The following is a 123,207-nucleotide window of genomic DNA, read 5'->3' on the forward strand; positions in this document are numbered from 1 at the left end:
CCCGGCGGTCTCCCTCCCTGCCCACACCGCAAAGCCTCTGGCCAGCAGTCACAGTTCAGCTCAGCGTCCTGCTTCCAAAGACCTGCCTGCGCGTGACTTTCCTGGACACCCGCGGCCTTCTCACATGCAGAGGTGCTGAATGGGAGGATGAACGAATGAATGGATGAATGAATGAATGAACGAAGGCGATCAAAGTGCTTTTTGGGTCCTCTGCAACTTTTCCCTCTAGGCAGCTCATTCTCTTTGCTTCAAAAACCAAAATGCCCTAGCAAACAGTGGCCACCAACAGTGGGATGCCGGTGCCTTGTCTGGGCCTGCAGGGGAGAAAGGGGGCAGAGCCGTGGCCTGAGGACGTTGTCCGTCCCAGCAGCTTGGCCTCTCTGTCCTGCCCGGGGCTCCTGCATCGCGAAGGCCTGGCCCTGGACGCCAGAGCCCCTCTCCCACTCTGAGGGCCCATGAGGCAAGGTCCAGATTCCCCTCCCATTCCATTCTCCAGCAGCTCAGCTGCCTTTCTGCACCGTGGAAACTGTGATTGCATTTCCTGCAGCTTCCAGTTCCTCTCACCCCTAAGAAGCGGCTATGGATTATCTCAACAGTGTCAAGATGCGACATAAATGTTCATGCAAGCAGAAGGCCAAAAAACCCAGGGCTGGGGGGATGCGAGGGGAGGGGAGAAATGAAAACTTCGAGGTTGACACATCGCAGGCCCTAGAAACATCTTCCGCTCTTTTCCGGCCCTAAGAATAAAAACTCCTGCTCGGGCTGCAAATGCTCTTCCCTATTATGGAGATGTGTTTTGGGCTGGAGGAGTGATTGTTCCCAATAAACAGAGGTGGGCAGCCTTCGGAGCTCACACAGGCTGTCTCTGTGGCCCCAGGAACCCTCCCTTTTGTGGGCCACACTCTGAATTCGTAAAACCTTGTGGGGGTGCTTGCTGGTTGTAGGGCCTGGCGCCTTATTTGGTTTCGGAAAAGGCCACTTTCCTGCTGATTCATAGTGCTCTTGTTGTCCTGGCTGGAAGGAAGGGAGAAGGACGCGCAGAGCCTGGGGACGAGGGAGCAGAAGAGTCGGACGAGAGCCCAGGACACGGGGCACGCGTGTGTGTGCCTCTCTGGCCTTGCATGAGGATGCCCAGTAGGGTGTGCGGTCACAGCTGGCTTCCTTTGCAGCCTCCACCTAGAGCTCAGTGCCAGCGTAAGGGGATGAGACCTCTGTGGTCTGCCAAACTTGGGTCTGCCTGCTGGCTCCCCAGACTGTTGGCCGTGCCCCCCAGAGTGGTCGTTCCACCTCTGTGAGCCTCAGGTTCTTCACCTGCAAAATCAGCCCAAGAGGTGGATGGCGGATGGGATGTGGCAGCCAGGAGAGGGTCATGGGGCATCAGCGGGATGGCTCGTTAGCAGGAGGCCTCTTGGAGTCACGGTTGACTTGGCAGATTCACCACAGGTCAAGTTCAGTTGTGCAGGCTCAGGAACCTGATGACACACACTGGGGCGGGAGTATATGTGTGTGCCCATTTTTTCAGGGACCAATTAACATTAACCTGCTTCTCAGACACTGATGTATACACCAGAGTGCCCAGTGACTGATACACAGTGAAAATGCAGTCACTCTGAGGGCCAGATACCCCCAGGCCCCAGGCAGAGCATTTCGAGCTGGTGAGTGAGTAGTGGAAAGCCTGGCTGAGGAACAAGGGAAACTGATTATATTAGCTAAATTAAACGGCCAACTCTCTGCTCACCTTTTGTTCATCTCCCATAGTGCTGTTGCCCGCCTGTACCAAAGTCACACCAAGGCCCGCTTGTCCGCGGATATGCCACTCTGCTCTGTCCTGCACCTTTGTCGGGTCCCACGGGCATCCTTTCCCTTCCTAACAATGCCCGGTTTTGTGTGCAGGTGTCCCATACACACCCCTAGGCCTCCAGGGAGACAGATTCCCAGCTCCTCTAGAAGCTGAATGAGGCAACATCCAAGACTCTATCCTCCGAGCCTGCCTAAGAGTCAGCCGTGGTGACAACTTCCAGAAACTGAGTCTGGACTTCCGACTCTCAGAACTGGGAGAGAGAATAGAGTTGTGCTTTTCTAAGCCACTTAGTTTGTGGTCCTAGTTACAGCAGTCACAGGGAACTGATTCCCACAGGGACGGCTGTTGAGACTCCGGGCAGCTGGTATACCTGATTGTGTGTCACTGAGGCTAGCTCCTACCCCTGTTTGACATAGAGACTCAGTGCTTCTTTCATAAGCAGCCACTGTTTTCCAGGGAAAACTGCACTTTGCTTTATTCAGACAATCACATCAAATAACGCAAAGCTGCTGGGGTCCTTGCTCCACCAAGTGAGTCTACCGCTAGTACTGCATAGGCTGTGCTGGTCGCGGTCATTCGTGGCTGTGGGATGCTGAGTGTGGCTGCCAGTGTTTCACCCCTGCTGATGTCTTCCTGAGGCATTTTCATATTAAATACGCATTTTTCATTATAAATGTGTTCCTTTTTTCCCTTCCTCTATGTGATTTCCATGACCTAGTTAGGTCTTTGTAGTGCTATTTTTGCAAATAAGTATGCATGTAGGACATATGATGTGCTAATTCCACTTCAAAGGTACGAGCTCTTTGTTAGAAAACGGGCCTTTAGGCCAGAGAGGGCTGATAAATACCACTCCCAAATGTCACTGCCAGCGTCATCGCCGGTGCTGTGGCATCCACTTCCCTGGTGATCCCCGCCTCCAGGAGCAGCACGGCGAGCCCACCTCTGCACTGTGTCCTGCCAGTCCCCCCCTCACCTGGGACAGGCAGCACACTTTCCCATCGCACCGCGATCACTCTTCCCGGTCCCAGGCCACGGACAAGCTAGCGCAGGAGGCCAGGAGAGGCAGACCCCCTTGCCTGCAGTGCCCTTCCCTCTACCCTGGGGCCAACACAACCCCACCTCATCACCCCCATCACAAGGGCAGTCCCAGGACCCCTCCTCGTTCTCTCCTCCCGTTCTCTGTGCTGGCCTCGGTCAGTGTGGACAGCACTTGTTTGCTTCTCCCCTCCACACGGGCTCCCAAGCGGCAACCCATCCCTTGAGCTCCACGCAGCACCTGGCCGCTTGTAGCTGCGCGACACAGCTTTCATGGCATCAGGAAGGCAGAGGGGCAGGACGAATGTTCTTCCAACTCTGTTTCCTCTTCTCCTCTGAGACTGGCCCAGCCCCTGTCTCAGGTTCCTGGTCCTTGACCCACGGCTTCCTTCTTCCTCTTTCTCCGTAACTCGACGTCCTCACTGCCCCCTCATTTTTCAATGGAACCTATCTGCTTCCTCACGCTGCTCGCAACACACAGCTGACCAAACCCCGAGCCTGAGTCCCTGGCCCCCTGCTCCCCTGCAATCTCTTTCTCCAGGAGGGGTGCCGGGGAGCTGCCCAGCCCTGGCTGAGAGCGGGACCAGGGATTTCCTTGTTGGTACTCCCACTCCTGGAAGGCAGATCTGACACCTCGGGATGCAAATGGCTTCATGTGTTTCATTCTTGTTGTCCAAACCACATTTGATGAGGCAGTCTAAGCTCAAAAGGAGCCCGGCCAGCCCTGCTTGTCAGTGGCCCTGGGGGGGTGGTGAGCAGCAGCTCTGCCCATGGGCCTGCCTGGACCACAGAAGAGCAACACTCATCTTTAATGCCTCCTTGCTGCTGCCCTGGGAAGGGCTCCACATTCAGTGAAATTCTCTGGGTGGCAGGGAGCGAGGGATGAGTCAAATCCTCTCCTTGAGGGGATGGCGACAAGGACAGGAACTTGGACAGAAGATTCCCCCCTGTGCTGGGCTCAGCCCTCCACCTGTCAGGGAGGCAGCTTCAGTGCCATCACCATGACTCCTGTGAGCTAGCCATCAACTTCCTGTCTTTACAAATGCGAATCGGAGACCCAGAGGTTGTCTGCAGGTCACACAGGTAAGCAGCAGTGGGCAGTACTGGGTGCTAACCCCCAAGGAAGGAAACAGAGGCAGAAGGGGAGGAGGGAAGGCAGGCACAGAGTGGCAGACTCACACCACGGAGGCTTGCTCAACACTCCCGGGCTTCTAGAATTGGGCAGAGAGACCACGCAAGGGCTTGCGTGACAAACAAGGTATATTTTATAAAAAGAAAAATTCTGTTTGTTTTTTAGGACATTGGTGGGGTGACCAAAGAGAACCATCCATCTTATTTTACATAAAAAAAATAAACAAAGTTCTTATGAAAGGAGGACTGCAAAAACAATGAAATACAAACACTGTTTTGGAAACACACACACTCACATGCGCGTGTGCGCACATATACATGCGTGTGCGCGCGCACACACACACACTTCACTACCCATTTCAGAGATCCTGGAGGTCGTTGGAACAAGGGAGTAGCAGAAGAACCCTCTCAGAGTTCTGTTTGGACACCTCCTCAGAAGGACTAGAGAGCGAGGAGCCGTCGGTCGTGTCAGGAACAATCCTCAGTCAACTCTGTGTCTGCGGGAACTGGTTCCGGGTGCGTGTGGATGGCAACACCTCGGACGCTCAAGGCCTGTATTTAAACGGTGACCCTGGGCGCATCCTCTCAAATGACTCACAGAACCTAATACCATGTCAGTCTATGACAAGAAAAAATATCTGCACATGCTCAGTTCTGACACAATTTCTTCTTGGAACATTTTTAATCCACAGTCGCTGGGATCCGTGTCTATATTCTGCCCCGGGGGCCCATGGTTTAAAGGGTCCTGTACATCAAATACATGCACAGTAAAAACGAGTGTGTCAAGTAACACGCAGAAGGCTTTGTCACCGGTGTCCGGTGCTGTATGTTGGCCCAGAGCAGCCTGCAAGCCCAAACCCCTGTCCTGTTGACAACACTGTGCAGGCTCCAGAGAAAGGCTCCTCTACAGTGGTTGTTCTATATTTTCGCAACAAAAAGCAACGACATTGGCATGCCATGAAGTTTGTAGACTGCATCACGGCCAGCCTTGGCCATGGACGCTTGTTGGAGTATGGGAAGATTTGAGCAGTGAAAGAGTTTAGAGAAAGGACAAACAAGTTAAGTTCTTCTCAGCATGGGTGCAGGGGAAGCACTACGCAGCACCAACTACTACGACCATCTTCCATTGCCTTCCTTGGCCCATGAGCAGGGAGCTGGTTTGGAGGCAGAGTAGCCGGATCTCAAACCAGTACTCAGCTATGAGTGCTCGGTGCACCAGCTTAGCCCACTGCACCACACTGGCCCCTAACATCCACTTTCTTAACTCTTTAGATTCCCACTCGTGGTTCCAGAAGCCCTCGCTCATGTAGTATCTGCCATAGTTGCATGAGCCAGCCTTGGAATACTTTGCAGTAGGAAACATCATTCTTTATTTTTTAAAAAGATTTATTTTATTTATTTAAAATACAGAGTTACAGAGAGAGGTAGAGACAAAGAGAGAGGTCTTCCATCTGCTGGTTCACTCTCCAGATGGCCCCAATGGCTGGAGCTGTGCCGATCCAAAGCCAGGAGCCAGGAGCTTCTTCTGAGTCTCCAGGGGTGCAGGAGCCCAAGGACTTGGGCCATTTTCCACTGCTTCCCCAGGCCATTGCAGAGAGCTGCATTGGAAGTGGAGTAGCCAGGACTAGAACAGGTGCCCATAGAGGATGCCGGCAGTTCAGGCCAGGGCTTTAACCCTCTGCACCACAGCGCTGGCCCCAGGAAACATCATTCTTAAGTCTCTATATGCAGTCAGTTCTCACTATCCATAGTAGCTGCGTTCTATAAAATCAACATGAACACTGAATTTGTGGACAGGAGTACTGCACCTTTGCTCCCCGGGGGGAAACACGGGACTGGGCTCCTGTGAGCCACTAGTCACATTTCACCAGCCAATCAATACACAGCCTTGCTTTCCGTCTTTAAAATATCTCTTGCTGATTCACTACCAGTGACCTCATGGCCAACACTGCTATACCCCCGGCCTGAATGAAGCTTACTGGATACACGTATGTTCTCTACAAAGGAACACGCGGCAGGGTGTTCTACTCTTGGGGACCCTCTTCAAAGGCAAGATCATCAACAAAAAATAAAACACTTTTAAAAACTGTGGTATTTTATAGAGCTAGGAAAGGGTACTTGGTTACAGGACAAGGGCTGAAAGAGGAAGACAGGGTGTCACCTTGTTTGATCCCTGCTGGGAACGTGTGAGTGGGGTGACTCATTTTTCATGGCCCTGTACTCGTGTGCGAATGACCTCAAAAGCACTGGGTGTTGACTGTGAGATTACAAAGAAATTTTCACAAGTAGGTGAAGCCATAAATACGGACTTTGTGATCATGAGGATTGACAGCTTATGGATCTAGATGCAATGAATGTGAAGTGTGATATTCATTTTTCATGTTATATTAAAGAGTTGGGAGCAAAACACCAAAATTGCAAGTGATTTTATTTTTGTAAAATGATGTACTAAGATTTAATTACATCTTAAGTAAACCAAGTAAAAGTTTCATCTTTGCATAAGTAAATTATATCTAAAATGTTCATATTCATTAATTATAATTTATAAGTTGGCTTTTAATTTTATAGAAAAAATTTAATGTTTTAGAAGAAAAAAGTTTTTAAAACAGAGTTTTAATTTGTTTCTTTTTTAATATATTACAAATTGTATACTTGGAATATAATCGCTTTTATTATTTAATTCCTTAGGTTATTACTGTTAATGGTAAAGAAATGTGAACATCTTTATTATAATAATATAATTAATAATGTTGCTAAAAGGTAGGAATTATGGTACAGTAGGTTAAGCCACTGCTTGGGACGCCTGCATCTCAAATCAGAGTGCATGTTCCAGTCCCGGCTGCTCTGCTTCTGATCCAGCTCCCTGCTAGTGTGCCTGGGAAGCAGTGGATGATGACCCAAGTACTTGGATCCCTGCTACCCACATGGGAGATCAGGATGGATTTCCTGCTTCCTGGCTTTGGTCTGGTCCAATCCTGACTGTTGCAACCATTTGGGGAATAAACCAGCAGGTGAAAGAGCTCTCTATTTGTCTCTCTGTCTGTCATGCTGCCTTTCAAATAAATAAAATAAATCTTTCTTAAAATGTTGCTAAATGAAGGTAAGAAAAATAAGTTTTATAGAAATAATACGTGAATTGTGTATGTGTTTATTTTGCCATTTATCTAGATATTACCAAGCCATCAGCAGAAGACTAGACATGTCCTATAATAATAAAATGCAAATGTCTTAGATAATTTGTTGACTTGTCATATGAGGTCACAACTTTATACACACACAATACATATACATATACATATACATATATACATATATATATAAAGATTTATTTTTTTATTTACTTGAAAGAAAAAGAGAGAGAGAGATCTTCAACTCGCTGGTTCATTCTCCAGATGGCCACAATGGCCAGGGCTGGGTCAGGCCGAAGCCAGGAGCCAAGAGTTTCATCTGGATCTTCAACGTGGGTGTCAGGGGTCCAAGCACTTGGGCCATCTTCTGCTGCTTTTCCCAGGCCATTAGCAGGGAGCCGGATCAGAAGTGGAGCAGCTAGGACTTGAACCAGTGTCTATATGGGATGTCAGTGTCCCAGACAGCTGTTTTACCTGCTGTGCCACAACACTGGCTCCAAGCTTTGCATGTTTTTAAAAAGTTTTGTTACAAGGAAAAGCTTATCAAGATGTAGGCTGGCACTTGTTTTACTTAACAGCTTGTTGCCTTCATTTATTCAGCGTGTGGCGCTTCCTTCTTGCTCTGGCCTTGGGGTCTGCCCACGTGTTAGTGGGCCTGCGGCTGTGGAGCTCCAGGGTATCCGGGTCTGTTATTTCAGAAGAGCAGCAGGTATTCCGATGTTCTGACCAGGTCTAGATCCAAATTGCAGGAAAAAAACAACAACAACAACAACAAAAAACAAACAAACAAACAAACAAAAAAAAAAAAAACAGGACCAACAGCCGCAGATCAGCTGGAAACTCTCCAGTATAGAGTTAAACATTGTCCAGGGGTTGGAAGAGGCCACCCTGGCAGGCTGGGAGCCAGAAGTGGAAGGATGCCGCCAATGCATGGGGGCAGAGATGTCCACTGCAGGGAGAGGGTCCCTGCCAAACTAATGGGGTCAGAGGGTCCTGGGTTGTGCTGAGCCGAACCTGGAGTCTGCCTGCTCTGCTGTCCCACCCTGGAGGAATTTTACCAGAACTGGCTCACGGAGCATACCAGCTCTCAGGTGCCGTCTGCACCATCGTGAGCATGGAGGCTTCCCCACAACAGAACACACATCTGTCCTGTACTTCCCACCTCAGACGGACCCTGAACCAAGGCCGCTCCGGAACAAGTTTACAGGAAACGAACGTCAAGACGTGGAGCCCACCTGCTCCGGTTAGCGACTCTGCCTCCGGGTCCTGAAGTTCCAGCTGGAAATCCTTTGAGATTCAGCGCAGCCAAAGCCTCAGGGGACAGAGAAAACGATCTGGGTCCATTTCTAGCTGCTGCGCTCACCGGCGGCGCGACCTTGGACAACGGCTTTCACCTCCACGGGCACTGTTTCCTCATCTTGAGACAAAAGCACAGTTGAAGGTCCCTCTTGCCTTGCAGCTCCATGATTCGTCTGCCAGAGGGATCCCTTCTGTGTGTCTTGGACCACAGCCAGGATCAGGATTACTTACTCCAAAAGGCAGTTGTTCCTTTGTTTGCGGGCCCCAGGGGGAACCCAGCCATTTTATGATGCTACTGGGTCCGTGGGTGGAGGTGGCAGGGGTGTGTGGTGGCTGGTGTCTTCTGCCTCCAGGCCGCGTCACTGGCACTTGTCCAGCGTCTCCAGGGGAGGTCACCCCACCGCAGTTGTGCGGTCAGACGCACTACCTACAGGGAGGTTCTCCCAAGACAATGGCTCCCTTTGACCACAAGAAAGTCCCTTCAGCTACGGTGCACAAACTTTGAGCTCCATAACAGCCTTCAGCTGGTGACTTTTTAAAAACCATGACATGTTCATTAACTTAGTCAACAAGTATTTCAATAGAGGATAACAAAACCTACCTCCTAGTGTTGCTGTGAAGAGTAAACTAGTTCACAGAGGACCACCAACAGGGTTTGACCTGTAGGAAATTCGAGTACGTTAGCTGGGGAGTGCCTATAGCTTGTGCCAGACGCTGGAACCCCAAAGGAGCAAGGGCAGAGGCAACCAGCGTGCACAACCAGCGTGCTCCATGGAAATAACAGTGCAGGAAGAAACCAATGTGACAGGAAATCAGGCAAGGGAGGTGTTGATTCTTCGCAGTGGGAGAGAAAAATGAAGAGCTGTGGGCATCTCCCTCCCCGACACCTAGCATTGGGTCCTTTCTGTCTCCAGGTAGCTGAGCCCATCTGTCTTGTGGGGAACCCTTCCATGTGGTCAGGTGGGACAGATCCCAGTGGAGGGTGGGGACCCCAGCCTGGCCATCAGAATATTCTCTCTTTCTGTTGACGCTCACTGGCTCAGGGGTAAGATGTGGCACAACCCAAGAGCACTGAGGAGCTCCTCATGACTTTCACAAACTTATTAGCGGAGTGCGATTTCTGTCTTTGGGGTCAAGAGCTTCAGCAACAATGAAAGCAATGCACACTGGAGCTCCCAGGGTGACTAACTTTAGGTGGAGAGCAATTGAACCTAAGGCAGAGAGCAGAAGAAGAGTTGGAGGATGGGAATGAGGAGGAGAAAGAGGAGGAAGGGAGAGAGAGCAAGAGAGAGAGAGAAGGAGATGGGGAGAGCGAGAAAGATTTTTCTGAACCTCTGGAGCTGAACCTCCAACCACTCCCAGTTACCTGAACCAATAAAGTATCCCTTCGCCCAGGCTGGGTTACACTGGTTGTCTGGCATTTGCAACCAGCAGCCTTGGTAATACGGACAGTTTTTGTTTTTTCAAACACAGAAAGAAGATGGGGTACCTTAGCTGGAGTTTCAAAATATGCAGGAATCCCACAGGCAAAACAAAAGACCCGTTACCTTTGGGATTCAGGGACAAATCATAATTCCTAGGCATTCTTGCCATTTCTTGAAAAGCCTATATTATTTTCTCTCTTTACAACACTTTATTTACATGTTTTCATTCTGCATGGACACAGGTCGGAGTGCTCCGAGTGCATCCAGAACGGACTTTGAATCGGGCGCTGGGTTCACGTAAACTCCTCTCCGATTTAGTGAGGTCTCATCTCTGTGCCCCGAGTGTGCTTCTTCTGCCTTTGGGACTGACTTGGTTTCTGCTAGTTCAGACTCTAGACTCTTCCTGACTGTACGTGGGGGTGTTCCACTGCCACATTAACTTGTCTTTCCATTTTGTCCTTTCAGGGGCCCAGTAGGAGGCCCTGTATACTCTGCAACACCAGTCCACTGTGGCCCCCAGGTCTACGGGGCCCTGGTTCGCCATGCAGCTCTCAGCCATACGGTGGCTGCTCCTAGCTCAGCCTTTCTGTCTCTTTCCAGTCCTTGGCCGGGAACTCCCACACTCACGCTCATGCTCCCTGGGGCACCCTCTCCAGTCCACACCCCTGTAGGTCCCAACAGCTTCCACACACCTTCCTCCTGTCTCTGCATTGGCTCCATCTCTTTGCTACGGTCCAGAGAGTGCTCCTAAGGGTGCCTTTCCCTGCCCTGACCGGCGGCAGCCCTGCCAACAGTTGTCTCCTCTGTCATGCCTGTTCTACACTCCTTTTTAGGGCAGGGAAGCAATTTCACATTAGCTTATTTGACAAGGCCAGATGTGAAAGCTCACCTCTGGATTTTCACTAGAGAGGTGCTATTATCCAAGTTTATAACATGTGTGTTCTGTGCGGTAGTCATCATTCCACTCTTTTTCCTTTTTAGCCAGAATTCTGTATTGAAATAGATTCAATATCCTCTCTAAGTCCTTTTACACTGCTTGCTCTATTCTTGAGTTTCTCATTTCTTTAAAAGGTGGACTCACAACGAGCGGGTGTTCTTCCCTGAGAGGACTCTTGGCAGGACAGTCCGTGAGCTCTTTTCTGTTTCAGGCTGTGCCTTTGCACTTCTACTGAAACAGCATCTTTAATATAGATATTATACATATAGATATATATACATATATATATATATTTAAAAGTCAGAATAACAGAGGGAGAGACAGAGAAGAGATCTTCTATCTGCTAGTTCACTCCCCAAATGGCCACAATGGCCAGGGCTGGGCCAGGTCAAAGCCAGGAGCCAGGAGCTTCCTCTGGGTCTCACATGGGGAGGAGCCCAAGCACTTGGTCCGTCTTCTGCTGCTTTCCCAGGCCCTTTACAGGGAGCTGGATTGGAAACGGAGCAGCTAGGGCTTGAACAGGCTCCTTTACAGGATGTCGGTGCTGCAGACTGCAGCTTAAACAACTGTGCCACAGTGCAGGCCCTCAATAAAAGTATTTTTTTTTAAATCCTAGACTTTTGTTTCTTTTATTCTTAAGGAGTATAGATACCTGTAAAAGAGCATGAAGAACCTCAATACTTTAAGAAATATTTTGAAAAAGATATATTTATTTATTTGAAAGGCAGAGTTACAGAGGGAGAGGAACTTCATCCAGGTAACCCACATGGGTGGCAGGGGCCCAAGGACTTGGGCCCTCTTCCACTGCTTTCCCCGGTGCATTATCAGGGAGCTGGATCAGAAGTGGAGCAGCCACAACTTGAACCAGTGCTCATATGGGGTGCTGGTATCCCAGGCAGAGGATTAACCTTCTGTATCACAACGCCAGCCCTTGAAGTCATCTTAATAAAATGAGCACTGTGAGTTCTTGGCCCTCCTTCTCAACTCGAATGTTGCGACTATTGCTGAGCCCATTTCCCTCACAACCCTCAGAAGAAATCATTGTCCTGTTTTCCTTCTAGATTAACCACAAATTTACCCTTAAATAATACATTATTTAATTTTATTTCTTAACAACCAGAGAGACCAAGAGAGAGAGAGAGAGACATACAGACTCCAATCCACTGGTTCACCTCCCCCACCCCTCAAATGCTCACAGTAGCTGAACCTGGGCCAGGCTGAAGCCAGGAGCTGGGAGCTTAATCTGGGTCTCCCACCTGGGTGTCAGGATCCATGTACTGGAGCCATCATCTGCTGCCTCCCAAGGTGTGTATCAGCAGGAAGCTGGGGTCAGAGCAGAGCTGGGACTCAAATCAGGCTCTCTGATATGATGTGCAGGTGTCCCAAGCAGTGCCTTAACCCCTGTGCCAAATGCCTGCCCTCTGGCTCATTTTTTATCACGGCAGTCATGCGTTCAATTTTGTGAACATACTGCAATGTATGTATCTATCCATTGTCTTATCGATTCAGGTGTTTTTCTAGCATGATCAGTACTGTCGTGAACATCCTCGTGTGAGTCTTCAGTATCTGTTGTAGTAATTTTTGTAGGATGTTCATTTGAGAGGCAGAGGGAGAAAGAGAGCTCTTCACTACTGGGTCACTTGCCAAACACTTGCAATGGCCATGGCTGGACAGGGGCAGAAGCCTCCAGCATCCAGAAACTCAATCCAGGTCTCCCATGTGGGAGGCAGGAACTCAATTCCTAGAGTCATCTGAAATATGGGGCTGATATTGAGAGACAGCGGAGCTGGAAGGATCTGGGGAGTTATCAGCAAAGGCGAAGTGTGAGTCAGTGGAGTTAGAAGAGAACGGGCAGAGGAGGCAGCCACTTAACAGCATTTAAAGTGGAAGTGGGATCGGAGGGAAAGAAATCTGATTCTACTAGCTCTAGGTTCCAGAACATGTTTCTTAGAAATTGGAGGGGAAAAAAAGACATGTAGACACATGTGCCACATTTGTGCCCAATTGGACTTTCTCGTGTCCCATTGTCTGCTTCCCCATTCTGCCCTGCCATCACATGTTTGCAAGGTGCAAGAAGAAATTGCAGGTTTGTGTAACCTCAGAACAGGTGAGACCAACTGCCTTTTAGCAACAGGAAAGGTGCTCTTTGCGTTCACTGACATGCACGGTATTTGAGGTTTTAAAAATTCAGCAGCGCCTGGGCATTTTAATACCCAACCCATGGGGCAGAGGGGCATGGGAGCAGACAAGCTCAAGGCATGGAGTGCTGAGTGTCAGACCAAAGGCCCAGAGAAGACACTGGGAAAGCTGATCTCCACTGATGACTCAGGGCCTGGAAACGAGCTGTGACTTTGAGACTGAGTCAGCTGTCTTATTGATTGGGACAGGGGTCCTGGGCTCTTGGTCTTCACCCTGACTCCTCCCCACCTATTTCACATCCTTAGACCTCTTTAGGGCTAGAGTGATGAAGTCATTCTGAATCTCCAAGTTCAGTGTCCCTAGGACCCCTGTGTGCTGTTCCAGGGATTGGAAATTGGGAATTTGGGTTGAAGCAAAGTAGCCTTGGACTCCATGGGCTTTGGTTCCTGAACTGTCACATGCACACCCGAGCCAGAAAGGACTGTGCCTGTCGGGTGGGCACAAGTTTGTCTTCTGAAGTTTCATTCCTCTTCAGCCACTTAGCTGAGACTTTGGAGGAAGGGTGACCGTCAATTGTCACAAAAATTAAAGATTAATCATGAAAAACATGAAGCACTAACTGTGACCAAATTAAACAGATTTTTACTGTAGATAATTTTGTTGTTAAGTCTTACAAAGTGCTGGGCATGAGGTTAAATGCGTAATCTCTGAGTTCTGTTCTCCTATCAGGTTGTTCAAATTGAAAGCGTATTAATAATTAACCTCATCCCTTCCTTTCAATGAATTTTGACCGTGGACTCTGCTGGGAAGGCAGTTTCCGCCTCCAGAGTCTAATGCATTCCAGGCTGAAGACTGCACTCCCACCCCCACCCCTGTCACAGGGGGGCGAAACCAGCCTTAGTGGATCCGAGCAGCGAAATAGAATGGAGTGAAAAGAAGCTATCAGAGTGCACCACACTTACTAAGGGTAAGTTCCATGAAGCTTTTACTTGAATGTATTGTTCTGTTTATACACCGTGTTTATCTCACACCTGTCTCTGTAGACCCCTGATGGTAGGCCTAAGGATACACAGAATAATGATGTAAAATGGCTCTCTTATAGTCAGCCAATTTAAAAAGGCTGAAAGCTATGCAAGACTTCAAAAAGTTCATGGAAAATGGAGTGAAAAGTATATTTTGGTGCAAAAGCCTTTTGATATCCATGTGTAGTTATTTCACAATATGTGGTCTTCAAAGGTTTTTGTGTGAAGAATTTCAATGTTTTTGCCCAGAGATCAACATATCTTCTATTTTTGTTTTCCATGCAGTTTTTGAGTGAATTTTTGAAGTAACCTCATATTTGTCTATGGGAGTGGCAGAGGGGGAATTTTCTTTAAAATTTTCCCATTGTCGCTACTCAGGCTTCTAGTCATAAGGAGTTATACACAACTCTATGTTTGCACGCGCTTCAGTAGCTTTGGAAGAGAGGAGTTTGTCAGCACTGGAAGGCGCTTGAGAATTCTTTTCCTTTAAAGGTGGGATAATGACTTGGTGAAGCTTGTGTTCCAGTCGTAAAACCACTTGGAGATTCAAACCGAAATCTCAGACAAATGAAGGGCCTTGCCCACAGTTACAGAGGCGTGAAGGTTAACAGCTGCGCCAAGACCAGAGACCAAATCTCTGCCCTTCTACACCACCCAACACTCGGATACTGCTCTCTGCGACCCTCTTAACCTGTGTCCATCATTCAGCCCACAGTAACAACTCAGACACTGCTCATGCAAACAGGCCGCTGGATGGATGGGCGGGAAGATGGGATGGTTTGAGTCTTTTGAACTGCAGCACTCTTAGCTGACTTTCAACCAGCTGGGGGAACATTTGGCTCTGAATGTATGAGAGGCTATAGGTTTTCTAAAGAAAGGAACACTATTCATCAAACTAACGATCAATAACCATTCTTTAAGCAATACCATAAGTACTTCATGGAATCAAGTTATTCTTTAAAGTCATCTTCAATTTCTCACTGCAGATGTTTGGAAACATGAATGGTTCATATTTAATGTTTATAGTACAAAAGAGGCATTAAGAACAATTTTCTTTTTTGGCGATGAGAGACTCCCAGTCATAAATCCATACATAGTTTATTCATAATATGCATTTTCATGAATTTTTGAAGACCCCTCTTATGCATGGATTTCAATATTTTTTGCACCAAAAAAATCTTCTCTCTCAATGCCATTTTCCACAAGCTTTCTGAAACACGCTCGTGAATAGCTGGGTTCGTGCACCTGTGTGAGTGAGAGGTTAGAGAGGGGTCCTTCACCACCTGGTGACCCCTTCGCGTGCATCCAGCTCCACCTCTCAGCAGCGCCTCCACCTTCCCCCTGGGTCCCGCCTCTGCTCATCTTCCACACCCACAGAGGCCCCCTAAACACTCTGGCTGCCTGCACCCTGCCCTTCCCCTGTCCCCTCTTCCCACCTCCACCCCTCCCCGGCAGCCAGTGGGCCTTCCAGCAGCTCCCATGCACTCCCCAGGCAAAACCCACAGTGTCTCCCTGATCTTACTCTCTGCAACTCTCCTCCCTTGCTCTGTCCCTGCCACAACTGTGACTTGTTCCTTGGCTCAGCAATTCGCTCTTGCTTCCTGTGGGGAAGGCCCCGCCCTGGTGGCTAGTTGACTGCCTCCCTCCTTTGCTCCCTGCGCATCCCTGCTCAGACACATGCCAGCATCCCTGACCATCGCGGGGAAACAGTACCTCAGCCTTCCCCACACCCCCTCACTTGCTGAGTGGTTTGGTCCCCGTGGTGCTCAGCACACTGGTTTGCTACCCCGTGTCACCCACTGAAGTGCGGTCTCTGAGGTCAGGGGTTGGGGCTGGTTTGCTCTCTGCTCTGCCCTCACCACCTAGAAGACGGCCTGGCATGGAGCTGCTCACTCACGTTTCTCGAATGAATTTGTCTTCTTCCATTTTTCTATTTAATCACTTTTTAAATAAAGATTTATCTTTATTTATTTGAGAAGCAGAGTGACAGAGGAAATCTCTATCCACTGGTTCACTCCCTAAATGGCCACGATCACTGGGGCTTGGTCCAGGCCAAATCCAGAAGCGAGGAGCCAAGAACTCCATCTGTGTCCCCACGTGGGTAGCAGAGGCCCAAGTTCTTGAGCCATCTTCCTCTGCAGGGAGCTAGCTCAAAAGTGGAGCATCTGGGACTTGAACCAGCGCTCCACTATGGGATGCTGGCATTGTAGGTGGCAGCTTAACCTGCTGTGCCACAAAGCCGGCCGCCCAGGGTATCTTAGTAGAATCTGGAATGGCCTTGGCAAGTTCTCTTCTACCTCTCAGCACAGCATGTTGGGTTAGGAGCTCCTAGCCACACTGAGTGGGTTTCCTGGTCCCCTGTGCTGGGTGTGTTGCCTGGCCCTGTGGATCCTGGCAGGAGACTGCAGTTAGGAGCCAGAGCCCAGGCACTCTGATGTGGGGTGTGAGTGTGCATGTCTTATCCACTAGGCTGAATGCCCGCCCCGTATCTGACACCTTACCCAGGACCACAGTAACAATCTGCTAACTGTGCCCCTCAAGAAAAAAATTCTCTTCCTCTCCAAGTGGGTCCAGGTCTCCTCTCTGGCTCTCACAGCCCCCAGGGAATGCTGCTGCCTCATTCTCCCCCTCCTCATTCTGGGACAGTTTAAGATCTGTTTCCCTTCTAGACACAGCCCTGGAAGGCACTGAAGAGTTCCTGCCTGTAGGAGTTCCTGGCCCGGGGTGGGGGTGCCCTCCCCTTGGGGGGAGGGGCCCTGTGACTCGTTTCTGAGCAGAGTGGTGGGTCCTCACTTCTGTTGGCTTGTGTCCTGCTTTACTACCTCACGTTAGATTCCGTTATGCTATAGCCGACTGCGATTCCGTCGCGTTCTCAGCTTGCACAGAAGTGGCCACGTTGAGACCCACATGGCAAAGAGCTGAGGGTACCTCTGACCAAAGCCAGCAAGTGCAGAATCCTGCAAACAACGAGAACCCCAATGCGGATTCCTCCCTAGCAGAGCCTCTGAGGAAGCCCCAGCCCCAGCTGACCCCCTGACTGCAACTGAGGCAGAGGACACAGCTAAGCCCCACTGCATGTCACAGACGATACATATGTGATCATGCATGTGTGTAGCTTTAAGACAGTGATGTCCATGCAGTGGGTAAGTCACACCCTCCCCTGTCGGGTGCATGCTCCTAAAAGGCAAGGGTGGTGTTTTACTTAGCTTTGAGGTCCTAGTGCCCGGCACAGGACCCCTATGGACATTTGGGGTCACACTGAACTGGCCTCTTCCTCTTTCTCCTCCAAGAGAACTTTCTAAAACTTTCTAAAATGCTAATTGTCACTCTCTGCTTAAAACTCCCCAATGGCATCCTATCGTTTTTAATAAAAATTGGCTAATTTAGCTTATCCATTAAGGAACCTCACAACGTGTCCTCCAGCTTCTTATTCCAGTCTCTTCTCCACACCATCCAACCCCTCTCGCCCCACACTCCAGCCCTGCTGACTCATCACTCCCCCAACCTGCCCCCCCCCCCCGATGGGGGCAGGGCCCTTGCATGTGAACTCCTACTCATCCTTTCCAGTCCACTGCCACATCACCTCCTCGCTTAGCCCAAGGCCAGCCCCACCACTGTGCTCCTTGGTACTCTGAGCTATTTTCCCACGTACCACACTGGGTTTAAGCCCCACTCCTCTTCTAGTGCGTGTGTGTGTTCTCATCCCAGCCTCTGGCCTGGGAAACCTAGACATGGTTGAACGAGTCCCCGAATGGCATTGATACTAATGCCCAGAGCTGAAGCCAGGTGCTCACAAGTTAAACAAGGCTGAACCAGCTGTGTCAGTGGCTGCACCTGCATTGTGGACTGAGGGTGCCATGCAGGCAACAGAGACAGAGTCTCCTGCTGCTGTTGCTGTCTCCTCATTGTAAGCAAAGGGAGAGAAATGCCCTGGTCCTGCTGGAGAGAGCTGTGTGTGTGTGTGTGTGTGCTAGGACATTAGCCGGGGGACATCTGCTGAGACTCCACTCTTAAAGACCCGGTATAGAAATTCTTTTATTTATTTATTTATTTGAAAGGCAGAGTTAGAGAGAGGCAGATGCAGAGAGAGGTCTTCCATCCACTGGCTCACTCCCCAGATGGCCACAATGGCTGGAGCTGTGACAATCTGGAGGCAGGACCCAGGAGCTTCTTCCTGGGCGCAGGGGGTCCAAGGACTTGGGTCATCCTCTGCTGCTTTCCCAGGTGAATTAGTAGAAAGCTGGATCAGAATTGGAGCAGCCAGGTCTTGAACTGGCACCCATATGGGATGCCGGCACGGCAGGTGGCAGCTTTACCCACTATGCAACGGTGCCACCTCCCCTATGTGGAAATTGAACACTTCCTTCCCCTTGCTAAAATCTTACACGATGGAGCCAGATGGGCTCAGGGGCTCTGTGGCTCTCCCGGGCTTCCTGGTTGGGATCCTTCAGACCCAAGGCCCCCTCTGTCAAAGAAGATGCTTTGTCAGTTGCGTGTAACTTCCTCATCCTGAATGCTTTCCTCACCACTTATTTTTGTTCTACGTGCAGGGCCCATGAGTTCCATAGAAATCTGGCTGCCCAGGAGGGTTGCCGAGGCTGTGCCTCCCTCCTTCACCACTACAGATGTGAACCAAGGGCAGCCTTTTCAGTTACAAACAAGTGTGGGCTCATGGGAGGGGAATCCCAGGAGAAGGGCGGAGTGCAACACCTTACAGTCAGTATCTGAAATTGACAGCCAACGTCTCCCTTTCGGTGAAAATGCAGTCTTGACGCTGCATTTCAACAGGAGTGGTGAAGCTGGCTCAGCTCCCGTGTAGACACGAAAAGCCAGATCACATCTTTTCAATCCATTTCTGATCAGTTCATGGCGGCTTCCAGACGATGAAAACATCTGTGTTTAGGAAACCCACTCTGAAGACGGCTGTTCCACAGCTTTTGGGTCTCCCTGCCTGGGTCTGACTTGCAACAGTGCTGATTCAACCGCCATCCCTTGTTCAGACGGCTGAAAAGCCATATTGAAACTTGGAGGATCACTGTTGCCATGCTCAGACACACCTGGGTGTACACAGAGAAGTCTCTTATGCGTTGCTGCAGACATACTCTGGTCAGCTTGCTTTGCCCTCTCCAGCACCACCACCAAATGCCCCTCAGGTTGTGGAGAGGCAGAAAAGCCTGCGGTTGCCCTTCCCTGAACTCAAGGTGTTGAGCGTTCAGATCGAGTCCCTTCCCTACCCCAGGCCCTGCAGGTGACACAGGAGTCAATTCTTAGGAGGAGGCAGAAGGTAGCAGATGGCAGCAGGGCTGCGTAATGAGGGGGCGTGTTTAGTGACTTTTTGAGTTATGAGGGAATACATGAGGAATAAGCTATTATAACATGGGGTGTGCCCAGGAAGACATCTAATCAGGGCTCAGATAGGAGGAGTGTAGGGGTTGGGGAGTGGGTAGGAATATACAAATGAACTTACTCTTTTGCAGGTTAAAGCCCCAGCCTTAAGTGCTGCCATCCCATACGGGTACCTGTTTGAGTCCCAGCTGCTTCACTCTGATCCAGCTCTCTACCATGGCCTGGGAAAGCAGTAGAGGATGGCCCAAGTGCTTGGGCCCCTGCAGTCGTGTGGGAGACCCAGAAAAAGCTCTTGGCTCCTGGCTTCTGGCTTTGGATTGGCTCAGCTCTGGCCTTTGCCAGGGAGTTAACCCTGTGGATGGAAGACCCTCCCACACCCCCGCTCTGTCTCTACCTTTCTCTGTAACTCTTTTTTTAATTAAATAAAATAAATCTTTTTAAAAAACCTCCAAAACCCTAAATCATATAATTTGCTATTTGCATTTTGTTCTTCCAGATTTTGTCCCCTACTAGTGGCAGAGGGTCCCGAGACTGCATGAATGTTTAAATAAATAAGCCTATTTTTTTAAGTAGTTCTGTTTGAAGATGACAAAATTAATCACGACTGAGCTTCCATATGTAAGGCAGGGTATCAGGCTGCTGGGGTCGGGAGTTCCCTACAGAGGACACAGCTGCTCTCCCCCCTCAGGGGTCTTCCAGAGAGAGTGAAGAGTGCACTAGCAGCAGGAAGCATAGGAGGGTGCTGAGTGGGCGGTGCTGGTGCAGGGACCTGTGGGAGGAGGAAGTGGGTGCAGGCTGGGCCATCAGAGAAGACCTGCAGGACAGGCGGCGCAGCTGGAATGACCGTGGGAGAGAAGTTCTAGAGAGGACAGTGAGCCCAGACGGTGAGAAAGGCAGTGTGGCCAGAGAGGATCTGGAAGGTGTCATGAGCAATCCAGCGGGAGATGTGAGTTGGGTAAAATGGAAAAGCCCCAGAAGGGCAGCCCACATGTTCTCATGTTCTCCCATGGAGGGGCAGGCAATAAATGGCTGAAGGAGGTAACGTGTCTTGGAGAAGGAAAGTCAGAATAGAAGGAACTCACGTATATGTCTCTTGGCCCACCCAGAGGAGGGGAGGAGTGGTCCCAGACCTCCAATCTGCCCCGGGCCAAGGTGGGAAAGGGGAGTTAAGATAACAGGAAAAGGCATTCTGGGAACACAAGGTGGAGTCCCCCTTGACCCTCCTAGATGAACAGCTAGAGTTCTGGCTTCTCTGTGTCTCTCAGGTTTCCTTGGCCTGGGCTGGTCCCCTAGAGCTAAGGTAATGGGGGAAACCAAGGAGCCAGTCCCACGATTAGCCAGAGAGCCTCCATGAAGCCAGGCCACGCTGGGAAAGCAGTCTGTAAGTCTTCCTGCTCCCACCTCCAGACTATGGAGTTCACCCTTTCGGAAGTGTCTGCTGGGCTTCCCCACTGGAGGGGAGCCACAGAAGTCATCTGCTTCTCCACGTCAGGAGATTGCTAAAGGCCTAGTGAGTTGGACCCAACGATGGGCCTTCCTTGTGGGCAGAGCACTTAGGGTTTCAAGGAGCAGAGCCGTGCTTGGCTAGCATGAGTGGAGGCAAGTTTGTTAGGGAAGCTCTGCAGAATCTGACCTAACCTCAGGGAGGACCCAGACCCCTGCCAGGCCTTACGGGAACGGGCTCTGGGAGGCCACCCGTGCGTGAGGCTTCCTACTTTCTCACTCCGTGCTTGCACGCAGTGCCGCGGCTTCTCTTGACACCTCTGGTGCTCCCGTCTCTGCTTACCTGGACGTCCTGTGCTCATTCCTGGCTTATTCCTCATTGCTCTCTCATGTGCCCCTGGGCCCCAAGATTCATGATCTTTCTGCACAGGTCCTGTAAGAAGCGTTTCTAGGTCCCACAAACGGAATCCAGCGGACCAGCTCGTGTTTTTACTCCAAGTCGTTAGCCAGCCTGGGGATGAGCTGTCTTGGGATTAGTGTCCTTCCTACTCTAAGCAGCTCTGGGCTCAGAATGGGCCTTTGGTACCTAGTGTTTCCATTCATGGAGCTGGGCAGGCTGTCTCTGAGAAGGGCATGTGGGCTGCCAACTGGCATCTCTCATGTAGTTTTACATCCCTGAATATGGGCATGGCTGTCTACATAGGGCCAGACTTCACAGTTTCTGAAGATAGAGAGAAGTGCCTGGCAGGACCAAACCCCTCTGCTGTTGCTGGTGCTACCACCAAGGGAGCAGAGCGGCAGCGGCCTGGGAAGAAAGGGCCTCTGGGTGCTGAAGATGCCCGTTCCAGAAATAGCTGTGTATTGAGTATTTGTGATGTGTAGGGCAGATTCTGGGCTAGCAACACTACATCTGGGTCTTCCTTGGTATGAAATGCCAGGGGTTACAAGCCTGCTTTTGAAAAAAAAAAGCATGTCTTTTAGAATGTAATACATGTACATTATTTGATAGATCTCAAACCCGGATTTCAGAAAGTTTCAGCTTTCCCCCAATGCCCACTGCTCTTGGCGGCATGGTTAGACTGGCAGGATGATCACATACTCCGACCCAGGGCAGGATCCCTTCTGAGGGTCACACCTGCCAGCTGCCAGCTGCCTCCGGCCAAGGGCTCTGCAGGCAGACTGCACACTCAGGCAGCCTGGGCTTCTCAGCTGTGTGGCTGGGCGGTGACAGTGAGGATTCCCAGGAGCTGGGAGGCTAAGCGTCTGCGCTGAGTGTGGACAGGGTCCTCCCGTTGCTTTCACTGGGATACCTGACTGGGGGCTGGCATCTCCTAGAACAGCGGCCCACTACAGAGAGTGGCTCTCCTAGGAACTGGCAGCTACTTTTTCTCCCCACTAGGGAACCAAATTAGGGGCAAACATAGGCCTGGTTCTCAGTCTGAAGAATTACCCAGCTCCTGAGTTAACACCTGAATAAACTCTGGGCCTTTTTTTTTTCTTCTTAGCCCCATTGTGTGTGTTTTTTATGTGGGAGGGGAGATTGGGGGTGGGGGGGGGAATTAGGTTCAGTCCTTCCATGACATGTGTGTGTGTGTGTGTGTTTAAAACATTTATTTAATTATTTGAAAGGGAGAGTTAGAGAAGCAGAGGCAGAGACAGAGCCAGAGAGGTCTTCCATCCGCTGGTTCACTCCCCAGATGGCCACAATGGCTGAAGCTGCGTCAATCCGAAGGCAGGAGCCAGGAGTTTCCTCTGGGTCTCCCATGGGGGTGCAGGGGCCCAAGGACTTGAGCCATCTTCTACTGCTTTCCCAGGCCATAGCAGAGAGCTGGATCAGAAGTGGAGCAGCCAGGACCTGAACTGGTGCCCATATGGGATGCTGGTACTGCAGGCAGTAGCTTTACCCACTACGCCACAGGGGCGGCCCCATCCACGATGTATTTTTAAAAATGTGAAGGGATACAAGTGTCTGATTCCCAGGAATTGTTGGCTGGAAGATCTCTTGGTTTCAGAGTGAAGCGAGTCTTCCCCTGACTGACTGAGCAGCAGGTTGCTTTGCTCACTGGAACAGTATTGTTACATAAACAAGCCAGAGACTTCTGGGCTGCAAGCAAAGCCAACATTTCCATCTGAATTTTAGCCGATCAGGGTGTCTGGACCAATCCAGGCTCTGCAGTTTCAAATCTCCTGAGCTTGCAGCTGTTTTCCCTCTGTCCACTAAATGCTGTACAGCTTTGGAGAACTGTGCAAAGCACTCTTGCAGGCTTCACTGGGGCTGCATCCTCCCGCCCAGTAATGCTGGCTGATGCTCCTTTCCCTGCCCTGCTGCTGCTGGTGACAACCACCCAGTATGCAGGGGCCTGAGCTTGGGGGAGGGGGCCTCAGAGACTGCTCAGGCCTTCTTGGCTTCAGGACAGTCTGGTTTGTTCTTCAAATAACTCGAGAATTATGTGCAAAATATGCGAAGGTCACATTAGCTGACTGCATCCATAGATAAATGTGCAGCACAAGGGCTTGTTTACACATCAGCCACTGCACCGCCAAACCAGCGGCAGCTAGCAGCCCCGCCAACGTAACAAAACCCTCCTGCAGAGATGCACTTGAAATTTGCAGCTTTGCAAGGATGGCGCCCTCAGCACACCTTCTTTAAATTTGCATATTTGTGAAAAGAACACACACCCGTAGAAAGAATTTTCGCCGAGTTTAAAAGCTAAAATGGTCCCCTGGATTTGCTTTCTGGAGAACACACGCCCAGAACTTTATTGCAAATTAAAAAAATATATAGTTGCATAAAGCCAGACATCAGCAAGCCTCCATGGAAGGGTGGAAAATCAATCGTATATCTTTAACCCGCAGAAGTTTAAAAAGACCTTTTTTTTTTTTTTTTTGTTAGCTAACAATGGAAACTTTTTTTTAAGTGTTTCCCTCCCTCGGTCTTGCCAAGCAATAGAAAAAAAAAAAAAAAAAGAAGAAAAGAAAAACTTGTTCCGCTGAGTTCAACCCCAGACAGGCTCACAACTTCCTTCCTGCCTTCCTCCCCCGAGCCCCCGCCTTTCTCCCTCCTCCCTCCCCCCCCACCAACTTTTTTTTTTTTTTTTTAAATCTTACATTGAACAAACACCGAAGTGGCCGGGAGCAGCCGCTGGCAGGGGTAGCGTCTCCCCGGCTGAGCCGGCCCCTCGCCGAGCAGCCTCCCCTCTTTCACAGTCCTTTTTACGGTCTTCCCAAGCGTGCTGGGGCTATCATTCCGGAGCATTTGTACTCTGAAAGCAGTCTCTTCCCTCTGAGGTCTGCGGCTCCGGGCATGTAGTCTGCACAGCAGCCGGGAATCCGAGGAATTGCAGGTAAGTTGGCGGCTTTTTAATGGCTCTCGCCTCCGAGCCCGTTTTCCCCTCGCTCTCTGCTCGGCGCGGATCCGGGCATTCCGGGTTCCCAGCACACAGGGCCGGGCTGGGGAGACGGAGCAGGGGCGCCGGGGGGCGCGGGAGCCACCAGAGTTTTCGGTGCCTCGTCGCGCCCGCCTTCCGGGCTGTTGGCTGGACGCAGTCTCCCCCGCGCGCTGCCGGCCGGCCCGGGCTCCGGCCGCTGGGCGGCTCGGCCGGCGCCGGGCGAGGCTGCTGGGGATGTGGAGGAGCCCTGCACCCCCGGCCGCGCCACGCCTGGGGCTTTGAGCGCCGTCCCCCACCCCCGCCCGGGAGGTGTGTGGAGCCCCAGGCTCTGCGCGCCCGGCTGCAGCCACGCTAGGCCGGGAGCTCCCCGGAGGGGGCGCGGGTCCCGGAGCCCGCGGGGGCAGCCGCGGCCTGGGTAACAGGGCGCGCAGAGGCCGGGCTCACACTCACACGCCCGCACGCACGCGCGCGCACACACACATGCACACACATACACGCACGTTCCCCGCGCCGCGGGGGGCGGCGGCAGGGGTCCCCGAGCTTCGGTTCCGGTACGAGGACCTTGCCGAGCCTCGGGCACGCGCATGCTAGCAAAACACTTGTTTAGGAACAGGCGACAACCCCAGTACTTGAAAAACGCTTGGGCCGCGCGGCCCCGTCGCCCGCCCAGGCCGTGGTAGGCCGAGAGACAGAGCCCCAAGGCCAGGGTCAGGAAGGTAAAATGCGAGCACTCAAACGCCCCCCGCCCCCAGATCCCGGCGCTCGCGGCGGCTCTGGGACGCAGGGCCCGCTCCGATTCCGACAGAGGCAGTCTCTCTCCGTTGCCCCGAGAGGGTGGAGCAGGGCTGCCCCCGAAACCCCTCGGTAGCCAGCGTTGGCTCAGACCGAGGAGACCGGAGATGGTGGCGCGGGGGCCTCACCCTGGGGAAGCTGGGAGACGCCGCCCCCGCACACAGCACATTTGGTGGCCAAGTGATTGTGCCTCGTGCCTCGCCCATCTGCGTGTTTCCGACCTGAATCTTATAACTGGGGCTTTGAAGGGACCTCGGTGCGCATCCCAACGTGGAGGTGATGTCCGATTTCAGAGGGTGGGGTGGGGTGGGGGTGGGGCATCCCCAGAAAAATGCGCCCTGGCAGTCGCGTTGGCGGCGGGGACAGCCGTCCAGTGCCGGCACGTGTGCTCGCCTAGCCCCGCAAGCCCCGCGGGTGAAGCGTCCACGGAGTGGGCTCCCGGGCTCCGTGGGAGCTCCGCCGGCGGGATTCCCCCGCCTCCTGCCCCGCGCCCTTCGGGCCTTGACTTGTCTTCTTGTGTCTCCACAGCGGCGCGCGTGTGTATGGAGCGCGGGGCGGGGGGCGCGCCCGCAGTCGCGCCCCCGGCCCGCCGCCCAGGCCATGCCGCCCTCTCGGTGCGCGGAGCCGCGGCCGCCGCGCCTCCAGGGCTGAGCCGCGAGCGGCGGGAGGAGGCGGCGCCGGCTGCGGAGCGGGAGCGGGAGCCGCGGCGGCGGCGGGCAGCGCGGCGGACCCAGTACTATGGCTGTGTACTGCTATGCGCTCAATAGCCTGGTGATCATGAATAGCGCCAAGGAGGGCAAGAGCGGCGGCGGCGGCCCCCGGGCCAGCGGCAGTCAGACGCCCCCGTCCTCGGGGAGGGCCACGCTGAGCCCCGGCAGCGTTTTCAGCCCCGGGAGAGGCACCTCTTTCCTCTTTCCCCCAGCCGAGTCGCTGTCGCCCGAGGAGCCCCGGAGCCCCGGGGGCTGGCGGAGCGGCCGGCGCAGGCTGAACAGTAGCAGCGGCAGCAGCAGCAGCGTGAGCAGCCCGAGTTGGGCGGGCCGCCCTGGAGCTGACGGGCAGCAGGTGGTGGCCGCCGGCACTCTCTCGCCGCCGGAGCCCGAGGAGGCCAAGAGGAAGCTGCGGATCCTGCAGCGCGAGCTGCAGAACGTGCAGGTGAACCAGAAAGTGGGCATGTTCGAGGCGCACATCCAGGCGCAGAGCTCCGCCCTTCCAGCGCCCCGCAGCCCACGGCCGGGCAGGGCTCGCTCGCCCTCCCCCTGCCCCTTGCGAAGCAGCAGCCAGCCCCCAACAAGGGTCCTGGTTCAGTCCGCCCCGGGCGAGGAGCGCAGGACAAAGTCTTGGGGGGAGCAATGCCCAGAGACTTCCGAGGCCCACTCGCCGAGGAGAGGGGTGCCCAGCCGTTGCCCCTCGAAGGACACGGAAGGAGTGGCACCACTCCCTGGCCTGGACACCCCAGCAGGAGCAGTGGCCCTGCACCCAGCCACTTCGGTGAGAACGGAGAAGGGAGTCCCTGCCAGTCCCCCCGGTGGCTCACCCACAGCTACGGACATTGACAAGACGGGCTCTTCTTCGGGAACTCCGAGCTGCCAAGCTCCCTCCTTGGGGCTGGGCAGAGTGAGCTTCGTGGTGGCCACAGACCCGGCAACAGCCGCATCCACCTGGCCGCCACGTCCCCACGCCCCCGCCCTCGCTGAGCCATCTGAGAGGGCCTGCGAGCCTGGGGGAGCAGTCTCCCGGGAGACCCTGGCCTCTGAGATGCGGGGACAGTTTTTGGACAGCGACGGCACAGGCCCAGCCCCGGAGAGGGCCAGGGCTTGCAGCAGAGAACCCACTGGGAATGTGGGGATGGGAACTCTGCCCTGTGGCCTCCCAGGCTCCAGGGTGCCTGAAGCCGGCAAAAGGCCAGAGGAGACGACTGTGAATGCGCAAAGCTCAGAGGCCCAGGGCTGGGCCAGGCCGCCTGGAGTCCTGGGCTCTGGAGGCCCCGGGGAGGCCCCAGGTGGGGTCCCAGTGATCCGGGGGCCACGGCAGCGCACTGACCGAGTGGAAGAAGGGTCTGCACTGCTGGGCTTACTTGGGGGCCGCTGCCCGGCGCAGCCAGTGGCCCAGGAGATGGAGGCGGGAATTCCTTCTGGCAGAATGCTGGAGCCTTTGCCCTCTTGGGAAGCAGCGACAGATCTGAATGACCCTCAGTGCCTTGCTGGGGACAGGGTGAATGTGCAGCCTGGGCACAACAGGGCTTGGCTGGGCACCGTGGGGGAGGCCGGGCTGGCCTGGACGTGCAGCACACGGGCACCATTGCAGGGGACAATGAGGTGGGAAGGCCTGGCGCAGGACAGAGACGCACAGCCTGGGCCAGAGCTGCTGTCCCCAGAGGGGAAGGACAGACCTCTGGCGAGAGAGACCCGCGGCCCCAGCAGCATTCCCGCGGTCATCATTACGGACGTGGGTGCCCAGGAGGACGGAGGCTTGGAGGAAGCCCAGGGAAGCCCCCGGGGCCACCTGCCAATGAGGAAACTCTCGTCTTCCTCGGCCTCCTCCACGGGCTTCTCCTCTTCCTATGACGACTCAGAGGAGGACATCTCCAGTGACCCCGAGCGCACCCTGGATCCCAACGCCGCCTTCCTGCATACCCTGGACCAGCAGAAACCCCGAGTGGTAAGTCTGGCCCCGAGATCTTTCTAGAACCCATGCTGATATCAGCAGACCTTTGATGTTCCATTTGTTCTCTGTCTTGCTTTGTCCCGAGTCATGAAGACTGTAACCAGGGCTCTGGGCAGTCACAGCTCATACTTCCTTCCAGCTGTGTTTGCTGGGGGGAGGGTGGCGTGGTGGTGGTGATGGGGTACATAGAGGCACGGACCGTGCACTTCGTAGTTTGGACAGCAAATCTGAGTCACTCCTGCTGCTGTTTCCATGCTCATCCTAAAAAACAGGTTTTCACCGGAGCGCTTTGTACATCAGCGCTCTTCTTGGGAAGATGGGATTCATGCGTGCAGCCAGAAACTTGCTGGGTAATCCTCGAAGACAGCGAGAATGCTGAGTGTAGCTTTTGCCCGATCAGGCGAAACACTTAAGGCTGTGATTCATTGTGGCTTATGGCACCTGACCAGGATGTCATCCAGTTAACTCAGCCTCTGCCGAGAGGCCAGCAAAACCTGGCCCGGGGCCCCGGAGCCCGTAGATGTGGTCGCGCTGGTCTGTTGGGTGAGGAGCCGCCGAACCTCAGTGACTTGAGGCCTGGACATCGTAGTGTCAGTGTGGGCAGAGTAACTCAGGTGCGGTTTGATGTTTGAATTAAAGAGCCGGGCGGGAGGGCAGTATCTTTGCTGGAATGTTACATTAGGTTGGACTGCTGGAGAGAAGCACCTGGGTGCTGTCTCCAGGATCGGTACCTCCTGCTAGGTGAGCTTGTAGGCCAGTACACATGCTGGGCAGGTGTGCTGTCAGGTGCATCTCTGGGTTCATCACACTGACGTCTCCCTCTGGCTGCAGCTGTAGACAGGAGTTTTTCTCCTCTGCATGGTTAATCTCAGTCGTAGACTGTCTTCGCTGCAGGATCAGAGGACCTAACAAGACGTAAGTGATGGCGCTAGCACTGCTGACAGGGGCTGGACTTTGTCTTTGCTCCTCCAGAGTCTGGGGAATTTCCCAGCTCCATGGGGGGGGGGGGGGCTGTTGTGCTGCCTTGAGGGGTAGAGTTGGCATTTTATTGTCGGTAGCCTTCTGACTTCATGTTGAATATCAAACACTAGTCACTGCACCTGGATCGTTTTCTCCTGCACAACTTGCTGTTTCCATGCCACGTCCCTCGCTAAGATGTCTGCACTCCAAAAGCATGCTTCTGTCTGATTCCACGTCACAAGTCACAGCCTGAATCTGTGGAGGCCAAGCATTTCTCCTCCTGAAACTCTGCTTTCTGATGATGACCCGGAGGCAAATATGTATGCAAAATCTGGCCCCAGTCACCCTGGCATTTTGTGGGCAGCACAAGGCCCGCACCTGCTGTTGGCTATGGGCACAGCACCTTTAGGAGGGCGGTCCTCCTGGAAGGGGACGGTGGTGCAGGACGGGTGGAAAATGCTCTCTGAAGGTGTGGCCCACACCTACAGCAGGTAGAGAGCTAGTGAGTGAGGCGTGCATGGACCCAGGCGTCTTGTTCGCTGTGCAAACCCTGAAGCGTGGTCACACACCGCCACTTCATTCCTCCCGCTCTCCATTCGCCCTTTCTGGCTGCAGATTAGCAGCCGCGAGTGGCTGATTACCAAAGTGGTTTAAATGTCCTATGTTTGGAAAGAGCTCTTGTCTGGAACTAAGGGAGATAAACAATGACAGGGGATCCTTTTGTTTCTTTTGCTGGAGGGCTACCAGTGGACAAATCAGAGGCTGAAGTGGTGTTTTCAAGTTAGCTAACAGCTCCCCAGGTAGCAAGGAGGCTGGCTTGTGGTCCAGCCTACCTCCCATCTCTAAGCGGGTTTTCAGACGCCCACAGCAGAGAGCCAGGGGAAGTTCCCCTGCTGGCTTCCGTCTCTGAATCATGTGAGGTGCTGGGGAGTGGGAGACGGGGGCGTGGGTGGGTCACCACCTGGAAATTATGGGACGCTGGGACTTCTGAGCTTCAGTGGAGTGCTTACAGGATAAGGAAGGCTTGCGTCTCCTTGCACAGATTGTTAGGCCGGGGCCTTAGCTCGGACATCAGAACATCTGCTCACTAGGCCAAAACTCACTGGACGGCCTGAGATTGATGTTTTGTCTACAGGGGCCAGACACCATGACCAACTGGGCATTTGGGCCGGGTTCGAACCTGAGCTAGTGCCGTTGGCGGTTCTGCAGGGGCAGCACCAATGGCGTCCTGTCCTCCTTTCTGAACTCTGCCGCTTCCGTCCACACTGCTGGCCTGCACCGTAGCCCTGCACGCTCGCTCCCACCCGCCCGCACGCCCTCAGCCTCACGCAGGCCCACACACGCTCAGGCTCAGCGTCACTCTCCATCCGCTCACTCACACCCAGAGGTTTGAAGTGGCACGCTCAGTGTTCCAGGAGTGTGAGCACCGCCTCAGAGACGGGTCTTTATGCCGCCGCCCTGCCTTCCTGACCCTTTGGAGCCTCGTGTTCCTGCGGAGGAGTGGTCGCTGTGTTGGACAGCAGGGGCTCCCGGGCAGCCCCTCCACACTCCCCGTTCTCCAGCAGAGCCTCCTCGCGCTGAGCGCTGTGCTCTTTCACAAAACCACAACTAACAGTCAGCAGGTCCTCCCTCTCCTTTGTCTTTCCATTGAAGAGCACCTGGGCCATTGAACACCAGGCTTAAGGTACGGCATGAACGTATGGGTGCATCTTACTTTAAAAAAAATCCCAGATTTTATTGATGCATTCCAAAAACTTCTATCCATTTTGTGTACAAACAAAACAAAACAGCACAACACTGGGTTGGCTCCCTGGGGGGTTTATATAAGAAAGTACAGTATACATCCCCTGCCTTCTTGGTGCTTAAAAAAAAAGCCAGGGAAGCAAAATCCCAGTGCCCCGCCCACTTTTTGTATTGACTGATTTTGTTGTCATTTTCTTCTCCTTTTTGCCCCCTTTTAGTGAGAAAATAACTCATACCCATGGGGGGGGGGACCTCAGGATGTTTACAATGGTTTTACATGGTTTGAAAAAGCGTATAAAAACTTGATTTGGGGGTAAACCAAAGTGAACTTAAAAGCCTTAGGAAAGAATGCACTTTAAAAATTAAATCTGGTGGTGAGTGCTTGCACGTGGGAAGTTCTGGCCTGGATGAGGTGTTGAAGGTGCAGACGGGTGGGACCGAGTTCAAGGCAGCCTTCTTCCCACAGGTGTGTGCAAGCATGCTTCTGGCAAGACGTCCGCAGCTTCCAGATCTAGGAGGACCCCGAGTCACTGACGTGAGGTCTGGGTGTTTCTCTGACCTGTTTGGGGACGAGGACACCAGGACCCAAATGGTGAAGGGGCCACAGGACATGCCTAGGCTCTGCCTCTTAGACTCGTTTGGTTTTCTCCTTTTAAGATGTACCTATTTTAATTTTTTAAGTAAACAAGATTTATTTATTCACCTGAAAGGCAGAGTGACAGAGAGAGTGAGGCAGAAGGAGCGAATCTCCCACCTGCTGGTTCACTTCCTGAATGCCTGGGGTAGCAGGGGCTGAGCCAGGCCACAGCCAGGGACCTGGACCTGCATCAGGGTGTCCCTTGTGAGTACGTGGGCCATCAGCTGCTGCCACATTAGCAGGACGCTGGATCAGAAGCACGGGGTAGTTGGGACTGGACCCAGACCCCCTGATAAACGGATGTGGGTGCCTGAAGCAGTGGCTTAAGCTGCTGTTCCATAATACCCGCCCCTGGAATTTGCACACGGCCAGGGGATGGCGCCCTGGAGTCCGTCTTGTTCGATTCCATGATGCTGTGATTCTGGACATTGGATTCCAGACCAGCTGGATGTGCGGGATGCATCGGGGTGCCTGGATGTGTGACAAGATCCTTTGGTGCCGACCTCGGGCCACGCTGAGGCCAAAACTGGGCACCTTAAGTTTGTGCTTTCACATGAGGGCAGTTGATTGATTGGCCTCTTCAGAAGAATGGTTCTTGGTAATTCAACATTGGGAAGGCGTGGGCCACGATGACCGCACACTACTGAAGATTTCCGTGAATAAGCACACTGGTCACGGAGGCAGTGCAGGGAGGAGGTGAGAATGCCAGTCTGAAAGCACAGGGCGCTCTGTGGCTTTGGGCCCCTCAGGTGAGCCAAAACAGCATTTCCCAGACCTTGTGTTTTCCAAAGATAAAAGTACTCGGCCAGCTCAAAATTCTTCTCAAATGAAGGTGGGGTACAGAGGAAAAGGTTGCTTTTCAGCGTTGTCCCTTGTATGCAGGTGTGGAGGCTTTGCCAAGGTACAGCTCACAACTTTCCTAGCCTTTATGTTTTCCAGGGCAGTCTCTCGAACCAACCACTTGGTTGCTGCTTTCGGAGCAATGCAGTTGTGGTATTGCAAAAATCATTTTGGGGACTTTTGTTTTTAAGCGCTGAATGGCTGTGGAGTGACTTTTCTGATTTCTGTTGGCGCCTATCTCCAACTGTAAGTGCAGATTAGATTAGTCCTGTGTAGTTTATTTATATTCCTAGGAGTATTGATAACATTGTTGGGCTTGTTTTATCTTCTCCGGTTTCAGCTTGGTTATCAAAAGGTAGGATTTTAAATTATTGAATGGAAAGAGTTTTCTATCTTGGTAGGAAAGACTGTGTAGCTCTGAGATCATCAGGTGATTTGGGGTTAACTCAGGAACTAGAACGCTCTTGCTGTGTCACATGTCAGCACAGAGGGTTCTGGGGTTTTGTTAGAGAACTTGGCCTTGTGGGGTGGGCACGTTGTGCTCTCAGTCCCATGACACATTGCCTGGCAATGATTTTTCACGTTGTGCCGAGGTGGAGCTGGCAGTGTGAGCGATGTGTTTTTTTCCCCAAGCCACACCAGACCCAACTGCGAGCTCCATGGCAGTGTGAACAGTCCGTTACTGTGGACCTGCTGCCTGCTTAGAATTTCGTATTCCCAGTTCTCCTGAGAGGGGTGTCCTTGCTGTGGCGGCACACTGTTAACCTATGAAATCAAGCACCCGGGGCCCTGGCCCATCTCCACAGCATGGAGCAGAAACACCCAGCTCCGACCTCAGACCCGAGGCTCCCGTCCTGACGGCGGGCAGAATCTGCCAGGCCGATCCCATGACTATATTCCAGCTCAACTTGCCGTGGTTCTGCCACCAGCCTTGTGTGTCCTCGAGGTCCTTGTCATCTCCTCACCGGCCTGCCTCGTTCACCCTGGGCTGCAGTGAGGACAGCAGCCCTGACGCGTTTCCCCAGAAGTGAACGCCGTTGTCCTGAAGACAGTTCACGTCTCCTTGGATCCAAGAGACCATAAATACACAGGGTCTCCTTAGGAAGCCAGGTCCCTGTGCTTGCTGTTAATAACCAAAACTTTCCTGTAGCTTCCATAAGGAACCAGATCTGGGTCTGGGAGCGGCCCTGGGCTCATTTCCTCCTGTATCGTCCTTTTACAGCTGGGGGCAGCAGGTCAGAGCGTTCACTGCACTTCTGGGACCCTTTTTACCTTCTTTTCACTTAAAAATCTCTTTTGTGGATAAGCTTCTTGTTCACCCTTAAAAATCCACCAGGGCTTTAGGATTAAAAAAAAGTTTTAAAAATTTTTTAAAAAATTTATTTGAAAGGCAGAGTTGCAGAGAGGGTGAGAAATCTTCCATCCACTGGTTTACTTGTAACCCAAATGGCTGCAGTGTTCCGGATTGGTCCAGGCCAAAGCCAGGAGCCTGGAACGCCACAGCATGGGCCTGGGCATGTGGGCCACCTTCCGCTGCCTTCCCAGGTGCATTAGCAGTGAGCTGGATTGGAAGTGGAGCAGCCGAGACTTGAACTAGGCAGAGTGTGTTTGGAGAGGGCGCTGGGCCCCTTGGAAGAAATCTGTGTAGCAATGTCTGGATTTTGTTGAAGTTCCATTTTTATCCTCCTCAGTGTAGTGCTGGAAAGAGGCCGGAGTGGAAGTGCTTTCTGCAGGATTGGCGCTTCTAAGCGACCTGTGACCTCACAGGCTGGGAGGAGCCCAAGTTTGCCCATTTGGAATAGGGCGAGTTGCTTGCAGCTGCCTCTTGTTCAGTGGCAGGGTTGGGGAGTCCTGTTCGGCTTAGGCTCTGGGAGACAGGCTGAATAGCTTGGTCAGCAGGAGTGCACGGTGCCACAAGGGCCAAGGTCAGCCAGGACACCTTGCAGAGTGTCTGTGTGGGAAGACCACTCCGAGGTCTCTTCCTCAAGCCAGGGCCTTCCTGGCCTGGGCGCCGAGGAGTGACTTGTAGTAGTGATTCCACTGGTACACCAGCCCATGGACTTTTGAGTAACTTGTCAGGCTTGTTTCTCCACAGTTCCATGAAGAATTCTCTGTGAGAAATCTGATCTTTTCCCCTTGTTGGCTTTCCTTGGGCATTTTATTGACTTGATGTTACGTAATGGAAACCCATTCAACAACAGGTGTCTCTTCAGGCCACTATTCAGCGCTGCATTTTGTATTTCCTGAAATGTTGACTTCTGTTTTGCTCCAAACCAGCTGCTAAGTGTGATACATAACCAAAAAGTAGGAGCCATGGATGAGCAGGAAGCAGAATGTACCTCCGTGTACATACTTGTGTTTGATTGATCTGGGGCAAGGGGAAGATGGGATTTTATTTTTCCATCTCTGAATATATAGAACATGTCTCCACCTGGGCTGATGGCGGTGGATTTTCCCTTAGCAGATTCTCCCTTGTAAGCTCACTGTTACCCTATTAACCTAGCATTTTACTTTTGTGGTAAGATTGTGGGCGGAAAGGGAAAATGAAATGATACAGCATCTCAAGCAAAGGAACTCGGATGATTTCGAATGACCTGGTGACCAGATTACGTAGGGTCTAATAAAAATATATGTGTGAACGACGCAGGGTCAGGGCCCGTCCTTGGCCAAGAAGCAACACAGGGCGCAAAGCTGGTCTCAGTGCATTGAGGGAGGCTGCAAATGAGGTGCAGTTGCCTGTGGCTTGTTGGGTCCTGGAGTGATTTTCTTTCTTTATTCTTCTTTTTTTTAAGGATTTATTTTTTATTATTTATTTGAAGGGCATAGTGACACAATGGGAGGGACAGAGAGAGAGAGAGAGAGAGAGGGAAAGATCTTCCATCTGTTGGCTTACTCCCCAGGTGCCTGTAACAGCCAGGGCTGGGCCCATCTGCTGCCTCCCTGGCACATTAGCAGGAAGCTGGATTGGAAGTGGAGCAGCTGAGACTTGAACCAGGCACTCCAATGTAGATTGCAGGCATCCGCAGCGGCCCCTTAAACCCACTACCCACAACACCCACCTCTCTTTGCCCCTCTTAAAGGGTTCTCTGTATCCTGCCTCCTCCCATTTAGTTAGGATAAATAAACCATAAGAAGCTGTAATACATTTTATATTAGGAGTGCTTAATTGTTTTTGGACACTGTGGGGTGCTGAGGAGTTTAGCCCACCCCCAGCCGGGGATTTGTGCCCTGCTGACTGGCTACAGGCTGGAGGAGGGGGCCCACCCCTGGCTCACCCCCCACCCCCAGCTCAGTCTGGGATCCTTCTTGGTATGCTGCAAGTTGGTGGGACCTGGGCAATGACCCGGGAGGTCACCGCACCCCCAGGCAGTTCCCAGCAAGTGTTTTTCCAATTTCCCCGACATTCTTTCCAGGCTCAGCTCAATTTGTTTTCATCTTCTCTATGGCAATTGATGACGGAATTGTAAGATGTATAATTCAGCAGGATCTCCTGTTAAGTGCTGCTTCATCCATTGTATAGGAGCTGGTGTTTGCTCCTCTGCTTATGCACGGAGGTACAATGTTTTCTTTTTACAGGGTAGCTATTTGCATAGCAGATTTAATAAAATAGATGTATGGGGAAAGGCTGCAGGCTGGTGTGGAGGGGGAACTCAGGAGTATCGCTTCTGTAATCCTTATCTAACCTGAATCTGTTAGCAGGAAACCGAAAAGGCCTGTGTATGACAATGAGATAAACAGTTTAATCTCTGAACAATGTCAAGTGGAAAATCCAGCCGCCTGCCAGTAGCTTAAGAAATGGCCAGGAGATTTGGTTAGGGACAAAGGATCCTGAGACCCAGCTTGCTGAGCCAAGGGCAGGAAAGCTGCTGGGTCTTAAAGCAGAGAGGTTAGTTAGGGGGATGCTCTTAGGCTTGAGAAACTAGTCAACAATTCTTGCAGATTCAAAAGTTGGTAATGCGGGGGACATTGTGGATGTAAGTGCCATTTTAGGCTATGTGAGGCCATTGGAACCTTTTTCTTTTTCTTTTCTCCAACATTAGCAGCAGCAGCTGTGAGCATCTTGCAAATTCCAAATAGCTTTAGGAGACTCAGGACCTTTCCTGAACACTGTACTGGGTGTCCTCCAGGAGTGCAGCATTCTGGAAAGACTGGTGACTCTAATCTTTCAGAATTCAGATTTTTCAGATTCAACACTTGGCCTCCTTGTGCTTCAGTATGCTCATCTGTGAAATGGGCATATTGACAGCCTTCCAATGTCATGTAGTCGTTGTGGGTCTCAAATGAGGTAGTGCATATAGAGTCATTTGGGGAGTGTTTTATTACTGTATTATTTCCTGCCTAAATTAGTTTTAAGTGTGAGTATTATGGTTTTGCTTTTAAAGTTTTCCAAAAAGTGGGAGGACAAGGGCAGGTGCCACATTAGTGCCATGTAGTCCGACCTTGAGTTGAAGAGAAATCACCAGGCACTATGTCAGCAGCCATCGCCCTGTCCACAGCGAAGCTGCTCCCAAGTGGGTGTAGCAGTGGAAGTGGGGCCACCCTGGGAGCATCGAGGAGTGGACGCCTGGATGAAGCTGGCTCCATGTCGGCTGCGGGGCAGCCTCCTGTCTGAAGGCCTGGCCCCGGATGTGGTTTTCAGTGGACACGCAAGTGTGGTGGACCCAGGGAAGGCTGCAGGAAGGCAGGAGGGGCCGCCCAGCAGGAGGCTGCCGCCCTGGAACAAGGCTGCCGGCTCCTGAGTTGTTAAGGGGGAGGCTGTGTTCCCCTTGTGGATGCTTGATTCTCACAAACCCATGTGGTGATGTTCTCAGCTGTGTCCTGCAAAGTCAAAGAGAGGAATTCAGCCAAGACTTGAGTTTTCAAAGCAGATACCACATCCGGTAAGCATATGCCGATGCCTCTTTGCACCCGGAAATCTCTGTGTCTTTCCACACGGAGCTGGGTCTCCCTTCTGGTGGCTGCTCACACCAGCGGCTGCCCAAACCATTTAACGTCGCTGTCTGGAGGCACCTGTGCTGGGCAGAATGGCTGAATTGGTGCAGTCCCCGTCCTTGGGGATCTGCACTCAAACACAAAGCCAGTAGAAGGCCTCGAGATCTGCGAAACTCAAGACCAAGTTGTATCACCATTAAATAGCAAAGCCATTACATAGGAGTGGATGAGTGATGAACTGAGGCTGGCGCGTGAAATGCAGAGTGTTTCAGTGTGCGTTGTGGAACAGGGAGCTGGGACATTGGTTTGTGGACCTGGGGAGGGGGTGTGGGGGAAAGGCCTCGAGGAGTTGGTTAGCTCTGTGCCAAGTGGTCAAGCCAGGGACACTTCTGGATCCAGAGGCTCTGGGAGGTTGCCCCGGAGGAGGGCAGAGCCCTCCCCATCCCAGGCCTCACTCCAGCACAGGGCTGTGTGCACCTGACGCCCAACTGGTAACAGCTGCCCTGAGCCTGTGCCTCTTGAAGCTGCAGTGGGGCCTTTGGTTCCCCTCACTGCCACTTAAGTCGCCAGAGAGGGACATGACCTGGGAATCTCAGGAGGGACCCGGGTGCATGAGTGTTGTGGAGCCTTCACCTAAGGAAGTGTCCTGGGGACAGACTGGCTGGGGTAACATCTCACACGTACCGTGGGTGTGGGTTAAGGGCAGCTCTGGGGTTAAGTCTGCTGCTTCCTGACTGTGGGGCAGGGATCCAAGTACTTGAGCAATCTGCTGCCTCCCAAGCTGCATTGGCAGGAAACTGGATCTGGAGCTGAGGAGCTGGGGCTCAAACCGGGACTCTGCTGGGATGCAGGTGTCCCAAGGGGTGGCTCACCCCCCCTTGCCTCTGCGCCTGCCCCTCCACTATTCTTTTGGGTGAGAGTGATGCAGGGCGCCCGGGGGAGGTGTTGTTGCTCATGCATGTCTTCCCCTTGCAGAAATAGTGGGGTCTGGCAGTTCCCTGTGTTCAGGGTTGTAGGGGTGTATGCTGTGCTGGATCAGGCTTGGGAGTGTGGGGCCTCAGCCAGCCAGGCCTGCACGTGCACCCTCGCTGCGTCCCAGACCTCAGCAGAGATTTCTCTTTAACAGGCTCTTGGGAAGAGGGAGTGAGATTGTGTGCCCCAGGAAGAGGCACTGAGCAGGTGGGGAGCAGGGGTCACCCCCTCCGCTGTCTCCCAGGTATGAGGAGCATTTATGATTGGGTACCCATCCTTGCCTTTATCAGTGGCCCGAGTCACTGCACAGGTCCAGGATAATGACAGAGGCTCCAGGATTTATTTTTCCTAGGAGGCTCCTCAACTGCGGGAGCAGCTTTGCTTTGTGACCAGGGCTTCACATCTGAAGCTTCAACAGCAGCCCCTAGTCCTCAGCTGCCAGCGAGGGTGTCAGGTTACAGGCCCTGGGGACCAGCCTCCTTCTGTTCCGGGTTTGGAGGTGGAAACTGGCTGAGATCACGAGGCACCCACAGGGCATCCTGTGCTGGGATAGGAGGCTCCCTCTCTGATGCTCCTGTCCCCCGGCTCCCTGGCTTTCTTTATGTGTCCTTTAGAGTCCCCAGAGCATGCAAGGATGTGAAGATGCGTAGCAAGCTGCTTTGTGTTATCTCTGTGCACTTGAGGGATTTAATGGCGTTGTCTCTTCCCCTGTGCCACCCCTGGTGGCCAGGCCAGGCACAGGCTTATGAAAGCAGCTCTTCTGAGATGAAAGAGGTGCTTTGTTTCATGCAGACCAGGGGGCCCTAACACATGCACAGGGTCATTGAGGACCAGAGACCTGGTGGGGTCTCTGAAGTCCTCTTGGCATCACCTGGGTGCCCCGTACTCCCCAAATCCGAGGCTGTGCTTTGCTGTTGTCCTCAAGGTGGAGGAGGGGTGGAGTAGAAGGCAAAGCTGGTCGGGTGGCTGGACTGAGTCCCCGGGAGACCCACGGGAAGCCAAGTGGACACAGCGGGAGCCACCTTGTGACAGGTGCCATTTGAGCAGCACACATTGACGTCAACAAAGTGCTGGGCACCTCGGTCTGCAAACACAGGCTTCTGTTTCACAGTGGCCGTGGGATGTGGAAGTCACTTTCCTTCTGGCTGCAACGTGGAACAGGCAGCCTGCAGGACTGACCATTGGGGTTCCGGTCTCTCCTGGTCGTGAGTGGTCCTCTCAAGCCTTCTGGAAGTTCAGGTCCCCAGGATGGCTGTTAGGAGTCTGGATAGAGCTTCCAGGCACTGAGCATGCTGTTTTGGGGCCGTGCCCTCTTCTGGAGAGATGTATTCCCTCCTGGCCTGCACTCACACCTTCCAACCCTCAGCCTCTGTCTGCCCTGTGCAGGACAGCCAGTGATGTCTGGGAGGAGTGTGACTGAGGGAAGAGCTGGGCTCAGAGGAGGTCTGATGGCTGTGCGTGCAGGACAGGAATTGCCTTATTGCCCCAGCCTGGAAATGTACACGGGACGGTAATGAGTTTGGATCCCGGGCTGAAGCCATGTGCAGCGGCATCTGGGATGCTGTTTGCCTCTTAGTATTCCACTGTGCGTTACAAGTCTGCCTCCTTCCCCCAGGAGCCGCCCAGAGACCTAGCATCCTTTCCTTGGCATTCGGGACTGGCCTAGATTTTCTGGTCTATCACCATTGGCTTCAAATACCACATCCTTTGGGGAAGGCAAGAGAGTCTCCCAGGAGGTGTGGCGACAGGGAGCCCTAAAGCTCCTGGTGGGTTACCCTGATGGGAGGTGCTAAGTGGACCATGTGGTAGGCTGCGGGAGGACCATTACCCTGGCAACTCACTGTAGTTTGGGGACATGTGACACTGACTCTGGAAAGATTTCAGGAACGTCAGAAAATAATGCAACATGAACGTGACCCCATAGCCAGGTACTATAAAAGGGAAAGTGGATCCCAAGTATGGGTTTATGTTTTTTAATCTGTTTACTTTCATTTTATTTGAAAAGCAGAGAGACAGACAAAGATCTTTGATCTGCTGGTTCACTCTCCAAATGCCCACAACAGCCAGGGCTGGGTCAGGTCAAAGCCAGGAGCCAGGAATCTTTCTGGGTCTCTCCAAGTGTGCGGCAGGGAGTCAACACCTTGAGTCACCATCTGCTGCCTCCCGAGGTGCACGTCAGCAGGAAGCTGGCGTCAGGACTTAAACCCTTGGACTCCAACATGGGATACAGGTGTCCCAAGCAGTATCCTTACTGCTGTGCCAAATGCCTGCCCCCCAATACAGCTTTTAAAAACTGGGGACCTGCACTGTGGCATAACTGGTAAAGCTGCTGCCTGTGATGCCAGCATCTCATATGGGCACCTGTTTGAGTCCCGGCTGCTTCACTTCTGATCCAGCTCCCTGATAATGTGTCTGGTAAAGCAGTGGAAGGTGGCCCAAGTCTTTGGGGCCCTGCACCCACATAGGAAACCTGAAAGAACTCCTGGCTCCTGGCTTCGGTCTGGTCCAGCCTTGGCCATTGCAGCCATTTGGGGAGTGAACCAGTGGATGGAAGATTACTCTCTCTCTCTCTGCATCTTCTCTCTCTCTCTCTATGACTCTGCCTTTCAAATAACTAACTAAATAAATATTTTTTTAAAAAGAACACAAATCCTAGGATGGAGGAGACCTGGCTCATCAACACTGCTTACGAAATTCACTGTGGGTTATAATTTAGTGTGAGTTCACTATGAATTGGCTGTGTGGTGCAGCTGTGTGGAATGCTGAGCAGCCTTAGGATGCACAATAACAATAAAAATAGCAGCAGCTGTGATTTGGGGAGCACCATTGTGTGCCAGGTGTGTTCCATCACTCACTTCTAATTTTCGCAAGGTATGTACATGGGGACTTCTTACATTTCTTGGTAGCAGTTGGTGCTGTGGTGTAGTAGGCCAAGCCTCCTCTTGACACGCTGGTATCCCATATGGACACTGTTCGAGTGTCGGCTTCTCCTTTCCCAGTCCAGCTAATATGCTTGGAAAAAAAGCATTGGGTGGCCCAAGTGCTTGGGCCCCTGCACTCAGGTGGGAAGACCCAGATGAAGCTCCTGGCTCCTAGCTTCATATCTGCTCAGCTCCGGCCATTGAGGCCATTTACAGAGTGAACCAGCGAGTGGAAGACGCCTCCCTATGTCTATCCGTCTCTCAGTAACTCTGCCTTTCAAATAAATAATAAATAAATCTTAAAAAAAAATTTCATGGTGAATGGAAGTAGCAGATGAGTTTATTTTAGTGCAACACCTTGAAACCAGGCCTTCAAAAATGCATATTGTGAAAAAACAATGCATGGGTCCCAAAATTTTTTGTGCCCAAGTAAACCTGCCTTCTTACCCTGTAAACTTCTGTTTGTATTATCTTCTGCTTGTCACAGTGTGGAGCCCGCAGCTGGCCGATGGCAGGGTTGGGACTTGAACACATTCAAATCTCCAGAGGCTTGCCCTGTCCTTACTGCCATCCACTGGCTGCTTTGGAGGACAGAGGGGAGGCAGTGGGGCTCTGTGCAGAGTGAGCTCTGAGTTCGCTTCTGGGCTTTGAGCTTCAGGAGCAATGGGGACTGATAATTGCAGAGGGAGCTGGGTGAGTCCTGGAGGGACATGGGTTGGGTGTTGCCTGGGAAATGTTAGATTTGGGGAAGGGGAAGAGAGATGCTCGCATGGTTGCCCTGGAGCGGTGCAGTGGCTTTTCAGTTTGGTTAAAGATCAATTTTCTATTGCAGAGGTGGAACTGAGAGGATTCTTTTCCTTCCAAATGAATGGGCCTTTGTTCAAAAACAAGGACTTAATAGGCAGCAGTAGCAAAAGGGACCTTTTGGAGCTGCCGGCAGCCCCAGGCTGGTAGAAAAAAAAAGGGGGGAGCTCCTAACCTTAAAGGCAGAAAGGGTGAAGCTCCTCCCTGGGCAGGGAGGCTGCTTGGAGTGGGGAGGGGCTCACAGCAGGTGCAGAGCGCAGACCTGTCCACAGAGCCTGTTCTGCTGCCTCTTCACTGCACTGGGCACACTCGACACCCTTCTGCACAGCACCCAGAGCCCGGCACCCCATCCAGGTCTCCCTTGGGCAGCAGGAACCAGAGTGGTGGGGCCATCATTTTCTGCCTCCCAGGGTGCACGTTAGCAGGGAGCTGGGAGCAGGGCGTGACTCCAGGAGCTCCAGTGTGGGAAGTGCAGTCCCAAGCAACGTCTGAGCTGCTGCGCTAAAACCCTGCCCCTGTACTTAGTTCTTAAAGAAAGTGCCGAGCTGTCTTCCAGGGGGACTGCACAATTTTTCCATTCCCACAGGGAAGTCTGAGTGATGCTGTCCCTCCACACCCTCACCAGCACCGGGCCTTGTCATTCCTGTTCAATTTTAACCACTCTGACAGGTTAACTCATTGTGGCTTTAATTTGTTTTTCCCTAGTGGCTAGTGATGTCCAGCATTTTTTATAGTCTTATTTACCATCCCCTTCCATGAAATGATCTGGCCTTAAAAAAAAAAAAAAGCCACAGAGGTGCTGTGGAAACAGGGGCAGGGTATCTAAAGCCTTGGGTCCCTGTGCAGTCTCTGTGTCTCAGGCTTCGAGTGGTGGTGGTAGGGGGGGTCGTTTCTGCCCTCGGAGTTCTGGGACTCCAAAATAGAGCAGTGGCCCTTGGTGGGTACCTGTGGCGGAGCTGTGGTGTGTAGGGAGCCAGGGTGGCGGCCCCGGCCCACACAGCATCACCGCCCAGCCTGTCTCCCCAGCAGCCCGCCCAGGCTGACTCACAGGTGCCATATTTAGGGAAAGCCAACTATTGATTGTCCTGCCTGGAAATAAAAAGGAAAACAAAGCAGCCGATGGGGGAGGGGTGTCTCCTCCCCACCTCCTTCCATCTCCCTCTGGGCCTCTCTGAAAGGAAAGAGCAGGGGGCTGGAAACCAAAGGCCGCAGCAGAGCAGCCGTCGTCCCCTGAACCTGCCTGCTCTGTGCACGGGGGCCTGTCCACTCCAGGTGTCCTCCTGTCCCCGGCCAGGCGGATTCCTTCTCAGTCCAGCTCAGACTGGAATGAGTGGGCTCCCCTTCTGCCGCTGGCCTGTCCCCCTTGGTGTCCTTCCAGGCTGGGCCTGTGCTTCGGGTTCGGTTTTGCAACACAGTCACGCTGAGGGTCCTGGGAAGGCTTCCCCTTTTTACTTGAATTAAACAAACAAGAACAGTTGGGTATACAGTTTAGAACTGCTGAACAGCTGGCAACTGAAGCAATTGTTCTCTCTCAAACCAGCAGCACACTTGACCCTTTGCCGATCGAAGGCCGGCCAGCAGGGGCCTTGGGTCTGCTGCTGGTCCAAGTCCCTGCAGGAGCGTGTGGTCTCTACTGGGAAGCCGGGGAGATGTTACCTGCTTGAGAGGATCTTTATGCTTGTCTTTCTGCCTAGTGCTGCACACGGGGTTTGGGGTGTGTGTGGAAGAAACCATCTTTTTCTTTTTCAAAACTTATTTATTTGAAAGAGTCTCTCTCTCTCTCTCTCTCTCTCACACACACACACACACAAAGAGAGAGAGAGAGAGAGATTTTCTGTCTGCTGGTTCACTCCCCAAGTGGCTGCAACAGCCAGGACTGGGCCAGGTTGAAGCCAGGATCCAGGAGCTTCGTCTGGGTCACCCACATGGGTGGCACCTAGGTCATCTCTGCTGCTCTTCTCAGGCACATTAGCAGGGAGCTTGATTGGAAGTGGAGCAGCTGGGATGCAAACCATGCCCATACGGATGCCGGCATCCCAGGGGGTGGCTTTACCTGCTATGCCACAGTACCAGACCCAGAAGCCATCTTTAGTCTGGATTTCAGTGAGTCACATGGAACGAACAAGTGTGGTTGTTTCTTGCTGGGTATCATGGGGTATGACATTTATAAACTCTCCTTTGATGAATTTGTATAAACAGTCGGTCACAAAGAAAGTGTTGTCTTCTAAGATTTTTTGGAGAGTGAGCAGAGGATTTTCCCATGTGTCTGCTAAGCCCATGTGTTGGGAACAGTGAGTCTCGTGAACACAGATGGTCCCGGCTGTCCGGTGAGCCCGGGGCCCAGGAAGCAGCTCCAGCACACTGCAGCCATTATTTGACTGGGCCCAGGCCCAGAGGTGGAGCTGAATCAGAGGGTGGTTTAGCTCAGACTCTTCTGGTTTGGTACATTTTTTTTTTTTTTTTGACAGGCAGAGTGGACAGTGAGAGAGAGAGACAGAGAGAAAGGTCTTCCTTTTTGCCGTTGGTTCACCCTCCAATGGCTGCTGCGGCCGGCGCATCGCGCTGATCCGAAGCCAGGAGCCTGGTCTCCCATGCGGGTGCAGGGCCCAAGCACTTGGGCCATCCTCCACTGCCTTCCTGGGCCATAGCAGAGGGCTGGCCTGGAAGAGGGGCAACCGGGATAGAATCCGGGGCCCCAACCGGGACTAGAACCCGGTGTGCCGGTGCCGCAAGGCAGACGATTAGCCTGTTGAGCCACGGCGCCGGCCTGGTTTGGTACATTTTGAAAACCTAGGTTTGATGTTTTCAAGTTGTTGAATAGGTGCTTTTAAAGATTTATTTTATTTATTTGAAAGGCATGTGACACAAGAGAGGGAGAGACAGAGACAGAGAGAGAGATCTTCCATCTGCTGGTTCCCTCCCCTAAATTGCTGCAATGGCTGGGGCTGGGCCAAGCCAAGACCAGGAGCTTGAAACTGCTCCTGGATTTCCTGCATGGGTGACTGGCACAAACACTCGGGCCATCTTCTACTGCCTTCCCAGGTTCATTAGCAGGAAGCTGGATTGGAAGTGGAGCAGCCAGGACTCAAGCTAACCCTCCAGTATGGGATGCTGGTATTACAGGATTCTTATACATATATTATTACAGGTATTATATTAGCCTGTTGCACCACAATGCTGGTCCCTGAATACATTTTTAACTATTGCTATGTTCCTGATTCAGATTTAGATTTGGTGTTTGTGTTTGGTTTGAGTTGAAAACTGCAGCTGTTGGTAGCAGTGTATTTTGATTCAGGTCACTTCTCCAGATAGCATCACTGTTATAAAATTTTTCCTGTGAACTTGTCTTTTTCCAGGATGGTTGTGTGTGTTAATCTTCTGGTTTCGTAAACATTCTGCCTGAAAAGTTACCAGACTTGTATTTGTGCTTTGCCATGATGTAGAAGTGGTAAGTTCTTAACACTAAAGTCAGCAGAGGTTTTGCTAAATACAGTGTGTGGATTTTGTCTTGTTGGTACCAGGTAATTGCTTGCAGTGAGTTAGCATTCGGGAAAAGAGTGAGCTAACTCCTCGCTCATGCAGTCCACAAACATTCAGTGTGTTCTGGCAGGTGGGAGTATATTTATAAGTAAAGCTTATGTGTGTGTATATATATGTAAATGAGATGTCTACGGTAGCAGCAGAGAACCTTCTGGAAGGTTTTAGAAAGTCTGCTCTGATGCAGTTTAGTGTTATAGTACCTAACATTTATGGGGCAAACACTGGATGAGAGGTTAAGTGACAGTGACAGAGGAGTCATAGCGTGAACTCAGACTTGCTTCCTCCAGCACATGAAGCTTGGCACTAGGGACGTTTGGAGCCCAGATGAGGGGGCTGCATCTCGGACCAGTAGCATCTCCCCCAAGTCGTGATGACTTCAGCTGTCTCCAGACATTGTCAGATGTTGCTGGAGGGTCCCTCATCCCTGGATGCAAACGCTGCCCTAGGGCTTGCCCTTGTCACCACTGCTGTCTACACTTCCCAGTTAAGTGAGTGCTTAGTGCGGGATAAGTGTGTTTACAGTGGAGTCCAGATTCCTGCTGGAGGCAGAGGACACATGTCAGCACCATCTGGGCTTGCAGGGAAGAGTCTGTCTCGCAGAAGAAGCCCTGTGAGCTGAGCTGTGAAGGACTCAGCCTGCTCAGAGAAAGGGAAGAATGCTGGAGCCGCGGGTCCCGGGGCACAAAAGCAGGAAGCGGGAGGAAACAGGGCAGGGGGAGGGGACGACGGGCCACTCGCTGTGGGCCCTTGATTTCCCTCCTGATTGCTGTTTGCTTGTTTGCTCCCTTGGAGCAGCAAGCAAGCCAGTTCACGGTAGCCTTCCTTCAAACTGAGCGTGGCGTGTGGGTCAGGAGGGGCCAGGTTGTGCTGCAGTAACAAACAAGCCCGCACGGTCCGTGGTGGAAAACAGGCTGGGTATATTCCTGCCCTTGCTGCATCCCTGCTGTGTGGGGCTGGCCGCGAGCTCCTCTCCATGTTGTCCTCACCCTATGGCCCCGGCGGATGGTGCCTGTCCCCATGGCAGAGGGAACAAGAATTTGGCGATCGCATCCTGACCCCTAAAGCTGCAGCCCCAAGGAGAGACCCCCCCCTCCCTCTGCTCACACTGGATTGACCACGTGAGTCTTGTGTTCTCACTTAATTTTCTTTAAAGATTTGTTATTTTTATTTGAAAGGCAGAGTTGGGGAGAGAGACAGAGAGAGAGACAGAGAGAGAGAGAGAGAGAGAGAGAGGAGGTCTTTCATCCACTAGTCCACTCCCCAAATGGCTGGAGCCAGGCCAGGCCAAAGCCAGGAGCAGGAGCTTCATTCAGGTCACCCACGTGGGTGCAGGGGCTTAAGCACGTGGGCTGTCTTCTGCTGCTTTCCCAGGCCAGTAGCAGGGAGCTGGATCGGAAGTAGAGCAGCTGGGACTGGAACTGGTACCCATATGGGATGCCCGCACTCCATCCTCAACTAATTTTAAGAGGCAAAAGAGTCGGCCTACTGTGTGCTTGGGGAAATGACCTGGGACACAGCCCTGATGTCTGCCTTGGACGTCTGAGGCCGGTACCTGGAAAGAGCCAGCATGCATGATGTGGCATCCTCCGTGTGCCAAACTCAGTGAGAATTTGCTGAGCAAAAAAGGAAAACTAGACTGCTAAGATTCCAGAAAATGGGAGTTCTCTGAATTAGCCACAATAGGGCCTTGTGGGTTGGGACCAGGTCACAGACCCTCCTTTTGAGAGTTGGGACGTTGTAGGTGGGAGTTCTTGGAGCAGGCATGAACCTGCATGTGGAGGGCTGCTGCGCTGACGTGCGTGGTTGCTTCTGAGGACGCCAGAAGGATCTAAGCATCCTACCGCCCCAGAGCTTCCGCTGGCTGTCCCTGTAGTAAGCCCGAGGCAAGTGCTGGGCAGCAGGATGGTGTCCATTGTGCGTCTGAGAGACACCAGCAGCGGGGAGGCTGTAGGAAGCCCAGACAAAGGCCTCATCCACCAAGGCGCGTTCTGCTCGCCAGAAACTTCCAGACCACGACCGTGTCGCCGGCCCTGGGGTGAGGAGATAGAGCGGGAGCTGGGCTGCACTGGGTCTAAAATGGGATGAAACCGGAAACCTGTGGGGAGGATGCGCCCTTGTCACCCCTCGGCAGAGGGGGCACCGAGGCCTTAGAAAAACACAGATAAAAATAGTAGTCGTTTGCCACTTCCCTCCCCAGTAGAATGTTCTCTCCAAACCTGGCTGCTTCCGAACATCCTGGCCGTGGCGTGCAGGAGCGGGAGGGAGGGGATGCTGGCACCCCTCAGAGGCACACAGTCGGCAGTGGGGGGAGGCCTGGAATAGGGACTGGGGCCTTATCAGAGTGTGTGTGTCTGTGGATATGTGTCAGAATTTCTGGATGTGTGCATATGGGTGTGTGCTTGTGTATACACATAGTGTGGATGTGTGGATGCATGGATAGTATGTATACATGTGCATGAACGTGGGGCTGTGCACACGTGTTCATGTATGTGCATCTATGGGGTCGTGGCATGTATACCTGTAGTCATGTGTGTGGGTGTGTACCTGTGTGTGTACACGTGGCTGGCCGTGGGAGGCGTGCTGGGAGCTGTGTGCAGCAGGAGCGTTACTGACCATCCTGTGGTTTGCTGATAGCCGCCTGAGCACGGCTGTGTGTGCTTCCTCCCTCCTCTGCAGATGCTGTGGTGCACCCGGGGAGGTGCGGCAGCTCTCTGGCATTGCCACACCTCCGGCTTGGACTGTCCTTTTCTCAGAGGGCGGCTGACTTTTGGGAGCTCCAGCAGGCGACCAGATGCTGTGGCTGCGGGTCGGCACAGCAGATGGGCTGGGGCAGGGGCGTGCGGGGCCAGGCTGAGCACCTGCTCCTCTTCCTGCCAGGCTGCTGCTCCCTGCACCGTTGCGTCCCCAGTTCCACCATGGTCCGCGGCATCCCGCTGAGCCAGGTGTTTGCGAGTGTCCAGGCCCTGGGAGTGGTCTGAAGAAAGGAGGCCTGGGGGGGACGGTACAGGAGCCCCATTGTCTCCCTTTCTTTCCCCCTTGTCTGCTGAGGGGCAAGCTGCTCATGCGCTGACCCTCTGCTTGTCCTAGGATTGCGATCATGCCCATGGGGACTGGGTTAGGTAAGGGTTCAGACTGCTGTGGGCCTCACAAGCGCCTGCACTTCCCACAGGAAGCTTCTGGCCTGCTGGGACCTGGGCAGCGGTGGGACTCAGAGAGGGGCCTGCCTCCTAGGGCAGCCATGTCCACCCCGCTGTGGTGGGAAGGTGGTTTAACTGGGCTCGGAGCCCCTGCCCTGAGGGCTCTGGAAGACACAGGTGCTGTGTAGAAAACCAAGACTGTTATCTCACTCTCAGCCACACCCCACGGGAAACCTGTAGCCCTTCCTCTGGGGAGCTCTGGGGCCAGCCCTATCGAGCTTCCTGTGAGGCGGAAGACCTTCCTGCAGGGGAAGAGAAGAAAGGGAATGGCCACCCCGACACTGGGCTTCCTGCTTGCCTAGCGGGCAGCAGCATGTGCAGTGCAGGAAGCCCCCCCTCCCCTTCTCACCTGCATCTCTGTGTTGGGGGCTGGGCTGGGGGGAGCTAGGGGGTGTGAGGGATACCAGGGAATGGCAGGCACCTCCATAGGTTCAATGCACACCTCAGAGCAGGGATGGGCAGTACTCCCAGGGAACCTCTGGTGGGCAAAGGGCATCTGTCGCCTCGCCTCTGTGACCAGTGCTAGGAGGTAGGTAGGTTTCCGGGTTATTTCTGGTTATGAGCAATTTCCTTTGGGCAGTTTTTCCAAATGGGGCATGAATGGCATTGAAGATGAACATTGCTGTTGTTTGGGACAGTCCCGCACACTGCAGGGCACTGGCCTCTTTGGCCCTGGGGCAGTATTGGCCAGTAGCAGTAACTGGTACCCCCAACACACACACACACACACACACTCTTCCAAACATCCTCTAGGGCTAGGGGCAGGTACTGCATCTGGGTAGCAACCACTGTAGGAACTGTTTTTTGTTTTAAATAGATTTTTGTTTACTTGTTTATTTGAAAAACAGAGAGAGACAGGGCCAGGGCTTAACTTGCTGTACCATAGTGTTGCCCACAGCAAAGAGTTATGTGCTTTGGCAAAATCTCGGGAGAATATCAAGTGGGAACCAAAGGGTTTTTTTTTAAAAAAAAAGATTTATTTATGTATTTGAAAGAATTATACAGAGAGGAAAGGCAGAGAGAGATACAGAGAGAGAGAGAGGTCTTCTATCCACTGGTTCACTCCCCAGTTGGCCGCAACAGCCAGAGTTGCACTGATCCGAAGCCAGGAGCTTCTTCCGGGTCTCCCATGTGGGTGCAGGGGCCCAAGCACTTGGGCCATCTTCTACTGCTTTCCCAGGCCATAGCAGAGAGCTGGATTGGAAGTGGAGCAGCCAGGACCCGAACCAGTGCCCATATGGGATGCTAGCATTGCAGGCTGCAGCTTTACCCACTATGCCACAGCACTGGCCCCAAGGTTTCTTTCTTTCTTTCTTTTTCTTTTTTTTTTTTTAGGGGGGGATTAGGAGATTAGGAAAAGATGGAGGATGTCAGACTGAGAACTGTTCCGTCAGCTTGGACAACATTGATTGAATTGTTTTAAGTGACAAAGTTTCATCTCTCATCCTACTTATGAGCGCCCTCAGTGTTCCCCCTGGGGCCAGCTTCATGGGGTGTGACCAGCATCCTTGTGCAGGCCCCTCCTGTTGAAATGGTTCACACTTCCTATTGAAATCTTTGGGGGTGTGTTTTGTAAGGGAAGTCCACTGGGACCAACAAGCATGACCCTGCTGGGCTGGGTCCCACCTGGCTTCAGCCCCTTACCCCCCAGCAACTGCTGACACCTTTGACCCCGTTAGGGGCCTGGGCAGGAGATTTCCAGAGGAACAGGATCCGATACTGCTGGTATCCCAAGGTAGGGCGTGGTGGCCATTCCTACCCCAGGCTGACAAGACCACAAAGTGGGCAGCTTGGCTTGGAAGCCTCCACCTCCCTCTGGGTCCAGTTACCAACATGGGTCCAGTTACCAACATGCTGGGTACAGGGGTTGCAGTCGCTTTGGGTCTGGTGGTCCTGAGGACAGGGGACCTCTTGCTTCCAACCTGGCAAGAGGGGAACACCATAGCCACCCTGAGCAGCCTCCTGGCATCCTGTGTGGGTCTGCATTCACCCAGAGAGTATTTCCGGTGCTCCAGGGAGCATGACATGAAATAACAAACAGGAAACAGTGCAACAGTGTGAGAGACTGCAAAAAGAAGGGCAATGGCTTGATATTTTAGTGCCTTTCATGGCACCTTTTCCTGTTCTTTAAACGAGGGCTCTGCAGTCTCACTTTGTACCAGGCTCTGCAGATTATGTAGCCAGATACTTATGTAATTTTTACCTGCAATTTCTGTTGAGTTTTCCCCTCCTGTTTCTGGAAAGAAAAAAGGCAGGCAATTGAAAGGGCTCCCTGCGAGCACAGGGACTTCCATCCATCTTCTCCCTTCCCTGGTTGCTGGCAGCTCTCCCCAAACTTCTTTTCCAGTGCCACCTGTCAGCACAGCGCTTTCCAGAGCAGACAGGCTGGGAAGACAGGTTTGCCTGTTGCTGAGATGCGGCTGATGGGCGGTGAGCCTTCCTGCCAGGGAGCTATTGCTTCATGGGCATGAGTGGTGGGACCCGCTCCGGGGGAGTGCTGGGCCTGGGCGGGACGCTGTTGGGATATTACACAGGAGTCATAAAGCAAGCTTCCAGGAAATGAGAGGTTCCATCTGCTGTCACCAGCAAGCTTAATAAGGGACTGTTTGTGAACCAGTTAGTGCTGTACCAAAAGGTCAACACTGTCCCCCACCGTTGGGGGTCCTGAGAAGCTGACCTGACCACAGATAAGGAGTCTGGAGAAAGTGCACCACCTTCTTGGGGTAGCATCTGGAGCCGTCCTTAGGCCTGGTGCAGCTCTTCAGTATGCAAAGGATGGAAATACCGGCGCCTTTTCCTCTTCCACCTCTCAGGATGGGACACGGTTGAATGCCCTGCTGGGCCCCCAGCAGATGACTGCTCAGGCTCCCTGCCCCATCAGCTGTTTGAACAGTCCCTTAGTTACTGAGCTCCCGCACTGGCTAACTCGTTAGCATAGCAGAGTTACTCAGAAACCCAGATGTCTTCCACATCTCCCTCTGCTCTGTCCCCAGGGCATGCTGACTCTTGTCTTCTGGTGGTCCCAGAAGGGCTGCTGCAGGTCCCTGGGTCCTGTGCCGGCACGAAGACATCCCACGGGGGACAGAGGAGATGGCTCCCGGCGGTGTCTTAGGTGAAGATGGCTTTCTCAGGAGTCTCCCAGCAGACACCTCCGTGTCTCATTGGCCAGGATTGGTCACACGCTCGGGCTTGGGAGTGGCTTCCAACAGTTGGTGTTTACTCCTGGAGCAGCTCCTCTGGGCACACAGCGAAGTCCCCTTGGGGGAGGGGGACAGATACAGACACGCAAGCAAATTCAGATCCTTTAACAGTTCCCTGCCTCGTTCTACAAAGGGTTTAAGGCAGTGCTGATTCTTTTCTGTGTCCTTTTTGGTTTTTAATAAAATGTCAGCATTGCAGAGAAAGCAGCTCCCCATTACGGTGACGAAATGAGTGGTTTAACTCAACCTAAGGGTACTTGGTCTTCATGATAAACTGCCTAGCTTTTTCAGAACCTGGTTTGACCCGGTTCATCCGCTGGTTGTGTCAGGTTAGTGCCACTTTACATTTCCATTAGTGTCTGTTTGGGTCGTCTGCTCGCCATTGTCTGTGAATGTGGAACTGTCTTACGGCTGACACGGCTCAAGTGCTCAGGTGCCAGGCGCTAAGCGTCCTTCACGGAGCGTCTCGTTCCGTCCTCAGAGCAGCCCATTTTCAGACGTGGAACCGAGGCACAGCCAGTGCGGTGAGGGGTTGCTGTGGGTTCCCGGGCCCTAGCTTTGCTCCCCGCCTAATCCACGGCCCACGGTGGCTGGGGGCAGTTCTGTGTCTTGTTGCCTGATGCAGCAATGAGCGTATTGGTAAAAACGACCGCTTTCTTCTCTCTGGAGTTGCTTCCTTGGGAAAGGTTCCCCTCAGTGGTGTCACTAGGCCAATGGCCAGAAGAATGTCCTCAAGTTCACGCGTCCACCCACGTGGCTGAGGAGCCACCTGCACCTGCTGTTTCTCTCGCAGCCCCTGGGCCTCCTTTGTAGCTGGGCAGTGTCTTGTAGGCTCTTCAGCTCTTAATTTGTAATCCCTTAGTTATCAAGAACCAAGACTGGGCTTTCCCCATGGTGATGGCCGTACTTACGGCTTTCGGCCTGCTTAACCCCACTGAGCAACCCCTGACCGCACAGTCGATAGCATTTTATATAGTAAGCAATCAGGTATGTTATTTACACGTCTCTGTTTCCATTCTGTGGTTTTTCTCTGGAAATTGTACTTCATTTTGTAACAGTGTTTTTAGTCTCCATCAGCCTGACAGATCCTTCTTTCCCATGTGAAGGGGTTCTGCATTGCCCGGGGCCTGGAAAGAGAGCGGACACAGGACTGCAGGGGCACGGCTGTCACTGATTTTCCTTTGGCATCCAGTGTTCGTGATGGGTCAGTCCTTGGAGGACTGGGCTTTTGGGGAAACCCCAGGAATCAGTGAGGCTGAGAGCTGGTGCCTGGTGCTGGCAGGCTGGCCCCTGGCCATAGGCAGCCACCCCAGTTCTGTGGCCACCTGTACACCTTGGCAACAGCGTGGCGACTGAAGCACCCAAGCCCAGAAAGCCAGACAGACTGGCGGCTGGAGACTTTGCAGAATCCTTGTAATTAGAAATGGAAAAGGCCATTGGCTCATGTGTCCTCCTCCGCCGCCACTCAGACCTAAGCCAGTTTTAGAAGGTGACATGTAATTTGCTCTGTCACTTGAGTTTTCCAGGCCTCAGCTGTGACATCCAAGCACTGAACCAGATCAGGGTTTTTTAACCTTTCTGGGGTCTTGTGCCGGCCGAGAAAATGGCCGAAAGCTGCGCCGCCTCCCCTGGCTGCTCCACCTGCTCGGCACACGGTGATCTAGAAGCCTCAACCTCAGCCTGCAGGCTGCAGGTTTAGAACCGCAAGGCTTGCTGGGCCCTGGCCTCCCTCTCTGCTCAGAAAACCCACGTCCTGGAGTCTCCCGGTCCAGGAACCTCGGAAGAGACGTGGGCCACGGGGAGTCAATTGCATTTACTCAGAGGAAGCCACTGTCCAGCCAAGGGTTTTTAGTTGGTTTAGCATCTGTTGTATTTTGGGATGGAGTTCAGCTTTGTGATACAAGTTCTTTCCTCTCACGCCTGGTCAGTGTCGTCGTGAACTTGAACAATGCACTTGAGGTGCTCTTCGGTCTCCACCTCACAGGATGGGGGATTGCTGGCCTGGTGTACATGGCAGCTCTCAGCAAGTGTTAGCCTCTGCCTGCTGCACAGCCCCTTGGCAGCCAGGAAGACACAACAGGCTGCTTGGGTTGATGTTTAAGGGTGCCCGGGAGGTGGGAGATAGGAAGAAAAATCTTTCTGATTGCTCCGTGGGTCCTTCCCCGGCATTCTAGGTTTGCTTGGCTAAAAGGCTTCGCTTCAGGTCCCTGGGACTTCGAATTCCTCAACTGATCTGCCTGCCAGTGAGTCCCAGGGATGATTCCAGCCATGAAGATCTGTTGCTGGGCATCAGGAGAAATTGTGTAGGCCGACTGATAGAGCTGGAGTGGAGCTGCCTGCGGCCTCCAGCTCTCTGGGCCAGTTAGCCTCCTAGAATGGGCCACAGGCAGTCACAGATGCAAGGCTTTCTGGGAGACTGAAGGGGTGCGTGCCTATGTGTGCATACAGGCCTGTTCACCTGTTTGTTTTTGACCCAGGGAGTTGACAGCAAGTTTGGACAGGGGGTAGAGAATCTTCTTAATAGTCTGCAAGTTTCTGGAATCTTTTCTCCCTTTCTGGCTGCCAACATGCTTCTGGGACTGTAGGGCTAAAAAGTGATAAAGGAATTAGCTCCTAAATATTTTTTTTCAAGATTTTAAGGTGACTTTGCCATGTGGGAGAATGGCCTGAGTGTGGGCTCACTGGTCTTTCACTCTTCTTAGGCGCTTCTGATTCTACCTGAGTTACTGATCCTGTTCTTATCTCCCTCCTGTGGAATTCAAACCAACATCTAACACCTCTCATCAAACAAAAAGCATGTGCTGTTTAAAAGCACATACTGTATGCCAGAGAGGAGCTTATGACTTGAAAGGAATGTACACTCCAGCTTTCCCATGAAGCCGAAGTTGTGTGGAGTCCCGGGGTTTCTCCCGGCAGCCGCGGAGAGGAAAGCCTCTGACTGCGGGCCTGGGCGCAGCAGCACTGTGGCTTGCCTGTCGCTCACCGGTCAGGAGCCAGTGACCTCTGAGAAAGCGTGGCCGTCAAGTCGCGAGCACGAGGCGCTGCTTTGTTTCAAGCTGCGGCAAACTCTCTCCAGTGTCACTTTTATCTCCATTGCTTTTGTCACATTTTTGTGCTCCTTTCCCTCGAGTGAGGACACGGTGCACTTCCCAGAAAGACTGTCTTCAGCGTGGTCTGTTCAGTTTCCCAGGGAGCCAGGAGACACACTTAGCAGAGGGCTTCTCCAGCCCCATACATCCTCACCGGCACACACAAGACACTTCAGACAGGAAACTCTCCTAACCTTGACCAGTAACCGTTGGCTGTTGGGGTGTGGCTAGCCTAGACTGTGCAATGCTGTAAACAGCTAATCCCGTTAGCACTTTCTTGGCTATGTGGAATTACATTGGGGATCCAATTTAATAAGAGTTAATAATTTGTAGTAGGCATTTTACAGCATGCTAAGCGTTTTCTGAAGTGCTTGTTCTATTAATGTTTAGACTACTAATTACTTTAGCAGGTCCCCACTTCACATACTGCACAGGTGAGTTGAATTCTGTTTACTATTCAGTTACCCAGAGTTCTCTGGGTGTGCTGGCATTGTGGGGCAGCCGGTTAAGCTGCAGCTTGGGACAGCTGCATCCCATAAGGGAGTGCGGTCCAGGTCCCAGCTACTCTGCATCTGTTCCAGCTGTGCAGTTAATGTAGCCTGGCAGGCAGTAGACGGCCCCTCACGTGGGAGACCAGGACAGAGTTCCTGGCTCTCGCCTGGTCCATCCCTGGATGTGGCGGCCATTTGGGGGAGTGAACCGATGGATGGAAGATCTTCTCTTTTTGCCTTTGGAGTAGATGAAAATAAACATTAAAAAAAAAAAAAAAAAAAAAAAAGGTCCGTGGAGTCTAGAGTCTGACTGTCTTCGTTGAGCTCAGTAAATACAAACTGTGAGTGACGTCTTTGAGTGCAGAACGGGTACTCTACAAGCTGTGTGCCGGGTTAGGCACAGTGTCAGCTGAAGAAATGAAGACTAAAAAAATCGGTCCTTCCAACAACATTAAGTAATAATGGGAACACATTTGTTGCTTCTGACCTGAAGGGACTGAGGGGAGCCTGAAGATTTGAGTCTGATCCACAGTGTCCCTTTCAGTTCTCAAAGAAGCCCCACAAAAGTACTATAGACTGAGGCAAAACATCAGGTGTCCCGGACCACTGGCCTCCTGCAGCGCTGAGACCAGCAGCCACAGCCTAAGGTGTTTCCCAACTGCCGGCTGCAAAACCAGCGCCACTGTAGCCCCTCCTCTCCGGCCGCCCCCCCTGCCTCCCGTGGCCCCTCCTCCTCGGGCAGCCCCCTGGCCCGGGCGGTGCCGCCCCCGCCACGTGACCGGCGCTGCCGCAGAGCATGTCGGGAGGCGGCGCCCCCTCCCCGGCCGCGGGCTTCCGCGCGTGGGCGGCACCGCAGGACGGGCGGGCCTCGCGCTGCAGTGGGTGGGGCGCGAGGCTGGGGGAGAAACCACGGGAAGGAAAAGCCCCTGGCTGGGCGGCGCCAAGCAGGCCTCCGCTGAGTGTGGAGGGCCCTGCGCGACTGTTAATTATAAACAAGGGAGAAAGGGAGGCGTGCCGGGTCCCTGGGTCCCCTGCTGCGGGCGCTCTGTGGCTCCTGGGGGGAGGGGGGTTCCGCGCTTCACCCAGGGGTGCTGGCGCTCAGCCTTCCTCAGGCCCAGGGGAAAGGACTCCGGGAGTAATCGACATTTCCTAGCAATAGCTGCACATTCCACCCCCCCCCCTTCGCCCACTCAGACATTCCCCATTTTCTCATAATCACTTTCTCGCACTTAAACACACACACTTAGCCCTTGGCAAGCAAAGTGGAATCTCGGGTCCTTCTTAGACCTCAGTGTTTAAGCTGCTGAAACACAGGGCATATTTGGTTTAGATATTTCACTGTTAGGAAAATAAACCACCCCCTGCAGTTACACCAGCTCAGAGCTTTCCTCGATGGGGTCAGTGTAGATTATCTCTTGGAAGGGAAAAAAATGTTTAATTAGAAAGGGATAACATTCCAGCTCCTAGCTCCTTGAGGTTGGGGGAGCTGGGGCAGGAAACAGTTATGTTTGAGCAAGTACAAAAGTCTCAGGGGCCCAGGAAACTCCAGGGGAAGTACAGTACCTGCAATGGATTTTCCTCTAACTCGTTGACCCGGCTCTCCTGGTTCAGATTCCATTCTGGAATAGTTGGTTCTGGACTGACCAATAGGAAGGCACCTTGTTTATGGGTCTCCACTAATACCTGCACAACCAAGAGTCTCGCAGGGCGGGAGTCGTGTTTCTTGGGTGCCTTGGAGCCAGTGATTGGATTAAAGTCCTTATTGTGCCAGTACAAGAGCCTGGAGTTAGTTGCCCAGCTTAGGTCCGTGAGGCCCTAAGAGCGTGGCAGCCCGGCAGAAGGAAGCACTCCTCTGTGCCGCTCCGTGATGAAGTGGGGGAGCCATCACGTTGATGTTTCTCCTGGAGGAATGAGTGGTCGCCCTACTCTGCCTGGCCCTGATGCACTTTCCGCATGTCGCTGGCATTTTCTCTGGTCTGAGCAGGCATTTCCTGCCCTTCCGATCCCCTTCTGTGTGTGTGTGTGCCTGGGTGTTTGAGGAGGAAGGTTGCTGATAAGGGAGCCATAGGTGAGCAGGAAATGGCCACTTGGTACCATTGTTCTGCAGCCCACCAGCCCACCAGCGACCTTGAGCCCTCTGATCACAAATGGTCGGTTAGTAGTGTCCCTGGGGTGCTCATTCGGCCCGTGCACAGCAGGCTTAGGAAGGCTTCCCCTGGTGCTGCCAGGTCGCTGAGCAGGCAGTTTTAATCCCTCCTTGGTGAGTCGCTGATGCCATTTTAGGCAAGATTCTCACCTTCTGTATAAGCACTTCCTGCTCTGCGTGTGTGTGTGTGTGTGTGTGTGGAGATGGGTGTCAGTAAAGTGCCTTGCGTATGTAATAAACGGTACTACTTTTTTGTTTTTGATTAATGAAGTTGTGCTACGCTGGGTGTCATGGAGAATATCCCACTGAAGACTGCTCTCAAAATGTTGGTAAGGGGTGGGCCTGTGGCTCAGTGGTTAGGCCACCGTAGGGACACCCACATCTCTTATCACGTGCCTGGGTTCCAGTCTCAGCTTGGCTCCTGATGCTTCCTGCTGATGGGCATCCTGGCAAGTGGCAGGTTATGATGGCTCGCGTAGTTGGGTTCCTGCCACCCCCATGGGAGATCTGCATTGCCTCCCCCAACCCCTTGTTGTGGGCATTTGGGAAGTAAACCAGTGGCTGGGAGCCCTCAGTCTCTAAACAGAAAATAAAAGAAAAAAGAAAAAAAGTCACCAGTGAGAGGATAATGTTGGGTTCTTCAGATGTGCTAGGCATTGTTCTAAGTGCTGTAAATGTTTTCACTTATTTAGTGCTCATAGCAGCCCTAGGAGGCCAGTGCTATTAACTGATTGAACTTGCAGGCAAGGAAACTGAGGAACAGAGGTTCCTCCACTTCTCCGGTATCAGAATGTTCTAGCAGGGGAATGCGGGCCACCTGGCTGCAGTCTGCTCCTAGCCCTTCTCCCCTGCACTGCCTGTGGTACAGGTGACCCGGATGTTGTTGTCAGCAACCTATGGGGTGCCTGGAGGTGCTAAGACCCTTGGAGGGCATCCTTGGAATGTTAGGGGGGTGGGCTGTGTCCACAGCCCCTCCTCTTGCTGTCACAGAGCTGCTGGGGCCAGGAGGCCGCAGTCTTCAGCCTGCCTAGCCAAGGAACAAATGGCCCACTGAGTGCTTTGCTTTAGACTGAGCCCTTTCGCTGCCTCTTGGCCTGATAGGCCCTTATTATCAACATGTTAGAAAGCCAGAGCTGTTTCCTTCTGGGAGGTGGAGGGGGTGCAAGGAGGCCAGCAGGCCACAGAGAGTTCAAGGAACTCGGAGAAACTTCAGGCATTGTTCCCTGCCCGGCAGCTCTTCCCGGGTGCTTCCCAGCAGTTGCTGGCCTTGCCAGATGGCACTGGTTTGCCACCAGCTCGACCAGCTCTTTCTTGAGCTGCTGAGTGAAGCCCTCTTAATTTCAAGCCAAAAAGGAGCAGCGGGCTGGAGAGGGTCCCTGTCTTGGAGATGAGCAGAGCGGCAGAGCTGGCCCTGCCCGGGGCTCTTCCTGGAGGCGGCCAGCAGATGTGTGAGTACGGTGTGCAGGGCTGAGTGCAGAGGAGATGCCGTGGGAGGGGTCGCCCTGTCTGGGGTCTGCTTCCCATTGGTCCTGTCCTCTGCGGTGACCTCAGCCAGCGGCTTCCTGACTTTGGGGAAAGGGTCGCCCCTTCCTCTGCAGCCTCTGGTGACGGTGACGACCCGTTCAAAAGCTGTCCTCAGGTCTCTGTCTTTTCCAGAGATGGTTTCCTTGGGCCCTGCTCTGATTCTGGGGAGAGGCAAATGCAGCAGGCATCGTGACTGAGTGCGAGAGGTCGAGCTGCCTGTCACTGGTTCAGTGACAAGAGGTTTCTCATCTCATGTGTTGGGCAGTGAGCATCCCCAGCCTTGGCCCTCTGGTCTCTGGGGTCAGCTTGGTTCAGTCTAGAAGCTTTAGGGATCTTAAGGAGTCAGTGACCTTTGTCATCTTTCTCATCAGCAGAAATTTCCTGAACGTCCACTCTATGCCAGGTGCTGTGGAAACAAAGAGAACTCAAAGGCAGCAGCTGTCCTGTAGGGAACTGTCCAGTTTGGGCGATTCCCCCGGGCTCTTAACAGCTACATCCATGGCCTTTAGGGGACGGAAAACAAGACTTGAACCAGTTGGGCAGACACATCCAGAGCTGCCCTTGAGCCTGTAGTTGTGTTCTGCCCTAGGGCAGTGTCACTCCCTCTGTCTGGAGAAGGCGGTGTTCGAGACCCTGCCTCTGGGCCTAGTGACCCCAAGGCTGTGGGGCCAGGGAAGCCTCCAGAGGGTTTGGCTGTGCGTGAGGACCTCAGCATCTGGGTGTGAGAGCACATCTGCTAGGCTAGGACAGAGACATGGCGTCCTTGGGGCCAGCACTTCTTGGAGAGTTCTGGGTTCTGTGCAGGGGGACCCGGAGAATTCTTTTTTTTGATAAAGCTACCTGGGGCAGGTCGCCAGTGCATTTGTCTGGAACGGCTCCTCCTTTCTAGCTCCCATGGTTGTGGAGAGGCAGAATGCTGGGAAGCGTGTGAAGCCAGGGTTGTACGCGAGGTGTGCGAGGTGTCCGCTTGTCCCTCTGTGTAGGAAGGAGCAGCCCTCATTGGGGGAGTTGAAGAAGCAGAAGGAGGTACAGAGAAGCCCCCCGCCTGACTTCCTGGCACCATCACACCAGAGGTGATGAGAAGAGGAGCTAGGTCCCTTCACAGCTGATGCCAGCCAGGGCTACTGTCTGCAGTGCCTGCTTGTCTGTCCACAAGGGAAAAGTGTTACTTCTTATGGGTGCTTGTGATCTTTTCCGATTTGTGTATGGGTAGAAAAAGGGGAAAGAACTTTAACATGTGTTGACTGTTTGCCAAACACTGTTCCATACCCTTAAATGCATCAGGCTTTAATCACTCCCTGCAACCATTGTTGGCGTCTTCATCGCTCAGACAAGAGCAGAGATTCAGGAAGGTAAAGCAAGTGGCACAGGCACCTCACTGGAATCGATGGGTTTCTCCTTGGACCTGCCACTTCCAGTCGATGCTTGCCCATTCTTGCTTGTGATTGAATACTCTCAGATCACAGCATCTGCAAATTAAAGTGAACTGGTTAGTGTGGTGGTTGCTGGTGTGATTTGTTCCCAAGAGGATTTATAAACTCCATGGTGGTTGTCTTTTTAATTAGAGACACAGTCCCTATCTTCCTGTAGGAACTGACATCAGTGAGGGTGATCTTTGCCCTGGGCTGTTTTCCTTGGGGTGGGGACAGGATGTACACAGCCCCTAGTTGGTTACTGCCAGGTTCTCAGCTCTGGGATTCTAAGGCGATAAGATGCTTAGAGAAGATCCAGAGCCTTCAGCAGATGCAAAGGGGTTGCAGCTGTTTGTTCTCACCGCTGGTGCCAGCTCTGAGTTCTCCAGAGAGCGCTAGCCTTCTGAGGGGTCACTTTGCCTCCAGAGAGACCCTGAGACACAACAGCAGCTCATGGTGCTGCAAACCAGTAGTACTCCCACTTGACAGTGGAATCCACACAAAACAAAAAGGTAGACGGGCCAGGCCTGGGCTGTTTTTTTTCCCTAAGCCTTGGCCTTATCAGAGTTAGAAGCTGGTATCTGAGGTGGTAACATATGTTACTAACTACTCCTTGGGCTGGTCTTATCAGAGATAAAGCTGGTGTTTGACATGGTAACATATGTTATTACCCACCGGGCTAGTATGTCTTATATTAATATTAGAGACCAGTGAGCACTTCCTGTGTGCCAAGCTGTGTGTATCTTAATTATATATATATGTACATATAATTCTCATTTAATCCCACACTGAAACCAGGAGGTAGAAATTATTATCCTCATTTCACACAAAGGGAAATTAAGGCCTAGAGGGCTTAAATAATGGGCCCAACTCTGTGCAGCTGGTGATAGAAGGAGGTAGTGTTATATATTAATGTTAGCTGTCACAAAACACACCGAACACCGGAGTAAGGGAAAGGTGTTTTTTTTTTTTTTTTTTTTTTTTTGACAGGCAGAGTGGATAGTGAGAGAGAGAGAGAGAAAGGTCTTCCTTTTTGCCGTTGGTTCACCCTCCAATGGCCACTGCGGCCAGCACATCATGCTGATCCGAAGCCAGGAGCCAGGCGCTTCTCCCGGTCTCCCATGCAGGTGCAGGGCCCAAGGACTTGGGCCATCCTCTACTGCCTTCCCGGGCCATAGCAGAGAGCTGGCCTGGAAGAGGGGCAACCGGGATAGACTCCGGCGCCCCAACCAGGACTAGAACCTGGTGTGCCAGCGCTGCAAGGTGGAGGATTAGCCTGTTAAGCCACGGCGCCGGCCCAGGGAAAGGGTTTATTGGGGAACACCCAACAGACTGGAGTGAAGGGGCGGCAAAGGGAAAGAGAGAGAAAGAGAGCATAAGAGAGAGAGAGAGACAGAGGAGAGGAGCTAGTGAGGAGAGAAAATAGAGCAGAGGAGAAGAGCCAAGAGAGAGGAGAGAGCAGAGAGGAGCTGAGAGAGAGAGTCAAGAGACCAGAGGAGGAGGCTAGAGAGGGGAACCAAGAGAGCACGTGTCCTTTTAAAACTTTGCCCTAGGACGGGCAGGGAAGCAGGAGCGGCGAATCCATTAGGATGGGGGTGGAGCCTGGTACAGGTAGCTGGGCCATGCGGCCACCTGGCTAAAACTGCACCAATGTCCTAACAGGTAGGATGTTAACTCAGGGTGATGAATTCAGGGATGCTCAGGTAGGGGCAGTAATGGGTACGGAATGGGCTGAGCTGGGTGCCCTGGGCAGGATCAGGAAGGAGCCAGTTGGAAGAAGAAAACAGAGTGACAGTGAGTGCTGGAGCCCGTGTCCTTCATCTTGCCCTCTGCTCTGCCTCTTCCCTCTCCCAGTCCTGTGTCTCTTTTCCCTTTCGTCCCTTCTCGCTGCCTCCTGGGCCCCGGGAGTCCTGCCATGCATCTTCATCTCTCTTCTTCTCATTTCTCCTATTCCTCTTCCTTTCCTTCCCTCCCTTCTTCTTATCTATCTTCCAGTTCTGCTGCTCACCCAGCTCCACTGTGGCTGCCCAAAGGGCAGAGTGAGAAGGGGATGCGGGAGTCTCTGCAGGCAGGGACAGGACCAGAGGTCAGTGGGGACCGCTCGGGCACTGGTCTGGATTGCTGTCCCTGGGGCAGTCCAAGGACATGGCAGTGTCTTCAGAGTCCAGCAGGGCCACTGCTCATTAAGCAGAGGGTTGAGCTGACCACTCCTCTGTCTCCTCCCACTGCCTTGAAGCCAGCACCTCCCTGATTCTGCTTAATTGGTGACCTTCGAACTAAAGTGGGATGACTTTTGCATCTTTTACTATTGATTTTGGCCTAGTGTTTCCATCAAGACATTTTTTGGCTCTTGATTTCTGTGACTGATTGCATTCACAGTCCTTCCCTCCCAGCTTTTTGGGAACAGTAGAAAGAATGAGGAGGCTGTAATAGCAGCTTCCTGCTTAGAGGTTCACTTCCAAGATCAGGGGGCCTGTTATTCTGGGGTCTGGACAAGGCTGGCAGTGGTGGAGCAGGTGCAGAGGAAGCAGAGAGGCCAGGTCGAACTCTGCTTAAATAACCAACCCTCTCGAGAGAGCCGCCTTCGAAGGGCAAGCCCTCTGTGACCCAAAGACCGCCCACTGGGCCCACCTCCTACATGCCTTAATTGGGTCCAGTCTCCACCCTTAGTCCAACAGCCATTAACATTGACCCATTGGCCGGTGCCACGGCTCAATAGGCTAATCCTTCGCCTGCGGCTCTGGCACACCGGGTTCTAGTCCCGGTCGGGGCGCCAGCTCTCTGCTATGGCCTGGGAGTGCAGTGGAGGATGGCCCAAGTGCTTGGGCCCTGCACCCCATGGGAAACCAGGAGAAGCACCTGGCTCCCGGCTTCGGATCAGCGAGATGCGCCGGCCACAACATGCCAGCCGCGGCGGCCATTGCAGGGTGAACCAATGGCAAAAGAAGACCTTTCTCTCTGTCTCTCTCTCACTGTCTACTCTGCCTGTCAAACAAACAAAGACATTGATCCATTGACCATTAACATAAGACTTTGGGGCCCAAGCTCTCAGTATGCAAGCTTGTGGGGACATTCATGCTATCATCCAGGCAGAGGCCTACATTCAGATATGCAGCATTCAATATTCACTGCACCTGGCAACATTTTAATTTTGGTTTTTGATCAGGCCAATTTAAGGCTTGTTTAATCCAGAGGTTTCAGCAGATTAAGCCACTTGAATAACCCAGCAATTTTTACCTGGGACGTAGGCCCCCAGGGGCTATTTGGCATTGTCTGGAACCATTTTCTGGTTGTTAGAACTGTTAAAAGAGTGGTGCTCCTGGCATTAACTGGACAGGGGCCAGGGATGCTACTCCACATTGTACAGGTGCCCAGGACAGCACTGAATTACCCAGTCCGAATGTCACTATTGCTGAGGTTGGGAAGTCCTTGTAAATGATGCCCGCCTCTCTGCTATGGGAGATAAGATATGCAAATGTACTTGATAAAACTGTGGGTACCTGGTCACCGCTGACCAGTTATTATTGAGGGCACTCCATGCCAAGTAGTACTGTTGCTATTCACAGGTTAAATAAGTCATCGATGAAAAGGTTGTCTAGGGTTGGATTCAGGAAGGAACCTTCTAAGAGTCCTCATAGAAGCAGTCTTCAAGATTCTTAAGGGTCCACTGTCAGCAGCTACCAGGGATATAATTATTCAGTTTCAGAACTATTTAGCTGGGACCAGTGCTGTGGCGTGGCAGGTAAAGCTGATGCCACGACACTGGCATCTCATGTGGGCACTGGTTTGTGTTCCAGCTACTCCACTTTCTATCCAGCTCCCTGCTAATGGCCTGGGAAAATTAGTGGAAGATGGCCCAAGTTCGTGGGCCCCTGCCACTCACGTTGGGAGACCTGAATGAAGTTTCTGACACCTGACTTCCACCTGGCTCAACCCTGGCTGTCGCGGCCATTTGAGGAGTGAACCAGCGGATGGAAGCTCTCTTCTGCTCCCTCTCTCTCTGTAACTCTTTCAAGTAAATAAATAAATCTTAAAAAAAAAAAAGCTATTCAATCACACTTTGATGCAGATTTTATTTCTTTATCTTTTCGTGCATCTTGATGAAACCTGAACATATCCTCTATGGCAGTTTTCTTGGTTTTGTAGCCTGCATCAAAAGAAAAAATGAGATTTGTTTGTTGAGACTTTTCTTGGTGAACCCATGTCGACTTAGTGATTCTTAACCTGCTGTGCCACAATGCCGGCCCCATAGACAGGTGATTCTTACCTTTCCCTGTAAATGGTCACAGATCACTTATTCTGTAATCTAGTCTTCTGTTTGCCAATCTGAAGCTTCCAGAATCCAGTTTGGCAAAACATTAGGCAAATATTTGCCCATCTACAGTCTTCCGACCCTTTCTCTATGATGTCTTAAAGGTCATTAGCAATTGTTCTGTGAACACACAGTTGTATTCTTTTAGGGCTGTCCCTGAAAACAGGGTGTGCAGTGAGAACACAGTGGCTGGGGCATTGGCTAATTTGAATTTTCTCAGAGGTACTGTTTGGGAGCTGGCATTTGACAAAGTGGTTAAGACACTGGACACCTATTTCCCATTTTGAAGTGCATGGGTTTGAGTCTTGACTCTGCTTCTGGTTCCAGCCTGCTGCTGCACGTTCTGGGAGGCAGCAGGTGATGGTGCAAATTGTTGGGTCCCTGCCACCCAAGCTGCTGGCTTTGGCCTGACCTATCCCTAGCTGTTGCAGGCATTTAGAGAGTGAACCAACAGGTGGGAGATCTCTCTGTCAGTCTCTGTCTCTTTCTGTCCCTCTGTCTTTTAAATAAACAAAATACATGAACAAATAACTTTAAAAACCATTGATGTAGATGCTTTTGGGGAAGTTTAAATTATTCAGGGAAGAGGACCAAGATAGAAATCAACCTCCTGTCTGAACATGGTATCAGCATCGACCTTTGACTCAGAAAGGTCTGCCTGGCTGCTGTGAAACACAGCAGTGCTAAAACCACCCATGGCAACCTCCAAATAGGCAGCGAAGTCAGTGATTGCGTCTGGGGCCAGTGTTGTGGCCTGTGACGCTGTCCTCCCATATAGGTGCCTGTTCAATCCTGGCCGCTCCAGTCCTGGTCCAGCTCCCTGCTAATGGCCTTGGAAAGCAGCAGAAGATGGTCTAAGTCTTTGGCCCCTGCACCCACATGGGAAATCTGGATGAAGCTCCTGGCTCCTGGCTTTGGCCTGGCCCAGCCCTGGCCATTGTGGTCACTTGGGGAGTGAACTAGCAGATGGAAGATCTCTTTCTTCTCTCTTTCCTCACCTCTGTAATTCTGCCACTCAAATGTAAAGAAATCCTTGAAAAGATAGATGACTGCATCTAACCTGTCTTGATCTGTTTTCTGTTACCATGACAAGACACCTGAGACTGGGCGATTTATATAGAATGGACATCGATTGGCTCGTGGTCCTGCAGCTGGGAATTATAAGAGCATGGTGCTGGCCCCTGGTGAGGACCCCTCTGCATCCTAACGAATGAAGGGTGTCATGTGGAGAGACAGAGCAAGGTGCCAGACACCAGTGCCACCCTTGGGACCCCATCCCACAGCCTTGTTTAGTCCTGATCACCCGCCAAAGGCCCTGCCTCCAACTGCTGCTAACCTGAGTTCCAACACATGCCTTCTGGGGAGTGCATTCAGCCCAACATGTCTTAATGGCACAAAGTAGACTGCAGTAGGCAGTATAGGCGTGCACTGCACAAAGCAGCCGTGAGAACTGTTGTACACCTTGTGTCTTCAGGGTTTAGGTCTGTGTGCGAGGAATCCCCTGGACGTGCTGTGAATTGGACTGCTTACAATGGATCACAGTCACAAGTGTCAGGGTTGAGGTCTATACAGATCTGCGTAGAAAGTGGTTCTAAAGCCTGGGAATTTAACTCTAAGGCATCAACTCCGACACAGGGGATTCCTTCATCTCTGTGTGGCAGAGATGCTCATAGTGTTTGGACAGAGTTCAGTTTAGACCAGGCAGGGAAAGAAAGGGGACAGAGGAGGCTCTACTGCTTGCAGAGGCCCCAGAGGGATCGTAGCTTAGTGTCTATGTGCTTGGAGTCTGGGCTGCTGGCCCTCCCCTTCCCCGGCAGGGGCTGTCGTCAGGCTTCTGCGAGAGCTGAACTCTGCACTCTGCTCACGCAGGTGGGCCACGTGTGGCTCCAGGAGCCATGCTACCTCCAGGCATCCTAGGAGGAAAGCTGTGCCCGGCCAGACCCACGAGTGCCCTGGCCAGTGAACTCCTCACCGTCAGGCGTGAACTCCTCACCGTCAGCTCAGCAGGGGTGGCAGTGGGCGCTAGAGCTCCCAGGCCAGGAAGGCTCAAAGCCATGGACTTAGGAGCCGGGCACTGAGATTCTGTTGGTGTTGGTACTTGGTTGCAAAGGAGGAAAAGGAGAGATGAGAGGCATTCATATTTGCAAAAATGCTCTTTTCTTCCTTTTCTCTCTCTCTCTCCCTCCCTTCCTTTCTTTTCTGTCTCCCTTTGATTTCCTTTGCTGTGTTTCTCAGACTCGAGTGGGTCCTGGGCATGAATGAGTCTGTATTTGCAGACCAATTCCTTGAACAACACGCCCCATTCAGCTCCTGTTCTTGGGACCGTGTTGGAGGGTTTGGTGTAGCTCTCCCTGATAGTGGCCAGCTCGGCAACAGTGCCCAGACCACCAGCCTCTGCAGGCCAGGACACAGGAGCCTCAGTTCATCAGCTGCCTTGTGTTGGTACCAGGCGAGGACAGGAGCTGGCGGATGTGGAGGAGAACTGCAGAACGGGACAGCTTTCTTCCCAAGGCTACCCCGCTAAGAATTTCCACTTTATTGTCAATTTAAAGAGGCCTTTGGGATCATGTTTATGGAATCTCCCCGCTGTTGCCATTTCATGTGACTTGTGACGTCACAGCCGGCGTGATGTTCTTAGCCAAACAGAAAGTTGGGCTGGGCTGGGGCCTCTGGGAAACTTGGAATTCAGGCAAACAGGATTAAAAAACGGCATTCTGAGAGGCCGCCTGGTGTGACGCAGAGAGGATTGGCTTTGGAGTCAGGTGACTAGGAGCTGATCCTAGTTCTGTTCTTTGGGCGTATTCCTGACTTCCTTCAAATTTCTCATTTACAACAGGCACAAGCTGTGAGGTTTTGAGGACTTCACCAGAATTAAAGATGTGGTACTGTGCACATAGTAGGCATCCATCAGTCAATGCCAGTTTCCTCCGGGTTTTTTGTCCTTGTTTGCTTGGTGCTGATGCTTTTCATCACTGGCCCTTGTTTGGTCACCTGCCCAGGGTGCAGCTGTTACGTGGTAGCCCAGAGCCATGCAGTGCTGCAGACTTAGAAGGACCCGGATGAGGGGAGTCCGCCTGCCGGGTTAGGACCGCTAAGCCTCGGGCAGCTTCTCCAGCTGTTGAAGTAGCTGAAAATTAAGCCTGCCGAGAACAATGATGCCATGGAGAGGGATGGGCGGCCACGTAAGCACTGGGAAGCAGCGCGTGGCGTTGAGGGGGAGTGGGCAGACCCCTTGGCATTACGGCGTTGCTGTTTATTCAGGAAAGTTGAGATGTGTTGGAGAACGGAGTTTCCCTAAAGACACCCGTCTTAGGACTAGCAGTCTTTTCTCATTGTTCCTCCATGGCTGTGCTTTGTATCGGGCCAGGCTCGCTGAAATGTCATTTTGCAAATTTAGAGGAGGGAGGGGAGGGGAGGGGTTGTGTCTGCAAATTCTAAGTCCTCCCCTTTCTGCTGTTGATTGAGGTTCAGGCCGAGACACGGAGATCTGAGTACATTCAGGGGGTTTCTGGGGCTGGTGTTGAATGCTTGCTTACTGTGCGTGCTCTACCCAGGCGCTACCCAGCCTGGCTCAGACTTCGCTCTTCTGAAGCCTCATGACCTGGGCAAAGAGTATGAATGTGTTCAAAGTTCATTTGAGAAACAGATTAAGCATCCTTATCCCCAAAGGAGAAACCCATTCTACTTTTTAAAAAAAATTATGACGAAATTCATATAACATTAAAATTTACCATTTTCACCAGTTGTAAGTGTACAGTTCAGTGGCATTAAGTCTGTTCATAGTGTTGTGCAAGCTTCACTACCATCCATTTCTTGAGCCCTTTAATCTTGCAAAGCTAGCGCTGTACTCATTAAATAGCATCTGTCCATCACCTGCTCCCCCAACCCCTGGCAGCCACCATTCTTTCTGTCCCTGTGAACTTGACTATGCCTGGTGCCTCACACACGTGAAGTTACACAGCGTTTATCCTTTGTGTCTGGTTCATTTTGCTGAACATAGTGTCCTCGAGGTTCATGTATGTTATAGTGTGTGTCAGAATTTCTTTCCTTTTTAGGTTGAATAATATTCCATTGTATGTATGGGCCACATTTTGTTTATCCATTCATCCATCAGTGGATACTTGGGTTGCTTCCACCTGTTGGCTATTGTGAGAAATTAGGCTTGACGTGTTGAGATACAGGTCTGGTTTCCCTGCCTCCTGGGAAGCAGGCAAGTTGAATAGGTCTTCTGTGTGAGTGAGTGAGTGAGGTGCACGTGCACGTGTCTGTGTCCATCTGTCTTTCTCAGTTGACGTAAGTAGTAGGGGTAGAAAGAGCCCTGTTTTATATCTGAAGACATGCTCCCTACCCATGAGGCTTGTCCAGCTCTTGATGAAAAGGTAAACAAGAGACAAGTGCTTGACGTAGCAGACACGTGGCAAAGTCTCACCGTGCTGGATGGACCAGATCATGTTTCACGGCTGCGAGCGCCTCGCCTGACTCAGCCTCCCACACTGGATGGACGATCTGTTTACTGCAGGGTGCTACAGCAGCAAGAGAGCCAGCTTAGGAACTGGACAGCCAGGAGCCCGGACTGGTCCTGTGACTGCCTGGTTGTGTGACTCTGGCTAACTCCCTCCAACCTCCTTCATTCTCGGTCTTTGCATTTAAGAGGGTTTTGTGGTGCACATCAGTGTAGCATATAGAAAGCTGTTGCCCAGCTTGTATTCAGCCAGCTTCAGTTCCCTTCCTCCTGCCTTCTCCCACAGCTCCTTACCAGGAGGGCCCTTGCCTTATTTCCCTCGGCCTAGGCCTAGCACAGGGCCTGGCACACACTGACAGCAGCCAGCTGAATGCTTATGCCATGTCTTCCAAACTCAAGAGATTGTTTTGTTTTTGCACCCAATATATTTTTTTTAAGATTTGTTTTATTTATTTGAAAGACAGAGTTACAGAGAGAGGTAGAGACAGAGCGAGAGAGGTCTTCCATCCACTGCTTCACTCCCCAGATGGCTACAATGGCCGGAGGTGCGCCAATCTGAAGCCAGGAGACAGGAGCTTCTTCCAGGCCTCCCACATGGGTGCAGGGGCCCAAGGACTTGGGCCACCTTCCACTGCTTTCCCAGGCCACAGCAGAGAGCTGGATTGGAAGAGGAGCAGCCGGGACTAGAACCGGCACCCATGTGGGATGCTGGCAATTCAGGCCAGGGCTTTAAGCCGCTGCAGCACAGCGCCGGCCCCTCCACGAACATTTTGAAGTGCCCTCCTGTTGACTTTCTCCTGGATGACTCTGTGGGAAACAAAATCCCACAGCAGGACTTCCCCAAGATGTTCCAAGCCAATCAGCACCAGCGGAGGAAGTGCAGAGCCTCCTGGGGGCCGGGGGGACTTTGGGGAGAATATTATTTATTTGGATGGGTAAGCTCTTGCCTGTTTGAAAAGCAGAAACCGAATACTGACTGGCCTCATTACTTTTTTGGTCATTGCCTCTTTGTGTGTAGAGTACTTTTAAGAGATTATTGCTTGGGACTTTAAAAATAGGCCAATTGTCAGATGTCTTGGCAGGAAAATATCTCCCAATGGCTTTAGGAATTTTCATAAGGCCAATCATCTCTCCTTGGAGCAAGCTGTTCTGCTTGCTTGTTGTTGAATACACGGAGGAGGCCGGAGAACAAACTCGGTTCCGAGTGAGGGCCCTGGCGATGAGATGTCAGCAAAGCGGGGAGGGCTTGTGTATGGGGGGGGGGGGGGCGCTGACTGGTTGGTAGTGGAAATAAAGAGTCCCCTCCTCCCCCAGTCCTCACCCATCTGTCTTTGGTTTGTCCAAAGAGAATTATCACCAGCCTCCAGGGAAATTGTGTGGTTTGGGCAGAGAGGAGGGTACAGGCTTGCTGGTGTGGTTCCAAAGGCCAGTGAACGGCAAAGGAGAAAGCATAAAACTTGGCCATGGATGCAGAAGGCTGCTCCAGCACATCTGAATCTCGCAGTGGCTCTGAGGTCTGGGCGGCCCCTGAGCAGCCTGCTAAATGGTGCTGGGCTCTGGACTCCTCTACCATGGGGCAGTGCCTCTGGAAGCGTTGCTTGGGTGATGGAGAGCACCCTTCCTCCCTTCTCTTGGCCCTCATCTCTTTATTATCTAATGCTAAATATAGCTGAGCAGGCACGGGGGAGGGGCTGGCATGGGACCCTAAAGCAACGGCACAGTCCTGGCAGAGTCTGGGGGTTTCCATTCTGGGGCTTTGGCTCCCCAGGGGGATTGTCTGATTCGGCTTTGCATCTCCAGTGCCGGCACGGCGCCTGTTGCATGTAGGGGGCTGCAGCTGGAGAGGGCATGCACTTTTTTTTTTTTTTAAGATTTATTTATTTATTTGAAAGTCAAGAGTTACACAGAGAGAGGAGAGAGAGGAGAGAGAGAGAGAGAGAGAGAGAGAGAGAGGTCTTCCATCCGATGGTCTACTCCCCAGTTGGCTGCAACGGCCAGAGCTGCGCCAATCTGAAGCCAGGAGCCAAGAGCTTCCTCTGGGTCTCCCAAGCGGTGCAGGGGCCCAAGGACTTGGGCCATCATGTATTGCTTTCCCAGGCAATAGCAGAGAGCTAGATCGGAAGTGGAGCAGCCAGGACTAGAACTGGCATCCACATGGGATGCTGGCACTGCAGGTGGCGACTTTATGTGCTACACCACAGTGCTGGTCTGACATGCACTTTTCTAGAGCTCTCAGGGTAGCGGGGATCTTTCTTTGTTTACAACAATGCCCAGAGCTTGGTTTGTCATTTCAGAGGGATGCAGAATGATTGCTTAACCCTGTTAAGTGTTAGGCCCATTTTTTTGTTGTTGCCTTGTGCTTAGGCCTAAGACTTGGTATTGGCTTCCCATTTTGGTCTATTTTCCTAAGGAAGACATAGGGCCATTGGGGGCATTTTCCTGTTTTGCTTTTTTTTTTTTTTTTTTTTTTGTTAAAAAAAAATGAGGGAAATGAGTTGGGCTTTTTGATGTAGTGGTTAAGATAGTGATGAAGGAGAGGGCCTGGGACTGTGGTGCAGTGGGGTAAGCCACTGCCTAGGCTGCTCCATTTGGAATCCAGCTCCCCACTAATGCACCTGGGAAAGCATAAGAAGATGACCTAAATGCTTGGTCCCTTGCCACCCATGTTGGGGGCCCAGATGGTGTTCCAGGCTCCTGGCTTTGGCCTGGCCCAGCACAGGCCTTTGCAGCCATTTGGGGAGTGAACCAGCAGATGGAAGATCTCTGTCTCTAACTCTTGACTTTCAAATAAATAAGTATATCTTTAAAAAAAAAAAGATTGGGACTCTCATCTCATATTGAAGTGCCTGGGTTCAAGTCTCAGCTCCACTTCTGATTCCAGTTTCCTCTAATGCACACCCTGGGAGGCAGTAGTGATGGTTCAAGTACTCGGTTTCCTGTCACTCACATGAAAGACTTGGACTGAATTCCTGGCTCCTGGCTTTGGCGGAATGCAGCCCTGGCCTCTGTGGGCATCTGAGAAATGAACCAGCAGTTGGAAGATAGCTGTCTGCCTTTCAATAAAATGAAAACTAAAATACAGAAAAAAATTAAAAGGAAAAGGGTCACATTTAAGTGGTCGCTTGAAAATGAGGCATGATTGTGAGGTTGCTGAAGCTGGAGAAGCTGCCTGCAGTGGGCACCTGTGTGGCCCTGGCCCCATGTGCACCGGCAGCGCTGTGGGAGGGTAGGAGGGTCCCGTGTCCCCATCCCACACAGTGCTGGGGCTGGGATTTCAAGGAGCTCTTCAGTTCTGCTGGCCTCAGCTTGGTGAGTTCAGAAGCGGATTGTGTGGTGGTGCCCACTCAATTCCTTTACAGTGGGTGCCACCCATGGTCACAATGGACAAAGTTGTTCTAGGAACAGAAGGGCGAGTGTCATTCCAAGGCTGGCCTCTGAGCTGGAGGCCAGAAACAAGGGACTTGGATGTGACATGGGACCACAACAGATGACAAGCAAGACTGCAGGCCCTAGTGTCCCCTTCACAGGCCACTTTCGGTAGCTTGGCATGGGGGGTGGGGAAGAGTTGTGTTGTCACCAGGGATGGGAGCCCTAGACTGGTGATTCTGAAGGAGCTCTTTTCATGACTAGTTTCCAGTTCTGCAGCTCATGGCCTAAATATCTGGAAGCAGTCTGCACTAATTCTGCCTTTTCTCCTTGATGAGAGGTTGATTTTGTTCCACAATGAACTCATTTCAGTGTGAGTGTAAATGGTGCTATAGAACGATGCATTTTTTAGGTATTTCTTTTTGCTCACTGACTTCAAACATACTAGAACTGATGGCAGCAAAGGACTCGGGCCACATGAGCAAGGCAGGAGCTGGTCCAAGGTTGCATCACTCTCCGGAGGTTTCAGACTGGGGCATCCCTGCTCAGGCCAGCCTCTCAGAGGCTCCCTTTGTCTGCCTTTTGGCACCTCAGTCTCTATCCTGTGCCCTCCCACCACTACCTGAGCCAGCCACGTGTGGTTCCCAGGGCTTGGGGGCAGGTGGACACTGAACACCGCAGGACGACCCATAGGAAGTACAGACACACTCACACCGAGACCCCTTGGGATAGCTTTTTGGCTGTCATGCCTAGCCACACATTCTGTCCCACAAAGGACTCCTAGTGAGGCAGGAGGCACATGGCTGGAAGGTTTCCTGTTAGCACAGGGGAGCCGTGGGCTGGTTGTCTTTCCTGAGACTGATCCCGTGTTGTGTCTGTGCTGGCCATGTTAGCCCCCAGCTGGAGGAGGCCCAGGGCCCCGAGGAGCTGTGGATTTTCCCACTGAGTTTAAGGGTCTCAGTGGTCTGATCCTTTGGAATTTCCCCCATTTCCCTGAGGGCCAGGGTGGATCCCCGGCTGAGGACTTGGAACCCACCGCTGTGAAATGCTCGAGAGGACCTGAAGCCAGGAATAGTATCTCTGTGAACCCAGGAGGGTCTTCCACTTCCTGTGCAACTAAGTACAGCCTCCTTTCCAGTCAACAACAGCCATGCCCAGAAATGAAGCGGGGAGGGGTGGGGTGGCCCTAGGTGGCCGGGGAGGTGGAGCCTGCCTTGGTCAGCCAGAGCCTCACTGTTGATTCCAGGGCAGATGCTTCTGTGACCTGCCTCTTGCCCACCCACCCAACTCCCAGCACCTCCCTTGTCATCCTAGACAAAACCGGTTTGGGAGCCTGCTGGCCCACATGGCTTTCCCCTGGCTTCTCTTGAGTTCCCTGGTAAGTCCCACGTGTGTGTGAGTACATGTGGGTGGGGAGGGGTTCCTATGTGCCATGCTAGGTGGGCTGTTCTCTTTCCTGTAGAAACCTGCCTTGCTTGTATGGGGTTGGTTTCTGCAATAACGTCCCATTAGAATCTTCCCCTTCCCTCTGCTTTTGCCCCCACTCTTCCTCCCTGCCCCCACTACCATCATGGGCTCCACGTCTTTCTCCCCATTTCTCTGCCAGAGGAAGCCCTTAATGCAACCATGCAGCTCCCTACAGTACTTACAGCAAGCTGCTTCCCCGCCCCTACCCAGGCTCCGGCGCCTCAGGACCAAGGAGTGGATTTTTTTCCTTATATAGGTTAGCATCCCTGATCCAAAAGGCTCAACCTCTAAATGCTCCAAAGTCGGAAACTTCTTGAGTGCCAGCATTGACACCACCAACTGGAAAATTCCACACCTGATGTCATGTGATGGGGTCTCAGTCAAAACACAGGCGCACTGAAAACATTGTGTACAGTCCCCCCTTGGGCTCTGTGTGAATTTCATGTGTACGCTTTGGGGGGTACCACCCCAAGATGGCTCATTATGTACAAGTCAAGTTATTCCAAAAATCCAAAAACATCTGAAGTCCCAAACACTTCCGGTCTCAAACATTTCAGGAAAGGGATACTAACCTGTATGGTGTCTTTGGGCTTCTAGTTAGTTAACGCGTGTGTTCGTTTCATAAACATTGAACTAAGCACCTGTTACATGCTAAACATTCCAGCCGAGCGAGCCTGGGTGCCTGCCCTGGGTCACAGGGACGCATGATCAGATCTCTGCTTGGTGCCGTGGAGATACAGGGAGGCTTGTGAGGGCAGGGCCAGGCTGGTGTGGACACAGAGGGAGGGACAGCTTCGCTCCAGGCCCCAGGGCTTGCTGGGAGGCCTCCCAGCCAAGAGCTCAGCTGTGAAGGCTCAGTAGGAGAAGGGACGGTCGAGCCAGGTCTTCACTGTTGAGTTGGACTTCAGGGGCTAGACAGGGTTGGGGGAGGAAATCCGATTCCAGGCTGAAAGATCTGCACGAACAATGGCCAGGAGACCCGAGAGAATGCGGCAGGACCGGGAGCTGGTGAGTGGGCCAGCCTCACCAGAACCTGGGGGCAGGGGTGGGATAGAGCTGTGCCTGTGGAGGGAGGGTACTGAACATCAGCTTCAGCCTGAGCTGAGCTTTGAGGTGCTGCGTTTAAGGACATGAAAATGTCCTGTGGCTGACAAGAGGACATGTTGAGTTGTGCAAGGGGTGTCAGCAGCTCTAGGCTTAGGAAGGTCACTGAAGACAGACTGGGTCAGATTTCCCAGTTTCCCTTGTAGTACAAAGAAGGCGGCCCCTCCATTCCTCATCTTGGTTCCAGTGTTTACCCAGGCTTTTAAGAGGCAAGAAGAAACCAGTCTTTTTCCTGACCTTGTTCCACTCTCCCAGTATAGACCTGTGGATCAGTTGACTCTGAGCCGAGTTTTCTGCCTCCTGGGTGTGACCTGTGGAGGGCAGGCAGCAGGGTGCCACACTGGGTGGGACAGCACAGTGACCTGGGAGGATCTGGGCTCTGGGCAAGTTGCTGACACCCTGCACTTGGGTGGTCTTTGTGAGACGTGAATGGCTGCCTTCTTTCTGGAGTCTGCATGAAGAACCAGTGCAGTAACGCATGAGGATACCATCCTCAAAGCATCGGGCATGGGAGCCTCCGTGCGTTCGTGTGCGTGCCGGTGCTGACTTTCCCAAGCCCTTGTTCACCAGCAGGTTCTGCCATGGAAAGACTGCCGGGAAGAAAGGCTCTTAGGGATCCCGGTTCCAGCACAAGGATGAGTTCAGAGTTCAGGTTTGTTTATACTGCATCTGTGGTGCCTCTCCTTGGTTAAAAAAAATTTTTTTTAATTTGCTGATTCTATCTTTCCCTCCCCTGACCAATGACAGATGGGTGCTCTGTGGGCCCAGATGTAGGCATTCCACACAGGCTTTTCAGAGAGACAGTGGGGCCCGCGGGTAGCCTGCTCTACTCCTGGGCTGGGGCCTATCCCCTCCTGTAAGCCTTTGCTGGGCAGGCTGGCTGCACAGGCCCGGTTAGACGTGAGCAGGTGCTTCTCCTGCTCTGAGCTCCTTGGGCTGATCCTGCACTTGCTCCCACGTTCCCTTCCGTCCACGCATGTGCCACTTCATTTCTTCCCCTTGTTTTGTTCCTGATGGCTCCAGCCTCTGCACTTGGTCCCAGGGTCAGAGAGAGTTCTCAGCTGGTGAGAACTGGGTGCTGTAAAGGGGCTATCTTTCCTGTTTCAAGCTCATGGACTCTTTGGGTTTGTAAATTTGCCTGCCGCCCAGAAAGCAAATGGTTTGTCAGTACAGGCATGCCTCAGAGAAGCAGCAGGAACGCTAGCCTTTTGGTCTGCAGTTCAGCATCGCCTGCTGTCAGGACCAGCAGTGGACAGACTGTGTTTGCAAAGTGCCTTGTGACTCCCACATTTCTTTGTTATCTGAAAAATGACGTTTGGTGAGATGAAAGCCGAGTTGCGGTGCACAGCGTCATGGCATGCTTGGTGATGGTTCTTAGATCTCCTTCACCCTGTCCTTGGCAGGGGTCTTTGCCATCCACTTAGAGTTGAGAATCAAACCAGGAGGACTTTGATTTCAGCTAGAGCTCAGATTCATTTCTTTTTATTTTATTTATTTATTTTTAAAGATTTATTTATTTGAAAGGTGGAGTTGCAGAGAGAGAAAGAGAGAGAGGTCTTCCATCAGCTGGTTCCCTCCCCAAATGGCCACAACAGGCAGAGCTGGGCTGATCCACAGCAAGGAGCTTCCTCCAAGTCTCCCATGTGGGTGCAGAGGCTCAAGGACTCGGGCCATCTTCTACTGCTTTCCCAGGCCATAGCAGAGAGCTGGGTTGGAAGTGGGGCAGCTGGGACTCAAACTGGCACCCATAGGGGATGCTGGCACTACCTTACCCACTATGCCACAGCATTGGCCCCTCATTTCATACCCACATTCCTCCCTATTTCACACCAAAGCAGGAGGGCCTTTGAAATATAGAGGGAAAGGGGACATAGCTTGGTGGAGAGAAATGGGTTGTTGGTGCACAGACATGAGTTCAAGTCTGAATTCTGCCTCTGAAGAGCTCTGCGACTTTCAGCAAATCATGGGCTCTCCCCAAGCTTCTGTTTCCTTGGGGTCTTGACCTGCCTCACCGGCTGTTTTTGAGTATGATAAACAGTGTATGCACCAGAGCTCCATCAGGTCTGCAGATGTTGGAGGAGGTGGAGGGGAGCAGTAATCATGTTGACAGCAGGTTCTTGGATGTTGGGTTGCTCAGAGCATGAATGGGGGGACTGTTGGTACAGAGCTGGGATCCCCCTTCTCTCTGCCGTGGGACACCTGTCACAGTTCCCCCAGGGTCTGTCTCTTCCATGCAGGTTACATACGTTTGTACAGAACAGGTGGCAGGCAGTGCCGGCTGCCCCCTGGGCATGGCATCCCTCCATGTGTCATGGTATTCAGTGGGAGGGTGACGGTAGGCGTGGATCCTGGGGCTGATAGACCTGTCTTGGGCAGAGATGCTTGCGATGACACAATCCAGGGTGACACAATCCAGTCTGACTGCCACCCACTTTGGGAGGTAGAACAGTGGCCACATACACTTGGACTCTCTCTGTAAATATACACGCCCCCCTGAGGCTGGGCTTGTGCAGGAACTGGAGGTGGGGAACGGAGGCTGGAAGTGTCATGGGTGTTGCAGCTGTTGCCCTGCTGCCTCCCACACCACTTTCAGCTTCCATAGCTCCGCCCCCCCAGGACACGTGATTCTCACTCAAGGGGTCTCCTCTGGTGGGTGCCGTCAGCCCAGTGTCTCTTGACGTCACACACAAGTTTATCCAAGATGCGGTTTCTGAGTTCACGGTCATAGGTATCATTTGCTGAGCGCCTAGTGTGTCAGGCAATGTCCTAGTGCAGCTCATTCTCAGAATAACCTCAGGAGGGAGGCGTTATCATCACCTCCGTTCCACAGATGAAGAATCTAAGGCTCAGAATGATGAAGTGAGTTTGCCTGGGTCATTCACGGGCAAAGTGCTGGACCTGCATTCAGATTCTGTCTGCTTGCCACCTTGCCTTTTACTGCCAATACACGGAAATCCTTTGGGTGTTTCCTGTTGACCTGGCGAATGGCATGGCATTTAGGTTGTCTTAGTACTTGCAAGCTTCAGCCAGGTGGTTCTCATTAGACTGCATATCAGAAACATACGAGAGTTTTAACCAGTTCCGATGCTAGACTGCTCTCCCAGCCCATCAAGTAATATTATCTGGAAATGGGACGCAGACAACAAAGATTGCAAAGCTCCCAGGTGATGCTGATGTACCGCCAAGGTTCAGGAATACTGCATGTGCCCACCTGGCTCAGGTGGTAGTGTGCCTTTGACTAGTGAGGATGCGAGGGAGGAGGCTGCAGGAATCCTTTGGGAGGCTGAGAAAGTCTTCCGCCAGCCCTTAGGTTGCCCACCTACCTCTCTGCTACACTGTTTTTTCGCTAGCTGAGACTGACTTTATTCAGCAGTCATTCGGTTTATAAATTTATAAGCAGCAGCTGGCCCCCAGCTTGGGCCTCTCAGAAGCAGATGCTGGAAGACAGGCATTTGATTTGAAGGAAGAGGTGAAGGTCTAGCCTAGAGAGCTGGAAATTGTGTCTTGCAGGGTTGCCAAAAAGATGGCCAGCGGGTAGACCTGCATTCTTGCCTTTTTTCAGTCAGTGCCCAGGCATTCAAATGTTGTCCCAGGTGGGAACTGACAGAGCACAGATCCAACTCTGCACAATGCAAAATATGCAAATTGGGTGTTTTAAATTTTAATTTTAAAATCAAACGTTTTATCTTGAGGTAGGTGTTTCTCTGAATGCCCCAAGCAGTTATGGGAAAGCAGCAATTTTGAAAGGCCTGGGTTGGAGCTGGGCTCTGAACGTATCAAGTTTCCTCCGTTTACCGATTCTGTGCCCTTGCCAGCCTGGCTGTGAAGGCACATAGTATATACCCGATATGGAGTAATTCCTTTCCCTTCCTATTCAGCTTTATTTTGTACCCGGGGATAGCTGCAGTCCTAACTTACTGATTAGCCCAAGGTAGACAGAGCAAACCCCTCAAGGGCAGAAGGGGTGGTTCTGGGTGAGTGTGATATGCATCAGTCTGTGCCTGTGCCCTACAGCCCCTCCATGCCCTCTGTGAGGTCGTCTCAGTAGGGCACTGGGTTTGCCGTGGTGAGAGGAGGAAGCTGGTTGATTGAACAGGGCACGCAGCTCACAGGCCACCATAGGTGGCATGAATAATTTTTGCTAGTGGGAAGAGTGGGTTTTCAGAAGGCAATACCCCTAAAAGACCCTGCCAGGTGCAGTCTCTGACCCCAGGGACTTAGCAGTAGGAAAGAACGCACCGCCTAGATTCTGCGTGTGTGTGTGTGCGTGTGTGTGTGTGTGTTGGGGGTTGGAGTGAGGCCGGACATTTTCCCCAGGGATAGGCCAGTTCTCCTGTGCTCAGGGAGCTTCCAGGCAGGGGGCAGAAAGAATCCTTCCAGTGGGAGAAGGGCAGCGGCTCCTTGGCTTGTTTCTGATTTTTCTTCGGCTTCAGTTGCATCCTCAGCTAAACTGAGCCGGGTCTCTAATGGCGGTCGCCGGTGTCTGCAGATACCCTTGTTGAAACGCCCTGGTCTTCATTTTGCTTCCTCCCCTACCAAGGAGTTTTTGCTTTTGAGAATCAGTGGATGACTTTATACAACTACTCCTGGTCCAGTCGACTTTTCAGCAGCTCCGCCGTCTGCTCCGGGAATAGGGCCTTAACAGGCGCCGCAGGAAGAGCTGATACATTCCGTGCCTGCTGCCGCTGGTTCTCGGCGCCTGCAGGCGCTCCCACCTCCCTCCGCGCAGCACAAAGGGACTGCGACTCCCCGCGCGCCCTGTCCAGCCGCGAGGCTCGCCCTGAAGCTCCGCACTCCTCCTTCCGGGTCCGGTAGATCCGGGCCGCTGAGCGCGCACTCCCCGCGCCGCTGCCGTCGCCCCGCCCCGCCCGGGCCCGCCTCCGCCCCGGGCCCGCCTCCACCCCGGGCCCGCCTCCGCCCCGGGCCCCGCCCCCCGAGCGCGTCATGGAAAGGAGGGGCGGGGTCGCGCTCACGCGGGCGCGGGCGCTTGGCCTCCGCGGTCACGGCTGGGGACTCCGCCCTGGGTCGCGGGCCGAGGCAGCCCGAGGGTTGACCCGGCGCCTGCGGTGACGCGTGTTAGGCTCGGAGGCGCGGGCCGAGGGAAGCCGCGGCGTCCTGGGGCTTTTTCTGCTTCCCTCCGCTCTCCCCGGCGGGGGTGGGAAAGCAGTTTCCAGAAGTCGGACTCTTTGTTCACCCTGTCTTCCGCAGAAGAGAGTTTAAACCCGTAACCTTTAGGTGTCTTTTAAAAAGACATGTGTTACACACACACACTCATGCACACACACACACATGCACATTTCTTAGCATATTTTCAACTTCTTAGCTCGTTTCAACAGGTTATACTTAATACCCAAGATTCACACTACTGTACTACAGATTTGTTCTCACAGCAGTAAGTGTTAAGTTCTGTATGATTCCAAAGGCCTGCAGAAGCGATACATAATTTGGGTATTAGGAGATAATAGACGAGTTTTTTTGGAAGACCTTTTCCACTCCATACTCAAAGGTACTTCCTTGTCAAGTGCATATTTAGATCCGATTCTTCCATTGTAATGTCGATCTGCTTTTTTAAAATAAAATTTTCCTGAGAATGTTCAATTGGCGTTTTTTAATGAGTTAGCAGAAGCACAGCTATTATTCCATATAGCTGCTAGTCCTGCATTTCTTCCCTAAATGCCATTTATGTAAGATTGATTTTTCTCTGATTTTAATACCACAAAAACACCTGAGTATCAATTAAAAGTTAATTTTTAATCTCATAGAAAATCTCTCACTTTTTTCACGATATGTAAAGCAGTCCATTGGTAAAAGTGCATATATTTTTCTTCCATTTGTAAGATTCTATTTAATGGTATTTGTTTCTTTGATTGTCAAACACTTCACTGCAGGCAGCGCTATTTCTTGTGTCTAAAAATGTTTCTGAAAGTCACATCACCAGTGATATTTGCCAGGCTGAGAGTACACAGACTTGCTCAGCTCCTATTCAAGTTAGTCAACATCAAGCACATATGGATGCTTCAGGGTAAGGCTCTAGGACGGAATGCGTAAACTGTGTCCCTAGGAACTTTGGAATGAAGTAGGTGGGTGCTGGGTGGAATTTTTTCTTATTCCATGAGCTGTGTGTGAATTCTGTCTTCAGTAGGCCTAATGCTTGAATTAATCAGATGTCTAATCAGTAAATTATTTTCATGCTCAGAATTGCAGGTTTTTGTACTCCAGCATAGTTTGGTCTTACTCTTTACTGTAAGAAAGCTCAGCAGCAATGTGATTTAAGGTTTTGTTTTGTTTTTTAAGTGGGGAATGTGAGTGACTTAATTCATGGGTACTTTCAGAACCTAATAGATAATCCCATTGCCTTTATTTTTCTAATTAAAAATTCCTAAATACTTTGAAAATATAAAATATTCCTAAATAAAAAAATAAATAAAATAAAAAATAAAAACGTTATGTGTTGAGCACATTGTAGGTTAGTTGGATACATCCAGAAAACGGTGAAGAAGAGAAAATCGCCTGGATTTACCCTCTTAGACTTTTGTCTGAGCCTTTAAAAAATTGCTTTTATCTGGCCACGGTGCAGTTTGAAGTGAAAATTTCCTTTTCTTTTACCTTCTTTGTCCCCATTCAGAAGGGAAGTAGAACAGTGACTTGGAATTGGTCTCAGTATCACTTTTTGAGACTAACCCAAGACCACGGGACCTGTGAGCCTACAGCCGACAGTGAGCGTATGTGGCTAGTCCTTGGGTTTTCTGGGCTGAGACTCAGCGACCTGACAAGCCTGCTTGGGGTCATGAACTGAGCCAGGAGCAGAAGGCCCCAGTTTCTTGCCGGTGAAGTTAGGCACCTGCCTGGACTCCGGCAGCACCGAATACCCTGGCCCGTGTTTAGGTCAGCCATTTCAGAGGGGCAGAGAAGGAGAGAGAGGAGACTGCCGCCACCTTCCAAAGAGTCTGCAAGTGGAAAGGGACCTTTTCTAAAATCTGTATGGGTGTAGTCGCTATGGGAAGAAAACCCCAGTGAGGAGACGTGTTGAGGGGCAGAGAGCTGTGTCCCAGTGCCTGAGGAAGGCAGCCCTGTGACTCCCCCAGCCCAGGGCTGGCCCCTGCCCCCCCCCCCCCCAGGGCAGCCACCACTCTTCCTCTTTCAGGAGCAGCTCACCTAGGGCCTCCCTCCTCCCCGCCCTCTGGGATGCCCTGTGTCTGCCCTGTTTCTCTTGTCTATGTTGTCACCTCCTGGGAGGCCTCACTGTTCACACAGGAAGCTTCTAACTTCCTGAGAACGGAGAGCAGCCTCTGTGACCCTGGTTGAGATGTGTAAAGACCTCACTGGAGCCAGGGCCCACTCCTGGAACCCGCCCTTTCTCCCCGGCTGGGGCTGTTCAGGGTAATAATGATCACACTTGGAGGGTGACAAGTGCTAGACCCTTGACGTGTGTATCGCCATGAGATCCCAGACTCACGCTCACTGCTCAGCCGAGGAAGCTGATGGCACACAGACAAGCTCGCCTGACCTCACACTGCCCTTGTCAGCCTGAGTGCAGGTGCCGTGTTCGTGACCACCGGGCCAGACCAGTGGGCACCGTGCCAGGCGCTTGGCCCTTGCCCTGTGTGGCTGCCCGTGGCATGAAGTCTGCAGCCACCTGCAAAAGCTTTTATTGTCTCGACACCCTGAGCAGTGTGGTTTCCATGCTCTATCCTCTGTGCCACAGCCTGTTTTCATTTTGCACCATTTTTTTTTTCCAACAGGCCATTTTGACCATGTTTAATAACCAGATGTCATTTGGATTTTGGTTCTTTTGTAAGACTATTTATGTGAATAGCATTAGAGAAGTAGTCTTTGTCAGCTCCCACGTCCTGGTTTGGCCTTTGGACGGGTGTGAAGGTGTGGCCCCCCCACCAGGTTTTGGTGTTGGACCGACCAGTCTGAGTCTAGACTCTGCCATTGACTGGCAGCATAGCTTTCAAAAGAATTCCTTCATTTCATGCTTGTCAAAACATTCAAGTAATGGTGGCACAGGCTTGATACGGCAAGAGAGAGAATGCAAGTGCAGTCCCTGTGCGAGTGGATTCCTCCCTTGCAGGAGTGCATGGGTGAGGCTGCTGGTCACCCCCTTCAGTCCTGTCCCTGCTAACGAGGGGCCGCCGCGCTCTTCTCCTGGGCAGTCTTGCCTGGCACTAAGGAGGATGCCCTCCCCATGGAAAACTGAAGGGTGTGACTGTCATTAGCGCTTATTTTAACACGAGTTATTGGTAGGCACACAGGGGCTGCAGTAGGTTGCATTTTTGCCATGGAGGAAGGGGTCCTCCAACTTCCCCACTCACTGTGTTTCTCTAGGCTGGTGCCACCTGACTTGGAGCTTGGAACCACATGCAGCAGGGTGGGTCTGAGTTCCGGGGCTTCTGATCCTGGCCTGGGCTGAGGGAAGAGAACTGAGGAGGGAGGAGAGACTGCCCACACCCGCTCTCTGGAGGAAACCTCACACAGCTCTTCCTACCTTCTCTACCTTGGTACAACGGTCTGCTCCCAGCCCTGGTGGCATCTTGCCTGGTTGCTAATAACAGAGAGGGAATGAATCTGCCAGGCAGAATCAGCAGGCTGTCCTGCACTGTGGTCCTGGCAAATTTTTGCAGGCTGACTTGGTAAATATCCTTGTGGTGGACAGAAGAAGGCTGTGTGTGTCTTGGAAGCTCCTGCTGGCCCCTGGAGGTCACACCCTTCTGGAAGGTAGATGGGGATGCCTTTGACTTGATCTCCAAACAGCATTTCAGATAATTGTAGGGTTCCAGATCAGCCAGTGGGGAAGAAGATTTGCAGATTTGGACAAAGAAGCTGCGAGGGTGCTCAGGGGAGAGAAGCAGAAACAGAGTAGGGAGAGTGAGGCCGAGAGGAGAGAGAGGAGACCGTGTTAGATTCTTAGTTACAAGACAGCACCGTATGGTTAATTCAGTTCTTTCTGGAGTGCAGAAGTGGAAATAAGATTGAAAGAAGAAAAGTGAAAGATCTGTAGTTTTCCTGTTATTCAAAGACCTACCATCCGTTTCAGTGTTTTGTTTTTAACTTGCTTAAACTTTTTTTAAAAAGATGTATTATTTATTTGAAAGGCAGAGATACAGAAAGACGGTGAGAGAGAGAGAGAGAGAGAGAGAGAGAGAGAGATCTTCCATTCACTGGTTCATTCCCCAAATGACTGCAACGGCCAGGGCTGGACCAGGCCAAAGTCAGGAGCCAGGAGCTTCCTCCAGGTCTCCCACAGTGGGTGCAGAGACCCAAGTACTTGGGCCATCTTCCACTGCTTTCCCAGGCACATTAGCAGTGGACGGGATCAGAAGTGGAGCAGCTGGTTCTGAAACTGGCACCTATATCGGATGCTGGCACTGCAGGCAAAGGCTTAGCCTTCTATGCCACGGTGCCACACCCTTAGACAAACTTTTCTAGAAATTATTTAACAGTACCTCTGAATAGCTACTCTTGAGTTCTTTATCAATCAAAATGTGGTATAAGTCCATTACTAGAATAAAATGCTTCCAAATTTCTGGGTTTTCTAAGGAAATATTGCTACATAATAATACTTTGCATGTGGGAGATGTTTCCTGGTGTGCAAAGCATTTTCACATCTGTTTTCTCAGTTGGTTGTCTTAACAACCTTAAGAACAGGGCAGGGAATATCCTATTATTGCCCCTGTCTTACACATGAGGAGGCCAGTGTTTCTTTAAGATTGGCCTGTGCAAGGTTATATTGGGGGAGAGGGTGCTAGAGCCTTTTTTCCTTAACCATCATGCCTCCCACTGACATGGTTGCTGGGACCTAGGCTCCCTTTGCATTCTTGGAAAAAGAATGCACAGGTTCCTTCTGTGTGTGAGTGTGTGGACTTGCTGCTGGTGGCTTAACTGCCTTGGAACTGAGTTTGCATTTGAGGTTCTGACTTTCCTACTGCCAGCCCTGCCCTGGTTTTGTACCATGCTGCGCTGCTGTGAGCTAGGGTAGGGCGCCTGCAGTCATTCTCTCTGCATTGCTTTCAACTTCAGAATCACCTCGTAGGCACTTGTGACTTAGAAGACTGTACACAAGAAGCATTACACAACCAGATGTTCATTTTACTAAATGGAAAATGTGACTCACAACTGGGGCCAGTCTGGCCCTCCAAGCAGGCAAATGAGCCACTGAGGATGAAGCCTTGGCCTTTGGATGGCAGGGAGCCCAGGTTCAGGTGGTTGGGTTTAGTTCTCCTCACTGCTGGTGTTCGGTCTTGCTGAGACACCTCTGACCCACCCCTGCAGGATAGTCTGCGGAAATCTGCAGAAGTGTGGGCGGGATCACAGGTTCGGCTCAGAAGGGTGAGTTGGGGAAGTAGTCGAGTGGAAATGTGGCTGAGTTTGAGGAGCAAGAGGTCAGCACCCCAGGACTGTCATTGAGGTCAGAGAAACCGCCAGTGTCTGTGGAACACGCCGGAGCACGTCGTGTGTGCCTGTCGCATCTGTAGAGCACCCTGTGTGCCATTGCACAGGCCTCTCCGCGGCCCCAGGATGTGAGCAGAGCGTGCATATACCCTCATTTTATAGAGGAAGTAGAAAGCGAGAAGCAGGAAGGTTGCGTAATTTGCCCAAAGTTCCCCAGCTAGTAAATGGCAGGGCTGGGACTGACGCCCAGGTCTTCTGACCCATGCTGGTCCATGTTCTTTCCAGTGTGCCATCCAGCCCTCTCTCCCTTCCTCCTGTCCACCTCCCCCAGCTCCCCAGGGGCTCCTGGCCACCAGCGTGCTAATGGCAAGCAAGTGATGAGGAGGGTTTTTCTGGCGCTGAGATGTTTCTGGAACAGTGTAGACCTGTCTGTGTGTCCTGATCTATGTGTGGGGTCTGGGGGTGATTGAGCCTTGATCTCCTCCCTCAGGGCCTCTGGAGAGTGGCTGGCTGCTCGTGGAAAGTGGCAAGAGGTTTATTTTCCTGTTTCCCCAGGGGTTCTAGCAACCACTTCCTCCTCAGCACCCAGTGGAACATGGTAAACACAGTCACGGCGGCAGTGTATTCCCTCAGAGAACCTCAGTGGTTCCTTTGTATCTTTCTTTCCTAACGTTTGTCCCTAAAGACACTTTCTCTCTCTTTCCCTCCCTCTCCCCCTCCCTTCCTCCCTCCCTCTCTTTACCCTCCCCCCCCCTTAGGTCTCCTTCCCCCCCTGGTTTGGAGTTTTCAGAGTACCCTGCAGTGGCCTTGGAAACAGAAAACCCACAGGGAGGTCAGGCACAGTTCTCCACTTGCTTAGTCATCCTGCTCCACTGTGGAGGGGCTGGGCTGGAGCCAAGGTAGGGGGAACCCCAAATAGCCATTAACTCTTAGGGGTAACACTGGATCAGCCAAACGCCCGAGAGTAAGCAGGAGGGGTGTGGGTTGGTGGGTCATTAAAAATGACAAGAGCTAGCCGGTGGGGTATTTGCTCCACAAATGGGCACCAGGAGCAGAGCAGGGCTTGGTGGGCAGGTCCCAAGCATAAGGAAGCAGAAAGATGTTATAAAGGAGTCGACAGGTATGGGGGATATAAGGAAATGGTGAGTGGGGGGTAATAATCTTAGGTATCCAGAAAATATATTGATACTTCAAAAAACACTTGCAGTTGCTGGCTTGGGATTCTAAGACTGTCTTCTGAATCTACCCAGTTTTCCTCCCAGCCCTGGAGTCCATGGGATTCTGTCCATGGGAAGCGATGGTGGGGTACAGCTGATCTCCCCTGAACTTGCAGGTGGAGAAGTTTGGGGACTTATGGGCTAAGACTGCCCCCAGCTCTGCTCCCAAGCTAGGCTGTGACTGAGTCAAAAAGAGGGCAAATTGTCAGGCTGCCCTGCTGCGTGTGTTTGGGCTTCAGCTATATGCATTCTTCAGCAGAACAATGCAAGAGCAAGTCTCTGAGCCTATCTGGCAGAGATCTCTGTGAAGAATTAACAGGAGCTTCCTGCAACTCTGACGGATTTGCAAGACAGTCCAGATATAGAAACTTGCATCGCACAGGGGCCTGTCAGGTTTCCTACTCTGTGCAGAGAGATAATAAAACGGAAAGACCAAGAAATGTAAACATGCAGCATGTGTCTAATCTACGTGATCTGTATACGTGTGCCGATCCATGTGCAGTGCCGTGGCTGCACGATCCATGGCCCTTCGGTTCACCTACATCATCCTGCATCTGTAGGCGTCAGAGACAGTCAGAGGTTCCTATCCTTCCATAGGGAAGAGTTGAGGCTCCTGGCTACTGGTTGAGATTTGGCGGAAGCAGTTTCTGGTACCACCACCTGTCCGCCGTGGTTGTCTTTAGGCCCCCGAAGGCCCTGGCATTGACCCAGATGTTAGCTCTCCATAGGTCATTCTGCCCCTACACCTGAGTTCCTGTGTTTTCCTTCATCCCTGTTTTAAATGGGAATAGTGAGAAAAATGTTCTTGTCATATACGAGGTACATTTTGTTTAAAAAAAAATGTTTATTTTCATTATTTGAAAGCCAGAGTGACAGAGAGAGAGCAAGTGAGCTCTTCTATCTGCTGGCTCACTCCCCAAATGCCCACAACAGCCAGGGCTTGGCCAGGCTAAAGCCAGGAACCTGGCACTCCATCCAGGTCTCCCACATGGGAGACAGGGGCCCAAGCACTTAACCATCTTCTGCTGCCTCCCAGGATGCATTAGCAGGAAGTTGGACAGGAATCAGAAGAGCCAGGAATTGAGCCCAAACTCTGATATGGGATGCAGGGTTGGAAGTTGTGGCCTAACCTGCTGCACAGCGACGCACACCCCTGCTGTGGTACTTCAAAGCATGCATGACTTGTTGGTAACAGGAGTTTGTTTACAAAAGGCCATCCTGAGTGTGGCAGTTGTGGGTTTTGTTGTTTGAGTTGCTGGAACAGGGTACAGAACCTAAATGGAGGCAGACTCTTTGCCAGAGGCTGTCTTCCTGTCTGCCTGCCCCAGGTTCTCACCTGTTTAGGAGCTGCAGTCTGAACATGGTGACATGGCCACACCACCCAGTCCAGGCCGGGGTTCGTGCGGTGATGGCACCTGCTCCAGAAATGGGAGGTGGGTTTGTTCACTGCACAGCCTGACACAGTGTTCCCCACCCTCCTACTCTGCCCACAGACCAGCTCCTTAGCTCTGGCGTGAAGATTGCTCCCTGCTTCTGTCTTGCCAAGATCCTTGGACCTCTGGCAGGTACCTTTTTCCACAGGGATCACACACCTTCAGGTTCAAGTGAGAATGAGCAGGAGCCAGGCTCCCTACACAGAAATACAGTCATGGTCTCAGGTGGCGGCTGAAAACCACCGCCTCCGGAAGGCTGGCCTTTCTTGTTTTCACCCTCTCTCACTGGCTTGCTGCTCCCCAGGCCACCTGTTGCACTCTTGGCTGTGGAGCCTCCGGTGGCCTCTGGGCTCCCGTGAAATCTGAAGTCCTAGAAAGAGTGCAGGAGCTGCCCCCTGTCATTCTGCTCTTGCCTTGGTCACTGTGCTGTTCCTGTCGGCCTCTGATCCTGCACAAAAGGCCCAGCCAAGAGAGCACACCCCTCTCCCCGCCCTCTGGTCACTCTTTTCCTCCATACCTGACTTTATCTTGAAGATGTTTCTTGTTATTGGATGCAGTGTATATATATACACATATATATATGTATGTATGTATGTATAGTTTTTCGTGCTCCTTCTGTCACTTAGAATGCAAGCTGCTTTGAGCGTGGGGACTTCTGTTTGCTGCTGAATCCCCTGGACTTTGAACAGTGGCACACCTGAAATAGTGGTCCAACAACAATGAGTGAATGAGTGAATCCTTTAACAGCAGCACTTCCTGAGTCCCTTATTAGGCAAGGGGTGCCAGGATGGTTCTAACAGTCCCGCTGTCAAGGGGCTCACCCCATTGATCTGTTCTTTGTCTGCAGGGGCTTCCCTTGTAAGTCTCCTCACCGCTTCTGTCCTTGCTGGGCCTTTAGGATATTGGGGAGGCCCCTTCGCTGGCGCTCCTGTGCTCCTTGAGTTCCACAGGGTCTGCCCAGAGCGGTCAGCCTGCTCAGTTTTGAGTCTTGACCTCATGGGACCCATACAGAAGTTCTGTTCTCCCTCAGATGAAGGGACCTCAAAGATTTATTGATTGATTTGAAAGCGTTAGAAAGAGGAAGAGACATACAGAGATCTTCCATCTGCTGGTTCACTCCCCAGATGGCTACAATGGCTAGGGCTAGGCCAACCTCAAGCCAGGAGTCTGGTACTCCATCCAGGTCTCCCACATGGGTGGCAGGGGCCCAAACACCTGGGCCATCTGCTGCTGCTTTCCCAGGCCACATTAGGGAGCTAATACGGGATGCGGGCATCCCAGGTGGCAAGTGGCTTAACCTGCTGTGCCACAATGCCAGCCCCTGTATATATTTTGAATTGTAAAAGTAAGCTAACTACACACATTTTGAAAATAAAAAGGTAATATATCATTATAACCTGACCATTATAACTAAACATATTAATTCTTTTGATTAGTAATTTTTGGTTAAGTTAGAGTCCATCTTACTTAAAAACAGATTTGAGGTTTCTTACAAACTTAGATCCATGTAGTGCCAGTTTCAATTCTAGCTGCTCTCCTTCCAGTCCAGCTCCTTGCTAATGTGCCAGGAAAGCAGTGGAAGATGGCCCAAGTCCTCGAGTCCCTGCCACGTGGATGGAGAGCCAGGTGGAACACTGGGCTCCTGGCTTTGGCCTGGCCCAGCCTCAGCCGTTGCAGCCATTTGGGGAGTGAGCCAGCATATGGAAGATCTCTTTTTCTCTTTGTCCTTTCTCTCCCCCACCTCCCCCCGTCATTCAGCCTTTCAAATAAATAAATAGAACTTTTTAGAAAAATTGGATGTAGTACAGTATAATAACTAAGAAATCAGAGCAAAAGGTCAAGTATTTTATTGAAGTCAGATGAAGTTAAGGTGCAGAAATGCGTATTAATACAACTACTCTTATAAATCGGTGTATTTCCTGTCAGACTTTTAAAGTATGTACATTTTTGTAGCCCATCCTGCTTTGCCCTGCAGTTACATTATAGCAGAATTTTCCACGTCTCTCCTGAAGCCTTACAGTCAAGGACGGAATGATTAGTCTCAAGCATGTACCCATCATTTTTTAAATCATTCCTCTATTGTTAGTTGTTGAGTTATTTTCAATACTATTGTTACTGTAAACAATGGCTTGATGAACATCTTTGTGCTTGTAACTTTTTCCATATTTTAAAGTATTTCCTTAAGTAGATTTCCAGAGGTAAAATAACTAAATGAAAGGTTGAGGCATTTTTATGGCCACTGAAATACATTCCTCAGCTGCTCTACCAAAACGTCACATGCGTTCATGTGTGCTGGTGTGTGCCCCCCGTGTCCTCCTCACCAGCACTAGTACTTACTGTCTTTCTATTTCTGGCTAAACTAATAGGCAAACATTATATTGTTATTTTCATTATGGTATATTGAATTATATATATGTTGTCAGCTTCTAATGGCATCTTGGAAGTTTTCTTACCCATTTGTTTGAGTTCTTTATATGCAGTGGTTATTAACTCTTCAACCATAATATATATAAGGAGACTTTAAAAATTATTTATAAGTTTGGTGCAAGAAATTTGAAGTCCATGCATAGTTTTTCATAATAGACATTACTTATGAAGTTTTTGAAAACTTTTATGTATTGATTTCAAAATGTGTCTTTTTAAATTTTATTTTCATTTTATTTGAAAGACAAAGATGTTGCATCTACTGGTTCATTCCCAGAAGCCTGCCACAGGCCAGGCTGAAGCCAGAATCTCGGAGGCCAGTCTGTGTCTCCCACGTGAGTGGCAGGGACTCAGACGCTTGAGCCTGTACCTGCTGCCTCCCAGGACATGCTGGAGCAGAAAGCTGGATCAGAACAAGTGTGCTGACACTTGATACAGGACGCAGGTGTCTCAAGTGTCACCTTAACCACCGCCCAACGCCCGTCCCAGTTTAAACATGGTTTCACCCAAACAAGCATGCATATCTGTTAATTCCATTTTCCATGAACTTTTTGATGGAGGGCTGTATTTTGTGGAATGTTTTCTGTCGTTTATTTGACTTTTGCTTTCATTTGCAGGCTTCTAAGCTGTTGATCCCTAGAAGTTCTGCACTTTGGGTTGTCAGAGCTCCTGGTAACTTTCTCTGTCACTTAGCTGGAGGCTGTGGTCTGAGTTTGTTTAGCCTGGCGGTGGAGGCCTTTGGTGATCCCCGCTTGGCTGTTTCGGAGCCTCAACTTCTGTTCTCCTCCTAAAGCCTCAGCAGGAGATGAATCAGTGATGTTTCTAGCACATTTGGCATCAGGAGCGGATGATTTTTTTAATACTCATCTTTTCTGTAATGTCAAAATAATTGTGGTAAATAAATAATAAAGGCACCCAGAAAGGAATTGACAGTGACACTTCCCTATTGTTGAATTTTTTTTGTATATGTCATGCTGGTTTTTAAACACATGCAATGGATTTAACACTTGCTAATTCCACTAGTGCTTATTTTGGAAAAAGGGAAAAATTATTGACATACTGGCTTGTAGCAGTAATGGCTAAGAACCCTCTGGCTTCTGATTTTGAATCTTCTGTAAATTTGTCAGATTTCATGAAACCCTTCATGTTCAGGAGACGCAGCCAGGGCTGTCCCGCTGTCTCCCCCACGCTGGTCCCAGAGCACTTTTATTCATGTTAGTTTTGAAGAGTTTCTTTCACTTGAAGCAACAGATACACAAGCAGGAATGGCCTTAGATGTAAAGAGACGTTGGCAGAAATTCCTGAAAATCCCGCTTCACAATAAATCCCAGAGGCTGCAGTATTGCCCACGCCGTAGGTGCTCAGGAGTGGTTAAATGTCTCTGTTGTTGAAGAGCGAAGCAGGAACGAAAACGGCCAAGTGGTGTCGGAGACGGGCAGGGTGGAAGTGGCTCCGGTTCTGCCCATTTGTATTCACAACGCCCTCGCTTTCAGCTTTGCTTCTGATGTGGTCTTCAGGCCCCCCGACTCTGAGACCCGCCGCCCTGGAGTGAGCTCCGGTGGTGCTGGGGCCTTGAAACGTGAGGAGCAGGAGCTGCCCTGATCTGCGGCTTGGCTCTGAATGAACTGCACAGGTGGGAACTCGGCGCTTAGGTGCAGCAGTGGTTTAGAACTAGAAGGTGGGGGGAGGGGTGGCAGGATTGCCAGCTCCTGGCAATAAAGAGCCCGTCAGTTTTGTTTCTGTTTTGCTTCTCATGGCCAGCCCTTAGTGCTGTGGGAGCTGAGCTGCTCACTGTCCTGTGTGTGCCATTCGTGTCTCTGCTGTGTCTCCTGCTTGTCCCAGGCCTGAAGCCCTACCCCTGCTTCACACACACACACACCACTTCCCAATCCCCACGCACGTCCCTCAGCTTCAAGATCAAGGTCTTTGCCGTGAAGTTTCCTTCATTGATTCCATTCCTCCCCAAGCGATTCCTTCCACTCCTGACTTCCTGTGACCTATGGCCTGCACCTTTATAAGACTTGACCCCCATGCCAGTTATGCAGACCCGTGCTCATCACCTGTCATGCACTGGGCCGTCCCCGGGACTCGGGGCTGAACCCAGCACATAGGCCAGGTGTCCGGTATCTGCTGTTGGATTTGAATGGGTACCAATTATGCCGAGTGGCACCTTGAAGGATGGAGGAGTAGGCCTGACGGGCTGCTGGATTTCACAGACAGGAGGGATGATTGGAGGCTGTATGTGGCCGGGGCTTGGCATGGGGAGAGCCTCGCCAGTAGGTTTGCCCACACTCGGCGTGGACGTGTCTGGAGGCGAGGGCTGGTGAAGGGAGGTGGATGCTGTCTTTCCCCAGCTCCATCTGCCGCGCTGGGACCTGGGCAAGTCCTTGCTGCTCCCCGGGTGTTGTCTGCAATTAATTATGGGCTTTGATGGGGCCATCTGAACCTCTGCTTCTCTTGCGCTCTTGTTCAGAGTATCACAGGCAAACCCCAGCCCGCCAGCAGCAGCACTTTGCTAGGAAGCGTGGGTGGTCTGATGGGGCGAGGGAGGCAGGGAGGCAGTTTGAGATTGCCTGGCCTGGATCTCTTTGTCCAGTTCTCTGCCCTGAGGGGCTGGCCAAGGTGGTGCCCCCAGCCCCTTGGGAGCTGCTGCCTCTAGTTCTTGGCCTCCGGGCATATGGGAAGCCACCCTTCCCCTCCCAGAACCCCCAGCCCTAAAGCAGACCCTACAGAGGGTGCTAAGCCAGCCTCCTTTGCTGCTCCTCAGCCAGGTCCTGGGTTGGGGGCTCCCAGTCACATAGGGGCTCCCACTTGCTGGTTCCCGGCTCTGGGAACGCAGTGTGCTGGAGCCCAGGGAAGCAGCAGTGAGTTGGCTGCTTCCTTCCCTCAGGGAATACTGGCTCTTATGGGGTGTGAGCAGACCATTCACATGGTCTGTGTCAGCAGAGCAAGGCTGTGTGAGGAGTGGAGGGACAGCCTGTGGAGGGGAAGCGACTGGGATTTTGAGGGGGTGGGGCATCGGGAAATGGGCTCAGGGGATAGTGCGCAGAGGAGATGAGTGAGCCTGGCTGCAGGGTGAATAAAAGGTCCCTGGGGAGGCTACAGGAAGGGGGGTCCAGCCAGAGGGGACAGCACACTCGGCCCAGGAGCAGGAAGCAGTGTGGTGTGTCCGGCTGATGGGGGCTGTGAAGGAGCCTGGTCTTTGTCCTAAAGGCCATCAAAAGTTTCAAGCCAGGGGCGGGGGGCCTGGTGGGATAGGAGGAGCAGATTTATAGTTTAGAAAGAGCTCCGAGGCTGAGGGGTAGAGAGTGGATTACAGGCGGGCTCACCTGGAAGAGCAGGGGCGGTGGTCATAGGGACGGGAGAGAGGTGTCAGGGCAGTAGGCCTGGGGGACTCAGAAACCCGTGGGGTGTTTTAGAAGCCCTGAGCCTGCGCAGGGAGCCTGCGGTCCCCCATGTGCTTTGTGAGGTTCCCCCAACACGTGCTCTATCTGCCCACTGCCCCTGGAGCCCTAGCCAACAGGGAACCCAATCTGTCATGTGTGACGCTTTGCCAAGGGACTCAGCACAACAGCGAGCACTTACAGTGCTGTGTGAGCCTGAGTCAGCAGCCCTGCCTGGTCACCCCGGGAGCCAGCAACCACTCCCCCACCCCCGGTGCTCACTGCTGTCATTGCATTCCCTGTCAGGCAGGCCGGTGGGGGAGCGGATGGCCAGTGGCCATTGGGCCACACTCAGTGTGCAGTGGGCTGCTGCAGTGTGAAACACGCAAGAGATCGGGTGTTCTGCTGTTTCCTCCAGTGTGTCAAGTGTTGAGTTTCATGACCAAAATATCAGGCTTCCTCCCGCCTCCACTGCTCACCTGAGTCCCAAGTGCCTGGTACCCCCAGTTCTAGGCCCTGTCCTAGCTCCTTGGAGGCAGAGGTCAGCCAGAGCAGGCACTGTGCAGCTGAGACCACAGTGATACTCCCCTTCTCTGGGCGAGCGGACAGTGGCACTGGGCCCATGGGGGCGGCTTGGCATCTATTTTAGCCCTTGCAGGTGGCCGCAGAGGCGTCTCTGCATGTCTCTTGCCTTCCCTCGCCCCGACCGCTGATGTAATCAATCCGGAGGGGCCAGCTTTGGGAGTTTTATTTTATCCTTATCCTTCACACCTGAATGGCCTCCTTTTGCGTGGCAGGTGCTGTGTTCAGGCACTCCCCCGATTTTCCCACCGCTGCCTCCCTGCAAGGCTGCATTTTCCCCTCTGTTTGCAGGTGGTGACAGCAGCTCAGCACAGCAGGTGACATGTTGACATGGCCAGGGCCAGCCAGTAGGCTGCCTTCGAGGCCTCTCTCGGCTTTCCCTGGCACTTTCCTCTCAGTCTGTAAATTCAGTGGCTCACACCAAGGTGCTATCAAGGCCAGGCAGGTGAGCTGCGTAAACAGGGCCTGTGGCAGGTACTCGAAAGGTACCAAGACATAGCACCAGCCCAGGAGTGCCGTCCTGGAGTCACCAGCCCAGACTTGCCAACAAAGATAGGGATGTGGATTTTGGTGTGAATCCGATTTTTAACTAATTTAGAAGAAACCATTGTAACCAAACAAAATCAGCACACTGGACCCTGTCACCTATATCAGCTGAACACTGGATACTGGCTTTGCCCTATGTCAGCTGATGGCTGTTACTCACTGATTCCTGCAGTGGGGAACTGGGCTGATTGGCTTTCCTGTTAAGGGAAAGGAAAGAACGAAGTTTGGGGAGAGGGAAGAGGAAACAGTTGGAGGAGCTTCTGGTCCATTCGTGCGCCGCTGGCCCAGCGCTGTGTAATTAACCCAACCACCCGCATTCCCAGCACAAATACTTTCCATTTTCCTCTTTGGTCCCCCCGAGTCCTGGAGTTCATTGGTGGTTTATAGACTTGCTTCCTTTTCTGAAGATGGAAATGACGACGGCTTGAAAATATTTTCTTCAGTTGGGTTTTTCCTTGGTGACTTCACTCAGAGACAGATGTGCCCTAATAATAGCACCAGAAGTTAGGGGGAATAAATCAGCCAGCTGGTCCTGTTCCCTAGAAGTGATGTTACAGTTCCTAAATGTGGGCTGTCCCCAGAGACTCCCAGGGGCCGAGCTGCCAGAGAGCTGTGGTCACCATGAGAGCCCGGAGTCCCCCCCCTCCCGGGACAGAATCCCCATGGCTCTCCACTCACCCAGGGCAGCTCTGCCACCCTCCAACCTCCGGCAGGACATGCACACTGCTTGGTGGGTGGCAGGTGGACACCACAGGGGAGGTTTGCTATCCTCGTAGGTTGTGCCAGGCGCTCCTTCAAGCATGGCGAGACCTGAACCTTCCACAGAGAGCACACCTTCCTGCAAATGTCTGCCTGGTGCCTTCGGTCCAGGATCCCCAGCTGCAGGGACTCCCCCCGGCCGTTCCTTTCTCACGACTAGCCTGGAATATTTCTGTAGAGGATGACTCATGCCCCCTGAATGGTGTTTCAGTATGCCAGAGACACCTGCATCTAAGAGAGCCAGGAGCCTTGTGCAGGCCTCACAGGCATGAGGGTGACTTTTGTGGGGGCCTGGCCAGCACGTACACACGCTGACGCTGTTGTCAGTCTGAGGGAAAGGCAGGGAAGCCCTGGGATGGAGCCCCTCTTTGCCCCTGCCTCTAATGTAGCTGGTCCCCACCCCAGAGCTGTGCAAATCCCTTCTGTCAGCGATGACCCCCAGAGCTGCTGCACAGGGTCTCAATGGAAAAGGAGTAGTGACTCACTGTAGCCTGAAGCAAAAGTGGAGGAAGCAGTGGGGTGTGTGTGTGTGTGGAATCTCTGCTCCTGCTGTAGAAGCATGAATGTCGCTGGAGTGGAGAGTTCAAGTGGGAGCCCCTCTGCCCCTGTGGGCTTCTTGGGGAAGGGAGGCAGGCTCCAGAGGCCCATGCCCTGTAGGGAAAGTGCTAAGTAAGCACCCCACCAGCAGCAGCAGGGCCCAGGTGACAGATGGACAGATGCACAAGCGAGGGTGATGAGTCAGTCTGTTTATGAAAATCACACATCCCGACACAGACGTCAGGATGACCCGGGGGACAGCCACGTTTCGAGAGCTGGTGAGCCTTGCTCATCCCCGGGGGTTCACTGGTGTGTGCCTTGAGCAACGTGTTTCCTGTGCTGCAGTGGTTTGCACGAGAACAGATGCATGGCTGCTGAACTGCGACAGGGCTTGGCCGGGAGAGGGGACCTGGTGACGGAGCTGCACGCCGGCCTCTGCTGGGCAGGCCTGCTAGAGCTTCCCACGGAGCAGCTTGGGTGCTGGTTCCCCTTGCCAAGTACCACTGAGCCACAGGCAAATCAGTGTCATCGCTCGGAAAGATGAATTGTACCAGCTTATCTCGCTTGGAGATATTTCCTAAATATAGTTAAATATTTGATCCTGCTGCACGCTCTCATGTGGTATCAGAAATCTCCTTGTTAGAATTCCTTCAGTGGGAGTTCCCAAAAATCTGGCTTTGGAGCTAGTCCAGGGTCACCCCCTTAACCAAATCTCTTTACAAGCACTTTCTGTGTTCCCAGAAGCTACTTAAATTAAGGCAGTATTTTGTCTTTGCTTGTCATGTTCTTGGCCTAGAGAGGTGAAGGTTTAGTAATCTGGAGATGTAAGAACTGCTGTCCCTTCTGCTGTGTCCAGTAGTATCCTGAGCTTTTGAAGTTTATAGCCTGGCGGTTTTTCTGTCTCAGGGAACCTGGGGTAGGAACAAGGGAGCCCGAGTGTTTAAGAGCTGCTGGCCAGGGGTTGGTTTCCTTCGTCGGTGCTGGGCTCTGAGAGCTGGGGACGAGAGGGTGACGGCTGAGGTTCCTCGCCCTTCTGTAGAAGGCTGCCTTTGAGACTCGGGGAGGCTCTGGCTTCCAGAATGCCATCTTCCGGCACGGCAGAGCCTGTGTGCTGTTGCCTGGCCGAGCCCTGTGAGAACAAGCAGGGTTACTGATTTCAAACCCCAGGTCAGCTCTCACACCCGGCTTGAAAGTGGCTCCTGGGCAGTTTGGGGCTCTGAAAAGACTTGGTTTTAAGGCAGGCCTCTGTCTTCTGGGAAAGAATAGAACTGTTTGTTTGGGACTCACTTCCTGTTGGCTGTACTTTCTCCCTGGAGAGATAGGAGAGATGGGATGAGCTAGAGGAAGGGGCCCGGAGCTTCCATTGTGCAGGCAGGCTCCTGCCTGGGGCGGGACTCAGGAGCCAGCCCGTGCCAGGTGGGTGGCAGCACTGGCCCACCTTTATGGAATGCTGCCAGCCACAAGATAGGCAGTGTTCCTGTTCTACAGATAAGGAAGAAGAGGGGGCTCAGCTAGGTTGCCGCCTTGCGTGATACCAGGCGTGAATGGCAGGATCTACCCCTGAGTTTCTGTGGCTGTTAACAGTGTGTGTCACAAAAGATAAGAAATGAGGCCGTCTAACAGATTGATGCAGAGCTGGGGAAAATCGTCTCCTTTTCCTGTGCCTCAGTGTTCTCATCTACGAAATGGGATTGTGACAAGTTGAGCTCCTCTTATCATACAGTCACAGTGCATCACATGGGTCTGGTTCTAGCGAGCACTCGGATGGATTAGCTGAGTACTACTATGAGTAGAACAGCCTGCAAGCCGTGGGCTCTACTCCTGCCTTTTACAGCTCCGTGGGCCAAGAGGGAAGGGTTGAGCACCCCCAGTCCCTCAGGGCAGGAGAGCTGTCCCCAGGAGGTGTATTGGGATGGCAGCGAGGCCGAGTGATCTGGCTGGCCTGGAGTGGGGACACCAGGGTGCCCAGCAGCTCCTGAGCGTCAGTGCTGGCCGTCTGCTGACCGGAGAGGGCCTCCAGTAAGTTTCCACCCTCTGTAGTAGGCCTTGTTTTTTACATTCATCGAAGTAAAAATAAAATCCCTGGGGAGGAGTGGATGAGGCGGAGGGTGGGAGGGGACCTGGTGTGTGTTGCAGGGGTGGCCCTGGGCGGCTGCGCAGAGCCCGGGGCGCCCTTTCCCAGAGGAAAGGCTGAGCCTTTCTGTCCTCTGAGCATTGCCCACGAGGAAGTCTGTTCTCCAGCCGCTACCCGCTGCCCCCTCGGCCACTCCCCATTTCCTCCTATTGTTGGTGCTCTTGCAGACACTGGCCCAGCAGCCTTTGAGGCCCGGCTCAGCTCCCGGAGCCTGCTCAGTGGAGGCCGCAGTGTGTGCCGAGGCATTTCCCATGCGTCCTGCTGCTTCCGTTCCTGCCTCTGTCCTCAGGCCCTCCAGTATTTTTAGTTCTAAAGAGGATGGAATCCAGGCGGGAGGAGGACAGAAGAGCCGAGTTAGTGACCTTCTAACCAAGCAGGAGTGCTTTCTGGGCCCGGCCTGGGGAGAGGGTTAGGAACATTTCCATTTTGGGTGAAGGATACCTCAATTCTTGGGTAACCAAAAAAAGACTGGTTTGGCAAGATTGTGGGCCCCTTTGATGCCAGCTTCTGTAAAGTTAGGGGTGGGGCTGGAGGAACAGGCTTTGGTGGTGCCAAGCAGCCTGGCAGGGACGTCCCAGAGGGAGGATGGGAGAGTGAGCTCACAGGGCCCGCCTACCTGCATCTTCATGTCAGGTAGAGAGACCCGGGGCCCAGGCCCAGCCAGGCTGCTGCTTTCCTGGAGTAGTGTGGAGGCGTAGACAGACAGAACAAGAAGTTCTAGCAAGCATGTTCCTCCCGTGGCCTGGAGACAGCTCCAGAAAAATGCAGACTTCAACAGGTGAGCGTAAAGCAGCATGAGGCTTGGTTTAGGTGTGTTTTGTCTCCTGGGCCTGGATCCTTGCTGTGTGCTGGACCTATAGATGCTGGGAGAATTGCATTCCCACTGGGTGTGCCACCTAGGGCACAACAGATGGAGTCCTCTTGCCACTAGGAGACAAAATGAAGTCTCTAAGATTCGTGGCACGCTCAAGTACATCCAGGGCCCCGGGGTCGTGTGGGGCTGGAGTACCTGGAAGGCTTCACAGAGAAGGCAGAGGCAGCTTGCAGATGCCAGAAGTTTCAGCTGGAGGGAGAGGTGGCTGTGGACATGCGCAGGTGGGGAGAGCAGGCCACCTGCACGGCAGAGTGCTGCAAGTGCGACAGGTGGGGTACTAGAGGATGGCCTGTCTTGCTGGATCAGAGCTGGTACGTGCTGAGCCAGGGTGCGGAGGCATCAGAGCCCATCTGATGCTCCAGCTGGAACCCTGCTCCCTTCCGTGAGGGCCCCTGGAGGCCTCTTCCAGGTTCTGTGGATGACGGGAGAGCAGGGAGAATAGCTGGGCTGGAGGACCCCCTGTGCCAGAGTGCTGCCCTTGGCCTAGAAACTAGGCCTCAAGTTGCACCCGGAGGAAGATGGTTCATCAGTGGGGACTGCAGGGCAGCTACTCAGGATTCCCAGGCTCTGGCCAGAGGGGGCTGCTAGGAGTCTGTAGGCGCCAGTGGAGTCTGTTGGCAAGGGTCAGCAGAGGCCAACATTTTGTTAGGCGCTCCAGGCTAACCAGGTCCACACTCTCCACACCCTGAGTACAGCAGCCTTTGGGCCTGCCTAGGAGTGGGGAGGACAGAGCTGTCACCAGAGAACACAAAGCCAGTCCTTGCCTCTCCTGCCTGCCATGGCCGGGGCCCCTAGCCCACAGGGGCTGCCAAGGCCCTACCATCTTTTTCTTCTGCCCCAGACCCTTAGTTGATTCTGAATGGGGTACAGATTGAGCTTCCCCAACCCAGCAACCTGAAATCCAAGTGGAAAATTCCACACCTGACCTCACAGAAGGCATTGCAGTCACTGCACAGGTGCACCAAAAAAAATCTCATACGAAGTTCCCGTCAGGCCATGTGGGTGAGGTGTATGTGAAGCATAAGTGAATGTTTACACTTGGGTCCCATCCCCATGTTAGCTCGTTGTGTGTACACACGTATCCCAAAACACACATGAACCTGAAACACTGTGGCTCCCACGCATCCAGAGGAGAGCTCCTCATCCTGCACCTCACCCGCCCCACACCATGCACTGACAGCCTCCGGGAAGGTGGTGAGCAAGGCCCAGGCCCAGTGAGTAGCCTGCAAGAGCAAGGTGTGTGGTACAGGTGGGACGAGATGAAACAGCACGCGGTCCTTTGCACAGAGGGTTTCTGTCCTTGTGTGTAGGGAGATGTTCTTGTTTGTTAAAAGGGAACGATGGTTAGCCTTAAGTCCAGGCTTATTTTTAGCTGAGGCTACCTGCCCTGCCAAGTCCTTGGGCTTAATTTTCCTTAGACCCTCAGTGTCCTGGTTTTGGAGGGCCCCCCAGCCCCTCCCATTCCCTCCTCTTCTCCAAGAGCACAGCTCCTTTTTGGCAGGGCAAGGCTTCGATTTTGGCCCCGGCTCAGCTTCTAAGCAGGGCTCCCAGAGGGCCCCTACCTGCCTGGGCTTGTGCCCGCTGCCCTCACAGCAGGCCTCTGCCAGGGGGAACACAATGAACAGAGCTGGCCGCTGCCTGCGCACTGCAGCCTGGGAGAAGCACCAGGCTTTTCCCCAGCGCAGGAAAGAATGATCACCAGGGAAACCCTAACTGCTGTTTTAGAAAGACCAAGAGAAGAAGGAGGAGGAAGAAAAAAGCATTTTTCCCAAACATGGAAAACTAAGTGACTTTTCCAAGAGCGGAACAAAGGCTTTGACACAGAACGAACCCTCGCTGGGCAGGGGCACTGTTGCCTGCTTTGTTAAGTGTGCCTGCCCCCAGTGCGGGTCAGTGGGGATGTCCCAGGGAGCGCGGCCTTTCTTCCAGCCAGCGCCATCTGAGAGGCACTCCCCGCACAGGGTGCTTGCTGTCTGTGTGAGGTCGTTCGGTAATGGGGCCACAGGCAGATGGTCCCAGGGCCTGCAGGGATGACAGGGGCCCAGTTAGCCTGTTATCCTTGGAATTAAATGGCGCAAGCCTGGGAGCTGTGTGTCCTTGGGCAGGTTCCTTAACACCTCTGAATGTGTTTCATCATTCTCAGAGTGGTGCTGACTGTGTCAGTGCTGTGGGTGACATACTCATGACATAGTAACATAGCACCTAGCAACATGGTAGCCATTTAACATGTGATTTCTTTGCATACACACACACACACATCAGGCATGCATATACTGTACAGCAGAGAGTTAGCCTGGAAATACTGTTTATGGAATGTCATAAGTTCCAGGGTTCATATCCCTTCTCTGATATTTTCAGAGATTTCATATCTGTGTGTGTGTGTGTGTGTAAGTGTAAGTAAATGGAGAGTCTTCGCTGTCATGTAAAATCAAGAGTTACCCAAATGATCAAACTTTCAAGTATTGGAGGAAACGCAGCAAAATGGGAGAGCAAGTCAGGTGGGGAGAAGGTTAGAAAGGGTGTAACCCCCCTGTGTAAAATCCATTTTGTCGAGCAGTCTCCCTGATTGCCCCCAGAGATAGCCTGCATGTCCTGGCGTGCCCAGCACAGCTCCACACGTGTGACGTAGAATTCTCGGGAAACAAACATTTATTTCTCCTTTTTGCAGCTTTCTTGACCCTCAGAAGCCAAAACTGATGTTGAAACATCTGGCTCTGTGTGGCCCTGCCTCTCCCCAAGTCCTAGATCCCAGAGCTCAAGAGCTGCCCTGGGAGTTCCCAGAGCTGCCTGGGTGTTGAGGGAAGCTTGGTGAGCAATTAGCCATCTGCTTAGCTCACCCGATCGCCACTTGGGGACAGTCTGGCCCTTTGGAAGTGCCCGGCTGGATTCTTGGCAGTCTGCTGTGCCTTGGAGGGAAAAGTTATTTCATTCCAAACAAAACACAACAAAACCAGTGAACACGTAAGGTTTGCCCGTCCATGACAGTAAGCAGGTTATACCTCATCAGGTTCTCATGGCCGCTGCGTGGCAGCAGGGCCTGTGCGTTGTTAGCAGCCCCAGCGTACAGATGAGGACCTGAGGTCTGCCCGGCAGCCAGGAGGTGGTAGAGTGAGGATTGATTCGAACTCCAGAACCTGAATGGTACTCCGTTTGTTCTAGAAACAGAGCCTAGCACCGAGGCCTGCCTTCCAACTCAGAGGCAAAGGATCCAGGCATTCTGCCCCCGAGTGGAAGAGGTCATTTCAGCCCATGTTTGCAGGGTGGCCAAACAGCCTTGCGAAGGTGGTGACCGGGACAGCTGGAGGAAGGGCGGGCTGTCTTGGTGTGAACTTGGGGCAGTGAGTAGCTGTCTTCCAGAGGTGCTTCTCTCAAACAGTCCAGGCATGGCTGTGGGTGAGGGGGGAGGAATTCGGGGGCCCTGAAGTGATGGAGCAGAGCCTCTGACCAGCTTCCCAGGGGCAGGTGCAGGCCCTCACAGTGGGTGTGCTCAGTGCCTGGCAGGACAGGTCCTTGTCTTCACCCAGAAACCGGCAAACCCAGGGCAGATCTGGGAGGGATCTGTGCCCAGGACGCCTTGGAGACAATGCTAGGCCCAGGGAAGGATCCCTGAGAGAGAGCTCTGAGCTGCATGCTTAAAAATATGCAGGGGGAGTGTCTGGCACTGTGGCACAGTGGGTTAAGCTTGCAGTGCTGGCGTCCCAGAGGGGCGCTTGTTCTATCCTGGCTGTTCCACTTCATGTCCAGCTCCCTGCTAATGGCCTGGGAAAGCAGTGGAAGATGGCTCAAGTGCTTGGACCCCTGAAACCACATAAGAGACCCAGATGAAGCTCTTGGCTTTGTCCTGGCCCAGCCCCAGGCAGTGCAGCCATTTGGGGAGTGAACCAGAGGATGTAAGATTGATCTCTCACTTGCTGGCTGTTGCTCTGTGTAACTCTTTGCTTTTCAACTAAATAAATAAATCTATATTTATAAATATAAATATAGGTGGGGGAATTAGCTATAAATATAAATATATGTGGGGGAATTAACTAAGGCCTGTGCACCTGCAGCCGTTCTGAGACATCTCTGAGAGCAGGCAGGGCACTCTTGCTAGTGTCAGGGTGTGGCACAGAGGAGGGTGGTGTGCTAGCAGTTGCCTACCAAACCTCACTGTCTTGAAAGAGAGGGGGGCTAGTGAGAGGCAGCAGCTCCCTGCATGGATGGGGTCCCCAGGGCTGCTGCCCATGCTGCAGCCCTCACAGTGCAGGGAGGCCTTTCTGCCTGCCCACCCCACAGTGCGGAGCCAGCGTTGGCCTGTAAGGCAGAGGAGGCTGGGAAGAAAACAGACTCCCGAGGGCACTGGCTAGATCCTCCTGAGGGGCACTGCCATGCAGAGGGTGAATGAGGAGAGTGCCAAGGACTGGTCACCACCTGTGCTTCTCCTGCCTGGCCTCTGAGCCCCCTGGGAGAGCCGCAGGCCCCTGAACCTTGAGCCCCTCCCCCGCCCCTGTCCTGAGTGCAGTGAGTGTCAGCACACGGGCCTGCAGGTCCAGCGTCACCTGCTACCTCCCAGCAGTGCGTGTCTTCCTGGGCAAGCGGGAGAGCTGTGCAGTCACCTCAAGCATGAAGAGGCTCCGTGGTTGCTTGGTGGCGGATTTTTTTTCTCCCACTACGAGTCTCTTTCTACATTCTCCAAATATTTTCACTTCTTCATATCAGGTGCAAGGGAAGGAAACTCTCCAGGGAAGTCTTGGCCATACCAGCGTCTCCAGGCCTCGCTGTCTAGAAGTTTTCTAATCCTTTCCTTCCAGATTTATCTGAGGGAATCAGGCCCCACTTTCGGCTGCTAAGCTGGGCTTTGCAGAGCAAGGTCACAGCTGCCACAGGCAGGGGTAACAGGTGCACCAGGAGGCACTGCCTTCCTACAGGTGGAAGACCATGCAAAGCCAACACCAGGGCTTGTTTAACGAGGAGAGCAGTAATGAAGGGAGCGGTCAGCAAGCCCGCAAGCCCAAGGAGTTACCTGCCTCGTCCTGTCTTAGCCACCGGCACAGAGTCGAAGAGAAAGCCAGGTGTCTCCAGCCCACCCTTTGCTCAGCGGCCCCAGCTCTCTGGTGCTTTCCCTTCTGCTGTGGTGCTCCCGAGAACAACTCAAGTGAGGAATTCCAGCCATAGGGCCTGGAAGCACTGACCGGCTGCTCTGAGCTGACACATGGGGGAGCCTGGACCTCGTGGTGCCTGGCAGCTACCCCAGAGCGGTGCCTGAGCAGCCCCGAGATTGGAGGGATCTGGAGTTTGGGCAGCCAGCATCCCAGCTCCCCAGTGGCAAGTGCATTGGGCTAATCCTTCTTGTCCTTGACCAGTTTTCTGTCTCCCCTGCATGCATGGAGAGGACCCTTGCTATCAACAGACACGGAAGACGGTGAATTTGTTTGAGGTTCCCAGTGTGAGCTGGGGCATAGGAAGCAATGACTGGGGGAGATAACTCGCCGAGCCTGGGATTCTTCATCTGTAGAATGGAGAAAGTCCTCAAATCTTCAGTTTGTTGTGGTGGTCAGAACAGGGCCACCGCGCGCCAGCCCTGCCCCTGTCATAGACTGGGAGCTCAGCCAAGGGTCACAGTGACAGTGCTGGCCAGGGCTGGGGGCGGTGGGGGCTGGTGCGTATGTTTGCAGGGCTGTGGGAGTGAACCCTTCCCTCTCCCACAGAGCTGACACAAGCAGTACACCGTGGTCCTCAGTAGACCTAGGAAGGCCCCCTGGTTATATCCTCCCGGTAGGCTGGCCCCAGGTTTGCGTGTGAGCAGGCAGTGTGCTGCAGTAGAGCTGGCCAAGGTCAGCCAGCCTCAGGTTCATAGAGAAGGACCCCATGGCCCGGATGGCCAGCAGAAACCTGCCACACACGTGGAGCTTGGGAGCACTCTGGGAAGGAGCCACAGAGGGTGTCCACACACCCCTGATGACTGGGAGGTGACGAAGGAACAGGGCCCGTGCAGTCCGCAGGTGGCCAGCTTTGCCCCCAGCCAGGGGACCGTGGGGCCTTTGCCACGGTACCTTCAAGGCATTTGAAGGCCGCCTTTGTGTTCCCAAAGCGCTGGCTGAGAGGCTGGAGACCCAGGCCTGTGGGAGCGAGGCGGCGGCTGGGAGGCTCCCTGGGGATTGGGCAGAGCTCTCTGCTTGCCTTGTTGCCTTGTCACCTGTCAGCTAGGGGAGGAGGCCTCAGGTCCAAGTCTCAGCATGGTGACTTCCTCCAGGGAAGCGCTCGGAGGGGAGGCTGTTGGCCTGACCTGTCTTGACCCACAGCCTGGAAAGCTGCTTCTGCCTGGAGCAGGTTTGGCTCCCGAGGCCGGGGTGGTCTCGGGCATCATCATAAAGGACAGATCTCTGCCATCTCTTCCCACCCTGGAATTTTTCTCTGCTCCTGTGAGCTGGGGCGGAAGGTGGGGTGGCCACTGCAGCCTCCTCTCCTCGGCCGGGGCCTGGAAAGTACTTTTTCTGTTTAAGCTTTGGCAGCCGTGTGGGCACTGCCCGGGTGCTGCTATTTAAAAACCATGGGGAAAACCCCTGTATGCCGCTGCCAGCAGGGTGAAGTCCCAGTGCCATGGCTTTCCTCTCAAGTGGAATATTCCACAGCCCTCCTCCGGGCTGGCAGCCCTGGGATGGCAGCTTGCTCGTGTCCAGGCCCCAGGTGGCCTGTCCTCACAGTGAAGAAATGCTTTCTACTGAGGAAGTATGGAGAGGCAAGTCCCAGTCCCTCCGATCACAGCGGTGTTGGCCGCTCTTGCGTGCCTTGGGATCCCTTTCTGAACCTTTGGTCTTTAACCTGGAAGAGAGGTCCAGAGATCAGCTCTCCGGGATTCAGAAGCCTCGTTAGGCCAGCGGGTCTGACCAGCCTGTTACCTATGGCGACACCTCCCCTTGGCCCTGACTCACTGTCCTTGAGCTACCTTGAGAGGCACCTGTGCCCCCTCGGAACACAGAGGCCTGGACTCCTGCACGCACCTCTGGCACAACCAGACAGCTTTGTCTCCTGGGAGGACACTCCTACTTACTATTTCTACACTGTTCATTGAGAAAATCGGGGGCCCCAGAGAGGGTCGGGCACTGGCTCCCGGGCTGACCCAGCATGACTGCTCCCCTGGGCCAGGCCCTCCGGAGTCCCAGCACCCACAGCTGGCCTGGCCCACTCCCCTCCCCTCACACTGCACGCAGCCCCCATCCCAGCAGGCCTGGCATAGTCTAGGTCCCTGGGCCTCTGTTGGCCCAACCCCTCGCCTGCCTCACTTTCTCTGCCTCAGGTGGGTGCAGCCTCCACAGGCACCTTCCTTCCAGGTTCACCTGCCTTGTGTGGCACCTCCAGGACCTTGGGACCTTCATCCATGGGTGCTCATTTGCCACCGCTCCTGCTAATTAGATGTGCAGTGCCCCACAGTGGCTGGTGACGCTGGCCCTCTCTAGTTATCTCGATGCTCTTGGGGTGGGCAGGTCATTTTCCCGAGTCCTAGAGGGTCCCATCAGTCTCAGGAACCCTTCACCAGACAGACGAGGAGGCCGTGAAGCAGGGCCCTGGGCCTTCATCTCTGCAGCCCATGCCTATTAACGTTCACAGCCGGGTAGTGTTTTCTTAGAGAAATCGTTCTGGCTAAGGGAGAAGATTCTTTTTGAAAGCAGTCTATGAGCCATGGGTTGGGGTGTCCCTGCCAGGGACACAGGACTGGACCGAGAGTGCCTTGCCTCCCCCTCCCCACTCCCTACTCTCACCCCAGACCCTCGTCTCCTGTGCACTGCCTCCGTTGTAGGAGTGTGGCCAGCAGGTGATGACCGGCTGTACGCACTTCTGGACGCACCTTAATGGCTTCCCCAGGAGCTGGGCACACTGCTGCGTTGTCCCTCGTGGAACGAGGTGTTCCCATTGTTGCCCACACGCATTGTCCACCGCCATTGTTCGGGCAGCCTTCTGGGCGTTTAGATAAGAAACTGGGCCTCCTCAACCTTCTTTGGCAATCTCTGTCGGAAAGATGCAGGAAAACACACTAGTTGCTAAGGGCGGGCCCTGGGTCACCTCCGCCCACCCCTCGGAACAGGGACACTCTTGGCGGGAGGCTGAGGGCCTCTGGGGTGGAGGTCAAAATGCCCAGGTTCCGGAGGGAGGAGTTCCTCTCCTTAAGTCTCAGCCCAGGGAGGAAAGAAACACAGGAACCTGATTTCCCCTTGAGATCCAGTGGCCCTCACCATCTCCCCAGGGCACCAGCTGGGTGCTTTGGAGCTGGGAGTAGGGAGCCGTGGCTTTGGGGTGTCCATGACCTCCCCACCCCCCCACCCCCCAGCATCCCCGTGCTGCAGAATTCCTTTCCCTTCATCCCAGCTCAGTGCACCATGGCTTTGCTAGTCAGAACTCCACCTGCCATCAGCCCAGGTCCTCACTGTGCCCTCAGGGACAGGTGCTTTGGGAGACACTGGTCTTCATCTCTACAGCCACTTCATAAACATCAGGATGTTATTGCCCAACAGAAATCTTTTTCTAGGGGAAAAGGATTCTTTTGAAGTTGGTTGGAGACCTGAGAGTTCAGATCCAAGCCTTGTCACTTACTTCTCTGAGGTGCAGGTGCTACCACATAGAAATACTAATGCCTGCTTAGCACGCTTGTTGTAGAAGTAAAATAAGATTCCCAGAAACTCCGTGTTCCCTCTCTGCTCTTCCTGCCCGGCCCCTCCCCACACATGCACTGGTGGGCCTGGCTGCTTTTATGTGAGAAGCTCTAGAGAAGGAAAAGTGCTGTGGCCCCTCTCACCGGTGTGCATTGAGCCGTGGGAGGAGCTGCTGTCACGGGGAACCCCCTGCCACGCACTGGCAGAGGTGCCCTTGTTGCGTCTGCAAACCGGTCGTGCGGTAACCCATTGCGGCTGGTGGCTCTGGTCATTGTGGGAGGGCCATTGGTCTTCCAACCAGGCAGGTCGCTTTGCCAAGTCCAGGAGTACCCACTAGTCCCAGGAGCCTGGTGGGCTGGCCACGTGTCCCTCGCCAGACAGACGAGGGAACAGGCCACGGGCAGCGAGTTCCCTCACCTGGATGCTGTCCTAAGCAGAACGTGGAGGAGGGCGGGCTAACGCAGAGCTCTTTGCTTGTTTTCTAGAGCAAATCATGGAGGAAAATCAAAAACATGGTGCACTGGTCTCCCTTTGTCATGTCCTTCAAGAAGAAGTACCCCTGGATCCAGCTGGCGGGACACGCAGGTAGACACAGCCTCCCCAGCTTTCGCACAGGGTGATGGTGCTCCTGGGCCCTGCCCAGGACAGCAGCAGGGGAGGGCCTGGCCCTGGATGCTCCAGAAGATGAAAGTTGCAGCTGATCTCTCCAGACCTGTGCCCCCTGCCAGTGCACCCCCCCACCTCTGTCCCCGTCTCTGCCTTTTCCAGACCGTTTCTCCCACTCTCAGTCTTGCCTCCAGTTGAACTCAATGAAATATATGCTACCGCTCTGCAGAGGTGCCCACCGTTTTACCCTGGACAGAAAGGGACAAAGCTAACCACTTTATTGGGCGCTTACTGTATGCCTGCATTACCATGGCCACTCACCCCCCCCCCCCAGGAGCCTTGAGAGGAGACACCGTTTGGATGCTGGCTGGACGGTGGCTATGGCTCCAGGGTCATCTCCAGTCCAACCATCAGTGACAGAGGAGGAGGGACATCTGGAGCCAAAACCCCTCTCATCTAGTCTGCTTACGGGCCCCTTGGGCAGGCCTTGTCCTCTGAGACATTTCAGCGACTGACCATGGACTTGGCCCTCGTGACGTCATTAGCCTGCGAGTTCACTTCAGGCCAGCACAGGGTCTGATGTCTTTTCTGTCCCCTGCCCTTTTGGCCCAGGCCCAGGGGTGGCCATGTGAGGGTATGGCCTGGAAGGAGCACTCCCCAGACAGGCTGAGCCTTGGAGCCCCATTTCTTAGCCTGCTCCTTGTCCCCTGTCCTGTCCTATCAGGGCTTCGGCACTGACACTGGAGACTCAAGGAAGCAGGTTGATGATGATGGTGGGGGTGGGGATGGCCCTGGGGACACAGAGGTGGGAATAGGTCCCCGCACTGTGCTCTGCTCTGCCGCCTGTCCCTAGAAGCCCTGCAGCCACAGCCTGTGGTCCTCCATCTTCAGATGAGGGCCCTGGGCTCAAGAAAGTCAGGAACCAGTCCAGTAGGCATTGAGTGGGGCGGTGCTGGGAGGGGCAGGGACTAGAACCCACTCTGTTTAAACTGCTCGGTCCACAGCAGGGCCTGGGGCATACCTGGCCCCAGACCTAGCCAGAGCGGCAGCATCCACAGGGAGGCCCAGGCACTTGGGCTGAGGGGGCTGTCAGGTGGACCAGAGAGGGTGGCGCCTCTGCCTGCCGACCATGGCTGGGGACCCAGGGCCTCCTCCCTCTTGCTCTGCAGGAAGCTTCAAGGCGGCCGCCAATGGCAGGATCCTGAAGAAGCACTGTGAGTCGGAGCAGCGCTGCCTGGACCGGCTGATGGCCGACGTGCTGCGGCCCTTTGTGCCTGCCTACCATGGGGACGTGGTCAAGGACGGGGAGCGCTACAACCAGATGGACGACCTGCTGGCCGACTTCGACTCCCCGTGTGTGATGGACTGCAAGATGGGCATCAGGTGAGCCGCGCCCCTCCCAGCTCACCCCGGCACCATACGGCTCACGGCCAGGCCACGTGCAGCTTCCGGGAGGCCTCGGGGTCTGTGTGACAAGCCAGAACCCGCCTCTCCCCCCAGTCATCTCCTGTTATGTGCAGGGGGTATAGGGACCCTGGCCTTGCTTGTGACAGCCCCTGCCTTCTCTGTTGCACTGAGGTGAGTAGGGGCCGGTAGCGAATGCAGCCAGGGCAGGGGGCCCCAGCTGGAGGTTGGGATTGCACGGGGCGAATACAGAAAAAAGAGGTAGCAAGATGGTGACTTTGTGCTGGTGAGCTGCAAGGGTTGGAGAGGCACAGAGGCCTTGTCAGTGTCTCGGTGCCAGTGAGAGTGGAGGGCGCTGCCTTGTGGAACAGACAGACTTGTTCCTGCTGCAAGAGTACAGTCGAGGAGAGAGGGCCCAGGAGCACAAGCGACGCCAGCGATGCACACTGGCTGTTGCCCATCACGGGTGGGCCTGGGGGTGCGGCAGCCTGGTTGGCAGGGCATGGGAGGGCACTCCAGGGACCCAGAACTGGGAGTAGCAAGTGGGCTTGTATGCAGAACTGGCTCCCGTCCTCCAGTTCGCAGCTTTAGGGCCTGGCATCTGCCCTGAGAGAATAGCAGGAGAGGCAGGAAGAAGAGAAAGGAAGAGTGAGCAGGAGGAGGTGGGCAGACAACAGAGGGGCGCTGAGGCCCAGCCCCGCCCTGCCTGGGCCCCCATCTTGGCCACAGCATTTTCTCATCCCTTCTTAGGCCCTGCGTGGACGCTCTATCCCAAGAGCCACTCATGTGGCTCCTTCTCCCCTGTGAAGAAGGGTTGACAAGCACCTGGTGCAGTGCAGGTGCTGTGCTCCCCGCTGACAGCCCGGTTGGGGCTGCAGGTTCTCTATGTGGCCTGCATGGCTGGCCTGGGAGCCAAGCTCTGGGAAGCAGAGCTCAGAACAGAAGACTCTGCCTGTTTGCCATGGTTTAATCGGTTTATTTCTTATGTGAAGAGAACAGGAGAGAGGGAGTGGAGTGTGTTGAGAGAGACAGAGAAAGAGGCCACCAGCAAAGTGGCCCAATCAGCCTCTTTTCCCCTTTCTTCCTTCCTCACCCGTCACGGGAGCTCTGTCGCGTGCCAGACCTGTCAGTGAGGGCTGGGCATGTCCAGACCACTGCTCCCTCGGGCCTGTCCCCAGTCCCCTTAGCCACCTTGTGGCCATTGCTCTTCTGAAGAGCCTTATTTCTGCCCCCGGAAAACCCTCCCCTGCACACCGGGGAGAACCCCCTCAACAAGAGCCCAGCCCTTCCTTCCAACCTGGATAGCGGTAGAGGGAGGCTCAAGTTTCAGCTCCAACAAGCGGAGATTTCACTCGGTGTTCACTTGGATGCCCCAGTGAGTGACGAGTGGGTGGCCCGTCGCTCCCAGAATCTGCAGCCCCTAGGATGCACTACTTCGCACCAGGACCAGGGCCAGGCTGCCTGCTCCCCAAGAGGCTGCCGTGGACAGGAGCTTGGTCCCCACCCTAGGGCTGCCTCCCAGCCAGCTTGGACAGCTTCTTTCCCGTTGCACCCAGAGTGCGAGGCTGAGACACATTTAGCCCAGTCCTGGCTGGCAGCTGGCAGCGGAGGGAGTAGAGGAGAGAGGGGTACAGGTGGAAGGCAAGAAGGAAGTCTGCCCAGAGCCAGGGTCCACCTAGTCCCACCTGCCCTGCACCTGGATCCTAGGGGCCCATGGTGCTACAGCTCCACGCCAGGTGCCATGCCTCCGTTGTCTTAGCCTGCTGCGTTCCCCCAGAAGTGGGAGACGGGTCACATTCCTGTTGCAAGCAGGAGGACCTGACCCCGAGAGGCTAAGTGAACCTGCAGGGCCACCAGCCAGGCAGTGGTACAATGCAGATGTGCGCCCGACCTGCCCACAGCCCGCACTCCCACAGAGCAGGTCTTGCTGCTGTGCTGGCCTGGGCTGTGGACTGAGGCCTTTGGCCAAATACAGTGGTCCATCACTCTCCGAGCTTCTCCCCAGGCCAGCAGCCCATGGTCACCCCCAGAATGTAGCCCATCCTTGCCAGAGGGAGGAGGCTGGAGCCCAGGGCCACCGCCAACCCTGAGTCCCAAAGCACAGACTGGTAGTGTCTTAAAGCAGGGAATTTGGGGCCCCAGTGACACAAGACGTGGGCTCATACTGCTCTGCCGGGTGTTCCTAGGTTTGTGACTTGATGCCGAACGCCAGCAGTGTCTTCCTCACATCCCGGCCTAAGGCTGGGGGTAGAGGCGCCCATCTCCAGCACTGCTCCCCTCTGCAAGCTCTGGGTGGCTTTGGTCTGCCACCTGCTGGCTCCCCGTCCCCCAGGCTTGTGGCCTCCCAGAGAGGAGCACTTCCTGACCTGGTCTTGTCACCTCCTCTGACACAGCACAGCGCCCCCCACAGGGGAGTTGGGCCAGCCAGGTCTCTGGCCCTCTGTATGGGACGGGGCAGCCTGGGGAAGCTCTGGGCTCACATGCCCCTGGTCACTAGACCCCACCATCTAGCTGGTGACCCCTCAGGGCATCTCTTCTTCAGCCTCCTTCCTCCTGGAGTGAGTGAGCATGCCCACATTGAGCTGTTCTTGGAGAAAAGCCCTTGTGGGAAAGAATCTGACTTTGAAGTCTGTATCCTGTTTGAGCAGCTCCTGAGGCCTCTTTGCAGAAGTGAGCCAGCCCTCTGCCCTGTAGGCCCCTGCTGGGGGCAGTGGGCAGAGCCCCTGCCTGGCAGGGCTGTCCTTCCCCTGTGCCCAGCATGCACACCGATCCATAGCGGCCCTGTTGTCAATAACCTGGCTCTGCCTGCACCGTGATGTGTTGTGTGTGTGCAAGTGCACATGTGTATGTATGCGTGTGTAAACATGTGTAGGTGTGCCTGGGCTCCTGCAGGTGCATACGAGTGCCTAAGAGGTAATGCCTCCTCCTCAGTCTTCAGCCACTCCCAGAAAATCCTAAACAACCAGGCCAAAGTTCGTATTCAGAGATTTGGGGGCTTTTCTTCCTCCTTCTTTAAGGGCAAATAGCCATTGATAGTGCTTTCTGCAACCTTGTCATTTTTAAGACATCGTGGGTTTTTGTTCAGCTTATTTTGGGTCCCAAACCAGCAGCTTGGAGAAGTGTTGGAGCAGGGGCTGGGGTCAGGTGGGGGGTGGGGCCTTTGTGGCCAGCTTACGCCCACACAGGGCGCAAGGAAGAACTTCCCCATCCTGCAGCTGACACGGCCGATTTCCATCTCCCAAAGGGCGATGGGTAGTGTCTGAGCCCCTGTGGGGGAAGAGGGAGTGTTGGAAGGGGAGCAGAGAGGAGGGGAGGACAGAATCATCACCCTCGGGTTTGGAGGAGGTGGTAGGAGGCAGTTGGGGGAAGCTTGGCAGGGGGTCGGGGTGGGAGGGTGGCCTCACAGGCCAGGGCAGCAGTTCAGCCCTGGGCACCCTGCCCACTTCCCTTCTCCAGCACCAGGGGCCCCACCAGTTCAGCCAGCAGGCCCACCTGCTTGTGGGGTGTGCAGGGCTGGGAGGCAGCTTGCTGTGGCGCATGTACTCAGGTTGCTGGGCTGGGGGCTCAGGGAGGTGGAGGCCTGGTATGCACAGGGTTGTGTGAGCTGGGGAAGTGTGTGGGGTAGAGCAGAGGCCGAGGCACCCCAGGCCCCAGCATGCCTGTGGGCTGCTGCAGCCAGCACTGTGGGCCCTCAGGGCTGCTGCTGGCCCAGCCTTATGCTCAGGAACTGTCCCCTCTTTGCAAAGAGCTGCTTTCATCCAGGGACAGGGCCGGGGGAAGACAGACGCTCTGCAGCCCACACAGGCGTTGGCTGTGGAAGCCCTTGCTTTCCGGAGGCTCCCAGGCAGCCCAGGGGCCGCAGTGGGGGCCCTGAGCAGCCCCTGACCTCGGTACTCACTCACCCAGCACACACACAGCAGGAGGAGCAGGACAAGCCCCAGAGCAGCCACCTCCTTCCCCCTCCTGCTGGCCCCTGGGGGGTGGGAGGGGCTGAAGGAAGGGTCCCATCTCAGGAGCCCCTGGGGCTGTGCCAGGCCTGCGGAGATCTTGAGATGAGGGTGCTCCGATCCAGCCTGCAGCCCTCATGTTGCCTCACCTCCCACGCAGGACCTACCTAGAGGAGGAGCTGACCAAAGCCCGGAAGAAGCCCAGCCTGCGGAAGGACATGTACCAGAAGATGATCGAGGTGGACCCCGAGGCCCCGACCGAGGAGGAGAAGGCCCAGCGCGCCGTGACCAAGCCGCGGTACATGCAGTGGAGGGAGACCATCAGCTCCACGGCCACCCTCGGCTTCAGGATCGAGGGCATCAAGGTGAGGCCAGCAGCCGGCCCCCAGTGCGGGGGGAGGGGGTGGCTCCTCACCAGCGTCTATCCTAGGAGCCCTGACTGCTCTCAGAGCCTCAGAGGATACAGGCAATTGGCCCTCAGGGACAAGCAGGTATTTGGAGACACTAGCCCATTCCTCCAACTGAGGCCGAAGTGGGCTGACCCCATGAAGGTCCCCCAGCCCTGCCCAGCACTCAGACCTCTGTGAGGACTCTCCACTTACCCAGCCCATGTCTGCCAAACAGGAGCCAGCCTGGGGGCTGCCACTGGGGAACTGGCTGCTGGGTCTGTGCCCGTGAGCTGGAGCAGCAAGGAGATGCGGGGTGGGAAGCAGGGGTGCTGGCCGCCGTGTCATCCATGCTGTGGTCCCTTGGCGGCCTTGCTCTTTCCTCTCCAGCCCCTTAAGAGTCTTAAGATGTCATTCCCTGACCCCAGGCTCCTGCACACCCCTTGCTGTTGGAGGTGCAGGGGACAGAGCCAGTGGTGGTCTCTGCAGGGGCCTGGGGCAGCCCAGAGACCCATCTTCCCTCGCAGGAGCTAGCAGCAGCGGCTGGCAATACTGCCCCCGGGGTTGTTCGCGGCTCACTGCCCGAGGGGTGCTGGGCTGGCTTTGCAAGCCCGGGGCTGAGAGTGCTGTTTGCCCCGTCCTTGCCTGGGAAACCAGCCTTTGGCTGGCCTGCTCCTCTTGCTGCTCATTTTCCTTCCTCTGCCTGTTGGGAAGAGCTCATGTTCCCTGCACCTGCCCTCCCGAGCACGCGTGCCTGGGTGCCTGGGTGCCTGGGTGCTGTCCAGCTGCAGGAGAGGCCAGCAGCCCGTCTTTTCCCCTAGGGAGAAGCCGCTGTCTCCCTGACCTCCCGCCCCTCTCCTTCTGTGGTTCCCAGGGAGGCCAGGGGAGGGCTCAGCCTGAGGACTGCTGCCCCCTGACCCGCCTGCCTGCCCGGCGCTGGCCCCTCATGCACTGCAGGGTGCCCCATCTGTGCCTGCATCCCAGACAGTCACAGCGAAGTCGTAGCTTCCACTAACCCCCAGCCTAGAGTGGACCGACGCAAGTGCCAACTCCTGGGGCACTCTCCTTTGTCACCCTTTGTCCCTGAAGCACAGGAGCAGAGCCTCATGTGCTGACCCTGCACAGACTGAACATGTGTCTCCATGTCCTGTCTTCTTGTACAGGTACACCTGTGATACAGTTTAATTTATACATTTACAGTGTGACGTGGGGCAGCAAAACTAGCATGAGTTTCTTTTTCCTTCGTCATGATTTCATAGATTGACGACTCTTTCTTACCATACATCTTGGCAACCTCAGCGTAATTTTTTTTCTAAGTGGAGATGTCTCAGCTTTCCACTGACGAAAGCACTTTATGGCTTCTCTTCGGCACATCCGAGTTGCCAGCACCTCCACCATGCTGGTGCTGAGGAGCCAGCCACACCGCCGCCGCTGCCACGCAGATCAGATAACGCAGGCAGCTGCTGGGGGTGGAACCGGCAGGCAGCATGCACAGCAGGCGCCTTGGTGAGAGACCAAGGCCGCCCTTGCCCTGGGCCCTTGCCCCCTGCCCTCTGCTTGCTGTGCTCCTCCAGGCCTTTCCTCTGGAAGCCACTGTCACCTCTGTGTGCCCGTCCGTGAGGGCCCAAGACAACACCCCAGGCCTATCCCCCACTGCCTCTGCTGGGCCATCTGGTTTACCACGGTGCAGCTGGTCACATCTGCCTCTGGCCCTGTGCATCGGCTTCTGGCTGCTCCGCTGTTGCAGGGCCCCTCGTGGTGGAGCCCGGTCCCACCGCAGGTCCTCTGCTCACGTGCTCCTGGGTGGGTGTCACTGTCCCTAGAAAGAAGACGGCTCTGTGAACCGGGACTTCAAGAAGACCAAAACGAGGGAGCAGGTCACCGAGGCCTTCAGAGAGTTCACTAAAGGAAACCAGAACATCCTGGTGAGTCAAGGCCCCTTCCCAGGGAGAAAACCGCCTGCCCCGGCTCTTTGCCCGGCCCTAGCCCAACCAAGTCATGACAATGGCGCTGCCCCAGTGGCCACACAGCAAACCCCGGCCCGCCGTCGGCATGGAAGATGCAGAAGGCGATGCAATGGAGCCGACATGCAGGAGTAGAAGGGAAGCCTGGCCAGCACTCAGGGACGCTCCCTTAGCCGTCACCCTCATGGCTCCAGGACTCGTTTCCCATCCCCGGAGAGACTGACAGCTGCCGGGAGTGGTGCTGCGTTCAGAGCAGCCCTTTGACATGCAGGGCATTCCCAGGAGCAGAAGTGGGAAGTGCAGCTAGGAGAGGAGGAGCTGGGAGTCACTCCCGGGTCTCGGCTGCTGGGCTCTGCCCTCCCTAGTAAGAACTGGCCAGCTGACCTGGAGCCTGGAGGTGTGGACTACACGTTGGTGACAGAGAGATTGCTTCCGTGTTTCCCACTGTGGCAGCCAGCAGGCCTGGGCAGACACTGCGCCCGTGGGCATCAGATGACCCAGATAACTGACATGGATGTGCCGTGCCTTGGCTCCCACGTGCAGCGTGCCCTGTGACTGTCAGAGGTCCAGGTATACCAGGGATGCGGGCCGTGGACCTGAGTGAGAGGCACCTTCTAAACAGGCCCCAGAGACTACAGAGCAGAGAGGGGTGAGCCCAGACAGCCTTCTCTGCAGGGACACACAGTCTGGCTGTACCCGGGAACTCTCCCCACCCCCTTCCCAGCTGGGGAGCCTGCAGAGCTGGGGCTGCCCCCAGCTCTCCCAAGACTGGGCCCTTTGGTTCCCGGTCACCTGGAAGGCCCATTGCCGCCCTCAGCAAAGCCTAGGGCTTTATTCCTGGTACCGAGCCCTCCAGGGAGCTGCCCGGTGGCCCTGCCAGCTGCCACTGCTGTTCCCATGGGCATCGAGGAACCCTGAGCGTCACAGGTTTCCCCCGTAACCACTGGCAGTGACCTTGCTGGCTTTGCCACCTGCTCTGTTCTCTCAGAAGCAAGGAGGCGGTGGCTTGTCTTTCAGGATGCGTGTGTGCCTCACTGGCATATGGGAGCATGGAGGGGCCCTGTACCTCCTGTCATGGGACAGGCTGGCGGGAGGGGGTCAGGGGCCCAGCTATGGCTCCTCCTCTGGGCCTGTTTCCTCCTGGGTAGAGGAAATCAGGGGGTGGGGGCTAAGCCATCACGGTGTAAGGCTGCTTTCATTTGGGACATTCAGCGCCTCTAATGAGCTACATGGGCTTAACATCCACTGCCTGCCCCGGTTGTCTGAAATGCCACTCACTTTGCTATTCCCAGATTGCCTACCGGGACCGACTGAAGGCCATTCGAGCCACCTTGGAAGTTTCTCCCTTCTTCAAGTGCCATGAGGTGGGTCCTGGGCTTTGCCCTCTCGGGTGGAGAGGGTGTCTAGGACAGCTGTGGCCCCCTCTGTATGTGGAGGACCACATCCGTCCTAGGGGCTGTGTTGGGCTCCCTGGGAGAGCACACAGTGGAGGGGTCGGGGAGTCCTGCCAGATCCCCATGGCCATTGTCCTGCCAAGGCTTGTCCCTTCTGGTCAGCAGTGGAAGGGCCTCTCTCCCACACACCTCATGGGTCTCAGGGCAGCGATAGCCAGCTGTCCCCATTGGCACCCCAAGGTGCTAGACCCGGAGCAGGACTGCCAGGCCTCCGCTGCTGCTCTTGGGGCAGCTCTACTTCCCACCTGCTCCCCCTTGGCGGACGCCGGTCTGCAGGGCCAGCAGGCAGCAGGTGGGAGCTGCCCGGGAGGGGTTCTAAGATCCTGATGTGAGCGAGCCAGGGCCCTAGGACCATGTGGGCACTCTCATATGCACACATGCACTCTGAATCACACAGACACACAGATCACATGCCTGCATTCACACGGAAAAATCACTCACACACACACACATGTTGATGCCATTAGAAATGACATAGGCACATTCATACACTCCTACCATTGCCCACCAACACACCACACACCCGGCCAGGCACACGACCCCTGGGGCAGTCAGCAGGGTGTGGGCAGAGGTGTGGCAGAGGGAGCAGACCATCGTGGGACTTCCTCTTCCTCCCTGCTCCGCCCACACGGAGGGGCCACCGCCCCCAGAACCCCAGCACAGCCGCGCCCGCAGGGATTCTGCTGCCAGCGCCCGCCCCTCATCCCCTGCACCCTCCAGGTCATCGGCAGCTCCCTGCTCTTCATCCACGACAAGAAGGAGCAGGCCAAGGTGTGGATGATCGACTTCGGGAAGACCACGCCCCTGCCGGAGGGTCAGACCCTGCAGCACGACGTGCCCTGGCAGGAGGGGAACCGGGAGGACGGCTACCTGTCGGGGCTCAACAACCTCATCGACATCCTCACCGAAATGTCCCAGGGTGCCCCACTGCCCTGAGCCCGCCCGCGCGCCCTGGCCTCCGCCTCTGCCTCGCACTCTGCTTGCCTGCTCCGTGCTAACTCTTCTTCCATGCCGCCTGGGCACGAGCCCCGGGACTGACCCTCCTGAGCTGCACTACAAGACACTTTGGAGACAGGAGAGGAAGAGAGAGGCTTGGGTAGCACAGCCGTGTTGATAAGAGAAGTACCCAGGCTCGACTCCCTCTAGAGCTTGGAGCTCGGGCAGGGGCATGGATGGTCGCGGGATCCCTGGCAGCTGGTGGGACCCTGAGCGATGCGCTGGATCTTGGGAGGGAGACTCCTGCAGAGGAGGGCTGCCTGTGGGGTACTGCTGCCCCCTGCTGGCCAGTGCTGTTAGTGCCGCTGTCAAGTTGGCGGGAGCCTCCCTTCCAGAGCTCAGCATCAAGACTGCTTTCCTGGGGCCTGGCCGTGGTTCTGGGCTTCCTGGCAACCCAGGCACAAAACCACTAGGGAAATGCATGTTGACTGAGCAGAATCCCCTCTGATGAGCAGCACAGGGACTCCAGAGATGCCTGCTGAAGCGTGAGCCCCCATCTACCTGGTATTGAAACCCTCTGGCTTTGGGCCAGACCCAGAGGCCAGGAGAAGGCTGAAGCCAGCCTGGCAGAGGGGTGGGGCAGGGGCTGGGCTCTTCCACCTGGAGCCTGCAGACCTTGTGCCACTGCCTACCTGCCCTGCTGGAGGCTGGGTGGCAGAAGGTCAGCGAGTAGACAGCACCCAGGCCCTGCCCCCTGAAGACCATTCTTCTTAGGTCCCTGCCTCCCTGGTGCCCGTTGGGCAGCCTCTCCTGCACACACGGGGTCCTGTCTTGGAGCCCAGAACTCCTGGTGGTGGCGGCCAGCATTAGGCAGGAAGTAGACTGTGGCTTTCCAGCATCCTTGTCTCATTTCCTCTGAAGTGAGCCTCACAGCCTAAAGGGGCTGCGGCCCCCCTTCCCCAGGGTGGTGCAGGCAGCCTGAGGCCTTATTTGAACTGCAGAGTGAGTAAGTCTACACTGTGGAGAAGAACACAAAGCGTGCAGGACTTTCTCAGAACAAAGCTGCAGGCAGAGGCCAGCTGGAACTGGACCCCTAGGCCCCCCTGGGCGTCCCCCAGGCCCCTCGGGGTTCCGCCCGCCGCACACACCTTTGCTACCAGAGGCGCTCTGCTGAACATCAAGTCCATAGGGGCTGGCCAGGAACCGAGATGTGTGCCCTGGAGGAGCCAATGCCACCCTGCCTTGGTGACACACATGTTTTCCCTTCACATGCTGGGTAGATGAGTGACAGTTGGTGGGGGCGGAGGGTGGAACCCATGAGGATGTGTAAGTACAGATTTAAAAAAAAGGAAATCACTTAAACTTCCTGGCTCCTGTTCAGAACAGCAGTGAGCTCCCATGTGGGCCAACTTGCTAAAGCCCACACTCTGGCCAGCTGAGCGTGAGAGGCCTCATGGTAGCACGTGCTGGGGACAGCAGGTGGACGGGGCTCCAGCGCTGTGGTCACTTACCCATTAGGGAAGGGACATGGGGATTCTGCAGCCGAATCCACAGGTTGGCCCAAAGTCAGCCTCCTCCTGTCTGTGCAAAGTGTGCTGAAGTGAACTGATTGTCTAATTATCACCGTTGAGTTGATGATAAGGACAGAAGTCACAGGGGACCAGCTTCACCTCTTTGTGAGAACAAAACTTCCCAGGCACTTGAGGCAGGCCCCAGCTGGCGGCAAGCAAAGTGCTGATGTGTAGATGAGCATTTGTTCAAGGCGGTGCACAGAGCCTCTTGCTGGCAGTGCCCTGCTTTGGACGTCGTTACCTGTGTGAGGACCGTGGGAAGGGGCATCATCTTTCTAGGGCTGCTCTGTGCTTGGGGTGTTGTGTAATTCCTGTGCCAGTTCTTTCCTACACCTCTGCCCCCCGGGCTATCTTGCCCCACTGACAGTGGGCACCGTGATTGATCCTAGAGAATTTCCCAGATGCGCTGTTCAGTGGTCTGGAAGACCGTGCCCACCCAGCTCTGGGGTCCCCAGCAGCTCCTTGGGTCCTGTCTGTGCAGGTGCCAGGAGGTGGGCCTGTCTATGCACACGCGTGTGCAGGTGCATGGGAGCTGCAGCCCCTGCAGGTCCCTGGCCTTAAGCACTGCTCAGCATTCATGGAAGGTCTCCTCACCTGCTTTTCCCAGACTGGCCCGTTAGTGTCATGTAAGACGTTTTTAAGTTATATTTATTTTATTGGTTTTTTTTAAAGTTGCACAAAACACTAAGACTGAAAGGCTGGACTCTTTCTCCTTGAAAAGCTTTGCCTTCTCTCTGAACTTCCTTCCCCACTCGGTGCATAGAGCCCAGAAGTCGCCCTGGCTCCCGCGATGGACTCTTCTGCCTGCAGCTGTGATTTAGCTTTGAGTTTCTGCGCGTCCGGTCGAGCCCAGCGTGTGCGTGTGTGCGTGAGAGACATGGCCCGTCACTGCAGTGCGTTCACCCATCTGTGCCTTCTCTCTGGAGGAGGGAACCCCCTCCGCTGCGGGGCTCTCCTCCTCTGGGCCCCCGGCCCTGGCCGGGGCGTTGGAGAAACTGAACTGTTACAAGCCCTGCCCGGTGCCTGTCAGACCCCCGCAGAAGTCCATAACTTCCTGAATAAAGGCCCCGGAGACCAGCGCCGACTGCAGTGTCCTCTCTCTGACCCTAAGCCTCGGGCCCAGGCTCTCCGGGAGCTGGCGTGCCCTCCACCCTGGGGCTTAGGATCCCAGCGATGGGAGGCAGGCTGGCCGAGTGTGCAGTCTGCACAGAATTTAAATCTGCCCCCAGGAGGAGCTGTGTCTGCCCTGGCCACCAGGCCTTCCAGTCTCAGCAACGAAGAAGCCCTCCTGGCCTGCCCAGCCGCTGCTTCTGGAGCGTCCCTCTGTGACCAGCGCCCGGGGACGTTCCCTCCTGTGTTCCCTCCTTACCAAGGTTGACCCCATAATCAAGGGGTTTTTTTTTGTTATTTTAAGATTTATTTTTTTATTCATTTGAAAGAGTTAGAGGAGAGAGAGAGAGAGAGAGTCTTCCATCCACTGGTTCACTCCCCAAATGGCTGCAATGGCTGGGGCTGGGCCAGGCTGAAGCCCGGAGCCAGGAGCTTCTTCCGGGTCTCCCACGTGGGTGCAGGAGCCCAAGGTCTCCTCCCTTGCTATCCCAGGCCATAGCAGAGAGCTGGATAGGAAGTGGAGCAGTCGGATCTTGAACTGTCGTCCACATGGGATGCCAGCATTGCAGGCAGAGGCTTAATCAAGGATCAAGGCTTGCAGAGAAAACGGAGGCTTAGGAAAAGCAATTTGACCTGGGTGATAAATGGGAACCGGAGATTTGAATGAAGAATTTGCCTGGATTCAAAAGCAGTTATGCCTTCCTGGCAGTCGGGGATTGCCTAGAGGACAGAGAGAGCCTGTCTTACCCTTGTCCTGTGTCTCGGCATGAAGTAGCAAGCCCAGGGTTCGATGGGCTCGGCAGCCCTGCCATGCATCACGGGCTTGCCACGGACTCTGATCACTGAGGGCTTCGTGTGCAGAATTCAGAGGGTTTGTTTTCCCTTGGGAGTGGGAGTGTATCTTCCCTTTATCTCTTGGAGAAGTTATAAAAGGGGTGTAGAGACCAGGAAAGCCACAGGGCCTTTGCACTACAGAGTCTGGTGCCCTCACTGGGATCACGTTGCTGTCGGCAGCAGCCAGCCCTGTAGCTTCCCATCAACGCCCTCCAGGGCCCAGCGTGGAGACGCCTCGGGCCACTCATGCCATGAGGTTCTGGGCTCTCGGTGGCCCTCAGGGGAAGGGCAACCCAGGTCTCTCCCTTGCCCTGCGGACAGGGTGTGCAGAGCTGTTTCTGTGCCGGTTCACAGGCTGGCTCACGTGCCCTCCCTCCTGTGGAAAAGCAAAACCTCCTCATTCTCAGAACACCGAGAAACTGTCTGATTTCTCTCAACTTTTTAAAACTGTGACAGCTGTGGCCCGCCGTTGGCATTTAGCGTGCCGTGCACAGGCACGAGCTGAGAAGTGAGAAAGGGGATGTGGGAGATGGATTTCGTGTGGGCGCTAGATGTGAGGACTTTGCAGCTCATTTTATAAAACAAGAAAATAACTGGTTGATAGTGTCTCAGTCGGCTCTGGCTGCCCTAGGAAACACCCCACAGCATGCTTCTTCGCTGATGGGGAAGCTCACAGTTCTGGAAGCTGCCAAGTCCAAGATCAAGGTTCGGCTGGGTTGGGTTCAGCCCAGGGCCCTCTTTAAGGCTCGTGGGTGACAGGCAGCGGCCAGGTTGCTGTGTCCACATGGGCACCTCTACTCACACGGGGACAAGCCCTATGGGGTTAGGAACCCGTCTAGGGAACCCCATTTATTTACCCTTTATCCCTTCCTCACTGGCCCTGCCCCCAAATATAGTCACAGTATGGGAGGACTACGACATTGGGATTTGGGGGGGCATTTAGTCCACCAAAGACCCCTGTTGCTGACTGCTGACTACACCTCCCACCTGAAACCTTCCCAAACTTGGGAATGAAGAAAGCAGTTTTGGGGGAAGAAAATGTATAAGGTCCATTTCTGCAGTTTTCAACATGCCAGTACGTGTTTGGGGGACTTAAAAAAAAAAAAAAAACCTTATGCAGATCATGGACACACGGAGTGCAGCAGTTCGCTGCGGATAGCTGCCCTCCTCTATAATGTAAAAAACGAAAAGCCCAATTTCAGTCCCACTTTCTGAGGGCACGTGCGAGAGAGAGCTCCGGCCGGCCGCCGCGCACGCTGCCCCCGTCTGGGCGGCCAGGCGCATTGCAGGCACCTGAAGGGACGGAGGCGCGGGGCAGCGCGTGGGGCTGGCGGGTCCGGAAGCCGGGCCGCTGGGCCGGCCGCCTCGCCCGTTGCCGAGGAATGTCCTGTGGGAGAGAAGGTGCCCGTCCTGGG

General features: G+C 53.6%; 1 protein-coding gene across 1 annotated transcript; it reads left to right on the forward strand.

Moving 5' to 3' along the window:
• The first annotated feature begins 25,594 nt into the window (after positions 1 to 25,594).
• Positions 25,595 to 121,157, forward strand: ITPKB (inositol-trisphosphate 3-kinase B). The gene is made up of 7 exons (XM_062210485.1): positions 25,595 to 27,544; positions 108,066 to 108,165; positions 109,356 to 109,569; positions 113,698 to 113,902; positions 115,747 to 115,848; positions 117,180 to 117,251; positions 118,062 to 121,157. Exons 1-7 carry the CDS (start codon positions 25,625 to 25,627, stop codon positions 118,275 to 118,277), a joined length of 2,829 nt encoding a protein of 942 aa, XP_062066469.1. The 5' UTR covers positions 25,595 to 25,624; the 3' UTR covers positions 118,278 to 121,157.
• The last annotated feature ends 2,050 nt before the right edge of the window (positions 121,158 to 123,207 follow it).

The sequence above is a fragment of the Lepus europaeus genome, chromosome 14 (genome assembly GCF_033115175.1).
Source record: "Lepus europaeus isolate LE1 chromosome 14, mLepTim1.pri, whole genome shotgun sequence".
NCBI classification, from domain to species: domain Eukaryota; kingdom Metazoa; phylum Chordata; class Mammalia; order Lagomorpha; family Leporidae; genus Lepus; species Lepus europaeus.

What these genes read in the sequence shown, in the direction of transcription:
- ITPKB (XM_062210485.1), top strand. Translation starts at nt 25,625, where the DNA reads ATGGCTGTGTACTGCTATGCGCTCAATAGCCTGGTGATCATGAATAGC. An exon ending in TCAGGATCGAGGGCATCAAG is followed by an intron (nt 113,903 to 115,746) that starts GTGAGGCCAGCA and finishes CACTGTCCCTAG; the next exon opens with AAAGAAGACGGCTCTGTGAA. An exon ending in CCTTCTTCAAGTGCCATGAG is followed by an intron (nt 117,252 to 118,061) that starts GTGGGTCCTGGG and finishes TGCACCCTCCAG; the next exon opens with GTCATCGGCAGCTCCCTGCT.